The sequence below is a fragment of the Amphibalanus amphitrite genome, unplaced genomic scaffold, assembly GCF_019059575.1.
Source record: "Amphibalanus amphitrite isolate SeventyFive unplaced genomic scaffold, NRLGWU_Aamphi_draft 000131F_arrow, whole genome shotgun sequence".
NCBI lineage: Eukaryota > Metazoa > Arthropoda > Thecostraca > Balanomorpha > Balanidae > Amphibalanus > Amphibalanus amphitrite.
The window spans coordinates 871,596-1,013,709 of NW_024881626.1; the positions used below are offsets into that span (position 1 = coordinate 871,596).

General features: G+C 51.3%; 6 protein-coding genes across 10 annotated transcripts; 3 read left to right on the forward strand and 3 right to left on the reverse strand.

The window, feature by feature from the left end:
* Window positions 1–10,067: 10,067 nt before the first annotated feature.
* Window positions 10,068–29,503, reverse strand: LOC122381991 (uncharacterized protein K02A2.6-like). Its single transcript, XM_043366816.1, has 2 exons — window positions 29,447–29,503; window positions 10,068–13,283 (listed from the first exon to the last, which is right to left on the reverse strand). Exons 1-2 carry the CDS (start codon window positions 29,501–29,503, stop codon window positions 10,068–10,070), a joined length of 3,273 nt encoding a protein of 1,090 aa, XP_043222751.1.
* Window positions 29,504–38,023: 8,520 nt separating this feature from the next.
* On the forward strand, window positions 38,024–113,220 carry LOC122381972 (tetratricopeptide repeat protein 28-like). Of its 4 annotated transcripts, XM_043366779.1 has the most exons (15): window positions 55,386–55,549; window positions 56,685–56,942; window positions 91,015–91,162; window positions 93,925–94,151; window positions 95,578–95,782; window positions 97,682–98,824; window positions 99,221–99,453; window positions 105,222–105,352; window positions 105,992–106,486; window positions 106,757–107,321; window positions 107,550–109,076; window positions 109,358–109,997; window positions 110,374–110,481; window positions 111,145–112,569; window positions 112,601–113,220. In XM_043366779.1, exons 1-15 carry the CDS (start codon window positions 55,502–55,504, stop codon window positions 112,756–112,758), a joined length of 7,311 nt encoding a protein of 2,436 aa, XP_043222714.1. In that variant the 5' UTR covers window positions 55,386–55,501; the 3' UTR covers window positions 112,759–113,220. The 4 variants fall into 4 exon arrangements, with proteins under 4 accessions (XP_043222712.1, XP_043222714.1, XP_043222711.1 ...); XM_043366777.1 differs by lacking the exon at window positions 55,386–55,549 and adding an exon at window positions 38,024–38,174 and having other exon boundaries at window positions 111,145–113,220; XM_043366776.1 differs by having other exon boundaries at window positions 55,387–55,549; window positions 111,145–113,220.
* Window positions 78,466–85,188, reverse strand: LOC122381973. 2 transcript variants are annotated; one of them, XR_006256617.1, is made up of 2 exons: window positions 84,871–85,188; window positions 78,466–80,315 (listed from the first exon to the last, which is right to left on the reverse strand). XR_006256617.1 is itself a non-coding variant. In XM_043366780.1 (2 exons), the coding sequence occupies exons 1-2, from the start codon at window positions 85,163–85,165 to the stop codon at window positions 78,728–78,730; spliced, it is 1,125 nt and encodes a 374-aa protein (XP_043222715.1). In that variant the 5' UTR covers window positions 85,166–85,183; the 3' UTR covers window positions 78,466–78,727. The 2 variants fall into 2 exon arrangements, 1 of the variants encoding a protein (XP_043222715.1); XM_043366780.1 differs by having other exon boundaries at window positions 78,466–79,557; window positions 84,871–85,183.
* An 8,911-nt stretch (window positions 113,221–122,131) lies between the features above and the next one.
* LOC122381992 (extensin-like) lies at window positions 122,132–123,863 on the forward strand. Its single transcript, XM_043366817.1, has 2 exons — window positions 122,132–122,951; window positions 123,784–123,863. The coding sequence occupies exons 1-2, from the start codon at window positions 122,132–122,134 to the stop codon at window positions 123,861–123,863; spliced, it is 900 nt and encodes a 299-aa protein (XP_043222752.1).
* A 5,546-nt stretch (window positions 123,864–129,409) lies between these two features.
* On the forward strand, window positions 129,410–137,578 carry LOC122381977 (neural/ectodermal development factor IMP-L2-like). The gene is made up of 10 exons (XM_043366785.1): window positions 129,410–129,578; window positions 131,749–131,815; window positions 132,095–132,155; window positions 132,834–132,973; window positions 133,160–133,294; window positions 135,164–135,233; window positions 135,520–135,619; window positions 135,866–135,974; window positions 136,257–136,379; window positions 136,639–137,578. The coding sequence occupies exons 2-10, from the start codon at window positions 131,750–131,752 to the stop codon at window positions 136,648–136,650; spliced, it is 816 nt and encodes a 271-aa protein (XP_043222720.1). The 5' UTR covers window positions 129,410–129,578; window position 131,749; the 3' UTR covers window positions 136,651–137,578.
* A 2,981-nt stretch (window positions 137,579–140,559) lies between these two features.
* Window positions 140,560–141,864, reverse strand: LOC122381974 (cytochrome c oxidase assembly factor 7 homolog). The gene is made up of 2 exons (XM_043366781.1): window positions 141,730–141,864; window positions 140,560–141,388 (listed from the first exon to the last, which is right to left on the reverse strand). The coding sequence occupies exon 2, from the start codon at window positions 141,219–141,221 to the stop codon at window positions 140,793–140,795; it is 429 nt and encodes a 142-aa protein (XP_043222716.1). The 5' UTR covers window positions 141,222–141,388; window positions 141,730–141,864; the 3' UTR covers window positions 140,560–140,792.
* Window positions 141,865–142,114: the final 250 nt, after the last annotated feature.

Genomic DNA, 142,114 nt, shown 5'->3' on the forward strand with positions numbered 1-142,114 from the left:
AGTTAAGAAGGTCAATGGAAACCGTGCCACCGCTGTCCCTGCCGAGGCGTGCTATATCAAAAGAATGAATAATAATGGGCAGGGCGTAGTAGTCGTCATGGAGAGTCGTACACGTTTCATTTACAATAGAGTAGAACGTGACGTCATTCACCCGACTGCGTGGCACCGATTTATAGGGGTGGCGCCAAGAGCCTGAGTGGCAGCTGCAGCCAGAGTGGCCCGCTTACATCAACACAAATGTTAGAATTATTTTAGGAATGTTTTGCCGTTTATTTTGGTGGCTGATTAACCCGCGCACCCTTCGCACCGACGGGGGGGGGGCGGATGACCACCCCCCCCCCCCCGAGATCTCGAGATCCCCCCGAGATAGCGACAAGCGGTAAACGGCATCGGATACGCACGGACAAGGTCTACAATTTTTACTAAGGTCATTTTCAGGTCAGGTCAAAGATGACGTCACAGGGGTCGAAAAAGTCAAAATGGCGGCGCTAGATATGGAGAGTTTTCTCGAATAACTTTCGAATTAGTCAAGATAGGAACAAACTAAGGGCATAACCGTGATCCTCTCGTCAATCCGCATCGAATGATATATATATATATATATATATATATATATATATATATATATATATATATATATATATATATATATATATATATATATATATATATATATATATATATATATATGTTGACCTCGAAAGGTCAAGGTCAAAGGTTGACCTCAGGTCACGTGACCTCGAGGTCATCATGTATATCATTCGATGCGTCTTGACGAGCTGAACACAATGAGACCATCCACGCGTCTGTATCTTGTTCCTGTACGGAGTTATTGGCCAAAAACCTTTGGTGACCTTTGATGACGTCACATGACCTCACAGCTGCCCAACAGCAAAACATACCTCAAGGTAGTGAAGGTTGATCGTATATGAAGTCATGTATGGTATATGGAGCCATTCTGACCCGTTTTAGTGGTAAAAACAGGGAGTTGATTTTTCCCCCATTGACTTATAATGGGGAGGTCGCGAAATTGACCTGACCTTAGGTCACCGATATCAAAATTCCGAGATAAACAAATTGTAGCTACTAATGACCTAATAACATCCTGCGACTTTCAAAGGCCTCCGACATCTACTGTAGCTCTGGTACGGTGACAAAGTTGCAAAAAAGTGACTTGAGGTTGGGTCATTCAAAGTGACCTGGTGACCTGACCTTAAAAGTTAGGAGGTTCAAACTTGCACACCATGTGTAAAATTGATGAGAGAATAGTCGAACCAAATTTCGCGGCGCGTAGCGCCGCGGTTTTCCCGCTATCCGCGAAAAACCTCAGGGGGGCGGATATCCGCCCCCCGTCGGTGCGCGGGTTAAACTTTAATTACGTGCGCTCATGCTCTCTTTCATCATTTCTTTTGAATCAACTAGGTTGGCGTCAGTCGTCGTCACAAACACAAAAGTAAGTTCACTAACCACATAAAGTCCTTGTCCAGATCGCATGGGAAGCTGTATTCAGCACCGAAGTCTGTTGGACCTGGGTTTCCCTACATTGAAAAGACATCTGAGCCGATCAATTCTCTAACCTCAATAAAGTGAGGTCGACGGTTTATACCTTCCGAAATCCGACTCACTGACTAGGCGCAACTTCAGCGTATTCACATTTCCAGCAAATCAACTTACACCAAACGCTGTGCCGGCGCCAGACCAGTACCGTTGTAGCCCATGACTGTCTAGAAGCACCACCTGTGCAACGCAACAGATCACTATGTTATCGGTCTTCTCTAGACCCGGTATCGCGGCATCACACGTGGTCATGCAGCGCGTTTAGTCACCGTTGCAGGTCCGCGGCATTCTATCCTGCAGCGCAAACGACTCAGCCAAATGACCCAGACACGCTCAGGCGGACCGACGCACAGTTACTGCGCCGGGCCCCTGCCAGTGCGTGTGGGCCGCTCTGCGCAGTATCTCTGAGCGTTTCTACTCAGAGTGGTGTGTAATTTACGGCGTCATCAGGTGATTGGAAGAGGATGTAGTGTGTCGCGATTAGGAGAGATGACGAGGAAGGAGGAGTCGTTTAGAGATGTGGAGCTTGCATACTTCACAGAGAGAGAAAAAGAGGAGGGAGAGAGAGAGAGAGAGAGAGAGAGAGAGAGAGAGAGAGAGAGAGAGAGAGAGGGAGGGAGGGAGGGAGGGAGGGAGGGAGGGAGGAAGGGAGGAAGGGAGACGATAGCTAGCACCCAGGGCTGTCATATCAATTGTACGACACGCAAGGTGTCTTACATAATATAAGAAAATACTGCGTACTTTCTTATCCATGCGTTTGGGTACATGACTCAATATACGCTAGGACATACGAAACACCTCAATTAAATTTAGACTCTCTGAAACTACCCAAACTGTTACGTAGTTCCATATTTCATTATTCATGATGTAGTTAGTTTCAGATTCATGATTTGCAGCGCGCCCGCACCCTCCTAAAACTACCTGTCGATAAAAACAAGCTTCTTTATCTGAGCTATGTCACATTTCGTCCGTCTACGTCTCGAGTTTTGTTCATAGACACTTTTGACAGCCGTGTCCCCCAGCAACAATTAATCAAATATTGACTGTGGGGGCCCGCCAGCGCTTTGCCATCGCATGTTGTCCGGGGTTGCAGTGGAAATGAGAGCCTGTTGCTTTATACGACAGTCGACAATGGGGTCGTGCGAGCGACCATTCAGTCACCGTGAGTGGTGATTCCATTCATGATGCTCAAAGCAGCGACACAGTGATGTGATGAATGATGTACAATGTGCATTGAACGTAGCGCTTTATTTCAATTCATGATTTTGATTCATGTTACTTGAAGTGCATTTCTGACAAATATTATTGAAAAGTATCGGAGAACTCAGGTCTGGTTTACAATATGTAGAAGAAAAACACATTTCTTACGAAAAGTGTTTTAACTATTTAACACAAACAGCGGCGTATTTAGAAAATCGCGAAGGGGGGGGCCAAGGGTTTGGAGGGCGCCACCTCACCCAAGGAGGGCGCCATACGGTCGCGAGATAAAAAATCGCTCAGTGGGGGTTGGGGGGTTGGGAGGCGTTTTTTACCATGCCACCAGTTTTTTTTTTTTTGCGTAACCTCGTATAGGTCGTGCTGCATTGATTTTGCATCGTGTGTATTCATTATACTCCAGGTCACAAAAGGTCAAGTGTTCTTGAAATGCTGCGCCGAAGGCGCGCGAAATTTTTGAAAACAACCTTTTCCTCCGCTTTTTAGGCACGCCTTTTATACGATCACTGTTCAAAGCTCCTCTCGCTCTTTTACCAAATTTGCAGGTGTAAAAAATACCTAAGGTTTGGTCGGGCTGCTGCCACACAAACTGTACAGAAAGCTTGGCTCATGGGTGTCGATGTATAAAAGTTTATTGGCGGTGGCATATCTACGCACCAGATCACCGTATCGGATTGATACCGGAACGCGAGATGCGTAAACATCATCCAAATTACCTCAGACCAGCCTTCATAGCCTTCTCACAGATGCATACAGTGTACCCACATAACCAGTTTCAATCACCGAAACTTCAGATGCCTGCTGTTGCGCCCGAACCTGTTGACAATACTTAATCGTAATCCATATAGATGCCATGATGCACGTAAAGTAGGATCAATCCGTTAAGACCAAAGACGTGTTTTATGCATCGTAGAGCGTAGATAGTTTTGGTAGGTATAGATACTTCATTCATTGTGCTGAATGCACGTTCATTTGTGGCAGTTTTCACAGGCAAGACATCAACTATGTGCAATAGAACGACTAAGTTGAAAAACATGCCAAAGGAGTAAGTAAATGATAGGAGGGCAGCGATCAACGGGTGTTGCCAATAGGTAGAAGGGCTGCGATCCACAGGAGGGCACTAATAGGTAGAAGAGCCCCGATCAACATCCCGAGTTTCGACAGTAGGGCACCGATAGGTAGGAAGTTGGCGAGCAGCAGGAGGGCGCCAATGGATAGAAGGGCAGCGATCAACAGGAGGGCACCAATAGGTAGGAGGGCGCCGATCAACAATCAACAGGAGGGCGCCACCAGGTAAGAGGGTGGCGAGGAACAGGAGAGCACCAATAGGAGGGTGGCGATCAACAAGAGGTCGCCAATAGGTGGGAGGGCGGTCATCAACTGGAAGTCGCCAATGAGCGGAAGGGTGACGATTAAAATGGGGGTGGCAATGGTAAGGAGGGCGCCTTTGCTCAAGAGGATGACACGAACAGGAGGGCGTCTGTGCGGAGGGCGCTGGTCAACAGGAAGGTGCCAGTGGATAGGAGGGCGGTGATCAACAGGAGGGTGCCAGTGGTTAGGAGGGCGGCGATCTACACGAGGGCGCCAATAGGAGAAGGGCCCCGATTAACATTCAACAGGAAGGACTAGGGAACCAATAGGTAGGAGGGCGGCACTGAACAAGAGGGTGCCAAAAGGGAGAAAGGCGGCCTTCAAAATTTCACATGAGGGCTCAATAGGTAGCAGAGCGCCAATAATTATGAGGACGCCGATCAGCAGAAGGGCGGCAATGTGTAGCAGGGTGGCGACCTACAGGAGGGCGCCTTCGGGTGAGAGGGCGCTTATTTACAGGACAGCGGCTTACATAGGCGACCACCGTTACGCTTAGAGAGCTACAGCCTACAAATGTGGTTGGAGGGCGCCCGAGGGAGCCCTCCAACCGTATTTGGAGGGCGTATTTGGAATGGGCGTCCTCCGAGGGCGCCCTCCATCCGTATTTTCCCTGTAAACACATTCGCGATTGGAGGGCGCCCTCCAGTCGCGATTGTTTTTCGATTCGATTATATCACAATTGCATTTGCGATTGGAGGGCGCCTTCGGCGCCCTCCAATCGCAAAGGGCGCCTTCGGCGCCCAAGGGGGGGGGGGGCCATGGCCCAGTGGCCCCCCCCCTGCCTACGCCCCTGAACACAAATCTTTCCTTATGACGTTTACGCACATACCTAACCCAACCTAACCTAACCTAACCTGCCACCTCCCCCCCCCCCCAGGTAGTCTTTCTGCTCTGCACTCAACATTTTTAGAGCTAGAAGCCTGATTTATCGTATAGCTGCTCCTCTGTCCTTTCTTGATGTCCACTAAAAAGTTCAAGTTTCTGTGGTGTTTGGTTTCGGAGATATGGCCATGTTTTTGAGGTCATGTCATGACCCAAATGACCAATTCCTAACGTCTTGCGTTGGCTATGGGCCTTGTAAGCTTTTGACACCTTGATTTCGGCCTTTTTTGCCAGTCTTACCTCTCACCTATCATGGAACATGTTGCTCGACGATGTACAGATGACAAGGTCAGGGTCAAGGTCAACCTAGGTCATCTAAAATAATTACGTTTTAGGCAAGCCGAATTTACTTTTCGAGAAGTTTTTTGACTGCATTTTGATTTTTGGTAAAAGCTTCTCAGATCATGATTTCATGTAATATGAACACATAAACAATCGGTGCACACATCAGTATACATACAGACACACACAGACATATGTAGTGTTATGGAATCCGAACTGATATCTGTTGTATACAATGGCCAGGTGGAACGTAAACTGTATTTCACACAAAATGGCGGAGTCACGTGAGGTCGTGTGAAAAGCGCTAAACTACTGCCATAGCGAACACTACACCCGCCGGCCCTTTAACCCTCGCCCATGTAGGGGGGGGGTTGGTGCAACCCCCCCCCTGAGGTTTTTCGGAAATAGTGCAAAAACGGCGGCGCGCAGCGCCGCCAAATTTTGGGTACCTTATGGGGCAAACCTTGCGCATCTTTTGATGAAAAAAATTTGACCGGGTCATGTCAGGTCACGGAGTTATGACGTCACAAAGGGAACAGCCTCCGGCCGGATTTTCACAAACTGAGTGCCAACGCCCGAGGTTTCCTGCCGGTGGTACGGAGATCGGTTGATGGATCGTGATGAAACTTCCCATGCATGTTGGGGCAAGTATTGGCTATCATATGGTATAAGAAACTTGACCGGGTCAGGTCAGGTCACGGAGCTATGACGTCACAAGAGGAACAGCGTCCGGTACTATTTTTGAAAAGCGCCCGAACCACTATTTTGCTAATTCTTGTCACCTCAATGGGAATATGCAGCATTATTAGCTTCTATAGGGAGCAAATGGACCTCCCAAATCCAAAAATACAATCAGATTTCAAAAATTTAAATTTTGATTTTTCGAATTTCTGCCGCCGACTGTGACCTTGCCGACTTCCGGCGCTCCCAACCAGGGTTGTATACCAATCAAGTCGATTGAATTGATTGATTTGATTCAACGCGTATTTTGAGTTGATTGGATTGAGTCGATTGACTTTTCGAGATGACTGGTTGACTGACTCGTTTGACTTTAGCGACTGGTTGACTGATTTGATTCCCGAAAATTAGAGTGACTCGTATGATTGAGTCGATTGAATGGAAAGTTGAAATAAGTTTTAGTTGACGAAAAATAAGGACACCAATTGATGACATCAAAGATCACAAAACTACACTGAAAACTGCTTGTCATCACAACTGCAATATGGGGTAGATGGCCAAATAAAGAACAGGGCCTAAACATGAACAGCCAACTTGACTTTGACTTTCAACTGCAATAACTGCTCCAATCCTGTGATAGAACCTGGCGATGCACCTACCTACCTTTCTGCACTCAGCAGGAAACTTTTTTTTAATCCAGATGATAAAGTGCAAGGCCCTATATACTAATAAAGTGTGATTAATTGCTAATTCACATCTCCACATCAGTAGGCGGAACTATGGTCATGAGTACCCAAATATAGGAACGTTCCCATTTTTGGGAACGGAGTTCCCAAATATGGGAACGGGCGTTCCCATTTATGAGAACGTAAGGCAATTTTTCGGCCGTTCGCCCACTAAAACTCAAAAGTGCATCACGTCTCAAAAAAGTGCACGCTGATTTAAGTATCTACTAAATCTCCATAAAGTTATCTTTAATCTGACCGTGGAACAAGGAAATTGGCCGTGGAATGATATTTTTAATGATTTTTTAAAAATGACAGAATGGTGGAAATATGGGTTATACGACATTTAACATGCAATTTTAAGGAAAATGAAGCATTTTTTACATTTTGAGGTCAAGTATAATAATTTTCGCCTGGTTATGAAGTTTCATTCTAGCGACACCAGATGCTGACATATGCAAGCGAACACGCGGACAGTCCCGAGGTAATATTGTTGACTTTTGGTGTCGGGGCGATCGACCGCGTGGAACGTCAGTGATTTTACCGAACTACTGTTGTAAACTCAGTTTCAGTGGTTTAAAATCATTCAACTGTATTTTATCAGCCCTGAAAGACATATTTTATTTGGATGCTAGCTGTTTAGCGTTGTTTTATAAGCAGCGTCATGAGCGTGGTTTTTGTCTTCGGCGTTTCTAAGCATGATCGTTTGGTGGGAATTTCTCTGATATAGGTCGCTCTGTGTGGCTTATTTATAATTTTTATGCTGATTTCGATCATTCCTCGTGCCCATCCTACCAGGCCTTTTGCCACTTACACTCATTAAGAAAGGAAAAAACTAGATTTTCATTGGGACTAGGTGTTTTGAGGGTGTAACATATTCAGCGTTCCCATTTTTGGATACTTCTTGTGCTCGTCAACTCTCGGTGATTAGCAGACAGGTGCTTGACATGTCTCCACCCTCGGCGCGGACGGTGGATATAGGTATGGAAGACCTTGTTGAACATCGCTGAGCGTTGTGGATTACGTAATCCTGCAGAGGGGGGCGTGCCCGCTGCGAGATCGACGGGAATAAAAGCGCAGAAGACCGGGCGAAACATGCGACGGTCTTGCCGGAAAGGTCATCTGATGATTGTTGCGTTAACAATAATTTGCGGCGTTGGACGTGATGCTTGTTAATGAAAAGAGCCCCTGAAAGGCGTCGGTGAAATCGTTCCCAATTTTGGGTACGCCGTTCCCATAATAAGGAACGCTTGCAGCGCCAGTGTACGAGAGCGTTCCCAAATTTGGGCTCGCGGCCCGGGTGATGGACTGCTTTAGAAATAGGGGAACGATTTGAAACTACGATGGGCCTTACAATATCAAACTCTTTCCCAACAATATTGAGACAACTATCAGGCGGTTCACGATCGTTTTATATTTTTTGGACGTCATTTAACGGTTCTTTTTCTTGTTTTAAATAATGCCTACATGGCGTTCCCATATTTGGGTTTATCGTTCCCAAACATGGGAACGAAAATGCGTTCCCGTAAATGGGTACGCTTGACCATAGTTCCGCCTACTGACATCTCCTCAGAAACAACCCACTGAACTCTATAAATATCTGAAACCCCTACAAAAATAACTGAAACAAAAGCGCCGTTTTCGTCTCGCTAATTACGTTTACATTAATAGCTAATTTGCTGCATTGTTTAGTTTGCAGCAGAACGTTTGTTGATCCTTTTCTCCTGAGAGCCTAGGCATAACATATTTAATATATTTCATTTTCCTTAAAATATTTTACCGAATATTATTAAGTGGTTTTATTTCAAATGAAATAATAATTAAAACGAAATTGGTGTTGTACAACCGATTTATTTTATGATGATCTACCATACTACATGATAATCAATGACGTCATCTTACCAAAAAATCAAAAGACGTAGAATAAGGATTTATAAAAGCTTAGCATACTTCTTGGCAAAACGTTTTCTTTGTTTTTTTTCGCAGTCGCACCAACTGCAACGGCATTTAATTTTCCTTGTTCTTCTTCCTTTGTCCTTAACTTATCCTGTGGTTCCAAAGTCCCTGTCCTTTCAATTTCCTTTTAAATATATTTTTAATGCTCATCCCTATCCCCCAGTCCTAACAGTTTCAAATTGTATTGCAATAAAATGCTTTGAATTCTTCACATATAACCTATCTACCTTCGTTGGTACTGTTGGTAGCCAGTGACACATCTAGGCAGGTAAGTAGGTACCTACCTGCTTTCCTGCTGTCTTCATAAAGCATACCTAATGAAGTTGTCAAATTTATAGCACATTTTCAACACTTTCATATCAATATGGTGTCAGTGTGGCATGTAACCTAGCTAGGTTCATTATGTTCAGGGTTCAATTCAGAAGAGCTCCGCATAACTCACATAAGAGACAGACGGGGGCTTTACATGGGGTAGATGGCCTGATGACTTAGCTGGAATATGGCCAAAATTAAATTGACAACTTTTAAGTGAAAGGTGGTGATTTGGGTTAAGGGGCGTTTGTTGAAGTCAACTACTGGGTTATTTTGCACCCATTAAATGAAACTTCTGCTCCAATTCTACCCATTGAACCTCAATATCATGATCCACCTGTCCATCACTAGGTATCCTTCCTTATTATTTATACATAGAAACATTATTCCTTATTATTATACATAGAAACTTTGAATGGCATGGCAATTTATAATTTTAAATGACAATATTTTTGTTTCTTCTGTAGGTAGGTAGGTAGATAGGTACACCAGACTGCTATGGACACTTTTCCAAGTTGGTGGGGCAAAAAACCTAATGTATATCTTGGTTTGAGTCGTTTGATTGAGTTGATTGATTCCTTTCATTGTCGCGTTTGAGTCGATTGAATCAATTCCCGAAAACTGCTCTGACTTGATTGATTTGATTGGTTTCCCAAATTTGTCGTGATTGAATTGATTGCTATTGATTGAGTCGTATACAACCCTGCTCCCAACGCGCCATTTTTAGAGCTAGGGAAACAAAATACATACCAAACGATAGAGAATTGATCAAGGAACACGATAGTGAAGGTTTCAAGTCGATATCTCCCACCGTTTTGCCGCAATCGCCGCCGAAAGTTGAAAAAAAGTATTTTCCCGAAAATTTGACCTTTGACCGGTCAAAAGTAGGTCAAATGTTGACCTAGGACCAAAAAATATACCACCAATCGCGAGATCTCGGCGAGAGCAATCCGTTGGTCTTTTCCGCTAAGCTCTACGACGCTCCGTTTTCAAACGCCAAGGGGGGGTCGCACCAACCCCCCCCCCCTGCATGGGCGAAGGTGGCAGATCGCCGTTTACGGGCGAGGGTTAAGTTACACTTCTCGCCGATCACGTAAATCGGCGCGGCAAGAATCGGCGGCGTCCTCGGGAGGAGGCCGGCAACTCACGGCGCGGGGTGCCGCCGACGGGCGCCCTCTGAGGCGGGCGCGGCCCACCGGGGGACCGGTCGCGAGCAGCGCCGGTGGCGGCCGGCAGCGCGACGTCAGCGACATCTGACGGGCGGGCGCTCTCTGTCGGCGCCGTAGGTGGCGCGGTGGACGCTGTCGGCTGCGGCGATGGCGGCTGGGGCTCGCCGGAGCTCGGAGGAGCCGGGTCGGCCGGCGGCGGCGGCGGCGGCGGTTCCGGCCCGTCGGTGCTCGGAGGTGCTGAGCCGGTCGGCGCCGCGTCTGGGATGCGGGCGAGGTGTGCAGCGTTCCTCTTTGTCCCGTCGGACAGGATGAAGGTCGCCGGGCCGAGCTGTCTGGCGATTCGGCGCGGGCTGGAGAACCGACTCTGGTTCTTGGGCACGTGCCCCTGTCGCCGCACGCGCACCGTGTCGCCAGGCTGGAGATCTGACGGCCGGGTGGCCTGTCGCGAGTCGTACCCGCGGCTGTTGCGCTGCTGCTGGGTAGCGACTCGCTGCTGTAGCGAGCTGTCGCGCGGCGGAGTCTCTGTGGTGACCGGCAGGTGCAGACGCATGCGCCGGCCGTGCAGGAGCGCCGAGGGTGACTGGCCGGTGGTGCAGTGCGGGGTCGCTCGGTACAGAGCGAGGCGCTGTCGCACGTGTCCGCTGAAGCTGGCGGCCGTCCGCGACTGCAGCTGTGTGGCCTCCTTGAGCCACACCTTCACCTCTCGGTTGAGCCGCTCCACTGCTCCGTTTCCGCGCGGCCAGTAGACGGCAGACGTGTGGTGTCTGATACCGCGCTGGGCCAGATACTGTCGGAACCTGTCGCTGGTGAACTGGGGTCCGTTGTCTGTCACCAGCTCGTCACACAGTCCCTCTCTGGACCAGGCCTGGCTCAGGAACTGGATGACGTCATCAGTCTCGATGGATGACGTCAGAGCGACCTCTGGCCACTTACTATGGTAATCCGTCATAGTAATGGCGTACTTTGCAGACGGTGGGGCGCCGGGGATCGGGCCCACGATGTCCAGTCCGAGCTTAGACCAGGGCCGGTCTGGAAGCTCGACCGGTTGCAGCGGCGCGGGGCGCGCCTGCTGCGTCAGCACGGCGTCCTTTGCGTGGCAGGACGGGCAGTCGGCGACCAGTGCAGCGGCGTCCTTCGACATTCCAGGCCACCAGGCGAGGTCGCGGAGGAGCTGCTTTGTTCGCACGACACCATCGTGCGCTCGGTGCGCCAGTTGGAGGTACTTTGAGCGGAGCGCGGCCGGGACGACGGCGCGGTCCGGGCCGCGCAGCACGACTCCGTCCTGGCGGACTTGCAGCTCGTTCCGCACGGCGAAGTAGTCGCGCGTCTCCGGCGTGCACTGGCGCGCGGCGTCGGGCCAGCCGGTGCGGATGACAGACCGCAGCTGCTCCATGACTGGATCGGCGGCCGACGCGGCACATACGTCGTCATCAGTGATGACGTCACTGACGTCATCGGTGAGCAGGGCGCCGGTGTCCGGCAGCGGCAGCCGCGACAGGGCGTCAGCCACTGGGATGCTGCGCCCGGGCCGGTACTCCACTGTGTACGAGTACGGCAGCAGGCGGGACTGCCACCTGGCGATGCGCGCGCCGGCGCGGTTGGACGTGTTCGGCGTGAGCAGAGTGGTGAGCGCAGAGTGGTCCGTCCGCAGGCTGAATGAACGGCCCCACAGGTACGTCCGCCAATGCTCGACAGCATTGACCGCGCTGAGGGCTTCCTTCTCGGAGACGGAGTACCGTGACTCGGCGTCGGTGAAGGAGCGGGACCAGTACGCCACCGGCCGCTCCTCGCCGTCCGGCTGGATCTGAGTGAGCATGGCACCGGCGCCGCGGTCGCTGGCGTCGGTCGTCACGATCGTCCGGAGGCGGGCGCTGAAGGGCTTCATCACCGGCCTGGCTGAGATGAGCCGTTTCACTTCGTTGAAGGCGTCGTTGGCCTCCTTGGTCCACTGGAACGTGGCGTCCTTCTTCAGCATGATGGCGAGGGGTCTCACCACGGCTGAGTACTGAGGCACGAACCTGCTGAACCAGCCGGTTGAGCCCAGGAGACTGCGCAGCTCCTTTACGTTGGTGGGAGGCGGGGCCTCGGCCACGGCCTTGGTGGTAGACAGGAGAGGTACCACTCCGTGTCTGGAGAGCTGATGACCGCAGAACTCCACCTCTGGCTGGCTGAAGGAGGACTTTTCTGTGTTGATGGTGACATTTGCCTGCTTGAGGCGGTCCAGCACGGTGCGGAGGCGCCTGTCGTGCTCGGACTGATCGCGGCCGGTGACCAGGATGTCATCCAGATAGTGTCCACAGCCGTCGATACCCTGCAGTAGATGACTGAGCAGCTTCTGGAACGCGCTGCCGCTAGACACCAGGCCGAACGGGACCCTGGTGTAGCGCATCAGGCCGTCTGGCGTGAGGAAGGCGGTGATGTCACGCGAGTCCTCGTGCAGACGCAGCTGGTGGTAGGCCGACTTCAAGTCGATCCTGCTGTAGAGGGTGCCACAGAGCTGGGACTCCAGCTCATCGATCGTGGGCAGTGGGTGAACCTCCGGGACGATTTGGCTGTTCGGCCCACGCAGGTCTACACAGACCCTGATCCTGCCGTCCTTCTTCCTTGAGACGGTCAGCGGGCTGATCCACTGAGAGGAGTCGATCCTTTCGATGATGCCTGCTTCCAGCAGACTGTTCAGCTCTGCCGAGACCTCCTCTCGCACGGAGAGGGGCAGCCGGCGCAGCTTGTAGGCAGTTGGTACAGCGTCCGGCTTCAGCTTGATTCGGTGGACGTAGCCCTCGATGGCAGGTAGCTCTGACGGGGCTGAGCCTGCCACCGTGTAGACGCTGTGCGAGGCTGGGTGGAGGGTGACTCCCAGGGCCTGCAGCAGGTCCATACCCATGATGGCCTCCGTCTTGTTGGTGTCCACCAGGTAGAAGTTTGTTGGCACAGCCTGATTATTGTAGGTCACTGTGGCAGGCAGCGTTCCCAGGACTGGGAGTGGCTGCTGGCCGAATCCGTAGAGCCGTGAGCTGGAGGGGCTGAACGCCACGCCTCTGAACAGCTCCTTGGCACGGTTCACACTCAGGAGTGAGCAGGTGGCACCCGTGTCCACCTGGAGAGGTACCTCCTGTGTGACGTCACCTGCAGTCACCTGGACGGTACAGGTGAGGCGTGACCCAGTGGTGGCAGCACAGGAGAGCACGTTCAGCTCCTTCACTGCCTTGTGGTGCTGTCGTTGAGCTGGCCTTGCTGGGGTTGCTCCACTGCCGCCTCTGCACCAGCTGGCGAAGGTTGTATACAATGGCCAGGTGGAACGTAAACTGTATTTCACACAAAATGGCGGAGTCACGTGAGGTCGTGTGAAAAGCGCTAAACTACTGCCATAGCGAACACTACAACATACAAACACATATCACTGGCCTTGGCCTAACTTGACCTGAAATGACCTCAGCAGCAAAAACCTGGTCGGGAAGTGTGACAAAGAGGTTCTAGCTGGCTTGGCACAAGAAAACGGCATCTTCATCGGTATATGATAAGCAGCGCACTTGATATCCAACGGTGACCGAAAACAGCAACATTTTTTTAATTTGACCTGACCTGGAAGGTCAATGACTGACCTGAGGAGGTAAAACTGGGTATCATTGGATTTGTCTCTTCCCAAAGAATATTTTTGGTCTTCACCGAAGCTCTATCTCCAACAGGAACGAAATGGCGCGGGGGGTGGCACCCCCCCCCCCATGTGCGTTCTAGGATGGGAAAATGGCATGTGCGGGCGAGGGCTAGAGCCTCGCGGAAAACAACGAGCGTGTGCGACGTTACTAGACGCAGCGATTGGTACCTACCCGATTTGACGGTCTCAGTCAACTGGTAACGTCTGAGGTCAAGTCAAGTGCCCCAAAGCACGGATTCAGAACCGTCGTGGTTGACTTGCTCAGGCGCTTCGAATGATATACTTTTTGTTCGGGTGTGGTGAACTTAAGGCGTTGACCCCGAGTCAAGGTCAGATGAGAGCTAATCAGGTCACAAAATTGGCCGAAGGAGGTCATTGGTATAACATTCGATTCGATAGGTCTTCCCGAGTCCGGTGGTGGCTATTCATTCCAGCAAAATAGAACGATTGATGCATAATATTATATTTTCTTAAGGACGTGGCCTTGGTCAAAGATCAAATTTATTCCAGAATTGTAAGGTCCTATATTTAAGGTCATATGTATTATAGATAATTCGACCCGTCCTGACGAGAGGAATAGGATGTGGCAAAATTGCAGTACGAGTAGCTACAAGCTTTGTAGCAAACGTTAGTGGAAGAATAATAGCTCTATTTACAAAATCGTCTATATAACTTTGGGTATCTGGCGTTCTTTGTATTCAAAAGGTCAAAGGTCAAATTGAAGGGGTCGTCAGCTGGCGGCTGGCGGCTGCCGGTCCGTCTGATGCCGCCGGCCAGTGTCCTTGGTCAGCGCAGCGGTAGAGTGGGCCGCGCGCTCGAGTCGGTCGCTCATTGGCCGGTGATCCGCGCCGGACGTCCTGGGGCGATGGGTCACGTGACCTGACCCGGCGAGGGGCTCTGTTCGCCTTCGCTGGGATTCTGAGCGCAGTAGCATATAGGGCCTTGGCAGTAGCAGCGCTGGGCGGCCGTGGCACACCACGAGTGACGATGTGGCGGTGCTGTGTTGTGCTGGATATTGTGTTGTGATACAATATAAGTGTGTTTTGAGCCCGCTAGCGAAGCCAAATGCTGCAGACACCACAGAGAAGTCTACCAAATTATTAATATACATAAACTCCTCGGGCTTATAAGCAAATTAATTTTGCCGGCGAGGGCAGGGGCGTCGCCGACGGGGGGGTCGGGGGGGTCGCGACCCCCCCACTCGTCAGAACCGGGGGGGTCGACCCCCCCACTTTTGGCGATGCTGAGTATGCTTTTTTTAGCTATCATGTCAGGGAAGTTGGCTTCAGCAACATCAACAAATACAACGTCAGATTCAGAATCGCTTCAAGAGCTCCCTAGTCCCTATTGCTTATAGGTCAATAATTAAGCTGTGGGCTAGAACATCAGCATGCCAATATGATTTTAGTCCCTTTTTATCCCTCAAATGAGCGAGCGCGTCAAAACTGACCCAAGCGTTCGTCTGATTGTCAAAATAATGGTTGCAGTCGATTCGTCGGACGACGTATCAGTAACTACGAGGTACCTACCTGGCTAGCCTCAGCCCTGCTACCCTCGGACCCTGCCTCGGACCTGCCTGCATAGGGGAAATGCAGGGGTCAGATGGTGGATCCCTCTGGGGCTTTCCTTATAAGACGCGCAAAAAGGAGTATATTGCAACGAAACTTCCAGTGACCTCGAGTTAATGAATTTTACACCTATTCTAAAAAAAAAATTGGCCCTGATTCGAATATGGATGACCTTGGTTAACTTTTTTGAGTTTTATTTGCTTCCACTTACAAGTGTGGTTTTTGGGGCTGATTTCGAGTTTAGCGCCCGTTTGAACCGTTTCAAGTAGTTTAGATAAATGATGGTTATGTAACATGTTACGAAGCTATCGTTGGTGGTTGTCAGTCACCCACTCTAGATGGCCGGCAGGAAGCCTGCTGGTCAACCTGACCTGACCCGACCCGATCTACCCAAAATGCATGGAGTCATCATCTTTGTTCAAGACTAACATCGAACTCGTACTCGGGACCCCGATAACAGCTACGGCTCACTAAGTTCTAGCAGGCGGCCAGATTTTTCCTACTTTTGGGCGTTGACCTAAGATGACCCGGCCAAGACCTTGAAATTGGGCATCATCGGCTTTCTCTCATCACGGGCAGCATTTTCGCTCTTCCGCGAAACTCTACCTCGATCAGGGGCCGAAAGCATGCCTTATGCGTTACGTTGGTAAACGTTTTACCTTAGCGACCCGCAAAATACGAATAAGAGCTACAGCAACACAGAAAGCGTATTCGATTGCTTTTTAAAGCTCTTTCGCCAACTTCGCCTCAGATATGACTTCGGGTCTATGGCTTCAGGCTTGTGTACCATAGAGTCCAAACAGCTAAACGGACGGATTTTGCCGAAACATTTGTTCTGTAACAACCTATGATTCAGTGAATGTGTATGATATTCACTATTCATGTTATCACCATCGTTTTTGTTTCGTCGAAACACGTCGCATGGCCTACAATTTGAACTTAAAAACTTGAATAGAAAACTTGACATCAGGTAAAGGTCATGACCTGACCGGAAAAGAACCTGCTGCCTATGGATCGATATGTGTTACTGAGCTGAACACACTCCAGGTGCTGTCATCGCTCTACAACGTCTCCATCAAAAGTTGTTGTCGAAAATGTGTTAGAGACCTTTGATGACCTAATGACTGACCATTTCAGTCACCACTGGTCATTAGCTGCACCTTATCTCTAAAATGAACAAAGTGTCATGGCTACAAAAGTATCTAGCGTTTTTAGCATATTCTTTCAAAGCAGAGGGCATCGTGCTTTTTCCCATATCTTATCATGATTGGTGAGGTCACACACCTATTTGACCTGACTTCGCTTCTCAGATGTAAAATCCCAGATTCATGAACTGTTGGCACTTATAATCCCATTCATTACACCAAATTTCAGACTTATAGGAGTCAGGAGATAATCTATAGGAATGACAAGATTGCAGTTTTAAGAGGCATTAAAACTGAACTTGACATGACATTGTTACCTGACCTCGGGTGACCTTTGCTTGATTTTTATGCACGATGCAAAACTGATGTACAATACGATATACCGCTGCTTTCGCGGCGCTGCGCGCCGAGGTTTTTCACCCCTACCCATCAAGACGAAGATCGGAAACCCGACCCCCCCACTCAAAAATCCCTGGCGACGCCCCTGGGCGAGGGTTAAGTTAGAGGGGACATAATAGCAGCGTCGGACCCCTCGCTCTGATGTTTTGCGGACGGCGGCAAGGGCACGGATTAACCGAATTAAATAAAGTTGTCCCCTCCCCCTCCCCTCCTGCCGCCGTCCCCTCCCTTGCGGACGGCGGCAAAGGCACGGATTAACCGAATTAAATAAAGTTGTCCCCCCTCATAGCATAGAAAGGGATCTATAACGGGCCATCCAGAGCAATAAAATGCATGCATGGTGCATGCTGTATGTGCTGTTCAACCCCATGCAGCCCAAAACCTTCGGAGGTGATAAAAAACGTGTGTTACCACTGCAAAGTATTCAACCTCGCGGCCACATGACATGAATGCTGCATGAGGAATGAAAATACCCTGTCGCTTCCGGTCAAGCTTGGCGTGGAGAAAAGCATAACAATGAGAAAATGAATGAGAATGAAGTATCATTGATCTTATCAGGCAATACTTCAGATCGTTCTAACGTGCTTGTGAGAATTTCAAATGAAATTACAAAAACAAATAGAAATATTGTGCGTGTGGTTTCGATAACATTAAAAAGACAAATTGTTCAACGATTATGTGCTTGTGACTCGGCGCATCTATTCACGTGGCACACAATGTGCTAAGTGCATTGTCGATGCAGCGTGTTCTCGATCATCGCCAGCCGAACGCTCTGCCGTCGACGCGCTGCGATTGGCCCGCTAATCCCCGGCTCTCATCTGATTGGTCGCTGCGGGAGAGAGTTCGGCTGACGATGCACCGGAAGCTGCGTCGTGTTACCTGTGTGTCGGCCGGCGGCGGCGGCGGCTGTCCGGCCGACCCGACCGCCCGACTTCCGACTCGACGGACGCTCTGTTTGGTCCTCGGTTGCCATGGCGACGCGTGCCGGTCACCGCCTCAGGGCGCTCGGGTCGCCGCCGCAGCCGACTCTCGGTGACGATTGGCTGCTCCGCCCGTACTCAATAGCCGAGATCGACCGCCGGTAAATGCGGCGCAATTATGACGAAAGCGCCGGGGCAGTCCGTGATCGCCAGAGTGGTGTGCTTATTTATTTAGCGCCGGTCGCCCGTGGAACAGGTGGGCACCATATCATGACGGTAGGCTATCACGATTACAATAGTCAAAGTTACACACGCAAGAATGAGGCTAGAGGTTAATGCTTACGGAATCCGTCGAGTTAGGAATCAAGATTCTTTGTCTGACAGGCCGTAAAGGCATCGGTTTCCTTTAATCGGCCATTCCCAGATTGCTAAAAGCTGGTGATATTTTGACGTAGGTAGGCTAGGTAGCAACCCATCTGCAGTTTCTCGATCCACATAAGGCAAAAACCTTTATGTACTGTGTGAGGGGGGGGGGTAGTCGAACTTAAGTCTGTTCTGATAGTCTGGGAGTCTGTTCATTGATAGTTGGACTGGAACAGATACTAAGATTTGTTGGTGTTGATTTACCTTTGTAGGATTTCACCAGTGATTTTCGAATTGATGGAATTTCAGGAAGATTCTAATAGAACTTTCTCAAACCGTTTCTCCTGTTGTGCTAACGGCTGAATACGCAGCTCAGACATTTGCTTAAAATTCCATACATGCATTCGCTGCCGTTTACAGAGCATTGCGATTTCGGCAGGATTCAAATGCGCCATATAGCCTCGTGACTGGTACGCCCTGTCCGTATACATGTCATCAACATCATCAACATTATTATCATCATCATCATCTCGACAGGAAAGTACAATTTTTTTTTTACAAAATATGTAATTATTAGGGATGCATATCTGCTTTTTAGTCGTATATGTGTGCGCTCCTTTATGAACAGAATATTACGTGATTGTCTTGTCCCACTCTCCACAACGTCGGCAATTCATCCCGTGATGTCACAAAACAGAGTACCGAAGCAAAAAGCAATGACGCCACACACGTCTTATTTCATTCCGTTTAGATACCTGAGGACCGAAAAGGGCTGCTGAATAGTAATGTGCTTCCAAAGAACGCTGACAAAACCGTGCCAGTAAAACCACGCATATCCGAGTAGGTACGTCCGAGTAGGTAGTAGATACGTAGGTATGTAAATATCGGTGCTCGGAACCCTGGTCGGTAACTCATCGGCCTTCACTCAACAGTACAGAGAACGATTTGCTATAACGCCTTTGCAACATGTTTTTGTCCATCCATTGAGCCTAGCCTAGCTTCAATTTGTATTGTAATGACAGCATGCCTCCTAGACCAAAGACCAAGCTTTGATCGGAACTCATTGCGTATTTCAACTTCCGCTATAAACGCCAAACTATGAGACCTTAGCTTAAGCTTACTTTTAAACAGTTACTGTTGCGTCTAAAACTAAAGCGCTTAAAGCGATTATAGAGGCTTAAAATAGGACCATGATACCCTCTTACTTATGCCAGTTAAGACTTAAGTAAAGTGAAACAATGTTGACTTCTCAACATTGTTCCCTTCACATTATCCATAATACACTAAATGCGTAAAGTCAGAGAGCATTGCTAGTACGGTAAGGGCATACTCGTTGGTGTACAAATTATGACTCATCCACAGATTTCTCACTGGATGACTCACTTAAACGTTATTCACACGTTCATTACGTCTGTGTGCTGAGAATGGATCACACGACATGACTCAGCCTATGTCCTGTGACCTGTCCTTCCTGTCCCCACTCAGGGCAGCTGTCGTGTAAAGCGCCCTCAAACTGCGCCTTTGTCCGAAATCCGGGGGTTGGCACTATGAACACCATCAAGCCGCCATTTTCAATGACTTTTGTCATTACACAAGCCGTTCTTCCGTTCTATTGTGGTAGGAACTTATTTTGCAACTGATGTATCAAAAGTTTTACATAACCATTGTAGCTTTAGGACGGGCAAAATCAAAGGACAGGCAAAATTCATAATGAAATTTAAGTAAAGAAAACTTCCAAAATATTTTGGAAAGGTCAGCTCCTTTCCTTGCTGTACATTTTGAGTTAATTTCCTCTGAGTCATTTCACCTTGTTTATTTGGCGGTCATTTCAGCAGTGAGCTGGTGATGAATCACTGGTACTACACCTGCTGGCCGTCTGCCCGGACCCTCTGACCGCACCTGTCCGGTGACTGGCTGACTGTGTCCCCCTCCTGCCCCGGGGGCACGCTGCACTGTACCGCTGGTCACCGGAAGGGGCCAGTCCGACCCCACGCGGCCGCCGCTCGGACAGACACCTGCACACCTCCGCCGGAGCCCCGCCCAGTCGCCCCGAGTCCCATTACCGGCGTGGGAGTGGATGGACGCGCGGCGCAGACGGCGGACTTTGGTCGAGGATCTGCTGTGGCCGGCGGCGACTCGGGAGAGCTGGGATGGCTTCCGGAGCGAATACAAAGCCCGTGGAAGGTGGAGGCGGGAGCGGTGAGACGGCCACGCCCGCTGGTGGCCGCAGGCACGGCGGAGCAGGTGTCAGACCACCTGATCAGAGATGGCTGCCAAATGGCAGAACTAGACACCTCACCAGTGAGATGCCAACCGTCATAAATCACTGTCGTGCAGGATTTCCTATTACAGGGTGGAAAGTAATTACGCGAACATACTTTTTCGTCTTATAGCAATGGAAAAAGCGGCGGTGACATAAAAATTTCATCTTTTCATATATTTCTATTTATGTGCGATACACTGACAAAGGCGTTCAGGCATAATTGACATGAGCATGTCAAGCACTGTTGGCCAAAGCTTAGTCCACGCCTCCTGGAGCTGTCTGGTGAGGCAATCGATGTTAGTGGCTACTAGCAGCTCTTAGACGCTCTCCTGAAGAGTCGCCTGGATATTTTTGATCAAATTGAGGTCTGGGCTATTCCCAGATTGACCATTATATGCCCAGAAGAAGAACGGGTTCTCAAAGCACCAGTCTTGCGTCTTTTTGGCCGTGAGAGGAAGGACTTTATCAATCATGAAGAAGAGTTTCTTTGCGTCGGGCACAAAAGTGCGCTCAATCATTTTGCCCCTTTTGGTGCATTGATGGATTAGATAAAGAGACTCGTCTGGAAGGATGTTCCACTAGTTGTATACTTTATTTTTTGTGGCCTTGTTGGTCACTACAGGGTGTCTCAAAAGTTCGCTTACAGGTACCAGCCATGCTTTTTTGTCAATAATTCTGAATCAACATGAAATTAACAGTCGAAATTTTGCATGGGCATTGGTAACAACCTTCCTCAAGCAGCTTCATTGTTTTCAAGCGCATTCGACCCTTCATGAGCTCACAAAAAGGGTTCACCTCTGACCATGGATCAGGCATGAAAATGGAGGTCGCATACTCGGGTCGGCTGAGAAACTCTCTGCTTCACGAGTAATGGGAATGGTTAGGTCGGAAATGACACATGGCAAAGTGTCGGCGAGGATGAGTACAACATGATGGTCATCTAATAAAAACGGTGGCTAAAATTTTTGAAGGACAAAACCATGCGAGACTAACAGCGCTTTGAACGACCCTTGTACCGCAGCAGACTCGTGCTCGGGAAAGCAGCTGAAAATGCAGTCCTAACTATTGAAAACTGACTAGAAGCTCACAGACAGAGGTTACCCAGTTTCAAAAATTGCAGGTCATCATAAAATAAAGACAAAATATCATTAAAAATTGTTTATGATATCTATAACGCTAAATTTTGAGGGAAAATAATGCGAAAATCGTCAATGCCGAGGACAAGTGACCCTCCAAAAGTGTCAATTAATGTAAAGTTTTATCTAATGAAGTTTCAAGAGGCAGCTCTGGAGCAAATAGCTTTCTTTTACACACAAAATCTGGACAAAACCGCACGATGGACAGGTTTTGGCCGTTTACAAAGCAGAACCTCTCCTGAGGAAAACACTCCGGAACCCAGCGAAGGTCTTGGCATTGGGAATGACGAGCGTTCGGGATTCGCAAATTTTGCAAAATGTGTCTAAGAAACAGATGGCCGACACATTCTGCTACGATATGCTGCGAAAAATTTGCCCCTGGCACTTCCCATTTGTTCAGGAATGGGGTTGTTTTGAAAAGGAAAATGGTGCTTGGGAGGTCGGCGCCAGTCATTCATGAAGGAGTTAGCGCCAGAGAAGACCTACAAAATACTCACGGATGGTGTTGATGCAAGCTATCGGCTTTCAGGGAGAAGCGGATGTTGCCGGGGAGCTCGTCAAACCTAAATCCGACGCAGAAACTACGGGGGATTCCCCTACAAGAGCTTGAAAGCTGGTAACCTTTTATCAGCCTCCGGCAGCTGACGGAGTGACGAAAATCGGTATGGGCAAATATTTTTGGAGATACAGCAAAGGGTTTGGTTTCCAACCTTCCGAATCAGTTGTCAAAGCATGCATATTTGTCTAGTGTACACACGAACACCAAAACCTAAGATTTTTGGCCGGTTCTTATATGCTTTATTGACATGGGAAATGTGTAAACGAACTTTTGAGACACCCTGTACATGCAATTCTGACACCATCCGGGCGCTCATAACACGCTGATGTGTGTTTCTTTGCCGGATGTTTGAAGGTTGGGACGGGCGGGACGTCGGACGCATCAGCAGCCCCCAACGCGTTGTTCTGCAGGTTTGACGGATGAAATAGCTTCGAAGATGTCTCACCCAACCACAAAGCCAGCTGCCTGTCCTCCTCTGTTCAGGTTTGGCGGTCTTAAGAAAACTTAAATTGACAATCCTGCTGTTAATTCATGAATTTTGGCCATCTCGATTGTTTGTACGGCTTGATTTTCTAATTTTCACGGATTTATGTATGAATCGTGATATCTTAGATGGGGTACCCGGCCAAAGTAAACCATTTCGCCTGTTTTCGGGTCGACTGTTGTCGTTTGGTCGCGGAAATGGTGACCACCCATTCGGCGCCTGAATTCGCCGAGGTTTTACTGCCGCCAACGGCTTTGCTTTTTAAGTCCTCTTAAGTTTTATTATGCTTCAACCAAACGTGTAATTGAGTAATGCTGGTGCCGAGACCGTTCCGAGTCCCTTCCGCACCAATCCAGCCAAAATAATCACAAACGCTTTCCCTGGCAACTTCAAATTGATCTCTTTGCCCATTTTGGTCTTGAGCAGCGTATGGCGTCAGCACCACTCGAAGCCGAGAGGTGTTGTAGACCTTCCAAGTCATTTTTCAAAGTAAGGTCACTTTTGTTAGATGAGGCGACAACAAACACGACCAGTCATGTTCCAGAACAGCCCGCGCTCATGCAAAATCTCCACTGACAGGCGAAATTGTAAGAAAATACATGTTCGCGTAATTACTTTCCACCCTGTACAGGGTGATCATTTTGGAATGATATAAAAACAATTGTTAATGGCAGCCATGTTTTAAGCTGGATAGTTAAATAAAACACACTCATCGGGGGAACTGCACGGGGGAACGTTTTGTCTGGAACACACCGTCGACCGTCAATGTCTATAGCCGGCTTAGAGGAGGTGCTCAAAATATACACCTCTCGCGGACGGCCGGCCAGCTAGGCTTCGCCCGACACCGTTGTATCTCGTCATTTTCCGCTGGTTATCGTCGTGAAATGCTCCGGGTTAAGTCCTCTATACTACCAACTTTAGATGAATAACTGGGTTGCATCGTTACGCTAAGGTATCCGAAAAGGGTGTGATATAAAACGGATATTATATTTATCGAGCCTTGGAACAAACTTGGGCAATGTTGATAAAAAGTGTCCCAATGTCCTTCATGTATAGCAGCTCGTAAAATCAAAATACATGTATAGTGTCCTTTTTTGCAGGAGGTGACTGTCTTTTTATACCATTTCAAAATGATCACCCTGAAGCACCATCAGCGCAGCCTCTTTCCTATTCCTGCCCAGCAAGTCCTATTATATAATTCATTTCCTTTATTTATAAAGCTTGTTGACATCTCGACCTGTTGTCTGTTGAGACTCCCTCACGTTGTGAATGATATGCAAAAACACTTATAAACCAATCACTATGAAGTATCCAAACATATTTATTGCATGCGTTCTGAAATTATTAATGGTTTATCACAATAAAACAAATTATCGTGATAACAGACGTTAATTCAAAGTACGTTTTTTCGGCTACCAGCCGTTTATTGTTTTTGCCTCGACTTCTTGACCTTTTTTACATCGAGTTCGTTGCCAAGACCTTGATGCGAAGGACGAAAATTCGAAATGAAAACAATAAACGACTGGGAGCCGAAACAAAACGTACTTGAATCAAGATCATGTTTTCCAAAAAGGCACACTATTCAACCTTACTGAAAAAGACAAACGCGGTAGTGCAACAATCATTGCTCTATAGATCAATTTTGATGAAATTTACCAAAAAAAAAACTGGATCCCAATTTAAGGATCTTTGACCTGACCTCAGAGGTTACCGGTAGACCTGAGGTCGCTCAGTGTCTCTATTTCCAAGAAGCAGCCATAGCAGGAAATTATTGAGTTGCTTATCTTCCGAAAAAAAACAAATCACATACTTGGCAATTTTTTTGCCTTAAGTTAAATTAAAGTCTTTGGCAGGTAGGTAACACTCGCGAGCATCGTATAACAGGCTAACATTGAACACTGAATCGGAAGATGACCCTACATCATGGTTAACCGTATAGTTCAAAGTAGAGGTAGCAAAAGATGAAAATTTTGGGAACCAGACTCGAACCAGACCCGGCTGGACATTTCTGGAACCAGTCGGACCGGCCTTAGTTGGAATCGAAACCAGTTGGACCCGGTTCCCCAAAAGTCAATTAATACAAACTACTTGTAGGTATCATTAGTTGCATCATGTAAAGCAGCCTATTTCCCACTGGGAATACTCATGAGCTACTGTGTGCCAAGAAACATTCACTTCATTCACTTCATATTTTGCAATAATGTGTAGTGTGCAAGATGTACAGTTTATGGGAGGACCCGGTTGGACCCGTCAGAAAATTTCCAGGAACCGGTCTGGACCCATATGGGTCCAGACTGGTTCTTTGGACCGGAACTTCGGGTCCACCTTTTGCCACCTCTAGTTCAAAGACAAAAGCCTTTGATAACCTCTTTTAGTTAAGTTATGCAAGAGCGATGGAACACCTCCGATGTGTTCAGCTCAGCTGCTCAACACTGAACAGTGTGGCAGCGTCTCGGGCCAGTGGCGCCACCTTCCCCGTCACGTGAAGCACCCGTGGTTGAGCACATGGAATGTCCAGACTTGGTCCAGACCAGAGTGAGAATACTGACCTCTGGTGTCGGTTTGGTGAAGCTCTCGCTCTCGTCGTTCTCGCTGGGTGCCAGCTCATCGGTAATGGGGTGTTGGATGTCCGTTTATTCGAGCCTTGTATAAATACCAAAATGTATTAGATATACCTGAAGTTTGATAGTGACCATATAGCTAAACGTCGACGACTAAGTGACCTCACTTCCATCGAAGCATGTGATTCGGGTCAGTCAGCATGGAGTTGAGACCATTTTATGAGAATAAAGGTAGACGAGATTAAATAAAAGGATTTACAGTTTACACTCACCCAAACCTTTCTCAGGACACACCCACCCGCATCTTCCTCACTTTCCTCTTTATGCCGGCCTGGACTGGCGATAATGGTCACCAGACAGCCGATGGTGATGGCAATCCCACACCAGGACTACATACACCCTCTCCGGGGTAACCGTTGGAGCGGCAGGGTGGGCCGTTTGAACAGGACACGAACGTCCCACCGGGATGGTAGTGTCCGCGTCAGTGGTCAACACAATCCAATGTCTGCGCCCTATCCTATCATCCTATGACAATGCAGTGGCATTTTTAGGCCGAAAGATCTTACTCCAAATAAGAGCAATAAGCCTGTCCCTGTAGCTCAGTTGGTAGAGCGCTGGACTCCCGGTAGTGAGAGCCTTGGGTTCGAGTCGCTCCGGTGCTCGATAGTTGAGACTCCTGACGGGGATGGTCTGCGATTGGTGGGAGCAGCCGCAGCCAGTTGAAGTCATTTGAGTGGGACAGGCCGTGTCCGGCTTTGAAGGGGGTGTTCAACTTTGGCATCTAAATTATACCCGGAATTGCGTGACCGGACGGTAGGGGTCGGGGTCTACGCAACAAGCTCTGATTAGCGTAGGCTCTGTCAATCCGTCCATTCAAACATTCGAGCTAAATTTATTTTACAAAATTAGCGTTAGCCAGGCACGTACCCAGGATTTCGCCCAGGAGGGGGCCACCTGCTTCCGAAGGGGCCCTTAGGTCACCCGGGGGCCCCCAGGCCGCCAAGGCGACCAGGAGCCCCAGGCAACCAGGGGCCCTCATGCGACCAGGCCCCCGCTACCAGGGGCCCCCTTGGCGACTAGGGGCCCCAGACGATCAGGGGCCCCATGTGACCAGAGGCCCCCATGCGACCAGGCCCCCCGGCTACCAGGGCCCCCTAGGCGACTAGGGACCCCAGGCAATCAGGGCCCCCCATGCTACCAGGCCCCGGCTACCAAGGGCCCCCTAGGCGACCAGGGGCCCAGGAAACCGGGGGCCCATCGGGTCATCAGGGGCCCCTCGGATAACCAGGGGCACATTATACATATATGAAACTTTGATATCATTTTTTCTTCCTAGTAAAAGACGTTTTATCCAGTGTTTGAAAAAAATATACCGGGGCCTGAGGGGCCCCCTGAGCGCCTTCGGCGCTCAGGAGGGGGCCATGGCCCCCGTGGCCCCCCCCCCATTGGGTACGTCACTGGCGTTAGCAATTAGAATAAAAGAGCATGACCCAAACTAAAAAGGTCCTACATCTAACTTCGGTATCACTAATATGTCTATATTGCGAGATAGAAACACCAGTCCCCTCAAATTGACAGGTTATGGGAAGATTTTTGCGATCGGATTTTCGAAAGGTTTTGGTCCCATAAATCATTTAGTTGGGCTCCAACTTTGACCACAGCTCATCAGAAAGTGTGCAATGTCTCATCTCACACTATGCCTTTCTCTGCAGGTTGCAACAAAGCAGCGGAAGATCGAGATTTACGATGGAGTTGGCCTGTCTGTTTCTGAAAGCTGAGATTCACTCCATTGCCTGCAGGTAGCGCTGTGAGCAGTGATCAGCCCGTGGTCTGTTGTGATCTCTACAGAGCTGAATGTTGTTTGCCATTTTATCATTTTGTTCGTTACCAGGCATTGCTCTGGAATAATTATTCACATTTGTGGTTGCAACTGTTTGAGTTCACGGGCGCTGTGTGTTTTCTTTTTCTTTTATTTATTTTTCATCTCTCTTTTATCTAAGCTAGCCAGGCTCAGTCCCATGAGTAAGACCATTACTGGGTCATGGAATTAAAGGAGAGGCGTTGACTGACACGACTACCAAAGTGGTAAGTGCCACTGCGGCTAAGAATCCCCAAGCTTCATCGAAAGAATTGTGCCCGGTAGAGCAGACCACCGAGATGCTAACACGGTGGCACCTGCCTGGTGCACTGTTGTCTCTATTGATGAAAGCGTTTTGACAAAATAAAACTCAAATATCGTGGCCCAGTTCATCCAGAAACCTTTCATTGTGAGCTGAGCCTCGTTGGTTGTTGGCAATACTCCATGATTATAAACTTTAGGCGATTGGAATAGCGGCAGTGTTCAGTGGTCATCGGCCCGGACATGTGGATGGGTGTCCTCTGTGTAAGTTTGTTTGTTTGTTTGTTTGTTTGTTTTCACTTTTTGTGACGGGACCTCCTGGCTGATGGTGCGGTCGGGGTGTCTTGTCCAACAGTCTTAGAACCTATCGAAGTTTAAGCTGTGAACCGCAGTAAGTTTTTCAGCACATAGGTATCTATAGGCTCTATAAACATCACTTTGAAGGAAGGAGGCAGTTGGGCCATAGGACCGTTAGTGGAGTCGTGACCAAGATTTCTAGGCTGGCCGTGCTATATGTAGATATCATTTACTCATGTTGTCATATCTGGTCCTGCAGGTGCAGTGGCTGATAATTATGAACTACATGCAGCATGATCTAAGCTGATTAGCTAGTCCGCCGTCTATCGCGTGTCGGCTAGACCCGACCCGGTTAGACCCGGCTAACAGACCAGTGCTGAACGCTTTTTCTGTGCGCAGGCAATATGATGACACTTCAATTCCCTCAAATGTAAAAAAGTGAGCTGCTGAGCTGTGAAAGGCATGGAACATGGGCTGGAACCTAGAAGAATACCTAAAGTATCACGAATTATTTCCATGAGTGAAGTAGCCTTTTCATTTCTATTTAACGCGTTTGGTAGACTCACATTGTTTAGAGGGCGCATCAGAGGGTTCAATGCTCTCACATCAGATATTTTTTTATATTTTTATTTCAACATTACATAGCTGTGTGTCCGTAGCGGAATTGTGCACACGTTGCACCACACCACACACTACACACATGTACACACGTACACATCATACATAGTATACCCTTAATTAAAAAACATAACATCAACATGACTAAAAACATTATTAAAATTATGCAGCCCACCTGGCCCGGCCGGGCGGTGATTAACCCCCGGCATTCACCGCCCGACCCCGGGGAGATCTGGGGGATACCCCCCCCCCCGGCCGGGGAGATCTGGGGGATACCTCCCCGGCGCTCCAGGCGGGCCGCCCCCCTCCCCCCCCCGCATCGCCGCGCATTTCTGCGAGGCGGTGTCCCAGTCCAACGGCCCGGCCCGACAGTCACCGCGCCGGCTGGCCGGTCTCACATCAGATATTAGTGAGTGCATGCCGCATTCCACCAGGCCGTGATCCGGTGGCGACTCGTTCATTGTTGATGCCCTGTTTGACGTTGACAAATGCGGCGGTTAGGCGCCGGCGCGCCCTGAGACGCTCCTGCCCCGTCGCTGTCTCATCCCTGATCGGCCTGTCCTGCGGCCGCTGGCATCGAATTCGAGCAGCAAGGTCACATCATCTGTGCCGACCGGGCTATCAAATAAGCTCGGCCACTGCACCAGAGGTGTGGAAACAGGTGCGGCCAAAATATGAAATATGGAGCAATGGAAATCGAGCCATGCCGCTGTATGTATCAAGCTCGTGTGCCGTATGTGTACGGTATAAATAAATGTTTCGGGCAATGACATGATGCGAGTGAAATTATTGTGAACCCAAAACTGCCAACGGATCACCAAGAACGAATGAGCTTTTTGATGTTTTCCTATGGGATACGTTCAAGTGTCTGGCTCAAGACACTGTCAGCTACTTGAACTTGCACTGTCTTTACATGCGTAAAAGTGCTTTGCAAGAAACTTAATAATGCAATTTCTCGGCTGACTCCTACTCAGAAAACTCAGGTCATATCGAATCAAGTTACTTTACGGTACGAGAGTCGTAGAACAAGAATACTGAACATTCAAAACTGTTGTCGAATCGGTTTCCGTGTACAGTGTGGGGCAGAAAGATTTACCTCTTGATTTTCTTAAATATTTCGGCCCTGAACAAAGATATCAAATTGATTTCTGGCCCATATATGCAGCAGCATGTACACTTCTCAGCAACGGCATTATGGCTTAATATGGTCACCTTGTCCTTCACCACTGCCTCGAAACGTTCTTCTGCGGAGGGGCACGAGCGCCGCATGGTGTCCCCGCCAAGATTCGACGGTGCCGTCTCAAGGGCCAGCTTCAGGGCGGCGATTCTGCTGTGTGCTGCTGCGCACACCCTCCTCTCCAAGATGGTCCAGATTGCGAAGTCCATCGGGTTCAGGTCTGGACTTGATGATGGCCGAATGTCTGTGTCCCAGAACCCAGGCATGTGGGTCTTCCACCACGGTTGAGCGATGTTGGCCGTTTGCGGCGGCGCACCGTCCTGGACGAAGACGTATCCGTCTCGGAACGACTGAGTGACCCAAGGCAAAACATGTTCCTCCAGCAGATGGACTTAAACCTGTACATTAACTTTCACAGCCTCCTTGATGAAGACCAAGGATCCTTTTGAGCCGTCGGATGCGACGGCAGCCCAAACCAAGACACCAGCAGGCTTCTGGCGACGAAAAATGGTGCGAATAGCAGGATCAATGCTGGATGAACCATCTGCCAAAAATTTGACGTTTTGGGAGTGTCTCTGGGGCTCAAGCATGAACATGTTGTCATTGGACCAGAAGAATGCCTTGTTACCGGCGCTCCTGATTTCCTCCAATGTTTTTTTGGGTCCTGTGTAGCCGCTTTTCCCTGGATGCCGCCGAAATTAGGTGCCGATGTTCCATCCTGTATGAAATAAAGCCCAGGCCGTCGTTTATGATTCTCTTGGCGGTTCTGGGCGAAACACCGAGCTCCCTTGGCAGTTTGCGCATGCTTCGCCTAGAACTTGAAACACCTTCTTGTGCACGATATTAACCAGCTCTTTGAAGCAGATATCCCTTATTCTGCCTGGCATGGACTTCGTCGACACCAACCCTGCCTTTTTAAGTCATTTATTTACACTGCAAACAGTTTTTACGGCAACACCGAGCTGTTTGGCAACGCTTCAGGAGCTATGGCCAACCTACTTTAGCGACGCAATTTGGGCTCTCTTAGTCAGCTTCGCCATAGCTCACCAACAAATATTACGAAATGCAAAAACGATCTTAATGTTGATAAATGAGACAGTTGGGAAGCTGCATGCAAAATTTTATCAAAATCCGTTCAAAACTTTTTGAGTTATGGACTGAAAACAAACAGGTAAATCTTTCTGCCCCACCCTGTAATGAAATTAGCATTGCATGATTAGATATGGGCAATAACATGATTTATGTGTAGACTCGTATCAACTTCACAATCTGTCTTCAGCATATTTTAGCCTGAACAGTGGTTGCGTTGGAGAGGGCGGAAGTAGTGGCGATTTTAGGACGGCAAGAATGGACCGTCATTGGAATGACTTTTTTCAAAACGTGCACAGTTTTCAGCTGGCATGTAACAGTTAGGTACTACAAAATATTCCCTATACCTATCATTTCGATTAAGAATAGTTAGTTGGAATTGAGGCAATGTTTTCCGAATTTTGCCATTTCTGCAGAAGTGCTGATAAGTGATATAGGGCCGTTTCTGCGTGTTTCTCACGAAATACAAAGAAGCATAAATGCACAGTTGGCACGGTTCCAATTTTTGGACCATGGTTTTCAAAGAGCTAAGAGCTGCTGCATTTGTTTGTTTACATTAATTGTAGTGGTGCTATACTTTTAATGACTCCAATGGTCGACTTAGAAAAGCTGGAACGTTTGTTACAAAGTTTGAATAACAATTTTTTATTTCTGAAAAAAAAAAACATTATTTATCCAACAATAGTAAACGCTGTGAAATAAAGGAATCGGAACGAAGCAGTGTAATAGATATCCATTATCCAGTCCAATAAACAGCTCCTAAAACAGCGGCAAACCACTTTTAGTCCCCGCACTTCGCTGTCCAGAAGAAAAAAAATGCATGTGTTCATACTTAAAAACGGCAAGATGAATCCACAAAATATCACGCTGCCCTTCAATCAATGTCAACAAACCTCTATTTTCTATATAAAACGCTCTTCCACTAGTTTTAGCCTCCATGAAAGGGTGAGTCTGTCATACCACAGCTTTCCTACCAATGAGGATTAGTGCTACCATTTAATTAAAGTCGCATTGCGATTGACCGGAACGCGTTGGCGACACAAAACTAAAACCTGGTATACATACAGGTCTCGCGAGATTAAGCGGTAGGTTTTGCACTTTTACCTTTCCGGTTATATCTCAGAAACTAATTGATCTACGATGAAGCCATTTTACACGATCATGGCCGGCTTGTTACCCAACAAGTCGATCGCATCTTCAACACTTAAAAGCTTAACCCTCGCCGGCACAGGCCATTTGGCCTCCTTCGACGGCACAAGGGGGGGGGGGGGTTGGTACGACCCCCCCTCGCGTTTGGCCCCTGATCGAGCTAGAGCTTCGCGGAAAAAACGAGCGTGTTGCCCGTCACGAGAGGAAGCCGATGATACCCAATTTTAAGGTCCTAGGTCATCGGGTGACCTCCCAGGTCAGGTCAATGACCCGAAAACCGGGAAAATCGGGACCTGTTAGAAAGTCGTAAAGTGTGGCTGCTATGTGGTTTTCCGGGGTGCTGATCACGAATATCGTGTTAGTTTTGATCAGAGATGATGTTTTTAAGCATTTAGACCAGGTCGGGTCAGGTCAGGTCAGGTCAACCGGTATGGGTTGTGACGGGTATTCGTAATACGTGTCAACCGCCTCTGACAGCTTCGTAACATGTTACGAAGGCACCAAAACTACTCCGTAAATGTTCAAATGGTTGCTAAATTCGAATTCAGCTCCAAAAACTAGCCTAGAAACATGTAAAATTCGAAAAAGTGAGCCGAGGTCACCCGAGGTCACCAAAGGTCAATGACCTGACCTGACCTTCAGGTGACCTTGACACCCACCCTAATGTATGGGAGCAACATCAAATCACATGTTTGAACGTTTGAAACCACGAAAAGCTTGCAAACGCGCGGCTAATGCGAACCGACATATGCCGAATCGCGATTTCGGCCAAACATGGTCACGGAAAAGAGGCCACAGGTCAAAGGTCATTGGGGTCAGGGTCATGAAATTTTCAGGGTAGGTGTAAAATTGATAATGCGAGGGTACTGAAAGTTTCGTCGCGATCGGCCTTTTTTACGCGAGTTATTCGCGAAAAACCTTAGGGGGGGTTGCATCAACCCCCCCCCCCCCCTGTGCCGGCGAGGGTTAAGACGACGAAGATATAGCCTGAAGTACACTAAATTTTCTAGGTGCAAAACCTACCGCTAAACCCGCGAGACCTGGATGACATAGCATGTTATATGATCTTAGAGATTTAAATTGAATCTTTTAACACCAGTCGCATTTTCAGGTCAGGTTAATTCAATTGTCGATATACCGTCGGTCAATACTTTCGAGTCTGAACTTAACTTTAATTATGGAAAAATGTTTAGTTACCATATCAGTTTTGCATGAATTTAGAGTGTAGGTATGCTGGTATACAACCTAGTTAGGCTTGACGTTTGAAGTCTTTGAAGCCTAGAGATATGCATATAAAAAAGTACCTAGCTATTACATGAGGCCAAATTTGCACAAGTAAGCATTAGCTACACAGGAGGCAGAATGCTTGAGTTTTGTTACTATTGCCCGGGCAATGTTTCAATCGTGTTGCCGTCGCCACAACGTTGTTTACATCTTGTCCTTTCTGCACTGTCACGTCCGCGCACCTGCACACACGCCGCTCATATTTTCTCCGACTACCTGCGTAATTTTTTGGTGACAGATTGTAAAGATTGCACCAAGTTTATCCGCCAGAGCTTTATGTACGGACCCTAGTCTGGGTATGTATGTGTAGTGTAAGCAATGTACATACATTGTTCACAGCACATATGTTTCCATGTTCACAAACATCGAACAGCTACCACCGTGTTTACAACGATGAGAAATTTATCACATTGAACTATTGGAATGCAGAAAGCTACAACTCACTGATTTCTCACATAATATTTCCAGGACCACATTATGCAGAGTTGTTCAAGATCACTGAAGTTGGATGAGCTCGGTAGACGAATCGCGGTAGGCGGCGGTAGGAAGAGCAAATATAATAAAGAAAGTAGTTCCCTCAATTTGTCAAGTTCAGGTCAACTGTTAAGTCGGCCATATTCACAATCACGGGTTAAGGGTAGGGACACGAGTAACAGGTAACGGGTCATTTTTGTATCCGGATTCCCCTGATGGTCGCCCGGCGCCACGCAGAGAGCACCTGGCCTGCGTGGTGCCGTCTGCGTGGCGCCGGGCGACCATCAGGGGTAAACTCCGATTGTGAATACGGCCACAAAAATAACCCGTTACCCGTTACTCCTACCCCTACCCTTAACCCGTGATTGTGAATACGGCCACAGGCGTCACCGAAGGTCAAATCCTCTCTACTCTTTTCAGAACTTTTTTACTATCAGTGCTATGGTGTTAATAGCCGTTTTCACGACGGCCATCTGGTACACATTTGGTGCAAATTAGGTGCAGATTTGGTGCAGATTTCGTCAAATCAGGTTCATTGTGTTTCTTCAAAGCTATCCGTTTGGGGTATACAGATGATTATATACCTCATTTTTCACATTATCAAATGTTATTTTCGATTAAAACACTAAAATAAATTCATGGCACGAATATATTTACTGTAATAGAAATTTGGTGCAGATTTGGTCAAATTAGGTGCATTCGCCAGGTAGCCCGTCGTGAAAACGATTAATGTGTGTAATGTTTTTTCTTCATTATCTTTTTGGAAAAGCGGCGCACAGTTCATGAACTAAGAGCATAAAGCTTACCTTTAAAGCTAAATAGTGGAACTTTGTAGAAATCGTTTTTATTACATGCATTTTGTTTGTTTGATTCCATAAAAGTTATTTTACTAGCATCGGTTTTCTCTCGCGCAAACGCGCCCGTTGAAGCTTAACCTATTAACAGATCAATTAGGAGAAATTCACCGAAGTTTAACGCGCCGTTTTTAGGTACCTGTCAGATAAAGTCAATCTGAAAAGCAATTGATCGGTACTATCTAACAACTTTCTAACATTCCCTTCCAAGCGGAGCGCAGGTTGAAGAAACCTTTGGTACAGTTGATGGTCTATAACGTTTTAGATATCTTGACCAATCAATTAGGCATAAGACCGTGTCAATTGTTTCAATTTCAAATTTTTGCCCTACCTATGTAACTATTATAAAACAAACAAAACACAAGCAAGTCTCCACACAATCACATCTTGCATAGGTTTTTTAAGGAATGTTTCGGACTATAGGCATAGAAAGCAGTGCTGGGTATATGTGAATCTTGCGTATTGTCAAAATAATTTTTCCGATAGATAACTTTCTGGAATCGCAAAGTTAACTTCCTGAATAATCGCTCTGCGAGTATGCCTATCTATTTCATTGGTGGCATTCATTCATGCTTTCATTTGAGCTTAACCCTCGCCCGCACATGCCATTTTCCCATCCTAGAACGCACATGGGGGGGGGGGGGTTGCCACCCCCCCCCCCGCGCCATTTCGTTCCTGTTGGAGAGGAGCTTCGCGGTAAAGACCAAAAAGATTCTTTGCGAAGAGACAAATCCAATGATACCCAGTTTTACCTTCTCAGGTCAGTCATTGACCTTCCAGGTCAGGTCAAACTAAAAAATGTTGCTGTTTTCGGTCACCGCTGGATATCAAGTGCGCTGCTTATCATAAACCGATGACGATGCCGTTTTCTGGTGCCAAGCCAGCTAGAAGCTCTTTGTCACACTACCCGACCCGATTTTTGCTGCTGAGGTCATTTCAGGTCAAGTTAGGTCAAGGTCAATGATATGTGTTTGTATGTCTGTGTGTGTCTGTGTGTATACTGATGTGTGCACCGAGTGTTTATGTGTCCATATTACATGAAATCATGATCTGAGAAGCTTTTACCAAAAAATGCAGTCAAAAAACTTAACGAAAAGTAAATTCAGCTTGCCTAAAACGTAATTATTTTAGATGACCTAGGTTGACCTTGACCCTGACCTTGACCTCTGTACATCGTCGAACAACATGTTCCATGATAGTTGGGAGGTAAGACTGGCAAAAAAGGCCGAAATCAAGGTGTCAAAAGCTCATAAGGCCCATAGCCAACGCAAGATGTTGAGAATTGGTCATTTGGGTCATGACATGACCTGAAAAACAAGGTCATATCTCCGAAACCAAAAACAACAGAAACTTAAAATTTTTAGCGGACATTAAGAAAGGATAGAGGAGCAGCTATACGAAAAATCAGGCCTCTAGCTCTAAAAATGTTGAGTGCAGAGCAGAAACCCCCCCCCCCATGTGCGGGCGAGGGTTAACGTATTCACTGAAGAGGAGCGTACTGGTTTCACTAAAGCCTGTGACATTTTGTCATGGTATTGCTGGTTCCGACTGCCCTCAATATTTAATTCATCGCTTTAATTAGAGTGAGCTGCATTCTTTTCTTTTTTTGATGTGCCTTTGCTGCTCGGCTGAGTTAGTGACGCGTCTAACGCAAGATTGACGTCATTTATCTTTGCATGTCATTCATATCCCTGTTGGTATTAACCCGCGCCACACTGGGGGGGGGGGGGCTATTCATAGCCCCCTTCCGTTTTTCTGCAATAACTTTTAAACCGCTTGACATATCGCCGCCAAACTTTTAGTACCTTCGGCTGCATCAATTTGACACCTTGTGTCAAAATTTGAACTTCGCATCTATCATAGGTCGGCCGGAAATGACGTCAGAGTGACGTCATATTCGGCCGATTTCGACGCAAAACATTGAACCACGGGAATCGCTCCCAAGAGCTCAGTTTTTTAGCTAGATCCAATTTCATGAGAATACTCAGAATGGACTGTGCTATCAAACTGCTATCTCGAATTTTCAAAATGTTGAAAATTTCTAAAATTATCTATATTTAAATTCAAAATTTGTATTTTTATCTTTTTTCATTTTTTTTTTTTTTACTTTTCGAAAAAAACGGAATATATATGATAGAACACAAGCTTATGACTTACTCTAGCAAGTTTTAGCCAGATATCTTCAAAAATGGCCATGTTATACGCATTATGGCAGAAATTTCACAGTTTAAATTTTTTCAAATCAATTTTTCTGTACGAATTTGACATTGTAAACCAATATGAATAGCACCCTCGTGTTTCTGAGCTCAAACTGCATCTGATAGATATCTTTTGCTGACAAATTTCAACTTTGAAATTTGACCTTTTTTGACCTGAAAGTGACCTGACCTCAGCTATATTCAGATGAAAATGGCCTCAAATGACACAAGCGACACCGAATTTGAAATCTATGGCCTAAATGGACCATAAAACATGTGTCACGTGACCGACTTATGACATAAGATTTCCGTGACCTATGATGACCTGACCCTGACCTGAAAATCAAAGTATAAGTTTCGTACCCTCAGGGTATCTAAATCATCTGTTCACGAGTGTGAAAACCAGAAATCAGCCTGATCTGACTTATAATTCCCCTTCATTCCCCATTTTGTGGACCAGGAGTCCGTAAATACAGCATCTCTCTCTCTCTCTCTCTCTCTCTCTCTCTCTCTCTCTCTCTCTCTCTCTCTCTCTCTCTCTCTCTCTCTCTCTCTCTCTCTCTCTCTCTCTCTCTCTCTCTCTCTCTCTCTCTCTCTCTCTCTCTCTCTCTCTCTCTCTCTCTCTCTCTCTCTCTCTCTCTCTCTCTCTCTCTCTCTCTCTCTCTCTCTCCCTCTCTCTCTCTCTCTCTCTCTCTCTCTCTCTCTCTCTCTCTCTCTCTCTCTCTCTCTCTCTCTCTCTCTCTCTCTTATAAGACGGCAGCCAGAGCCCAAAAAGTGAACAAGCCTAATATCGATAAATTTTTGTTTTGACCTGACCTGTGACGTCATTGGTGACCTCGAGGTCAATGAAATTAGGTTTCGCTCAACAATTTTTCCGGGGCTATCAGATGCCGTTTAAATTTTGACGATCGGCCCATTAGATTTGGAGTTAGGGGGGGGGCTATGAATAGCCCCCCCCCCCCCAGTGCAGTGGGGCGTGTTATACATAGACCCCAGGGGCGCGGGTTAATGACGCTGACAGCATTTTTTACATCCTTAAAAAGAAATTGTAGACTCATGAACATCAAATTAAGTGTCTTTGAACGTAACAACATACTCTGCGTATATACTGGATGCAGTAGGACTGATGCCAGTTCATATGCGTCGTGATAAACGGTAATATGCACCGACATCATTCTAACTATCGTTGCAAAATGTCGAACTGTAAATAGTCCCGTTGAATCTGGAACGGATCTACCTTAAATTGAGCTCGACATGGTCATTTTTCCGAGATCAAAGGTGCAGTCAGTCTGCAAAATCCAAGTGGCGTGCAGGCGTCATTACACTCGCGATGGCTCTACCCTCTGTCTATCCCCTCCCCTCTCTCCCTCTCCCTGTCGACGAACGGGCGAGCGGCCGGCGCCCCATTCCCGCTCCGCTCGACCCCGCCGCATTCCTCAGTCTCACCTGGCTGTTCGCGGCTCCGTGCCGCCCCATTGGAGACGCCACCGTGCGCAGAGGGCAGCACCGGCGCGAGACGGGCTGCGCCGCAAGTGACCGAGTCCAAGATGGCGCGGCGCCTGTCTGAGAAGGCGGCCGCTGTGACCTGTGTGTGATTGGCGACGTGTGTTGCGGTATTTGTTGTCACTCGGACCTGTAACAGTGACCAATCGTGTGATGTGACCGAACAGGGCGAGCGTGGGCGCACCAGCATGTCTCAAAAGGACTACTCGGAGGTAAGGGGGTCACGACTCGACCAGACAGGTGAAGGCACCTGTGCGCACCTCTGGTCCGACAGATCACCGCTCCAGCTGCGGGTCTGTGTTCGCTGACAAACACTTCTACAGCCGTATACCCAGGACGATGGCGAGACTGTGCTCCGAGAGGATATCATCCCGAGGTCACGGACGGCTGGAAGCCAGTCATTCACTCAGCTGGGGCCGCTGAGGGTCGATTTAGAGGTGCAGACAGTCGCCCGGTCAGGGACCCCGGGCGGTCAGTGCGGCGTCTCCCTCGCCTCTCGGAGGCCACGGAGAGCGCGAGGCCGGTCTGCCGGCATTCCTGTCAGCCGGTCAGCTCGGGGCTTCGAGGCACGTATGGGGTGTACAAACACGACACGTGCGCTGTCATGTGCTGTCATCTGGCACGTGACCGTCGTGCACCATGTGACAGCAGTCTGAGTCTGCTGACGTCGAGCTCGCGTAGATGTGACGGTGTACCGCCAACATCAGGGCACGAAACTTACTCTATAAGTTGACAATTAATTCCAAGTATCATTCAATTCAGCACTAGCTGGTATGCATATAGTCACGGGAGTCGACCTCAAGCACAGTCGAGTAATTACGGAGCGAGCGAAGCGAGCGGAGTCTTTCCTTAGATTAACGGAAATTTCTGAGTATGAGCGGCCGGCCGGCCGGCCGTGGGGACGCTCTTCAAAAGCTAATATCTTAGGAACGGGACATCCGATTGACAAGCGGTCTTCTGTACTGAATGTCACTTGGACGTAAAAGTTCTGTGGTGTGATGGCCACCATGCGTTCTTGCCAACCACCGCACGTGGCGCGTGGTAAAGTTGGACATTTTTTTAAGAACCCCCAAAATTGCAACCTCAATAACGGCACAACGGTTGGGCCGATTGAATTGAAACTCGGTACACAGTTAGGTCTCCATCTGATGATTCATCTGCATGTGTTAAGGTTGGGGTGCTGCTGCACGTGCGCACGTGCAGAGGTCGTTTCCAGATCTCGAGAACGGCTGGACCGATGGCGCTCAAATTTGGTACACGGTTAGGGACCAGTTAGTAGGGTGCCGTGCACAAGTCAGTTGGGACCCATTTTGCACGTGCGCACGTGCAGGGTGCCGCTTCCAGATCTCGAGAACGGCTGGGCCGATTGTGCTCAAATTTGGCACATCGCTAGAGACCGGTTAGTAGGGTGCCGTGCACAAGTCAGTTGGAGGTACCCCCTCGAAATTTCGCACGTGCAAGGCCCACCCTCTCGCTCGCTCCGTTAGTCGCCCCATAAGGCGTTATACTGGTAATAATCGACGCCGGACTCAGCCGGTAGTTTAAGGGCCTTGCTCAGACGCTAAACGTTGGCGGTGTGACACTTCAACCTCACAAGTCACATACAGAATCTCTCAAAAGACAGAGTGACATGATTATATGGTCTATCATTTCAGACTGCGCCTGCAGGGCATAAATATTGTGCTGCACTGAATCCGCACATCTTCGGTGGGGGCCTGGACTGGAGACCACTACTGTTAACGCCAGACCCCTTGAGACCCTAATTTTTCGCGATTACTTTTAAATGCGTGAAGGAATTTCAACCAAGCTCAGGACATGGCCGTTTCAAGACAGGCCGAAACTTTTACAATTTAGATATTTTATCGCCATTTCAATATTTCAGGCACTTGTCATTGACTCGTAATGTTAAATTTCGAGCAAGATTTTCATCCGGTGTGTAGAGGCTATCACCAGTCAGTCTGTGATACGTTATGACGTCACAGCTAAGCCCCGCCTCTGTGGTCTTGGCCTGCGGCGGTTTCGGGCCGGCGCGCGGTCACTCTCGCTGTGGCGGGGAGCGGGGACGGGCGACGGTCGAGCGGTGCCGAAAGCCGGCGGAGTTGTGCGTAGCGTCTTGGCTGACAGTCCCCAGAGAGCGACATGATGACTAAGGAGTCATAAATGCTCAATGCGCATTGCTTCTACAATGCTGATATGTTCGCTGATATATATATTTTTTTATAAGCTGCAAATGACGGGCAGATGGCATATACCTAACTGACATAAGGTTAGTAAATATTCACCTGTATTTAAAGGTAGTGTGCCAGCTTTCCTGGACCGTATGGAGTTAATGGCCCAGATAAGGAGAACCAGATTTTTAGAACTTATCCATACCTTCAAAACTCTTGGAAACGTCTTAAAGGGAGATAATGAGCTTTCTTTTTTCTTTAATAAAAATTACTCGACATCTATACTATTTCTACTGTAGTTTCTATAAAATATGAAAATTTCCTAGCACATTTTCGTATGTGAAAAAGGTTTTTATTTTTGCAAAAAAGAAGCAGTACTTGCAGTACTTGTAACACCCACCGAAATGCGTTGTCCTTCTTGTCCTTCTCTATAAAAAAGTCGCAGTATATGGCGCTTTTGTTTCAAACAGCGACGCTTGGGTTTTTGTTTATGTTATCGCCTTGTCGTTGCTTGGTTGTAAGGATTCTAATTTGAATTAGAGTTAATTCGGTTTAGAATTAATTAGATTCGTACATAGTGCCTACTCTTCTTTGTTTCCAAGTATTATTTTGCGCCACAAATGAACGGCATGCGCCAGAAACGCAGCCAAATCTTGCGATTGCGACTACGAAATTCATTATTTTGGCCTCAGAGCCTGAAGCGAAAAATACAAGCATATTTATTTCAAAAAGACTTCAGGTTTGTCGAACGGTGTTATGAGAATTTTGATAACAGTACTGCATAAGTTTTTCAGTGATGCCGCAAAAGTGTTGTATCTATCTTCTTTTATTGTGCAGTCGGCGGGACCGATTCAAAATTGAGTCGTTGCTACTAAAATAGCAGCATATGGCCTCAGATGATGAACAGGAAAAATAGTTGCGTAAATTTAGACATAAACCACCCCCAAACCATGAATATCTTTTGAAGGCACTATAGACGACCATTAACTAACTATGATGTGATGAAGATCAAATGTAAGGAATACGCTCATTTTACAAAATTACATGCAAGTACCAAAAAGTGATGTAAGTACTTATTCAACGGTCATTTTCAGCGCTCCCCGCTAACGTGACTTCAAGTTGAGATATTTGCGGCAAGGTACCGCATTGAGCAAAATGGTTTTAATTTACATTATAACTTGTTGTGTTTTGTCAGAAAATGATCCTAACTCAGATTTTGTGGAAAAAGGTCATTATCTCCCTTTAAATTCTTCAAATTTTGAGTACCCCAGTGCGAAATTCGCCCCGACGGGTTGTCGGTCGTACCCCAACCACATTTCACACCACTATGAACAATAAATGCACGCACTGAAATCGCTATTACCGATATGCTCATCCAATCAAGTTTCGATAAACCCGTTCATCATCATCTCCTGCGGTTTCGAACACGCCTGTTAGGTGGTGCGGTAGACCGCGCCCAAAGTACCGCGCCCTGGCTTTGGGCGCGGCTTCTGCTCATACTTTGCGGTGCGGTGGTGGTGCGTCGGGCCGCGCGCTCTGACTTCGGCCAAGAAAAATGCGTCAGCTGATCATTGTCATTTCTGCCATTTGCGTGTGGTGAAATGGGGTGATAACTTAAGAGACGGCTGTTTCATATCAATTATTTTACATAAAATCATATTTCAAACCATAAATAATGTTCGACAGCCAAATAAAAGAAACAATAACAATACAGGCTTACAGTTTAAGGCTCGATATTGTGTTGTCTACGATTAGACAGCTGATAACTCATTCCCGTACGTCGTAACTCTATAATGACCTTTGCTTATTGTCACATGTGCGCCGCTTTTGCGATTGTTGCCGACGCCTGTTTGCACGCCAGCCCACTACAGTTGTTATACATATCGAAAAACCGATAAACTTTTAGGCGAAAAAGGCACTATTCCAGGCCCATTTTTGATTATTTTTGCGATATTAGGTAAAAACAGAAGCTTCTTATCCTAGGAAAAATAAAAAGGGAAATCTTTCAAAGGTGGCACACTACCTTTAAAGCCTATGGCGTTGCAGATAATGCGATAATGGGATGTCGGATGTCACCAAGTAGCTGCCGATTTGTACATCGCTATGTAACCATCGAACAACGCAATAATAAGTTAATTGCCTGAGCTTCACATCATACGGCTCGCTCGTATTTCAAACAGATACCCTACATCGAAAATCGTATTTGTTAGGAATCGTTAACGTTTGTTCGAAGCACGACTGAGTAGTAGGTTGAGGAGTGATGGTCCTCTTGGTCCTATATACAAGAGTCAACAAGAGCCTAACATTTACTTGACCGTCTGCTGCAATTGACTCATAGCACGTGAAGCGTCAGCGAAATTCATAGTCCTTCACAGATGGCAGGGGTGTCGTTTGTACAGAGGTCGCTGATGGGCACGGGTCAATGCCGCAGTCGTGGGCGGAGCCTAATGTCATATGACGTAGAAAGCCTCTATCCAGGATGGAAAAACAGTTAACATTACGAGTCAATGACAAGTGCCTGAAATATTGAAATGGCGATAAAATATCTAAATTGTAAAAGTTTCGGCCTGTCTTGAAACGGCCATGTCCTGAGCTTGGTTGAAATTCCTTCACGCATTTAAAAGTAATCGCGAAAAATTAGGGTCTCAAGGAGTCTGGCGTTAACAGTAGGTTGGAATAGACACGAATGGTGTTTGGTCCTTTCTAGCTTTATGCGCTCGACCAGGTGAAGCGGGTTCTTATATGTAGAGCTATGGCTATTTCAAACTTATATGGTGGTGGTTATCTATTTTAAGTTATTGGGTGTAGGTAGGTACTCGTAAAAATCGATACCGTTCGGGAGTCAGGACTGAAAACCACTGAGCATAAATTAAAAGTCATTTTCTGAACGCTTCAATTTTCGTTTCAATGCTACAACTGAACGTTTGTACTAGTTAGTTAACTAATAAAAACATGTAATCCGGAAAAAGGCACGTGTAAAGTGGCAGAGTGAAGCCAGACGTGTTCCCATGGCAGATTCATCTCCAGTGTGGACCAATGCAGAAAAATTCACACGCGAGAGTGGAGTAGACAGACACTTGACTTAAGCACAAATGCTGAAGTTTAGCACAAATGCTGCAGATAGGTTGGCGATGATGTAACATGTTTTGTTATGTCGGTGACAGCGCCATCTGGTGTGGAGCGACTTCAGCTGATGTTAGCGGCATGACGCTGCCAATACACCGCTGCAGGAGACTGCAACGCAGCACCGGCACATATCTGGTGCTAGTGGCAATGCGTACCTGCAGTCTCCGAGCCTTGAACTGACCTGTACGTTAACCCGCGCACCGACGGGGGGGGGCGGATATCCGCCCCCCCCCCCTGAGGTTTTTCGCGGATAGCGGGAAAACCGCGGCGCGTAGCGCCGCGAAATTTGGTATGACTATTCTCTCATCAATTTTACACATGGTGTGCAAGTTTGAACCTCCTAACTTTTAAGGTCAGGTCACCAGGTCACTTTGAATGACCCAACCTCAAGTCACTTTTTTGCAACTTTGTCACCGTGCCAGAGCTACAGTAGATGTCGGAGGCCTTTGAAAGTCGCAGGATGTTATTAGGTCATTAGTAGCTACAATTTGTATATCTCGGAATTTTGATGTCGGTGACCTAAGGTCAGGTCAATTTCGCGACCTCCCCATTATAAGTCAATGGGGGAAAAATCAACTCCCTGTTTTTACCACTAAAACGGGTCGAAATGGCCCCATATACCATACATGACTTCACATACGATCAACCTTCACTACCTTGAGGTCTGTTTTGCTGTTGGGCAGCTGTAAGGTCATGTGACGTCATCAAAGGTCACCAAAGGTTTTTTGCCAATAACTCCTTACAGGAACAAGATACAGCCGCGCGGATGGTCTCATTGTGTTCAGCTCGTCAAGACGCATTGAATGATATACATGATGACCTCGAGGTCACGTGACCTGAGGTCAACCTTTGACCTTGACCTTTCGAGGTCAACATATATATCATTCGATGCGGATTGACGAGAGGATCACGATGATGCCCTTAGTTTGTTCCTATCTTGACTACTTCGAAAGTTATTCGAGAAAAACCCTCTCCATATCTAGCGCCGCCATTTTGACTTTTTCGACCCCTGTGACGTCATCTTTGACCTGACCTGAAAATGACCTTAGTAAAAATTGTAGACCTTGTCCGTGCGTATCCGATGCCGTTTACCGCTTGTCGCTATCTTGCTTCGTTCTCGAGATCTCAGGGGGGGCGGTCATCCGCCCCCCCCCCCGTCGGTACTAAGTTGGCGCAGACCCCCGTCGGTGCGCGGGTTAATTAAAGGGACTATCCCACCTTCTAAAATGTTGTTAAAACCAGTTAAATTGTGCCCGACTTTATAGATTGGATGATCAGGAACACGGTTCTGGCATTTATTTTTCATTAAACATCTTAGGCTTCCCATATTCCAAACACAAACTTTCAAATATGTGACGTCACAGCCCAAAATTTCCTCCTTCCCCAGGCCACATTACTGTCATAAAGCTGATTCTTTTTACTCTGTAGGCACCACAACAAAGTTCAGACCAAGTTTTAAGCGATTTTTCAACGAACAAACCCATTTAAATCAGAATAACTAAACGAGGTGACGTCACACTAACGGTCGCTCCATGTTGAAGATAGGGCCTTGCACAAGGCCCATTTTCAAATGAAGGGAACGAATTTCTTCAACACCAAGAGGCCGCGGGGGTTGCAACCTAGATAGATAGTGGTTTCTGAACCTCGCCGCAAACTTGGCTATCTCAACTCAAACCCCATGTTAAAGGTGGGATAGTCCCTTTAAATCCTGTCCTACTTTTCAACGGCTTGTTTTGATTTTCCAAAAGACTGATAATTATGTCCGCATATGAGAAAGCTTTACATGGGTTCATTACCTTCGTCAAGGGCACATGATAGGTGTTATTACCTTGCGCATAAAGTTCCGGGCCAAATTGTTGTTTTTCAAGGAAGGCTACATGTTTTGTAAAAATCGCACAGTTCTAAGCATTTAGGTATAAAGATGTCGTGTGGGTGGGTGGCATCGACTTGTTGAAATTTCACGATTTTGTTTACAGCAAGCATAGCGCTCGACTGTGCATGAAAGCTTGCTCTTTCATTTAGGTTCGAGTAGCTACGAAGGGTTTTAAGGCGGTCGCAGTGCTAGTTCTTGAGTTATCGTGAAAAGTCAGTGGGGAGGGGGGCGTCAAGCTACCCCTCCCCTCGTCAATAGCAGGATGATAAATGTGGTTGACCTCAGCTACGCAGCAGCTTGGGCCATGCCAAAGGCTAGATGAACGTACATGGTCACTATGAATTAAGCCTGTCTGCACATTCCACTGTGATATGCCAATGGAGAGTTTCATCAGTGCTGGTATGTCTGATTAATGTGCGCATGCTGCCGACTTTTGACTAGACCAACAGCTGGTGGCTCTGAAATTCGCTCTTCATATTTAGCATATGCCGAAGTATGCCTTTAGCATTAGCGCGAGCGTGCGGTAAAAGCTTTTTTGATTAAACCGCATAATGTTGAAGGCAATTGGACAAAGGTTTTGGCCCATGGGCAAAACATTTTATCAGCGAACTTTTGAAGCATTTCCTGAGACGGAGGAAGGCGCTGGAAAAGAGCTTAACTGATAGAAATCTAACGTGAACTTACGTGTTGCATTTGGTCGCTTTGAACTATTGAACAGATTGTAAATGTTGGTTTTCAATAACATTATATTTTAAATCCTAATGTACAGACATATCAGTTAATCACCTACATTTATGGCGTCAATTTCATGCCTTTTACAACTGCAATGAATTGACAAAAAACGCATTTCACATTGATCAGTAAAAACTTTATTCATACTGACATGGGTAAAAAACCAAGCGCTCACTTCACAGGATGGTATACCTTCCACTCTTCTTTAACATTGAAAACGAACGTTACTCTAGCTTCTCATATGACATATGAAATAGATGTTCTTGGTTTGATATGAATCCATTATCCAACTCAGAGCCAGACACAAGGATGGAACACATTGATCTTGAGTCGGCTTGGTTTATTATCTTAAGGTCAGGGAATATGTACATTTTTTAGTTCTTGATATTCGTTCTTGGTTTTTTCACTTCTTTCAAGCATGTAGGTACAATTGTTAAAGAAGCTTAAATATGGAAATTAAACATCATATGCTAAAATAAATATCACACTTGGGCCGGAATGTTTCATTCGGCCCCCAGTCAATGGCATTGGTAGCTTCACGCTCTGGTGACGTAAGCAGAGCGTGAAGGTTTTTTTATTTTCCCTTCACTAGTGCTTTACCTATGGGAGATACCGATTTCGAAGGCAAAACTAAAAGTCGATTTATTAACTGATTAGTCGAGATACGTATAAACCGAGTGTACCATACGACAGCCTGATCTTTCTTCTATCGATACCCGCATCCACTTTGGCGATGGTACATACATAAAACGCTGAAATTTGGCGATAGGCGGGAAGGTGCAATCCTAAACGGTATCATTCAATTACATCTTGATGGTTGCTTTTTCGAATGCTCGGAACATACCGATTACCGAGTAGTGATGAACCTGACCTTTGATTCAAGCCGGATCTTGCAATACCAGCAGCCTTTTCAGGTCAGGTCAGGTCACTGACCTTTGACGTCATAAGTGAACCTCTGCACGGTCCTCAGATACCGCAAGTTCGCAACGCCCTCAGTGTCAGAGCAGATTTCACAAGGAGATGAAACTTGCAGGACCTAGTATCCTCCAGAAGTCTCACAACGTGTATATCTCGCTTTTTTATTCAAGGTCACATGAGGTCAGGCCGGTCATATGAAGTCACCATTATAAGCCAATGGGGGAAACTTATAAACAGCTATTTTGGAGCCCAGAACGATCTCAGACTAGCTGTAACACACGCAACCGTGATTATTTCATGCACTCTTTACAAGGTTCGATGCTTCATTTTTGCACCAAGAGCTTGCATGACGTCATTGATGACGTCACTAGTGTCATAAGTTTTTCGACAATAACTTCTGATCAAATTGAGCTAGCGAGTCGGGAAAGCCACCAATAGACTCGGGAAGACCTGCCAAATCGAATGATATGTGACATGACCTCCTTCGACCAAGTTCGTGCCCTTAGGATCTCTGACCTCACCGTGACCCGAGGTCAACACCCAAAGTTGGCCTCACCCAAATGAAAAAGAATACCATTCGACGCGCCTGAGCAGGGCGAATACGATGCTGTCAAAATCGCGGCCCTGCAATCATTTTTTGTGAAGTTATTCGCCAAAACCGAACCCGTACCTTGGGCCACTTAACCTGACCTCAGAGGTCACCGGTTGACCTGAGACCTTAAAATCGGGTACAAAACGCTGCATCTCGTAACGACACACACGCTCGTCTTTTCTGCGACGTTCTAGCTCCATTAGGGGCGAAACGGCGAGATGGGGTCGTACCTCCCGTCCCCCCCCCCCCCCCACACACACACCCCGGCCCCCGGCCGGCGCGTATGTAGAAAACCAATAAGTCCGGCGAGGGTTAAGCGGGTTCCACTGTGCACAAACAGCTAAGGATTGTGCATTTAGTATGGTCATGAGAGAATCCTATTTGATTTGGGGTCATAATACAATGCATGATCACCTCTTGTTCATAAGTTTAATTGATTTTCTTCTTCCCAAAAACAAACAATAAATGCTCTTCTCCATGTTCCCCTTCACTCAACAACTTTTGATCACTTTTCCCTAAAGGCCTAAGGTAATGCATTGGTAAAAACACAAATGGATGGCTCATCTCAATAGTCAATACTTCTGTCTCCTAATGCTCCTAATGCCTTTGATCATGGTGGCAATGCAATGTGATGGTGACAGCATTCCATTTATCACCACTGAAACACAACTTAGCTCAAAAACACTCATATACATAAATTTATTTATCTCCATTTGTGCAAAATTACTTAACTTATCACATTCTTTGACTATTGCTTCAGAAAGACATATCAGACCATAAGATTGTGTGAAACAAGAAAAGATTATCAGGCAATAGAGTTGATATATGTGTAGATGAAGTCCAGATTGTAGACTTGAGTTTGGTAGGTTGTAGGAGTTAGGTTGTAGGTTTTAGGCTGGTGGGTTCGTAGGTAGTATATTGATAGGTTGAAAGCTTTGAGTTAGAACTTAAAAGGTAAGGTTAGGTCAGGTTAGATGTTCAAAATCTTCACTGGACTTCATCTTCACATTTACCACAGAGTTGACACTTGACAAGCTGTGCCAGCCAATCTAGCAACTACGTATTCCGCACTAGCACGCACATAGGCTGGAAATGTGCACAATCACACGAAAAAAGGCTGCAAGTTTGGGAACTCTGCACTTATATGGAAACTACACTAATGTTCAATGATGTCTCATTTGCCTTCTGAAAATTTCTTAGATAGCATTGCATCAACACTCAACAGTGACCATGCAATAATTCACAGATGCTCTTTGTGCGAATATATTGTCATATTTTGTTTGCTATATCATTAATTTTTGTCCAATACGGAGGAAATGTCGTTAAAAATTTCTCAAAGTGATACCTATCTCAACAGCAGTCACAGAAACAAAGATGCGAACATTCACCTCAATAATCCTAGAAAAAAATAGCTGAGGGACCTTGCTGTTAGAAATTTTCTCCAATAACTCATCCATTCTAATGTCAGTCACCATATATAATATCACACAGGGCCGGTATCGCTTTTTTATTCAAGGTCACATGAGGTCAGGCCGGTCATATGAAGTCACCATTATAAGCCAATGGGGGAAACTTATAAACAGCTATTTTGGAGCCCAGAACGATCTCAGACTAGCTGTAACACACGCAACCGTGATTATTTCATGCACTCTTTACAAGGTTCGATGCTTCATTTTTGCACCAAGAGCTTGCATGACGTCATTGATGACGTCACTAGTGTCATACGTTTTTCGACAATAACTTCTGATCAAATTGAGCTAGCGAGTCGGGAAAGCCACCAATAGACTCGGGAAGACCTGCCAAATCGAATGATATGTGACATGACCTCCTTCGACCAAGTTCGTGCCCTTAGGATCTCTGACCTCACCGTGACCCGAGGTCAACACCCAAAGTTGGCCTCACCCAAATGAAAAAGAATACCATTCGACGCGCCTGAGCAGGGCGAATACGATGCTGTCAAAATCGCGGCCCTGCAATCATTTTTTGTGAAGTTATTCGCCAAAACCGAACCCGTACCTTGGGCCACTTAACCTGACCTCAGAGGTCACCGGTTGACCTGAGACCTTAAAATCGGGTACAAAACGCTGCATCTCGTAACGACACACACGCTCGTCTTTTCTGCGACGTTCTAGCTCCATTAGGGGCGAAACGGCGAGATGGGGTCGTACCTCCCGCCCCCCCCCCCCCCACACACACACCCCGGCCCCCGGCCGGCGCGTATGTAGAAAACCAATAAGTCCGGCGAGGGTTAAGCGGGTTCCACTGTGCACAAACAGCTAAGGATTGTGCATTTAGTATGGTCATGAGAGAATCCTATTTGATTTGGGGTCATAATACAATGCATGATCACCTCTTGTTCATAAGTTTAATTGATTTTCTTCTTCCCAAAAACAAACAATAAATGCTCTTCTCCATGTTCCCCTTCACTCAACAACTTTTGATCACTTTTCCCTAAAGGCCTAAGGTAATGCATTGGTAAAAACACAAATAGCTGACAGCTCATATCACAGCACAGCCATTCGGCATGGCATTTACCACATCATGGCACGCATTGTGCACTGATCCACACAAAATTCACACCACAATTAATCTGCACTGCATTGTGCATTGGCTAAGTGCCTCTGCCTGCACATACATCTTGCTGAACTGCCATTCTTAGCAACATAATGTTACAGCCGCAGGCATTGTAAGCATCAGAAGAGAGCCTGATGTTCTGGAGATTAACGGAGCAGTTTGAACATGCTTGCAAATCTGATGTTATTCATAGGTCTAAGCCTGACTTCGAGGAAATTTGAAGAATAATTTGAAACCAGTTGCAATACTGTTTTTTTTTATTCCAGCCGTTTCAGTTTCACTTTTCAGCGAGATTGTGCAGGGCCATAACAAGGCCTTCTTCACTTCAAATAATAATTGCCATTGCAAATCAGAGGCAGAACTGAATACCACAATTATTGAAGAAAATTCTAAAAGTGCAAATCACTGCGACGAAAAAGTACTGACGGCAGGAGACGCGATTTCAATAACAATAATAGAAATAGCATATCACCCACAGCTACCTTTACTGTAATTTGTTTACCTCGGCCGCCGAAAACACGTGTTTTTTTCCGACCGACTGCATTCGCCGACTCGCGGCCCCAGATGACGTAATCAACAAATAATTGGCCAATAGAGATAATAAAAAATGATCGTTGGAACAATATAAGAAAAAACAGGTAACACAATATAATTTTGTTATTTAATAATGTCAAAAATTCGTCTTAACGACCTTAGATGAGGACTTTTTACTTTATGACGTCATGTGTGCCAACAGTTTTCAAGAGGAAGTATAACAGTGGAATAAACCTACCTCTATTTGTAACTTGTTCGCCATTTCTGTCGACATTTGACTGCTACCATATCCCAAACTCTGACTGTACCCGGGCCCTGTTCATGAACCCCGGCGGTCGCTGCGGCCGCTGCGGCCGCTGCGGCCAGCCGGGTTGTTACGTCACAAAAAGGGGCGGGGCTCATGTAGTATGACGAATGTATGACATCATCTTGCTGCGGCCGCTGCGATCTCTGCGGCCGCAATCCAGCGACCGCCGAGCCTCAAGAAAACTAATTGCACTGAACTTGGCGCACTGAAGTCAAATAGGCGCAGGCCGTGTTGTCATGGAAACGATTTTGTAAACAAATTATCTACCGGTGTGCTTCAGTTGTAAACAATTGTCGGAAACTATTTCGGCAGCAGACGCTGTTCATGGAACGCTGCTGCGGCCGAGTGAGTGATGACGTTTCAAAAATGGGCGGAGCTTAGAGCCTGCGGCCGGCCGCAGCGGCCGCAGACTTCATGAACAGGGCCCCGGTGTTCTATATACTCTGGTTTCATTCATGACCACGGGCTTTGTTGAATTTTCCGCCCTCGACCTTCGGTCTCGTGCGGAAAACTCAACAAATCCCTCGGTCCTGAATGAAACATTTTACCGGCCCTGTGTGATATTATATATGGTGACTGACATTAGAATGGATGAGTTATTGGAGAAAATTTCTAACAGCAAGGTCCCTCAGCTATTTTTTTCTAGGATTATTGAGGTGAATGTTCGCATCTTTGTTTCTGTGACTGCTGTTGAGATAGGTATCACTTTGAGAAATTTTTAACGACATTTCCTCCGTATTGGACAAAAATTAATGATATAGCAAACAAAATATGACAATATATTCGCACAAAGAGCATCTGTGAATTATTGCATGGTCACTTGCATTGTGGGCAGGCAAAACATGGAGTCAGGCCATTTCTTTCATGAACAGTGATCATTGATTGTTGTAGCTCAGAACGATGCGTATCAATAGTGTTCACTGGCACTGTTCACCACAAACTTGGATGCTTGAAAGTCGACCTATTCAGAAATGCACTAGCTATAACCTTTAATTTCGAGGTTTTGCGATTCAACATACAAAAAGGGTCTTTGTCCAGTGCAGAGCCTTTGGTTTGGTGCACCCATCGGTAATGCTAATGGCGTTGCCACTCGAAGGCTGATGCCAAGTCAGCAGTCGCATCGCATGCCTGACTGTTATCTCGTGTTGGCATAGTGCTTTATGTATATAGAAGAGAGGGAGGAATTTGCACCCCGACATGGGACGAGGGCGTGCTTGCTGCTAGTTGATTCAGCCAGCGCGGCCTTTCTCTCCTTTAAAGCCGAGGCTTGCTGATGACAGGAATGGCAACCTTTTTTGGGCTGATATAATTCATATCATTCTCTACTTAACCACATAAAAAGAGAGAATTCGGTTTTCAAAGATTTTTGAGTGAAACTCTATGTTTTAACCCAGCGCGTCATTCTCATGAGAGATGTTAATGTTGGTGCTAAGGGGCCACTTCTCAGGCTATCGACATCATTGCGCCTGATCAAAAACTGCCCGTTCTAGAAACAGTCTAGCGCATGTGCTGGTCCCAGCCCAGCGATTGTGGGCTTTTGAAGGATTTGCACTTCCTGGCTCCGTGAAGAAATCCCCGATATATCTACCAAGCCTACTGCGGTGCCATATATGCGAGTATATCAGTCGGGTCAGGTTCAAAATTACCAGAACCATGTGCGGTATAGTGGTGGCGGCAGATTCCCACCAGATTGTTACGAGCGAGCGAGCGCAGCGAGCGAAGTGAGTCTTTTCAATATAACGGAAAAATCTCAGTATGAGCGGCCCGGCCCGGCCCGGCCTGTAACGCTTTTGAGATGCTTATATCTCAGCAACCGCTGGACCGATTGGCCTGCGGTCTTTTTTGTTGGGTAGCCCCATCCCTTCTACCCCGTAATTGACTACTTTTCATACATCTCAGTGACCGTCGTGGCACGTGCCACGTGAAAAGTCAGGGGTGTTCAAGCTGTTTTGCAAAAGTAGTGATTTTGAGAGGCTCATATCTCAGCAGCCGCTTGGGCGATTGACTTGCGGTAATTTTTGTAGGGTAGCAGCATCCCTTCTACCCAAAATAGGATACTCTCGATGTATGTGGGTCACCCCCAGTGCACGTGCAAAATACAACAATAAGAGGTGCCAAATTTGTTCCCATTTCAGTAACTCGGTAATTACTGGGGCGATTTCGCTGAAATTTGGCATACAGGTAGGCACCCACCAGGCATTGCATTCCCATGTGTTGCGGTTAGGGTGCTACTGCACGTGCGCACGTGCAGGGGGCGTTTCCAGATCTCGAGAACGGCTGGGCCGATTGCGCTCAAATTTGGTACACGGTTGGGGACCAGTTAGTAGGGTGCCGTGCAAAAGTCATTTTGGACCCCGTTTGCACGTGCGCACGTGCAGAATGCCGCTTCCAGATCTCAGGAACGGCTGGGCCGATTGCGTTCAAATTTGGTACACCGCTAGCGACCGGTTAGAAGGGTGCTTTGCGCAAGCCCGCTGGAAGTACCCTCTCGCCCTTTCGCACGTGCAGGGCTCACTATCTCGCTCGCTCGTTCTTCGCCCAAAAGGCGTTTTACTGGTTTTACATGTAATTAAACGGTGACTTCTGATGCTAGGGCAGAAAATTAGCCTCCAGCCGAAAGCGATTCAACTATTTGTCACCGGAAAATAAGCGCATCCTCTGCTGGTAAACATGATGGAAACGATTTCTTTACAGTTTGCTTCTTTGGAAATTACCGCTTTGGTATGACGACCCCCATTAGTCATACGATCGAACCATTAATATGGCATTGTCACAACTTCCGTCGTTTAGAGGTAGCCGCCGGGTGCTCAATACCTGACAGTCAAATGACATCAGGGACAGCCCTGATGTCATTTGACTTTATAGAGTACAGAGATATAATTATATATGCATAGCATTTCAGTGAAACATCGAACTTGCCTCAGCACCGTTCAAAAATGCACACAAAGGTGTCATTTATGAATACAGGGACCTTAGGTCTGGTATAAACAATGGCAAGCTTACAAGGTTCTCGGCTTTCACTGCCATTGTGACAGCAGCCATCCGTTCCGTGCGCTGGGTCTTGTCTGTGCAGACTGAAGGCTGAGCGATGACGTGGGCGTCAGTTGCCACCCTGGGAACGGTTGCATGAGAATGAGTGGAGCTCATTTCGGACTGGTGCCGTGTCTGGAGCGGCGTGCACGATCAGATAGGACCGGCCGGGCCGTGACGCTATCTCCGACACGGTGGGGTATGAGCGCCGCGCTCGGCCGACCCAGTGGTGAACCCGGTGCGATACAGGGCCATCGCTGAGGCACTCAGAAAAGGTCCCTTTCAGCTGGAGAAGGGGTGCTGTGGTCCAGAGGAGGGATGCTTTAAGCAAAGTACGGTACAGGGCCATCGCTGGGGCATCCAGGGAGAGGGTCCCATGAACTAGGGAAGGGGTACTGTGATCCAGTGGAGGGGTGCTTAAAGCAAAGTACGGTACAGGGCAGTGGCTTGGGGTCCAGGGAGAGGTCCTATGAACTAGGGGATGGATGCCGAGAGCTTTGTGCGGTAAATAGAGGCCCAGAGGTGGGGGTCCAGTATGAGGAGCACTGTGAACCAGGGTGGTGATGGTGGTGAACTCCTCTGGTGCTGTGATCTCAGGGAATGGTCCTCTTTTTAAGGGAATCCAGTTTGTCTAAACCCAGCGTGATGCAGAAGTAAAAACTCTGAACGGAACCACGGGAGGGAGAATTGTGAACCAGGAAGAGATCGTGAGTCTGTGATCAAGGAAAGGGAATGCCGTGCTCCAGAGAGTATGTGACCGTGATCTGGGGAAGGGGCGGGCTGAGGCTGTCCCAGTGTGGTGCGGCTGCCGAACGCCCGGCGCGGCCGGCCGCCTCCCGCCGGTGTCGTCAGTTGAGAGCGGGCGCCGCCGGCCAGCTCTGCGCGCCGGCCGGTAGTGCTGAGCTCCCAGCTTCTGACCCAATTAGCACCGGGTGTAATTCCGTAGCCAGTTTCTCCCGGCATTCCAGCGCGCCTCTCTCACTCTCTGATAGCTGCCAGCTAGCTGTAGGCTGGGGCAGCTGATTTGTGAACGGGAGCGTTCGAATAGTTTGGAGCTCGAGAAAAAGTTTGCGGTTCCGGCGTTTAGCAAAGGTCAAAGGCCTTTAGCTACGGAGTGCAGAGGATTGCTGGCTCTATATGAACTTTTCTCCCATGCAAATATAATTCAGTGACATTATTGGAAGAAGGATTTTTCATAGCTGGAAAGTAACCTCTAGGCCCGACGATAAATGGTATGACAACCCCCATTAGTCATACGATCGAACCATTAATATGGCATTGTCACAACTTCCGTCGTTTAGAGGTAGCCGCCGGGTGCTCAATACCTGTCTGCTGTAGATAAGGTTACCTGCGACTGGTCCTCCATCGTCACACTTCCGTCGTCTGATCGCTTCTCCTTCGGTAAGCATGACCGAAGCCTCAGCGAACAGTACACGAGCCGTCAGTCCATGGCGGCCGTTCCGTGCTTGGCGGACGGTCCGCCAGGTGTCGGCGTTTCGTAATTGGAGACGGTGCCGGCCGGCGGCGGTGTCGGCCGGCCGGCCGGAGCGCCGTTCTGCAGTGCATGGCAGTGCAGGGCAGTGCAGGGCGGCCCGGCCCGTCTGTGTGGAGTGCACCGGTGCAGCGGCGGTGATCAGGCTGGCTGCAGCCGGGATGTGGCCTCTGTGAACGGACGAGACACAGCCATGGAGAAAATACGTCGTGCCGTCAAGTTTTCCGCCATCGACCAGGAGGTGGGTGCCGGTCGGCTCGGTTCCCGGACCGTCGACCGGCGGGCGGTGCGACGTCACGCCGACACCGGTCACGTAGCCGAGCAGGCCAGACGCGGTGGCGATAATAAGTTCCGTGAACGGGGTTATGGGTAATGATACTGCCGACGCCGGCCCAAGGTGACTCGGTGGTCGGCGGACGGACGGTCGGTACATCAGCTGCAGCCCGGTCACGGCAGAGACCGGGCGCTGATACACACGAACGCGACGTCACCCTGCCATAAGGGGCCGTGCAGGGGAAACTCGGCCCCTCAGCTCTGCGCTCTTGTCGCTAACAAATATCTCCCCTCCTTCTCACAGTTTGGGCTGTGACCGATGCTCTCATCTTCTTACACACGTCGCCAACGGGGTGTATGCGCATAGCTGAGAAAAGCGCACGATAGGCAGCCTTGTCTGATGCAGGGTGCCCCTCAATGAGCCTCTGCCTTCCCATGCAGCAGCATTGACAATGCAATTCTCGGAGTAAATAGGTTGAAGCCCACTCTGGCGTCGCTGGTATCCTCAGCAGTGATTCATTGAGCGCTAGTCAATAGCGGCCAGTGCCTTCGCCCTTCCAGCTTCGTAAGGACGTGATCCGTGACCCATGACCCATGTGCATGACCTCCGATCCCTGACCAGTGAGCTGAATCGTGATCCAGTACCTCTCACAGCAGTGTTAGTTTGCCGGCATGCTGTAAATGTCGCTGTCACGCAGCCCGTGTTTCTGTCTTTCTGTCTGTCTGCCGTTGTCACCCGTTCCAGCTTCAGTTTGATAGTGACACTTCCGAGGGCCTGACATCTGAGTCTGCGACTGGTCGGTGCATTCATTTTTTCGACCCCTCGATGCCTTCCAGCCCGTATAAGCCAAGCCGGAAGCCGAAACTGTTGAACATGCCCTCTGTGTGCCATCTGACGTCCCCTGTCTCACTGTCAGAGCCACTGAACCTGCCGCCCGGAGCTGTTGAGCTCTGTGTCGTCTGACGCTCCCTCTCAGAGCCACTGAACGTGCCACCCGGACCTGTTGAACGCTCCGTCTGACTCTCTGTCCCTCTCAGAGCCACTGAACCTGCCGCCGGGACCTGTTGTACGCTCCGTCTGACTGCCCCCGCGTCTCCGTCAGGTGGAGCTCGGCAGCGACGTGGAGCTGTCGTCCACCAGCCGCGCCCTGTTCCTGGAGAAGGTGCGCCTGGCCAACACGGCCTGTCAGGCGGGCGAGTTCGAGTCGGCCGTGCGCCTCTACTCGGAGGCCATCTCGCTGGACCCGGCCAACCACGTGCTCTTCTCCAACCGGTCGGCGGCGCGCGTGAAGCTCGGACAGCTGCAGGCGGCGCACCAGGACGGCCTGAAGGCGGCAGAGCTCAGCCCGCATTGGTCCAAGGTGAGGAGCACCCATCAGCACAGGTCCTCGAAGTGGATTGGGGCTTAATCTGAGCTCTTTAGGCTCGGTGTTGGTTGTTTCTTGTCCACTGGGGTAGTGTTACTGAGGGCTGGGGCCTTTACCAGCCGAGCGGCTCTCGGCACTGTCATTCCCTGTTGGCCGCTGTCCGGTGGCTATCACTGCTCCGGTGGAGGGCCTGCCGCGGTCCCCGGACCTCCGAGTGGTCCGCCGCGGTCCCCGGACCTCCGAGTGGTCCGCCGCGGTCCCCGGACCTCCGAGTGGTCCGTCGCGGTCCCCGGACCTCCGATGGTCCGCCGCAGGCCCCGCAGCTGAAGCAGCCGGCCGGACACGCCATGGGCCGAACCCCAGCTGCCGCCGCTCGCGCCTCGGCCCAAGGCTGCCGGGCCTAACCTTCGGCGACCGCTGCCAGCCGCCATTAGGGTCCGCTTTATTGGTATCTTTAGTCGGAGGGCAGACGCTAGTTCGTCACGCGCGCCGCGTCAAGATCTGGCCGAGATTGGAGAGAGTGGCGCACATCGTGACGACATATTGGAATCCATTATTAATGGGCCGAAGGAAGTGCGCGGTCGCGGCGAACAATTATGCGTGGAGCGGCGGAGAGGTCAAGTCGCCACTCATCCACCCTCTGACCGATCGATAACGGAGACAGGAGCCGACGAAACAACCGTCTCCGATCCGCACGTGAAACTTGCGAAACGGACACCCGTCACGGCTCTGCCGAAAGAGGAGGATTGATGAGTGGTTGGTGGGCATTTTTTACGATTTGATCCAAATGCGGTTTTAAATTGACTGTTGGAAGTTATCTAATGCTTGAAGTCTGCCAGGGTGCAATTATGTATCAGCATTAGGTATGCTGCTGCTTAGGCATTTTGGGGATTTTCGAGCCGTGCATGTTGACTGCCTGATGAATACGATTTAAACCTCATGCTACCGGACGTGCCCCGTCTTCACTGAGCCGCGCTGCCCGGTGCGCCAATATCACCGATGTGAGCCGTGTCACGAACCTCTTGAGCGTGACATCTGACGGGCCTAACTGGTGCGATCTTCAGCGGGCGATCCAACTGTAGGCCGCCATCAGCGCCAGTCAGCCCGTCCGGGCGACACGGCACGGCATCTCCGTCTCCCCGAACAGCACAGTGTCTTCAAACTGGCAGGGCCTTTCCACATGCTGTCATAGTCTCACGACAGTCTGTCAAAGTGACGTGGTTCCAGCACAGCATGTCCAGCTGCCATTACCCGGCACCGTGCGCCCAACTGACATGGTCTCACAGTGGAACGTCCAACTGACATGGTTTCACCAGGGAGCGGCCATTCGTGCACAGTAATTTTACAGCCGTTATCGGCCATTTTGGCTCAACAGCCGGGCGGAGAGTGGTGGCATGGCCAGAACATGGCTGTTTGCATCATAGCCGGCCCCCTGCCTCTCTCTCTCTCTCTCTCTCTCTCTTTCTCTCTCTCTCTCTCTCTCTCTCTCTCTCTCTCTCTCTCTCTCTCTCTCTCTCTCTCTCTCTCTCTCTCTCTCTCTCTCTCTCTCTCTTCCTCTGTCTGTCTGTCTGTCCCTCTTTCTTTCTTTCTTTCTTTCTTTCTTTCTTTCTTTCTTTCTTTCTTTCTTTCTTTCTTTCTTTCTTTCTCTCTCCTTCTTTTTCTCTTTCTTTCTTTCTTTCTTTCTTTCTTTCTTTCTTTCTCTCTCCTTCTTTCTCTCTTTCTTTCTTTCTTTCTTTCTTTCTTTCTTTCTTTCTTTCTTTCTTTCTTTCTTTCTTTCTTTCTTTCTTTCTTTCTTTCTTTCTTTCTCTCTTTCTCTCTTTCTCTCTCTTTCTTTCTCTCTTTCTCTCTTTCTCTCTCTCTCTCTTTCTCTCTCTCTCTCTCTCTCTCTCTCTTTCTCTCTCTCTCCATGTCCCCTCTCTCTTTATTTATCTTTCACTCTGCCTTCTTTCATTTCTTTATTCACTCGCTCACTCACTCAGTCACTCACACACAACCTCTTTGTTTCCTCCTTATTCTCGCTACCCTCGTCCCCTGTTTCTCCGTGAGAGGAGCCAGTGATCCTGTGCGGCTGTTGCGGCGCTGCAGCGGCGAACGCGGCGCACCTGTCGGCGCCGGCGGCTAACCCGGCGCGTCACGCACACGCCGCCGCAGTGGAGTGGCGCCGTTTCACCGGGCGGTGATTAGACTGACTTTCTAGAGCGGCGGCGGCTCCGAGGGCCGCCGGCGGTGACCGGGCAGCGGGCAGGTCGGTACGGCACCGCACCGAGAGGCACGGAGAGAAGGGTGGTGGTCCACCGCGCCCGACACAGCGCCTGTCTCGGCCCGGTCAGCGGCCCACGGCCGACAGAGCAGGAGGGACCAGCGCAGGAGTGAGTGGACGACCAGCTGCCTTAGGGACAAGAAAGGGCTTTTGAGTTTTCGGAGGGGCTGTCGAGGTGCATTGTTTACACCGTCACTCCAGAGCAGCAGAAGTGACATGTGAATTGGCTTATGTTTATTTCAAACGTGATCTGAATTTCGAATGTCAGTTGTGTGCTTTATCGGAATGTCTTCTCCGATCCATGGCAATGAGTTTCTGTGTGCTTGCTACTCGGCTATGCTGCAAGGCATCAAAAACAATTGCATTGTGAATTTGAGCGACGAGATTTGGATTTATTTATGGAAGACTGAAGCCGCTGATTTATTGGGCCGGCGCAGCTCAGGTGCGAGCCCGGCCTCCTCGCCGGTCAGTCAGTTCATTGACGCTCCCTGGCCCCTGCTGTCGCTCCCCACCGGAGCAGTGATGGACGGTTCTGGAAGGGCTGCCGGGCAGGGTCGGCGGCCCCTCTTCACGGAAGGCCGTGGTGAGCGGCGCGGCGGCCCGGGTCTGCCTCTGCCGGCGGCCCGCTCCCCCGTCTGCACCGGCGGCCGCTGCCAGAGGCGGGCCACTTCCGGAGCGCTCTGCATCGGCATGTGCTGACGGACGGCCGCCGACGATTAGACGGCGGCGCGCCGCTTCTCGGTACGTCGCTCGTAACTAGCGGCCGCGCCGGCGCCGCGAACGCCGCCCCAGTGCCGCGCGCCGCACGGTAGCCCAGAGACGCGCTACTGTTCAGCCGAAAATCGGCCCCGGTAATGGCCGCGCAGGGCGAATGGGTGAATGGAAGTCGGCCGTTACGCGGTGGGTAAGACAGTCTGAAAAGACTCTGGTGCTTTAGCGACGCGGTGGCGAGTCACAGAGATGACAAGAAAGGATTATTTGCAGCCAGTGCCGATCGATTTGTCTCGTTCTTTTGTGGTCTTCCACCACCAGAAGAGTTGAATGGTATGCAATATGGCCTTCGTGCAACTCTTTTCACGGCATTTTCCGCCCTGTTATGAGCACAGGTCAACGTACGGTATTGGATGTCCCCATAAGTTGGCTCGAATAGATTATAGAGAAAAGTGCAGTGGCTCTGACAAATGCTCTAACGGGGATGGGGTTGTTTAATTTTTTAACGTCTATCCAATGCTGCTTCTCACTTCTCGTTATTGCTTAGATGGATATTTGTTTGCTTAGTGTTAGTTGTTGTCAATCAAAATATGAAGCATCAGTTGATACTACAGTCCTTTACGATCATTTTAATCTATTTAGCCCTCTACTTTCATTTGCTTACCACTTTTTAGGCGAGGAATTATCATGGTCGCTTTTTTACTTCATGCGACACATTTATCTTTCCTTGGTTTGATAGAGCAAATGGATATATGTAATATCATAGATAATGTGGGCGTGGCGATGCCTAAGCTATCTTTCCACAGACTTCCGTTCTTTTGTTCCACAATACAAAACACAACGAAGTGGAAAGGGTTGGAATTACGACATGTTGGTGTTCTGTCTCGCTGCCGGATTATAAGCATCCTTTATTAATAAAAAACATTTCTAGTGAAATAAGAAGCTTTTTACTTCACATTGTCCTTCGCCTGACGGAGTGCTGACGGTCGTGTATCAGACCCTGTAAGTGAGACCGGACGACTTGCTGAACCTGCTCCCATTGTACTCCCACCGCTCCCACAACCTTATCAGATTGTGGCTAACGGCGCGAGGCAACTCCCTGCCATGTGGATTTCTCACTGCGGGCTAATTCTGACGCTGACAGCCCGAGGAATGCCAATTGTCCCTACAGACACAGAGTCCTGTGTCGAGAACGCCATTTCCGGCCATTGCACATGTGACATTTCCTGTCTGGGGCTAGAGCGCCGTGGCGCAATCTCCCATCAGTTGGCGCTGTTCTCTGGCGAGATGATGGCGCTAGGTTTTCACACCATTTCAGTGAAATGTGACATAAGATCTCACTGGCATTGTTACCTCTGACATTTTCCCACCTGAGAATGTGACTCGACCTTCACGCCGTTGATTGTGACGCTGGAGCTGATCTCGCGGCACGACAGTCGCCCGTGGTGTGTGTGTCGGTTCGGTGACACCTCCAACACTCACAGTCCCTCTCAGCTGTAAAGGAATGTGTGCCGAGACGAGAACCACAGATAGGACGTGACCGGCGCCGGTAACAGCCCCGGGCTTTGCTCTCCAGCTGAGAACGGTAGACGGCGAGGACAGCGGCGTCCTACCAGAGTGAACTCGTGAATAGATAATCGCTCAGAACGCGGCGGGTTGTATGATCTGTGACTGAGAGCGAGACGCTGGCCGGCGCGCGGGGGTGGCTGGCAGTGAACCATGGAGACGGACTGGCGAACGGATGCCGTTTTTTTAGGTGAGTCATAAGGCGGAATGGGCTTAAGGCGCACGGAGATGGCTGAGAGTGGGAATGAGTTTTGTGAGCGGCTGTGAGTGTGAGTGTCACGGGCCGGAGCCACAGACCGGAGTGAGTCACAGGCCGGCGAGTGGTGGTGACAGCTGCTACCCAGGGCCGCTCCCTCCATTTGGTCCACGGCCGTGGAGACATTCAGTAGGGTGCTGTCAGCTCAGCGGTGTCTGGGTGTGTCTGCGGTCGCAGTGTCTCCGTGCGTCTACCAGGAACCTTTGGGATCTTTTGTAGTCCCATCGTTTTCATCACCGCGAGGTGGGAAACTTTGCACTGCATGAGATAAGCAGCGGCTATCTTAGGCAGCGAGTGAGTGTGTGGTTCCATGAATACACCGCGCAGATATTTCGATCGGACCTCTTCGTATGTGGTTTCCGTTGCACCTGTGTCAAGCGGATCCGGCCGGGGTTGTGCGTGCTGCGGCCGCACCAGGTGGGGTGGTAACGCGTCCGGCCAGCCCGGTGGTCCTGTCGGTCGCAGCCTCCGTCGGCCCCACCTGCCAACAATTAGCAAGGCCGCGCGCGGTCGAGACGCCCCTCGGACCCGTCCCGCCTGCCAACCACCCGACACCGCCGCCGAGCTGCTTTTTGTCGCCGAGACAATTGGCTTTTTGTCGAGGTGTGTGCCCTTGTGGCGCTTTTTGACAATGACGCCCGGACGCCCGGTCGGCAGCGATCGGAACAAAAACGGTGTCCGGCTGTAACGTAATGATCATCTTAGCCACCTGAACGTGCTCAGTCAGAGAGGCGGCGGGATGAGCCGGGACGCGCCGCGGCACCATTGTGCAACGGGCCGCGGCTCAGACTGGCCTGAGCGTGGGCTTCACGTCTGGGCACCTTTTCAACCCATCAACGTTTGAGCCAGCTCCAAGTGAGCCTTTTCGATATTTTATGGTCGCTGACCGACAGGGAGCGGCCAGCGCCCGAGTTGCTGTGCCGCCCGGGGCGGTGCCGGCGGCTCGGAGCCGGACGGCCGAGCCTCGTTGCGTCACGCTGCCGAACGGAGGGAGGCCCGCGGCGGCGCACGCCCCGGCTAATTGTCTCGGAGACGGCTGCTCTCCACGAGCTGCAGCCGGCCGAGACACGTCGCGCCGAGAGCTGCAGCTGGTCGGAGCCGTCCGTGAGCTGCAGATGACCGAGGGACCAGCTCCCTATCCATCCGTCCGTCCGTTTGACCGTCTGTCCGTTTGTCCGTCTGTCCATCTGTCCGTTCGTCCGTCTGTCCGTCTGTCCGTCTGTCCGTCTGTCCGTCTGTCCGTCCGCCTGTCCGCACGTCCATCTGTTCGTCCGTTCATCCGTCCGTCGGCCGATAATTTGGGTCCAATGACACGGCGGCTCGCCGGCCGATTGATACCGTCCTGTGCTGGGCGCTGACGGATGGAGGACGCCGCCCCGCCGCCGGAGGGGCCCGAGGGGCCGGCAGTGCCGCCCTCCACCCTCCCTGCGCGCCCGCCGGCTCCCTCTGCGTATGTATATACCTGCGCCGGTGCTCCGCAGCCAGGGCCGTCAATACTCGTCGCCACCTCTTGCACCCATTCATTATATTCTATTATCCCGGAGACCTTGGGAGGGTAATTGTTCCATGCATAATGCGAACCGAGGGGCTGGTTGCAGCAGGACTCCGGACGGTGCAGCCGCCGCCGGCGCCGCGGCAGCCGCTTGTCCCGCGGGTGGTGAGGACGGATGGACAGGCGGATAGACGAACAGACAGGTAGACGGACAGACGGATAGACGGAAAGGCGGGCAGCCGGACAGACGGACACAGGAAGAGACGGACCAATTGGCGGACGGACCCAAGAATAGATGGTCGGGTGGACGGACGGACGGACGGACGGACGGACGGACGGACGGACGGACGGACGGACGGATGGGTGACACGATACGCCATGAATATTGAGCCGGCTGACGGGCCACCTGTCAGATGGTCCTCCTATCTGAGCGACCACCGAGCCCGCGGGCCGCGTGGCTGGGGGTGACTCCCACTGCCCCGGTCACTCTCGCTCGGCAGAGTGCTGGAGTCGGCCGGACTCTATCCTCCGGCCGGCCGGCCGAATCAACGGCAATGACTTGCGTGGACGGTGATTGGCCGCATACCGGCGTGCCAGCGCCACTTGAAAGCAACACCTTTTTAGCCGGCGCCCGGCACGCCGGAATGTCTGCAGCGGCAGCGGCGGCACGCAGCCGCCGCTCCCAGCTCTCTCCCTATCTCTCCCTCCCTCTATCTGTCTCTGTCTCTGTCTCGCTCGCTCTTTCTCTTGTTCGCTCTTTCTCTCATTCTCTCTCTCTCTCTCTCTCTCTCTCTCTCTCTCTCTCTCTCTCTCTCTCTCTCTCTCTCTCTCTCTCTCTCTCTCTCTCTCCCTCTCTCTCTCTCTCTCTCTCTCTCTCTCTCTCTCTCTCTTCGTCAGATTTATCTATGTAGTAGTTTTATATCTTTTTCCCTATCTTCCTGTGCTTAAATTCGTCTCTTCCTTTTCACACTAAAATCAGCTCTCGTCTTTTTTCTCTACTTCTTGTCATAACTTCAATCTTTTCCTTCCCAGTACCATCCAAGCAGTTCGCCTCAGTCTTCCCGCCCCCTCTTCCCACCCTTGATGTCGCTGTTCCCCGATCGACTGAAGCCGGAACAGAGGTTCTGCGATCTCCGACCAGACGCGGCCGGGCCAAACCGATCGTTGGCCGCATCCTCACCACCGGCGCCGCCACTAATGACCGCTCTACCAGACGGCTTTGTTCCACCGTGCGCCGGTTTTGTCCCGCCGTGCGCCACGTATCGCTACAGAACGTGACGCGTCGCCGCAGCGCCATTTTTAGTTTTTACAAGTCGGCGGCGATCGCGCATGACACACACGCAATGGGCCGATGAGCCACAGTGTGGTTTTGAGGGAGCATAGACAACTGCGTTAGAATAGCAGCCTGGTGGCATTTTAGCCATGTCGGACGATATATGATCGAATTTTTGGTATAGCGGAGCATTGACCAGTGTCATTTTGCTTAGGTTCTCGATGACGAAAAAAAAACTATATCCGTATCATTGACGAATGCTTTTCATTCTAAATGCAGAGTGTGAAAAAACATCTTTTGATGAGCATCTGTGCCACGTGACTAATTTTGAAGAGAGGACAAGCGGACGTAGGTACCCATTGACATCTGAGACAACCTTTTTTAGGGTTGTTGAGATGTGCAGTATATCATCGTCGTTATATAATTTGGAGCACGGACCTTGCGGCGGCATTCCAGCTCGGTCTCTAACATGGGTCGGCCGGCCCGGTGAATCACAGCCGCCCTCGAGGCTGGCCCGGTCGGTGATCTGGTGAGCACGGCTGACGTAGGTTCCCGGGAAACACTGGCAGACGGCGGGAGGGAAGGAGAGCTCCAAGTTAACTGGGGATGCCTCTTTAAGGAGTGTATGTTGCGATGATAGTGCTCTAAAAAAATAGTGCTCTCGGTCCGAAGTGAGAAATGCTCGTAGATTGGGTTATTCGAAATGATACTGCATGAGAAGCGCATGAATTTCTCACGTTATCATCATAGTCGTGCAGAAAAGAGCACCGTCTATGATGGAATTTTCGATCCCAGTGGTCGGTGTCATTCGTATCCCCGCGATAGAGCCGTGTCATCACCGTGTCAGCAGTGTCAGTGCCGTGTCAATGCAGTGTCAGCACCGTGTCAGTGCTGTGTCAATGTGCTGTCGGTGGCGCTGCCCGCCGCCGGGTGCCGCGGTCGAGGCCAGTGACGCGGCCGACCCCGGAACGCGGCGGCCCCGCCCGGGTCGTGACCCGGCTCTGAGGCCCGCTCTCTGCTCCTCATCTCGGCGGCACTCGGCTCCATCCCTCTGTCCCTGCTCTCCGCTCTGTCCGACACCGTGCGGTGCGGGGGAGGTCGCGGCCTGCGACCGCAGCCTGTCCGGGCCCGGCCCGTGCAGGGCACCACGTGCACAGCGGACAGTGCCGGTCTGTCACCCCCCCCCCCCCTCCCTGGACCAGCTGACGGGGTCTCTCCCACCGGCCGGACGGGTCGCCGCCGCGCCCCTGCAGGCCGCGGAGCGCGTGTAGCGATTTGTCTGTGCCGTCAGCGGGACGGAGGGGCGCTGGTGCCCCGCTGGGATCGGCCAGATGCACCGCCAGCCCGGCTCACCGCGGACGGGAGGGGGCCACAGAGGCCACAGAGGGCCACAGGTGCACCTGTCACCTGGCACCGCACTGGGGGCGCAGCGGTCACCGCCGGCACACGCAGGCTCGGGTGACACTGCGCCGGCAGCGCGCGGACCTGTCAACGCGTAGATGGGGTGATGTGTTGGGCAGATATGGCCTCTCGGCCGAAATTGATCGCGGCGCTGGGAGGATCGACATCGACGAATTGTCACGCCACGAGGAGCGCGGTTTTTGTGCGGTGTGGGCAAGGACGCAATCCTCCGAGTGAAAAGGCGGGCTGAAGTCGAAAGTGCCTCACTGTTTAGCCCTCACTTAAGCTGTAATGGTGTTAGTCTGTCAGGCTGAGGACAATTTTCAATTCAGCATTTGAAGATTTGCTTTGATCAAGCCTATTAGTATATTCATGATAGGATCATTGGGCTAATGGGAAAGACAAAAATACCATGTATACAGATTTGGCTAAGCGGCACGAGTCGAGTTTTTCTTACCCTCCGTTTTTTTGGTGGATCACGTTCCTGTTGATGGCTCACCGAATAAATCCCAATGCAAATACAAACACTATCGGTTCCATAAATAAGCCGGCTGTCGGTTGTTTGCTGTCGCCAGGCCTGTTCCCGAGTGCCGGCAGCCGTCGGCACTGCCGTCTGTGCCGCCCTGTTGTGCGCTGGTTAGCATCGGCATGGCGAGGCCGTGATTCGTTTGCATGCAGCGTCGCGGCGACTGCCCGGAGACGGGCCGCATTGTTGTTCGTTATTCAGGCGTGATGCATCGAGCCGAGCCGGCTGTGGGCCGCCACCAGTGGAATGGATCTTGTTCTGCAGTTTTGACGGCGTTCATGTGTGATCAACAAGTCAAACAACGGAAAGCTGCTTTCTGTGAACATGACCGTCAGCTGGCAATGGAACGCGCCTTTGTTTGACCACTGACGCTGGCAGCTGGGGCGTGTCCCGTGCCGTGGGGCGCGGTCGGCCACCCGTGGCAGGGCTCGCCGCTGGAGACTGACACCGCTGACACATCACTGCGATCACATCCAGTCGGTGCCTTGCTGCAATCGCAGTTTTTCCAAGGACGTGATTGGAAGTGTTTTCGTTGTCACTTTCGCAAAGGTCTCATCCCTAATTGACAACTGTATCCGCCTTCAGTTGGAGTAATGGTGTTGCATCTCACATCTACTGTTGCTGTCTTGCTGGCCTGGTGGACAGGGAAAGGACAAGGGGCTGCATCGCACTAATAGTTAGGATTTATACACTTATAAAGCGTCGGTATTGCCGACAGTAGCGTGTCGAGTGTGTAACCGGGCCGACTCGGAGCACCCAGGAACAGCCGCCGCGCTGCGTTGACGGCTTTGTTGTCGAATCCCATTCGCTCCAGGCCTCTCGGTCTTCATACCCGTCTCTGTTAGGCGTATGCGGTGGGTGTTGGTGAAAGCGCGTTGGAGATGTTACGAGCGAATGGTGCTCTAATTGCGGCTTTTATTTGTCCGGCGAGGCGGTTAAAGGGACAGTATCATCGAAAAAAAAATCAATGTATGGAGCTGATTTTTTTTTACTAGCATTTCTTATTTTCCTGAATCAGAAAAACATAGTTTGAGGACCGAACTCGGTGAAAAATATTGCAACCACATTTCATTTTCATGATTCATTTTCATGAGCGAACCACCACTAGGGGAGAGCGGGGCCAGTTGAAACACGGGGTCAGATGAAACATGGCTTTATTTTCAACAGTATGCAACATATGGCGTTGCCGACACCACTGCGCATCCGCGCTCGACCACTTCCTTTGTCAACGGCGTTTGAGCGGCAAACGGACGGTAATTTTGATTTGACACTTGTTTTTGTGTTTTTGAGGGGCGTTTGGGAGAAATCGTTTTTATGAATATTTTGTGATATCTCATATACCTTTGTTTGCTGAAAGAAGAACTCCTGGCTCCGGAATAGCACCTTATTTGGCCCTTCATTCAGCATGATGCCGTCCCTCCAGCTCGTTTGACATGTGCTTTACGGCGCGTGCGAGATGGCGGGAGCGGATGGGGTCAATTGAAACGCTTCTCTGAGGGTCAGTTGAAACAGGGCCACAGGCCGTTTCAATGGACCCCGGTGACCTTTGCAGTGGTTATTGTTCAGGGGCTGTAAACATTAAAGGAAATAGTCCACCTTTGAAATGAGCTTTTAAACTGAAATAGTAGTTTAATAGAGCTCAATTTTTGACCGCTTTTTCTCCAGCCTTTTGCTTGAAAGCACACTATAGCCTGAGATATTTCTCATTTTCCTCATCCGCCCATTTTACCATAGTCTGTGTACTTTATGTCACCTATTATGAGGAACTTTGCACTTTTAGCTTTCCAACGACCTATTAAATGTAACATTTGGAAAAGTTAACCGGACAAAATATCTCCTTAAGAAAGTGGCCTTAAAGAGGAAAACATCCCATTGTTAAGGATAGGTGCAATTGACCCCATGGGCTGGTTCAATTGACCCTCGCATCGGGGTCATTTGAAACGGGCGTAGAGCTGTTTTATAAGCATGCGTTTGGCAGCAAAATATGTTTGAAACATAATTTTACATATCTTAAAATAAAGCCAAAAGAGCATATTTTTTTCATGGCATTGGGCATTTTTCGATATGACAACTAGATCTCGCTGTGCATGTCAATATATAAAAAGTGGTTCAACTGGCCCCGCTCTCCCCTATACAAGCATGGCCGCCATTTTGGAAGCATGCAAAATTACTACAGAACTGGCGCAGATAATACATTATTGACGCTACGCTTACGCGGTCGTTCTTCTGATTGAGTTGTCCTTAGGGAGAGGTAGCCTTAGGTATTGCCTATAAAAATATAACGTGACAATTGGAGGGAGTGACAATTGGACGTGACAATTGACAATGGGAGAAAATATCACGTGACAATCACGTGATAAACGTCATACATTGGAGGGAGATTGTGATTCAAGCTGGAGGAATTCCTTTGTTGAGCCGCTAGAATCCGAAGGAAACAGCGGAAATTGCCTACGACTATTTAATGAATTTAACGGTGATGAATAAGTGCGAAAAACGTTTTGGCTTTATAAAATGTGATGAAATGACCAGGGTAAAAGTTTTATTACTGGCGGTCAATTCAAAACGGCGCAAACATTTAAACAGTGAAGATAGTGAAGCACGATTCAAAGTGTGGTACACCTTTCGTACTTTGAGCGGCGATAGCGGGATAACGGTGTGGAGCTTCGAGGATCGGTCTTCAGTTTCCGGACCAGAAAGGTGGGGCCTATGCAATGTCAAATTTCATCAAAATGGTGATACTGTCCCTTTAACGGCGCGGTATTTCCATACATACTGATGGCTCACACGCCCACCGATGATGGAGCGCGTTCATTGGGGCCGCGTTTGGATCTGCGATTCTGTCAATGATCTGCTCATTCGGCGCTGATAGTCCGCTGTGAAACTGGTGTAGGCTGACCCAGATCACCGGGCGCGGATCGGACTGCGGCGCGTCTCCCCGCTCGAACAGCCTACGCACTCGGCGGGTCGGCTCCGCACCTCCCGGGGTTGATGCTGTTCGTCAGTGACTGGCTCGGCCGGCGCGCGGTCCGCCGGTCCTAGAGACGGCCGGCGCGCGGTCCGCCAGTCCTAGAGACGGCCGGCGCGCGGTCCGCCGCGCTGGTCCTAGAGACGGCCGGCGCGCGGCCCGCTGACACAGTTCACTGCAGCGCTCCGCGGGACGCCTCCCGGGAGGTGTTCGGAGCGCCGCCCAGGTGGCAGCAGTGTCGCCGCCGAGCTGGCGCGGCTGCAGCGGACTGGCGTGCACTGCAGCACATTCCGACCGGGCGGGCTCCGGCGGCGGCGGCCGTTCGACAGGTGCCCCGCGCCGGCCGTGGACCCCCGACCGCCGCCGGCGGCCGGCGCGGCGCCGCCCCTGCAGATGATGCCTCCCGCCGGCCCGCTCGCGTCAGGCGCGCCCCAGGCGGGCCACATACTTTCCCCGAAATGCATCGGCAGTGTGTTTAAGGAATAGGCGTTGCGCTGAGTTATCTGCGGGCGCACGCTGCTCCCTGCACGGGCCTCGCATCGCTCCACGCGATGGTGCTTCCGTGATTCACGCCACACACGATAGTATCAGGAACGGCCTGCTCTCTCGCGCGCCTCCTCGTGTGCCGTCTGCGCTGCTGCAGGGCGGCGCTTCCTCCATAATAGACATTCCTTCGAATAACTACTCTTGTAGTTCATCGTGATGCATGTGCCAACTTCGTTGAATATAACTGCATTGTATTATAATGTAGAAAGTTCCCAGTGAACCATCGGTCATCGTGCGTTTCGTACTATTTCAGTGTTTCCAGAAACGCATCTCATCCCTTTTGCATAGATTCCGCGATATCAGTTGTGTCTTAGTTTCACCCTGGTATTCCGTTCTCTCGCCGTGCTCAAATACGCTAAGGAATCATACCGATATGTTCAACTATGTTCCTGCAATTCAGTACTACGCTCACCGTATCTAATCAAACTCTTACATGGTTTCATTATACTGTGTCGCGTAAGTGACCCAGTTTGGTCCTACACTTCTCCAGACTTCCTACTGAGCACGTTCCATTGCTTTTGGCACCCCGCTGCGTCCCATCAGATTCCTATTTTCGTTCCCCATGTCCCTTCGCGTCCCAGCGCGCTCCTCCCCTAAAGGACCATAATGACAGGCACGGCAGAGTTCATTACAAATACGACCGAATAATTGAAACTGTATGCAAATGGCAGTCGTCTGGGCGGCGGCGAGCGCGCCTATTTGCGTGCCGAGCGGTGACGTCGGCCGGGCTCTCGGAAAGACGCGGGGCGGTCGTGGAGGTCAGTCCCGCAGCGAGCAGTGCACTGGAACTGTCAACATGTCAATATGCTGGCGTGGCAGACAGGCGTGTCAGACTGTCACCCGGGGAGCCGTCAACGCGGTAATCGGTCCACCTGATGGTTTGACAAATTGTTCACCTGTGCACACTACCTACCACTTGGCAACCAAACACTGTGTTCGTGATCAGTTGTCACAAGCTGTGTTCGCTCGCTTTTCATCTATTTTCTAATCGGCGGCTGTATTAATCCAGACTGGGTGTTGGATCATCGAACCCCTCGGTGTGAGAGCCCTCGGCGGGACTCCGGGCCAAGACCTGATGATAAGTAGCGTCGGATAACAATCTACCGACCAGCTGCGAGCGTCGCAATGACTTTCTAGTTGACTGCCATCAACACTTCATAACGTGAGAGTTCATCAGTGTGTAAACTGCAGTCCATGAACCACCACAAATAACATGAACCCCGTCGCAGCTCCACCCGCCGCCTGCCCCGCCGGCAGTGTCAGCGACGGACGGTACTGGTAGTGTGAGCCCGTGTCCCCGTGGCCCGGCGCCGCGCCGCCCGCTGGGCCGTGCTGTCGGCGGCGGCGGACGACGTCGGCGCCCGCTGCGCCCCACGTGGCCGGCCGAGCGGCGCTGCGTGTCGGCCAGCGGCCGCCGCCGCCGGCACTCCGACTGGAATGTGCGGCACGGGGCGGCCCGCCGACCGGCCGGCCGGCCAGCCCGAGCGGCGGCTCCCGGCCTTCGCCGAGCGCGCGCGGCCGGCCGCCCGAGCGGCCGAGCGGCGCGGCGCGCTGCCAGTAGTGCGCCGGGCAGCGTCAGTGCCGGCCGGCCCCAAATGGCTCGGTGAACACTCGGAGGCAGGCGGCCGTGTGCGTGTGTGAGTGTGAGGGTGTGTGAGCCATGTCGCGCAGTGTGAACAGTGACTATGGTGTGCTGCCCGCGAGGGGCATCCTGCGTAAGAAGCAGGCTGGTGAACAGAAACAGGGCAGCGTCTGTGGACAGAGCGATACAGCGCTGCTGGAACGGCCCGGCAAAAAGGCGCCCAGCGCAGAGGCACAGGCCCAGGTATGTAGGAGATATGAGTCGCGACTTGAAAGATCACGGGAGAAACTGGGAATATGCTTTATCGACCGCCAGGAGAGCTATTTGGTTTTCCTGATGTTTAATGCCAGATCTGTTGCCACGGGATTTTGGTTGTCATTAGCTTTGGCACAGATAGGTCTGTTAAAAGTTCGGATCCAGCAGCATTGTTTATTTCAATAGAAGTGAAAAATGTTAAAATGATTCTGTTTTACCACTCTAAGAGCAACATTATGGTTGATCGAAGGTGCTAGGCACGATTTGGTGACCTTTCTGGATGAAGAAATAGTATGCAGTGCTCTAGCGAGGAACATCTTGATATATGTAGTTAGGATTTTAAATGACCTTTTCCTCGATAATAAATTGGAAATTCAATAAAAAGTAGGTAAATATTATATTGTTTGGCAAATTTTCGAACAACAGTTCATTCTCAAGCCACATGAAACAATTGACAACGTGTTGTCAATTGTTTCATATGGCTTGAGAATGAACTGTTGTTCGAAAATTTGCCAAACAATATAATATTTACTTTTATTGAATTTCCAATTAATTATCGAGGAAAAGGTCATTTAAAATCCTAACTACCTTTCTGGATGGGTATTTTCATCGTTCAGCTGCTATTTCATTTTATTACGCCGAGAAAGGATGGGCCCATTCTTACCTTGGTCTATGTTTTTACATATCCCTGGTTAGTTGAGACGTTTTAGCTGTATTTGCATTCGTAAGCCTTCGAAGACCTTCACATTGCTTAACACATTCACATTCTGTGGGCCTGTAAAATAAAAAAGTAATAAAGCTCTCGCCTACTATGTCATTATTAGGAATCAAGGACCAAGTTGTATCGTTGAAGGCATCTTTATGAGGGTAAGTTTCCTGTTATGATAGTGGACAAACATGATATCAACTTACCGCTTCAGGTTTCCACACATTTTAAAATTAGCCTTTCCCATTTTGGCTGAAGTGCAGTTCCCTGTTTGACAGCTATCCGCAGCGGATATATTCGACGCTAATTCTGCCACCGTTTCGGTTCAGCAGTCTTAGAGCGACAGAGGATCCGGAGATAAATCTCCCCGGTCACTTTCAGGACCATAGGATCATCCGTGTCGCGCGGGCGCTCTGGGCCGTCCCTGGGCCGGGCTGATCCGCTGTTTGGCCGGCCGGCCGACAGGGCACCTGTTCACCACCGGCCGGCTAATGTCTTGTTTTGATGTCAGCGCGAACGGTGCGAGGGAGCGCGGGGTCGGGATGGCGGCCGGCAGCCGTCAACAGCCGCCCTCCCTCCCTCCCTCCCTCCCTCTCTCCCTTCCTCCCCTCTCTCCCTCCCTCCTTCGCTCCGACAGGGGCCGGCGCAGCAGGAGTTGACCCTGTTCTGAGAGCTATCAAGGGCCCTGATGGTTCAGCAGGACTGCATAAGCTGCCCAGGTAGCATCGTGGGGAGACATACCATCTTAGGCATACCGGTGTACCAAATTACACCGGAGAGCGTAATGATAAATCACAGAAATGTGGTTAACCTATGACAAATATCCCATGAATACTACTTTGATAGCCGTCCATGACTAATGCGCATGGCTTTGGAGTTAATGTTCGTTGAGGTAAAAACAGTCGCCATCATCAATTCACAATAGGATGCATGTTACCTTTTTTACTTGGTGAGCGGTGACTCCACGCTTGTTAATCCCCATCGTACAGCCTCGTTAGCTTTAAAAGCAAATGCCAGCCTCTTCCTGGCATCTCCTTCAACTGGGAGCATTTGATTTCTTATTTTACTAGGATATGGATATAACAACGTTTAATGATATGTGGCTTTCACGAATTTGAATTCAAAGGACTGTTTCAAAAACAGAGACCAGATCCATCCATTTGAAAGTTGGGATATCTTTTGACCAATGAAAGCCAAATATCGTGTCCCGAGAAAAGCTGGTCCTTTTCCACAGGACCAGACTCTCGCGACGGGGCGAGGTTCTCCGCCGGCCGGGCGAGGGTCTACGCCGGCCGGGCGAGGGTCTCCGCGGACCGGGCGAGGGTCTCCACCGACCGGGCGAGGCCGTCTCCGCGGACCGGGCGAGGGTCTCCGCCGATCGGGCCCCGGCCGACGCCGGTCCGTTGCGTGCGGCGCGCGGGTCGGGCCGGCCGGTCCGTTCAGACGGTGCATGACAGATCTTAATTAGTCAGCTGTAGATGGCCGGATGGGCGGCGCTCTCGGTCGACTGGCAGATGGTATCGGTGACCGGCGCCCGGACGGGGGTCACCGGCCGACCCGCGCCCGCTCGGCCGACCCGGCCGCGCCGACAGGTACCGAGAAAAGACTGCGCGCAGCTCAGGCTCCGTTCCTATGTGAGACCACGATCACCTGTGGACGGAAGTGCCGAGTTTTCTAGACGATGTCGTGACGTCTAGTGGCCTGGATATGGTGGCAATAGTTGTTGGGTTTAGTCAGGGATTAGTATACGGGAAGTATTGGGTGGATAAGGACTGGTGAGTGGTGATTGTAGAGGCTTAGACCGGACCGATATATCCGGCTCGGCGGCCGAAGGTCAGGCGCGGTCAGATCGGGACTCTGGCAGGCAGTCCTCTCTGCTGTTCTCGAGGCGCGGTTTATTGCTGTTAACGTTTACGACCAATTATAACTACCTCGAAATCCCGCTGTCCTCCGCCAGTTTCCAGACCACAACACAAAGCGACAAAGCGACAACGCGACACATTCCTGGAGTCTCCTCTCACGCCAAGACAGCGCTTCTTGGAAGGAAAACCGTCCCCCCTCGCTCGTTAGGGGTGCTGTCAGAGTCGGCCCTGTGTCTCGGGTCTGCGCCTGTGTTCCGGTCTGCCATTGTGCCGAAGGACTGCGCCGCTGAGCGCCTCTGGTCGGTCTGATCTCGTCCGCTGGGCGCCAGTTGATCAGACTATCGGCCTGTCGGGGTTATCTCCTGGACCGATGGACGCTGAGGTGCTGCACGCGGCTGGTGCGGGTTATCGCGCGCCTTTCAGTGCGGTATCGCGCTGCTAGGCTGGCGGCGGCGCCTCAGACAGGTCGACTCTCATTATCACATCGTGGATGGAGTGTCGTAGTGCTATCTGCGATTGTTACCCCCCCCCCCCCTCCCGAGAACTCGCGCGACCGATCCGATTTCCGACACAATCAGCCAAACCTTTACGACCGGACAGTCATTCCCTTTTATGGCGTTATCTGCCATTGTCCGAGACACGTAAAAACGACGGGAAAAAGTGGCACCAGTCGGCATGGCAGTTGTATAATGGGGCCGAAATGATGGCCAAGGCAGCGCGGCCCACCCCTGTAATGGCCCGCCGCCGGGCTCCGGCGCCGCGCCGACGGCACAAAAACGACGCGACGCGACGCGCGTCGATTGGTGATCGGCCATTGTTGGCCGGGGAGACGCTCCGGCGGTGTGACCCGACACCGACACCTCGGGCCGGCCGACGCACCGGCTGAGAGGCGGGCGCGGCCGAGGGCCGATATACTGGCGCCGTCGGGACCGCTGCCACCGCCGCCATTTCTCCGCTGCATTGGCGACCATTCACCATCGACGCGCCAGTCGCGCGGCCGACGCCGGCAAAAACGCCCTCTGTCGGCGCCCGCTGACACTGGGCCGTGAATCAGCGGCCGCCCGAGCCCGAGTGGGAATGATAGGGCGTGAAATTCCCCGGCCCGATGTATCGGACGCTGTAAAGCGGCCTGCCGTGGCGTGAGCGCGGCCACAAAGCCGCGCCCCGGCGCGCCGGCCCGGTCGGCAGCGGCGGCAGGCTTCAATACGACGGCGGCGGATTCCTGGCCGGTTGGTGGCGGCCCACTCCACCACCAATAAATGGCCGCGCCGCCGCGCCGCTGAGTGGTGCACTACGGATGGTATGCCGAGACCCGCCGCTTCCTCATCGTTACCGGCCGCATCGGACGCTACGGAGCCTCGGGGAGGCTCATCGAGCGCCAATGGAGCCTCGGGGAGCTTCTAGGACGCCGTGGAGACTCGGAGAATTGCCTCCGACGCCAATTACTGGAGTCCCGCGGAGCTGTTTCGGCAGGAGAGGTCCGTACGGGATAGAGGCGCACCGCTGGGACTGTATGAAAAGGTGAGGATTTGGGAGGCCGTGGCGTAGGATGGCCTGGGACTTACTGACCACGGACATTCGATGCGGTGGCCGCAGTGGCCGCGAACCTTCGTTGCGGCAGCCACAGAGGCTGCAGACGGCTAGTGCAGGGGCCGCAGGAGCCGCAGACGGTTGGCGCTGGTGCAGAGCCCACAGTGGCCGCGGAGGGCTGGCCGCGGACGTCACACAGGCCACTGGAATGTCGGCGGTGCCTCTGAGCGGCTGAAATTACCGCCGACACGGCCGCGCGGCTAATTATGGCGCGCCACTCCGCCGGCGGATGCCCTAATTGCACGCGCGGAGATGTAATTGCCAGTTGACCCCTGTCAGCCCGGGGTCGGTGGCGTTATTTAGCGCGCGGTCACGTCGAACCGCCCGCGGCAAAACCGTGGCAGCGTCGATGTCTTTACGACAAAGGAACTGCTGTGCTACTTATTCAAATTAATGGCCGTGTTTTTGCTTCAACCATCGCTTGAGATGGTCATGACTGAGTTGTTGGAAGAAGTTCATCGTTGACTTTTTGTAGTTCAATAAAACGGTTTGCTGGAACAGTTCAACTATGATTGATTGGTCTTTCGTGCTCTAGATGAAGAGGCAAATTCAAGAGCATAAACATCCAAAGACATGACTTTGGAGGCATTCATTTCTACGCATAGATCAATAGAATGTTGAGTTTTCTCTCTGAGAGACAGCTGACCCTCATGAAGGAGTCACATCAAAGTAAAAATGCCGAGGCGGCACAACCCGGACGCTGGAGGCTGCATTGTGACAGCACTAACACCACCATGGCTCGGGCGCGGCCGAGACTGCATCAGTGGCTACAACAGTATCCCGAGGCGGACTGAGCGCGCGGCGAGTACGAGGAGACTGCTATGCTGACCAAAAAACTGCCACTGAGAAACTGCAGCGGAAGGTATTACGCTAACACCAAATACTGCACCGGCGCGTCCGTAGCATTTTCACCTCCGTCCCTTCCCATTCAACCACCACCGCACCATGACGTCGCTGGCCAGCCTGGTGCTAACCGCCTGCTTCCATCGCCTGTAAAGCGCGTCCACTTGTCGCCAGCCGGCCAGTGACGTCAGCCACACAGATGACCTCAGCGTGCTGAGGTGACAAATGGCGGTGCTACCAAATCTCCGCGGACACCATCGTTCGTCCCACGGACGACCAGCTTTCCGTCTTTGGCCCTGTCAGGTTTTGGCCGCTCCCCATTCTTTGCGCGAACCCCTCGGTAATAGCACTTGTCCGCGCCTTTGTCCGAGAAGTTGGGGCTGGGTTTGTTCTCGGTCTGCCCTTCAGCAGCTGCCGCGACTGTTTTCCCATTACAGCCTTCAAGGCTGTTACTGACCTACTGCTGTATATATTACCTGGTTCTATCCATGCACTTCATAGAAGATCCCGCCATTTCTTTGTTTCCGTTCATAACGTGAGAACACTGACTGTGGTGCGGTTTAGAAGATGCCGATTGTTTCTCTCACAGTTAACCGGTTTTTGTCTATCATTTTAGGAAGATCTCTATGCCGTTCTCCCCACCACTGCGACTACCCCCGTTCACTACCTGCCATCCGTGCCGGTCGATGTCACCGAGTTCGTGCGGTCACCGCTGCTTTGCGGGCCGCGGCGGGCGCGGGAATGTGCCGCTGACGCCGTTGTCCGTCCCCCATCAGCATACAATGCCGGCCGAGTGCACTCTGGCCGGCGTCGGCCGTCGTCCCGCGCGCCGACGTCGGTGGCCGGACGGAGACAAATGACTGCAGCGCCGGTCGCCGCCGTCGACGTGCCATTGTGCGAGCCGGGCTGTCGGCTGCCCGGTGACCGGCCGGCGCCCGGACACGGCTGCGCGCAGCGGACGGCGCCAAGTGGGCCGCCTCTGCCGACTGCAGATGCACGACACGTGTGTATGTGTGTGTCAGTGTACCGCCGAGCGGGTATCGGCCTGCCTCACTGCCACCCGCTGGTGAGCGCGCGACAAGAACACGACTGCGAGGTGCTCACATGGCTGTTCAATATTCATCAGGCTGTTGGCACGGCTGAGGACGCCGTGTCGCTCGGGCGGAGGCTGCAGCGCGCCTCCCCTGCCCACATGCCGCGGTGCTGAGGCGGTCACCACACCGCGGACACTGCCGGCCGACAAATCACCCCGCGTGGGGTCCGCCGACAGTACACTCCGAGCGGCGTCACGCGGTCGCCGGCGCTGTGTCGCACGGTGTGACCCGCGCCTCACCCGGCCCGCCACACCGCGACCTTTCACCGGGCCACGGCGACAATTGGCGCCGCTCGTGACGGCTCGGTTTCCCAACGCTGACCCGACCGGGGTCACGGCGGGCGGGCCGGCTGTGAACGGCCGCCAGCTGCGCGGCGCCGGGCCGCACGCGCTCCGCGGGCGACGCTTCCCGGCCACACGCATCGTCTGCTGATGCATAGTCATGAGCGGCCGGTCGGCGCGACGCCCGGCCCCGAGCGGCCCGGGGCTGGACAGGGGGTGGAGCCGGCCCGGTCCCAGTGTGGGCCGGCCATTTCGGCCGCCCTCGTCGGAGCCGGGGTCCGCGGATGGTGTTGGCGTCACAGTCGGTAGAGGAGAAGTGAGAGAGTGTATTTCCGAAGAACATGGTTTTATGGTGGGTGTCGGGACGCAAGCACGTGACCGGACGGGCAGCCGGCCAGCGAGCCGGCGGTCCCGTGTCGCTATGCGCCCCAGACACCCAGACAGATACAAAAAAGGGGGGTCCGACATTTGGGGCCTCCATCGGGAGTGGGAGGCATGATTTCCTTCTCCACATATCTTTCCTCCCCCAACAAGCCGACAAAAGGAGGCGACCAATAAGCAATCACGATCCTAACTGCATATAGATCCACGTATGACACCGCGCATGGAACGCCAGGTACGACTGCTGCTGCTGCAGGTACGGCTGCTGCTGCTACTGGTGCAACTGCTGTTGTCGCTGCTGCTGCTGATGGTGCTGCTGCTGCTGCTGCTGCTGCTGTCCGAGTTTTTGGTCTCGTTCTTGTCGTCGTCGTCGTCATCGTCGCCGCGTTGTTGATTCGTTGTCGATTCGTGGAACCAGGCACCTCTGCGGGTTGGATGCTGACGTCCGACTTGATCGTGAGGGGCAGCGGTCGTGGGTGCCGTGACGATGAGGCCTCGATCGTCGTTGAGCAACGGCTGCCGCCGCACAGCATCGATACCAGAGGGCTTCAGCATACCGGAAGAAGATGAACCGGTTGCGGGGTGCTGGTCTCCTTGATGTTGATCGACAACGTTGGTGACGACGATGGTGTGCACATCCATGTGGATGGCGGATGGCACTGGTGACGACGTTGACGAGACGATTTGACAGAGCAGAGAAGCACGAAGCGCAGACGGGTAGCAGCGACGGCAGGCGGCCATGTGGGTCAGCCAGGCGTTGGCTTTGGACCTAGGCCACCTGCTGGTTGCAGTTGCAGCCGTTGCAGTCGGTGATGGCGTCCGCAGTTGCAGTGCGTGATTCGTGGACCAGATGCAGAGCGACTGAGACAGCCTGACGGGTCGGCGATGAGCATCCGATCCCATCATGACTATCATCAGCCAGCTTTTGCAGACCGTGATGCGTATCGGCGTTTCTCCGTAGTCGATGCTCGGGGAGTCAGATAGTGGCCACTCCCAGATGGGTAACAGAAACGCAAGGTCTGTAATAGAAAAAGAACCGAATTAAAATGTGCCGAAACAATGCCCCAATATATACATCATACAAAACAGTCATTCATATTTACAGCTGTACATTACAACATTTGTACAAAAGGCACGTAGCACTGGGCGACACAAGTGTCGTAATGCTTCCCCAGGCGTGCGTTGACGGAACCCATGGACTTTCAAAGGCCAAAACATTCGGGTCCGTAGGACATTCGAATTTGTTTCCGTGTCCAAGTATTCAAACATGCATCCACATACACACTTTATTATAATGTTGTGCTATCGCTGTGCCGGTCAGTGATACATTTTCCCTGGTGTGTGATAACAACTGTGTGATAAAAGGGCAGCATGAACTTTGTGAAGGCTGAACATTCATTGGAAGACATCATGGTATAAATGACACGGAAGACATGTTTTTGACACAGCGGATAGCAAAACATTGAATGATTGTTAAAAACGGGCAGTACCGCCGGTCAGTCGATCGAGAGATCGTTTACGTCGCAAAGTGAGTAGTAAGGAGAAAAAAAAATGGGGCTAATGAGCCAATGACTAGCAAAAGACCGGTTTTAATAGTACTGCCAAGTGACTTACTTTAACGAATAAATTGAAGAGGCCAATGTTTTTAGTGGGTTAAAGTGTTATTGGAATATCTAACTATTGTGTTAGAACTTACTTCGTTGTTTAATACAAAAAATATACGGTTGAAAAAAAAATGAAGTCCTTTTAAAGAGTGGCGTCTTCTGAACGAGTGCATCTGTGTATTACGTCATACCCGTGAAATCGTTTGGGAAGACATGCAAACAGCAATACTTCTAATGTAGTTATATCGCTGGTAAATAGTTGAATTGGCAACTTTCTGTGGACAATTTTTTATTGCCACTTATTACTTTCGCTGGTGTAAATTGTTCAGAATGGCCAAAAGTTATTGGTCAATGTTATAGAAGTCGTTTTTTTTTTTTACCAGATGACCAAAATTAAAGCTAATCAGTAGTTAGTTCGATAAAGTATACTGTTAATTAATCGGGAATATCGAGAAGCATGCATGTCCTTTGGGTATTATTTAACGCTGCACTCGTTCCGCCACAAAAAGCACGAACCTGAAAAAGAAACAGGGCTAATGTGTCAGTATCAAGCCATTTTTGACATTGCAACATATGTAAAGAAATGAAAAATGGCAACAGCAAGCGACAACATAGGTTTTGGCAATCATACAAATGAGAATCATTCACCTCTCATACTAGCATATATATCGTGGATGCTTTACTTACAATGAATTGAGCTCAATGAAATTGCAATTGCTCTCTTCCGTTTACATTGAGTAAACCATTTTGCTCAGCCTTTGGCTGGCGGTGTGCGCGAGGGACGTAATAATCAACCTTCGTTCGCATCACGTGAAATGGGATCTCTGTCACCATTTTTGGCCGTACGTCGGCTATTTACATGCGCGGGAGGGACCTCGTCAACCTCATTGTAACGCAGCATGTCTTCTGCAGGCAAATAATATATTTGAGCGCTAAATGGGCGCTATGTGAGCGCTATGTTCCTTCTTGACGGTCTGGGGGGCGTATGTTTTTGCGAGACCAGAGGTTATACCGCAGGTGATCAGCCTGACTAACCTCTCGGCCTGCTCGACAATTTCGCCAATCTTCCTCCAGCCGTGTAAGATCACTCTGGTCGATCCCATTCTCTTCAGAAGGAGTCACCAACGTCCCTGGCTTTGCCGGCAGTGTAACAGGTGAACGTGCACCGTTGTTGCTGCTCTGTGAGGCATTACCCACGGAACGAATGGCAGATTCGTTGCTGAGAGACTGTGAGTCGACGCAGGTGTCGATTTGATCGTCTTCTTGACGATTGATGTTAGGGTGCTCTTGTGTACTTGTGCACTGCCTTGGTGCACATTTCCAAAATCTGTGAGCACCTTGGTTCACATAAAAACGACAGAAGTCTACATACCTTTTGACATCGGAGTATATGTTCCTCCAGTAAAATTGAACTCGAATTTTGGAAAGAATGTTTCTAAATAACTTTTGTCCTGACGAAAAAGTGTCATGGACTTTCTCAAGCATCAGTTTTTTCATTGAATTTGGAACTACAAGTTGATTCATAAACTGACGAATCTTGGAATTTTGTTTGGCTACATGGTAAAGTAGGCCATCTGTACCTAAGAAAAAATTGGAAAGAGATTCATTCAGCTTCAGATCAGGGCCTTTAGCTTTCGGTTTCACGAGGCGATCAATGATTGGCATCAAATCTGGGTCTTTTCTCTGTTCAGCTTTGATTTTCTCTTTTGTCCATCCTGCGGTTTCTGCACAGACATGGCCAAGAAAGTCTGCTTTGTTTTGTGTATCTAATTCGGCACTAGACGAATGATCAGTTGTAACATTCAAAATACCTGGTAGATAAGTGACATCAAAATCATACTCTGATAGTTTCACTAACCATTTCTTTAAACGACCGCTAAGATGAGGACTTGAAAATACATTTTAATGGTGAATGATCTGTCATGACATGAGTGACATGACCTAAAAGATAAGATCGCAAATGATCAAAAGACCATGAAATTGCGAGGCATTTCTTTTCTGAAGTAGAATAATTTCTTTCAGCTTTGCTAAGCTGTCGACTAATAAAAGCGATTGGGTGAAATTCATCACCATATTTTTGTTCAAGTACGCCACTAATGGCGAAATCACTTGTATGTGTAAATAGGTAGAAGTCTTTTTCGAAATTTGGAAATTTTAATAAAGTGCATTTTCGTAGTGACCTTTTTATCGATGAGAATGCTCTTTCGCACTCTTTTGACCAAATAAAATCAACATTTTTCTTTGTCAAATGAATTAACGGAGCAGTAAGCTCAGCCAGTTTTGGAATGTGTCTGCGATAATAGTTCGCAAACCGAAGGAAAATACGAACATCTTTCGCTGTTTCTGGTACAGGAAAATCTTGTACCGCTTGTAATTTGGATGCATCTGGACGAATTCCATGTTTGTCAAGTATGAAACCCAGATACTTTACCTGAGATTTCATAAATTCACACTTTTCGGGGTTGATCACAAGATGAATTTCTTCTAAACGAGAACATATATTGTCGAGTTTTTCTAAATGCTCGTCGTATGTTTTGCTAGCGATAAGAATATTGTCAATATATAGAAATGGATCTATGCCTTGAAGACTACTGAGTGCAATTTGCAAACCTCTGTTGAGAACGGAGGAACTTGAACGAAGGCCCATTGGTTTATCGTTCATATGATATTTGTCGTCATCATTTGTAAAATCAGTAGAATGACTTGAAGCTTCATTCAAAGAAATTTTGTAGAATGAACTAAGCAAATCCAAGGTAGAGAAAACTTCACAGTCAGAAAGTTGATCTTTGACCTGTGATGTAAATGAACGAGAAAACTTGTCATCCTTGATTTTGGAGTTGAGAAGTCGCAAATCTGAAACGAGGCGATATTGACCATTTGATTTCTTGATAAGAATGATTGGAGAGTTATATGGTGAAACTAATTGTTTGATAACTCTGGCTGTTACCATGCGTTTTATATCTTCCTTAGTTATCTCCCGATTAGCAAATGGGGGACTTGTTCGTTGATCAGCCGGAGTGTGGTCTGTGAATCCATTGTGATTTTTGTAGACATCTGTCTGTTGTATGTCAGAAATATCGTTTCCAAAGACATGTCGATGTTTGTCTAAGAGTTCACGGAGTTTAAAACGAAAGTGTATTGGGATGTGTTTCAAATCAATGTCACTGACAGACCTGTGCCCTGACGTCCTCGGGATAGAGGTCGTCGGGTTGTTTATCTCTGTTCTGCGTCCGGTGTCTGACGCAGCCAAGTCCGGCCCAGCGACCGTTTTTTGTTCTGGCGAGACGCTGGCGGAATTGGGAACAGACGGCGCTGTTTGACAGTTGGCACTGACTGACCCATGGTACTGAGCAAGGTCAGCGTTCTGTCTGGTGGGATGGGGTCGGTCTGTGACCTGACTGATGGGGTACTTTTTGGTCGGATGGGCTTGTGCGATTCTCTGATTTCTTCTCAAAATGATTGGGTTACTTGAAGCATTAATCACGCGTACAAGCGTGCCTGAATTTTCCAAGAAATTGATAGAACGGGCCACCTGAATGTCTCGAATACTTTGATCACAATGCGTTTGAATTAGGTATGGAAAATCATTTGGTTGTAGAAAATGTGGTAATTTTACGCGTACAAATTTTTCGCTGTAACCAGAAATTTCTACTGTTTGTTTCACGAATAATGGATATGACTTTTCGTCATCAATAGTCAATGCATGTTTTTCTGCAGTTGTGAACATGTCTACCGTTTTATCAGGATAAACGATTTGATCTACAGATTTTTCATTGTCCTTTGTTGATAAAAGAAAACGTACTCTTTTACGTCTTTTGGGACTCAGACGTTTTGAGCGTCTTTCGACTACATTGGAAGAAAGAATTGGTTTTAGAAAGTGCACCGTACGACTCGATGGATTGTAAATCAATTTGTGAGCAATGATAAAATCGATTCCGAGAATGATATCGCATTTGAATGGCAAACTTTTTGCTGAAATGAAAAATTTGTGTTGAACCGTTTGACCAAGAATGCTAATGTTCAGATTGATTTCACCTACAACGTCAATAGGATTTCCAGTAACATCAAGAATAGAGACACTGGGAGGTTCGTAAGCTACTTTTAAACCAGATTTTTGCAGACATTTTTCTGAAACTAAAGAGACACTACTTCCACTATCATAAAGAGCTGAACAAGTTTGACCCGAAATTTTGACGTCACGTAAAACCGGGGGATGTGCTGAACGGTCCCTGTCATCTGAAGCGACGCTCACGCACTCATCCCCTAGTGCAGTGAGCGGAACCCGTTTGGGCTCAGAGAACGACAGTTTCGACGCGGTGAAAAGTTTCGGTGAGAGCTAGAAAATTCATGGTGATAAGAATTTGAAAAATAATGACTAGTTTCTTGACAGCAATGATGCGAAGAGTGAAGTGATTTCGAGCGAACAGGTGGATAACGGTATTTTTGCTGACGAGATTGACGATCACGTCCTCGGCTCTGAGATTGTGATGGATTTTGATTTTGTTGAGCAACAAGCTCTTCCGCTACAGCTAATTCTAAATGAGCAATTCGCCTTAAAATATCGTTCATCTGGGTATTGTACTCAACACTAAAATTCCTGGTAGCATCTTCCATGGTTAGCCTACTAAATAATGGAAAAATAACATAGATAAATGAGTGAAACTAAATATAAATCTCAAATTTCAAACATTACAAATAGCAAATGAAATTGATTTAAAGAGAACTCACCTGAAGCCAAAAGTCCTCCACCGACAACCAACCACCACCGCTGGCACCAATTGTGGGCCGGCCATTTCGGCCGCCCTCGTCGGAGCCGGGGTCCGCGGATGGTGTTGGCGTCACAGTCGGTAGAGGAGAAGTGAGAGAGTGTATTTCCGAAGAACATGGTTTTATGGTGGGTGTCGGGACGCAAGCACGTGACCGGACGGGCAGCCGGCCAGCGAGCCGGCGGTCCCGTGTCGCTATGCGCCCCAGACACCCAGACAGATACAAAAAAGGGGGGTCCGACATTTGGGGCCTCCATCGGGAGTGGGAGGCATGATTTCCTTCTCCACACCAGTCCGGACGGGTAGGGATGGACGCAGGTCGGGAGGGCAGACCGGCGCGGCGGCCGGGGCGGCGCGGGCGACTCCGAAGCCGCCCTGGATGGGTCTGTTTGGACGTATTGATGTCTTCGGAGGCCGGGCCGGACCGAGTTTGGAAGCCGGGCGGTGGCGGAGGGCGGTGTGAGGCGGTGAAGGGCGGTACCAGAGTGGCTCAGACGGCTATCTGATAGCTGAGGTGGCTTTCTCCACACCATCTGTTTGCGCTTCCCGAGTGAAAGAGAAGACAGCAGCACGCCTGAGTGGAGGCGTCACCGTATCCCCAGCAGCGGGCGAGTAACAGCCCTCCACCCTCGGCAGACGAAAGCAGTCACACGCGGGCACTCACGCAGCTCAACATGTTGGCTGGTCTATCGAACACTGTTTGTAAATTCTTCGCTACAGATTGGGCTGAAACGAGTCCAATGATTATCTGTTGTAAGCTCGTACAATGCTAATTGTTCTACGGGTTTTCAGAACGGACATGTAGGCGGCTTTATCCGGGTTTGCCTCCTTTGATCTTCTGTGTTCGTCGGCTCATTCCGATCCATTTGACCCAGCCGAACCCATTATTTCCCATTATTTCCGTCCCACGCCGCTGAAGCCATTTCCATCTTTACTGGCTCCCACGGCACCCAGCCGGTTGAATCTTCTCCACTCGACCACCCTCTTTCGTGTACCGCGGCCTCGTCCGCTGTGCTAACTGCTGTCCTGTCCAGTGTCCTGTGTCCACTGCTCCGTACATACAGCTGCGCCCGCCGTCCTGTCTAACGCACCGTACTGTCCTGTCCAGTGTCCGCCATACTGTCCTGTCCTGTGTCCGCCGTACTGTCCTGTCCTGTGTCCGCCATACTGTCCTGTCCAGTGTCCGCCATACTGTCCTGTCCTGTGTCCGCCATACTGTCCTGTCCTGTGTCCGCCATACTGTCCTGTCCTCCGTACTGCTTTATCCCCCGCACCTGCTGTCCACCGCACCGTCCTCTCCGCTGCGCCGTCCTGCCGTGACAGACCGGTCATTAGTGCCCCGCCGATTAATCAGCCGCCGCGGTCGGCCGCGGACGGACGGCCCCCACTCTGACGCTCGGCACACCGCCGCCGCCGCCGGCTGTTTTTCAAACGGGCGACACGGCGGCCGCCGGACGGCGCTGCCAGGCTCAGAGTGAACTGATAATGAGCGGTGTCGCGTCCGAGGACAAACAGAGACGGACTGGGGAGCGCGGCGTCGGCCCGACCCCTGACCGCCGCCGGCCGGCCGGCCGACCTCTGGGCACCGCAGCGACCACCCGGACGGACCGACGGACGGACGGACGGACGGACGGCTCCCACGATCGGCCGGCGCGACCGCAGCACGACAGCCGCCCTCGTCCGGTGTCACCGGTACCGGCAGAGGAAACGGTGACAGACGGATGGACGGACGGACGGACAAAGAACTAAAGGCGGTCACATCCAAACTGTGCCGCAGCAGCCGAGCGTGTTGGGCTGTGATGACACCGCTCAATGTGGCACATATTGCACGTTACGATTATGTTGGGCGCAACTAAACACACTAATAAAACAGGGTCCGATGGCATGACACACGCAAAAGTGCGGCTGGTATGGTAATTTTGCAGGCGGCGCATTCTAAGCAGCTGAATTGGTTTTTGAACAACTCAGCCAAAAGTTTTTAGGCGAAGACATTTCTGCCTGTCTGAATTGTCGAGGTACTCTTGCTATTTATTATTCTACTTGTTATTTTATCGTTAGCAGTTCACAGAGCTGCGGTAAAATTTTGAAATGTCATGGTAAGGTCAAATGCAAATTTTGAGCATCCGTTCTGCTCTGTCATTCGACTAATAACTTTTGTTTTCGGTTTCAAATGAAACCCGCAATTTACTGATGCCTCGTTTCCTGTGGGAAACGAAACCTACACTTCTGACTGGGCATCGCAGTCTTTGATCCCGGGTAATTCTATGTAATTAAAGCGCAGATTTGTCTGTAATTGTAGCGGCAAATGACAGTGTTTGACAAAGTTCCTTTGGTCATCCGTCCGAGCTCCTCTCATTTACCGGCGGGATTCCTGGTCCAATGGCCGGGATCCGGTATGAGAAGAGCGTGGGGCCGGCCAGGAGGCGCCTGTCCGCCGACCTTTGGCCGACAGCGTGATTCGGCCGTCGATACGGCCCGGCCGTCCGGGCGCCGCTCAGCTGCGGACGCCGGCCCGACAGGCTCTCATGCTCGAGCGGCATTCTTTGGCGGCGCCGAGCAGGGCCCATTGATCCCCTTTTCCAGTTGGACGGAGAGGCCGGTGCGCCTGGCCGAGCGGCTGGATCGTCACACGGCTGTCTGGCCGCGGTGGCCGGCCGGCCGGAGCTGCTGGTCTCCGGCCCCGGCTCCGGGTCCCGGGCGTCTGCGCGCGGCCGGCGCACGCAGCCCCGTCGGTGACGTCAGCCGCGCCGGCTGGTGTTTTGTTGCGGCGCCCGTTTCCCCGACGTGCGGCGCGCTGGCAGCTTAATCACCGGCTAGAAGCTGAATAACTGCCAGAGCCGGCGGCCTGCCCGCGCTCACAGCGCTTGTTAGAGAACCCACGGGCGAAAGCGGAGAATAACAAGACAGATGCGTTTGTTAGCCGCCTCTTTTTCTCTGTCTCTGGCCGTGTCTCCCGACATCATGAGGACTGACTTCTCTCCCCAGGCGTCGGCTCCCGCTCATTCGGATGCCGACTCTCTCCTACATTTTTCACGCTGAGCTGGGCGTGATCGTCCCACATGTCATCCCTGCATAGCGCCGGGGCTTAGTACTGCTGGAGCATTGGCTACATTTGTACACAATATGATAGACACTCATGTCAGCAAAATAACCAACGAAAAAGAATCACCGCTACTGGTTTTGATTCTACTCGTTTGGCGCTGGCAAATGGTATAGCTGTGGGCGGTTCAGTGTTCTGGACTTCCCTTGGGGCTGGTGGCGGCCGTGGGTAGCGTAGCCCCTTAGCGCTGCCGGCCCCTATGGCCGCTCCTCCTCGGCTCGAAGGTCTCCGCGCCCCGCTCCGGCGCTCCGACGGGAACGGTGTCACTGACCGAGGCCGGCGGCCGTGATGACGACTGTGACCGGCCGAGACACTCACTCTGTGGTTAGCGGTCGGCGGCGCCGGCGCCGGCCCGGCTAATGATGCGCCGCGCCCGGCTGGGCGGCACAGCGCCGCCGAACGCTCTTTGTCGGCCGAGCGGCGCGGCTCAGGGGAGGGCCGTGGGCGGCGCGCGGCGGCCGGCGTCGGCGCGTGCACCGGCCGCCGGCACTGCCCGCCGCCCGCTGATTATAGGCCTCTCCCTCTCTCTCTGGGAGGGAGGCGGCGGCGGACGCCGGACGGGGAGGCTGCAGCGCCCGCGCCCGCCGGCCGCCCTCCGCCCGCCGCCCGATGGAGCCCGGCTCTCTCCGTCGACCAGTCCCGGCAGCGTCCGCTCCCAGCCTCCGACAGCGCGGCTACCGCATCGCTGCCGCCGCCTCTGGCCGGCATCCCAGGAATGTGTCGGCCAGATGGAACCGGACCCTCTTGAGCCAGAGTGGGGCGGACAGCTGTGATCGTCAGTTTCAAATCTGACACCTCGTCACTGTCCGACCCGACGGGAGGCCGTCCCTGCCGCTGGCCTGCTCTCTGGAGGGACTGTGCCAGGTCCCGTCCCTGGCGACCGGAGACGGTTCAGTGAGCGAGTCGTGCTGCTGGCCGGACTGTAGCAGCCGATTGGAGGTCCAAACAGGTTCGGCAGCGGCTCGGCCGGCCCGGATCGGCCGTGGGTCGTCGGCGGCGGTGGTGCGGTGCTGGTCGGCACGGCCATCTCTCGCGGGACGCTCTGGGAGGCGGGCGGCACGCTCCCGACAGCGGCCGGCGGTGTCAGCTCCGTTCTGGGCCACCGGCGCGGCCGCTGCCCGGCCGGGAATGCGGGACAGGGAAGTCTCGTCGGTGAAGCCGCCGGACAAGGTCGTCAGCGCCAGGAATGTCGCTGGTTTCAGTCGGAGCCCGCGGGCCGCTCGTGCTCTCGTGCTGTAACCGGCGCGCCAGAGTGAGCCCGATGGAATGTGAGCTGCTTATGATCAGACCAATGCATATATTCGAGAGGAGGCGGGGAGCGGTGCGGATGCATCTTTTTGCTGACGGGACGCGTCTAGCCAACTGACAGCCGACGGTGTTACGGCGGCCGCGTGCATGGCCGATGTGGCTCCAGGGCCGCTTTCCAGTAGAAAGCGAGGCTCGTCTCAGTCAGGCCGTCGGCCAGACTGGCAGCGGAGACGGAGGCGCAGCGCTGACACCTGCCGGCCGGACAGAGCGGGGAGCAGGGCAGAGTGGCGGAGCACAGCACGACTCACCGTGCACCCACCGGCCGGCCGCGGTGGGCCCAGCTCTAATGGCGCATTCCTGGCCTACAGCGCTCCTCTCCATACAGAAGCAATCGACCCTGAAATTATTAAACATCCAGACAGGCAAATGGCCGCCCGCTCGGCCAGGCCGGCAATTTAAACCTGAGCTTGGCGCCCCTGCCCCGGCCGGGCTGCTCTGCTCTCGACAATGAGCCTGCAGAGCGGTGAGGGAGGACGAGCGCAGGCTGCACGGGCCGCCCGGACTGCGACTGGCCGCCGGCGCTCCGATGAGCCCTGCACCGCCAGCTTCCTGCCCAACACGAGTAGGGAAAGTTACACCCCAACGGTCATTCAGCATTCTCCAATCAACTCATAGTTTTACGGAATCATTATTGACTACCGGTGCACGCACGCAAGGCAGTTACCTGTACGAATTGCCGAATTACGGTGAGGGGCGGCGCCGGTCGGTGGCACCGATGCGCCGCGGTCCGTGCCGCCGTTTGTGTGTCAGTCTGCCGGCGGCACCATTGGGTTATCTGCCGCGATGGGACCGGCTTTCTCGGCGGCGCCGGGCGGCGGCCGGCGATCCATCAAAGGTGCAGCTTCCGTGACCGGACGCCGGACAGCGACTGCGGGACGGACGCGATTGTCACGCCAACGGCCGCCGGAAAACGGACAGTCCTCGGCCGGAGCCGGGTCCGAACGGGGCCGGGCAGGGTGGACCGGCCGTGCGGGGCCGACGAGCGAGCCCAGCAGGGGCTCCTGGGCTGCCGTCATCGTCCTGGGCGGGGTGAACTCAGCCAACGGGATGTTCGAGCACCATCTAAAAATTAGTGGCTCGTGGCGACACTGCTGTCGTGGCGTGCGGTGGCGGTTTTTGCTTTGAAGTCCGCTCTGGACACGGACGCTGTTTGCATATCAGTGAGCGGGCAACAAAAAGTGTTCAGCATTCGTAGCGGCTTACGCTCCTTTCTACTGGGCGCTCGTTTGTCATACTAGGCTGTCGCCTGTCGCCGGATGGCTTTCCACCTGTCCCAAAAAGGTTGTCATCGGTCATTTATCATACTTTTTCGAATATGCTGATCACATGGTGGTGGCTCGCAAAGGGGTGCTGCTACCGACTTGCGCAATCATTACCATGGAGGCATTCATCATCGCGGTGTCATTGAGGCTCTTACGCTCTCTGGCATGGAAAAGAACGTACCATGCGTTTACCATGCTCAGACTGAACAATGGTTGGAGAAGATGACGGGGTGCACGCAGCCAAGTTGTCTCCGATCGCCGTTGGACAATTTCACCGTTAGAGAAAATTGTGCAAACCGAACCAAGGTGTCCCGCCAGCTAGTCCCGACAAGGCCCGCATGTATCTATACCCTTCTGTACCCTTTGAAGATGTTCTGCATTGCCCTGAGTCGATAGCTGACATGTCCCACTGACCCGAACCTCCCCTGTTTTTCAGGCGTACTACCGACAAGGCGTGGCGCTCCAGTGCATGGGTCGCCATGGCGAGGCGCTGGCGGCCTTCAGCCAGGGCCTGGCGCAGGACCCCAAGTCGATGCAGCTGCTCTCCGGCCTGGTGGAGGCCGCCATGAAATCGCCACTTAGAGGTGAGTCCGACAGCGGGTGAGGACAGATCGCGAAACCTGAATAGAGGCTCGAATGTGTCTGTGAGTCGCGAGCCTTAATCTTTAAAGTCTTGCATTTGTAACAGAACCACAGTCCATGCTACCTAAACGTTATTTCGGACTCCTTGGCTGCCTCGCCCGTGGCCAGCCGAAAGTCTTTTCGGTACAGTAAAGGACAAGTGAGGGGTCGCTCGGTGGACACTCACTGTGGGTCGCTCACCTCACTGTACCTTACAACAGTGTAAGGCACGGCAGAGGGGATAGTATCGTCGCTAAGCTCACTTCAAACCAATCTCCGGTCGGCATCGCCAAGGCGGAGCCGCTGGCCGTCCGGAGCCCTGTTTGTCGATGGGCGCCGGCACCGCCACAGGCCCCGTAGCTGTTTTCGGGCGGCTCCATCACAGGGACGTCGGTGTCGGCCGGCTCAATCACAGGGCGCCGCCGGCCGGCCGACTCAAGCCAGACGCCGCCGTGAGCCGACCTGCTCCGTGGCAGACGCCGCTGCGAGCCGTTCGCCAGTCGGTCCGGCCCCGCTCGGCTCAGCGCGGCCAGCCGGCCGGTCGGGCAGCGTCGGCTGGTGCTCGTGACACGGTAGCGTGCCGTGCGCGGTCCTTTGGCAGGCCGCCGAGGACGGACCGGGCCGAGCCGCCGCCCAAAGCTGCATGGACAGGCCGCCATGCCGCTCACGACCGCCTGGTAGCGGTTAGGCTGTCACATCAAGGAAGTTGTTGATCGCGAAAGGTATTTGGGAAATTTAATCCCTGGAAGTCCCAAAACATGTAAATTTTAAATCGCGTGTTTTTGTTGAAGTAAGCTGAGTGGACTCGCTTCAGCCGGAGCTGCTAAAATTACCCTCGGAATCGGGAAGTGTCCTGTTCGGCCGGCCCACTGAGCCGTCCTTTGAGGAGCGGCCCGTCGCTGATCGCCTGCCCGGAGCCGTTCAGTGGCGTTCCGTGACTGTCGGACCGTGGGCGCCGCGTGCTCCGCCGACATGGCCGGTCCCGGGTGCTGTCACTGGCGCCGTGGGCAGGACACGTCGGCTCGGCGGCCGTCCTCGCCGCCGCTGCGGCACCCCCGAGCGCCGTCGCGGCACTGACGGCCCATCCGCGGCGGCCATTTACATATGAACGCGCCTGCCTGCAGCGGCGCGACCGGCGGCCGACGGCCATTATCGCCGTGCTGACACAACACCCATCAAAAGAGCATTACCCGTTTTTCTCGAGCGGGTAATTGCATTGTATGCGATGACAATGCTCGGGCGCCGGCGGCCGGGAGACTGGGAAGGCCGCGCGGGAGATGACGGGCGTGGCGATGTCCGGGAGTGCGTGTGAAGGGGACGCCACGGGAGTCCACCTGGGCTGGGACGCTCGCGGACGCATGCTCAAATGTTTGTATTCAACTATAGTTTTGCGATATAACATATCACTAGCTACGATCACGATAAATAGATGATCGGTTGCTGCGTTGAGGACAGAGGGGATGTATACTCGACTGAAGTTCCTGTAACGTCATTGTTGTGCAAGTGTGCCCGGTTTGAACGAGGGGTGGGTTCGAGGACGGGATATGACGCCATAGTGGTTCGCATCAGATCAGATAATCGTTGAAGGCCCGTCTCCATGGTGCACAATTCTGCAGGGGTACGACGAAGCAGGTGATCTGGTGACCTTCACACACCACTTACACTGCAATGGATTCATACACCCAGACACAAGGAGGAACGACGTCAAAGCGTTTTTTTTCTCGTATTTGCTCTGTTACTGGCAATATCGAAGAAGAATGAAGTGGGACCCGACCGTCATTACATTGCCATCAGTCAGTAAAACTAGTAGAAATGCAGACTGTTCTCACTTTGTCACTCCTACCTCATACGTGAGTGATCACGATGTCCGCCAAAATACGATTATGCCAAGCGTTCTGTCTTTTTTATTTTACAAAGAACGAATATCCTCGGCGGCCGTCGTGCCAGCCTTGTCGTCCTACCCCTGAGTCGGCACTCCGGGTGACTCTCCCTTTCTCCAGACATGCCGACGCTGCCACTTACTGCGGACCACCTTGTTCTCGTTGGCTGCGCTTGTCAACCGTCATTTTACAGGCCAAAAGGCCGCCCATTACGTGAAAGTGCCCGTAGCCGCCTTATCTCCTTGTGAGAAACCGACAAGCTTGGCCTCTGATGGGATTTTAATGACCCATTTTCGAAATTTACACCTCGTCCTTGCTAGTGGGCCTGCTTCCAGGTCGATTGGCGCACATGGCTTGAATCGATCACGGTAAATCACACATCAGTTGTGTAAATCATGGCGCGGCTGGGACGCCCGATGGAGGGCGATCACTTAAAATTACATCGGTCACAGCACAGTGCCGTATAGGGAAATTCATCGAGGCAGCTGCGGACGCCGGCTGGCCTTGCCTCTAAAAGCTGTTCATCCAGAAGTATCTGACACATGTGACGGGCTAATTAATGCCTTGACCCTGTCGAACGGAAGATAAAGTGATTGACCTGACATTCCTTTCAAGCTCTAACTTTCGTAAAAGCTATGTATCAGGAACGTTAAACCTGCCAATATCGCACCATTGCGTTTCACCTACAGTCATGCATCAATCGTGTTTCTTGATCATTTCTTTCGGAAAACATTCATTTGTATTTCTACATATATGGCCTCGCTTTAACTGCTTTTCTCATGGCTGCAGTTGTGAGCGTACGACTACCAGCCGAGCCTGACCCTGTCCTCCTCTGTGACCAACAGCGACCCTGGAGCCGACCTACCGGCAGCTGCAGGCAATGCGGCTCGACATGTCGCCGTTCGTCATCATCTCCGTCATCGGCCAGGAGCTGCTGGCCGCCGGCAAGTACAGCGCCGCCGTGGTGGTGCTCGAGTCGGCGCTCAAGATCGGCACCTGCAGTCTGAAGCTGCGGGGGAGCGTCTTCTCGGCTCTGTCGTCCGCCTACTGGGCGATGAACTCGCTGGACAAGGTAGGTCGTAGGTGCCGGCGCACACACACCCGTCCAAATGTCACCGCTCGTCAGCGCCCGGCCTGATTCGGTGCCTGCTGATCAGCTTCAGGAATCAGGGGCCATCGCACTATCGGGACAGGATCGTCAGGGAAGGACGGAAGGCTAACACTAGGCTAGTCGATTTTGTCGGCTTAAAAGTGCCACCCGGTGGTATTTTCCACTCCACCCAGTTTCCGATTCATGCATATTCCTAAAGCACTGAGCAATGAGCATGCAGCGACCCGCTGCCGCTGCCAGGTGCCGCGCGATCAGCTGATTCCGAAACTGCCTTGCCGCAAAGGTCATTTCGGACAATTAAGACGTGAAACGCTGTGCCAATCGGTGAAAGTGCTGAGCGATGTTTGCGGTTTGGATGGCTTTTGTCTGACTAGAAATCGTAACCACTAAATGGTGTTTAATGGAAGCCAATGATGCATCCAATCGAACATAATAATACAGAAACAATCAGCCGTGTCTTTTACCCAAAAATTACTCTTTTGCTGACTGCACACTATATGGAAGCGTCTCTTTGTGCATCGGGACTTCTCATTAGTTATCCAAATGCTACTTCTTTATTAGCAAACCCTGACCTTCAATATTAGCATATATATCTAACCCCAAAGTGCAGGTCCCGATAGCATGATAACGTTACAGCAAAACTCTTTTACCGCCGCTTTTTGCTGAAGCGGTCATCTGACGCCGATCGAAGCGCACTGAGGTCTTTGGCGCACTCACAGCTTCAGGTGGCGTGAGGTCCATCAATGCTGCTCAGAGTGGCTGCGATAGGCGCCGGATAGTAGTGTCGGGCTAATAGCTTTGTTTTATCAGTTTTTTATTTTTGTTACCCAATCGTGTTCAATCATTTCCCTTCATATACCCAGAATCGTTGTTTATGAATGTCAGATACAGGTTCGAGTATCTATTGAACGAATGCATCATATGCTAAACGACCGATAAATGTACCTATCATTTTGAGAGCTTCAAAATATGTCGCTTCTATACATACGTATAAATAGGCATAAGCGTATCATAAATTATGAAGATGTAGATTGTAGGTATTGTTATAGCCTAAGGATTTTGAATGCAGCAATGTATGGTAGGTTTTATTCGAGGAGGTAGTCGTGTGCACACTTCTGTGAACTCACTTTTTGAAATTTCATTCTTGTTCTATTGAATTTCATACACCGCCAGTAAAACTCCGACAAACAAGACCAAATAGAGTCAGTTACTAATTTCCCTTCACTTTCACTTGGAATTGCTATAACTCGTGATCGTCCCAGTCCTGTTAAGGGAGTACTAAATAGTGCCCTATTTGCCTCAACTGCTTGTATTAGGGAGGGGTCACGCATCTAAAGCGACCAGTACCAACCAAGCTAACCCCGGCTCTGCCCGATCTGTGCCGCAGGCTATCAGCTACATGCAGCAGGACCTGAGCGTGGCCAAGTCGCTGGGCGACATTGCCGGAGAGTGTCGGGCGCACGGCAACCTCGGCTCGGCCTACTTCAGCAAAGGCAACTTCAAGGAGGCCCTAACGTCGCACCGCTACCAGCTGGTGCTGGCCATGAAGTGCAAGGACACGCAGGCGGCGGCGGCGGCGCTCACCAGTCTCGGTACGTACCGCCGCTACCGGCGCCCGCGCCATTAGAGACCCGCTGGCCGAGGCCAGAGTCCGCAGTTGGAAGCCCGGGGTTCAGAGTCTGAATCCCGGCTTACGGCGCATTTGTGCATTCTTCTTTGTGGTGTTTTTCGTCGCGACCGCTCGTCTCCGCCTCCTGTCACGGGAGGTGGTGTCCCGTCCGCGGTGTCCCGTTTCGCCGGCCCGCCTACCGTCTCTTGTTTGCATCCCACTCCCGTGCCTCTCTCCGGCGCTCAGCTCCTCTCCTTCTCCTCTGCAGAGGCCGAGTGCGCGGGACACGCCCTCCCGCCGAGCGGGCGGGCCGCGCCGTCCCGCCGGAAATTAGCCGGTGGCGCGGAAACGGTCCAGTTTTTGGTGGCGGCCGCCGGCGCCGGGCCGTCGCCGCCCGTGTGCGCCGCTGTGCGGCCCCGATGGCTGATAGGCAGCCCCTAATGCCCTGCCGGCATAAATTAGCGGCGAGGATAGGCAAAAACGGGCCGCTTTGCCGCGCTGAGTTTGGAGCGGTGGCGGCGACTGCCGGCAAGACTGACCTGGCCGTGGTCAGTTCGACCAGCAACCCCAGGCTGCTCCTCACGGCCAATCTGACCCTCCAACGGCTCTCCAGGTCCTTCCGATCGATCCACGGTAACATCCTAGGTCCTACCCACTCCAAGCAACTGTGAGAACGCATGCCTAAAAGATATGCTCTTAAGAAGCAACAGTTCGTAATTATGAATGTTTGCGAGTTGTTCAAGTGGTCCGACACTAAGCACTCATCAAACGATACAAATTCTCTGAGCCGGGATATGAACATAGTGGCTCACTCGTGGCTCGCAGCCAACTCGCGGCTGGGCTTCCTCGGCTTTTCTCCGCGGTGCCGGCCGACCAGATGGCGTCGGCCGGCCAGCGGCGTTTTTGTTTTAGTTTTTGGTCTCGTCTGGGCTGCTGGGTTTCTTCCGTGGTCCGTTAGACCGGATTAATTGAGGGCTGCTTCTGGTGCGCCGAGCCGCGCCGGAGTCGAGATGCGCCGGGTCATTACCTCCGGTAAAGCTCTCCATTATCTTTTCAATCGAGTGATTCCTAATTTGAAATTAGCTTCTTTTGTCGGATAAAGTTCCCCGCGGTGACAGGAATGTGGCTGTTTGCCGATTTATGCAGCAGCGCGCCGCTGTGAATCCGGCTGGCTGGTGGCCGGGCCGTCCAAATACGGAACGGTCGATGGAGCGCCATTGTCCGCTCCAATCGCGACATATATCGAACGGTGGCGGAAACACGGCAATGTAATTCAAATGCCATGTCGTCTGGACTGCCAATGAACAATGGGAATTCGTACCGGAAAATATTATTGAAAGGATTCGCCCATTTCCTGTGAAACCAGTCTTGAAGCCCATTTTGCTTTAATCTATGCATATTCATTGTTTTCGGTTACACACGAATGAATTTAGTTCGTGTTCAAAAGGGAAACCAGGTCAATTCTAAGTATTGTCGTTGTGCTGAATTTTCAACTTCCACTTATCATAATCGTCCTTCATTATGCCAGTAAACATGACATAATTGTCCATGGTAATTTCTGGCTGTTGGACGAGTCCTATTTTGAGCCATTGATTATTCAGCTTGCGTGCGAAGCTGTGGCGCACACGGTCAGGGAGGCTGGTCGGGGCTGATGTCGGTGCCGATAGGAGCGGCGCCGGCTCCGTGTCCGCCCCCGGCCTGGCCCGGCCCGGTCCTCCGCGCCGCGCCTCCGCCGGCGGCCGCCGCTCGCCTGACCTCACCGCTATCGCCGCGGGTGTCCCACCGGACAGCCGCACACCGACTCGAGTGTTGCGTGATCGACTCCGCACCTCCGTCTCTGACCCCGCAGCCCGGTGACCGGCCGCTCCCTCCCCGTCCGCAGGCCACGTGTACACCGCCATCAGCGACTACCCGAACGCGCTGGCCTCGCACAAACAGTGCGTCCAGCTGGTGCGACAGCTGGGTGACCAGCTGCAGGAGGCACGTGAGATTGGCAACGTGGGCGCCGTCTACCTGGCCATGGGCGACTTCGACAACGCCGTGGACTGTCACATGGAGCACCTGCGCATCTCCAAACAGCTGGGCAACAAGGTGGAGGAGGCGCGCGCATTCAGCAACCTGGGCAGCTCGCACCACTACCGGCGCAGCTTCGACCAGGCCATCACCTTCCACCAGCAGGTGTTGCGTATCGCCCAGCAGCTGCGCGACCGCACCATCGAGGCGCGCGCCTACGCCGGCCTCGGGCACGCGGCGCGCTGCCTGGCCGACTACTCGCAGGCCAAGAAGTGGCACGAGAAGCAGCTGGACATGGCGCTCAGCACCAAGGACCGCACGGCCGAGGGCCGCGCCTGCTCCAACCTGGGCATCGTGTACCAGCTGCTGGGCGACCATGACGCCGCGCTGAAGCTGCACCAGGCACACCTGAACATCGCGCGCCTGCTGCAGGACCGGGCCGGTATGGGCCGCGCCTACGGCAACATCGGTAACGCCTACAGCTCCATGGGCTACTACGAGCAGGCCATCAAGTACCACAAGCAGGAGCTGACCATCAGCAAGGAGGTGAACGACCGCAGCAGTGAGGCGTCCACCCACGGCAATCTGGCGGTGGCCTACCAGGCGCTGGGCATGCACGAGATGGCACTGCTCCACTACCTGAGCCACCTGAACATCGCCAGGGAGCTCAAGGACACGGCCGGGGAGGCGTGCGCGCTCTGCAACCTGGGCAACTGCCACAGCTCGCGCGGCGAGTTCGCGCTGGCCGTGCCCTATTACGAGCAGTACCTGATGCTCTCCCAGGAGCTGCAGGACGTCGAGGGCGAGGCGAAGGCGTGCCACTTCCTCGGCTACGCCCACTACTGCCTGGCCAACTACAGCGAGGCGGTGCGCTACTACGACCAGGACCTGGCACTCGCCAAGGACCTGCAGGACAAGATGAGCATGGGACGCGCCTACTGCAACCTGGGCCTGGCGCACGCCGCGCTCGGAAACTACGAGAAGGCCCTCGAGTGCCAAAAGTTCTTCCACGGTAAGTGACCTGAGATAATTTTCAGGAGCTTCGACGTTTGAACGACGAACTAAGCAACAATCGTGCATGTTCTAGCTGCTATTGCTCCTGGCTTCAAAAGCCCCTGGCATGTTTGCATTCGCTGAACCGCATACTTTATAAGCCATTTACATTTGTAGATGATTTATTGAGGAGAGGTACATGGAAACTGCTTGGTGAGTTTATTCGAACTAGAAATAAAGATATTATAAGCGTTGCGCTTGTGCCGGTATGGTTTATGTCTTTTCTCGGTTCACAGTAATCTCGTTAGCATTCTGCACCGTCTGCAGCATCCTGACCGAGCCGACGGTCACCCTGCAGCTCGCTGTCGGTCTATCATTCCCGCAGTACGTGACGGTAACTGTCCTCCTTCGCCAGCGATCGCGCACATGATGAAGCACACGCAGGGCACGTTCCGCGCTCTGGGCAACATGGGCGACGCGCTGATGAAGATGGCCCAGTTTGACGAGGCGGTGCCCTACTACCACAAGCAGCTGGCGGCGGCCAAGCAGAGCCGCGACCGGCCCCTGGAGGCGTGCGCGTACGGCGCGCTCGGCATGGCGCACCGCGTGCTCCGCCAGTTCGACAAGGCGCTCGGCTTCCACACTCAGGTGGGTGACGCGCGCGTCGTGTGCCGTGTGCGGGGTGGGGGCGGGGGAGGGGGCAGCGCGTCTGGCAGCGCGGCGGGGAGGAAACTGGTGCCGGACGCCGGACGGGTTTGTGGCGCCTCGGCCCGGCTACCGCCGATCTGTCGATGCTCGGCTAATCCCTCGTAGTATCACCTGTCAGCCAATTATGTCACCTGGGTATAGGCTGATTGCATCTCTGTAAATGCCGTGCATTGTTCTTGCAGAGGGCCTTGACTGGCGATTGCGTAACGCCGGAGGCCCGGCTCGCCGCCAAATGTGATCAGTGTTCACGCACTGCGCGCAGCAATCGGCCCATCCGGTCGGCTGCACAGCTCGCTCGGGGGATAATCTGCTACCAGATAATGACCGCTGGTGATGGTCGTCATTTTTGCTGCCTCCGCTCAACGGTGATTATCGAAATTGCGGGCGGGCGTGACCTTGAATGCTTCATTTGCTTCGCCTGTGCGTTGCCGCATCATTTTTGTTGCCGAGGTTAGGTTATGCTGCCGTTGGGGCTGCTGCTCCCAGCGGCGGCTGCAGCTCGTAGCTCTCGCCTGGGAGGGCTCACGCGCCGCCAACATCTGTGAACCTACGCCTCCGTCGGTCGTTTTCACCCCGCTGAACGAGCGTCTGAACTTGGGCGCTATTTGAGCGCCGCTAATCGGCCTGTTGATCTTGCGTGCGTGTGTTTTCCGACGGTGTTTGTCGACGCTTACGAGCGCCGAACGGTCGGCTAATTAGTATTCGGGGCGCCGCGGGGCGGGCTGCAGCTCCACGGCGGCTGCGGCCGGCCCGGGCCGAGCTGCGGTGGCTCACCGCGGCGTGGTGGGACGGCTTATGAGCGCCCGAGCTGCGTGCCAGGCGGGCCCGCCGCGGTGGAGGGCAGAGGGACGCTGTGCTCTCACGTGTCACCGGATCCAGGGCCCAGTGCCAGTCTACGGCCGGCGTGCAGACTCCTGCAGCCGGGGACGGAGCCGCCGGAACTGCCGACGCACGCTGATGAATGGTTGCCGGCCGGTGGGCACTGAATGGCAGCGTACGCGCCCCGAGCGCCGTCTCCCCTCCGCGGCCGCCGGACGCGCCGAGACGGGCCGCCCTCCGCCAGCGCCGGCTAATGGCATTAACAGCACCGGCCGGTCGGCATAATGGCAGATAATGAAACGTATCAGGCCCGTTACAGCGCGGCCGGCAGCCGCCGCCGGCGCCCGACGCCAGCTTCATTAAAGGGACCCTCCCACCTTCAAAAAAGTTAATGAATTGGCACGAAAGTGATGTCGCTCGGTTCAGAAAGAGCGAAAACGAATATGTACCAAATTTCATCGAAAAATATTCACCGGTTTTCAAGATATTAGACTTTTACTTTTGTTTACTTTTTGGGATATCCGCTGTTCCTAGCGACTTTATTTGAAAGTGCGGCATTTGTTGCGCGCAAAGCAGCATATACCACCGCGTGCTACCAAACGTTTTAGTAAAAGATTTAAAAATCGTTAGATCTCCGCTGACGTCACAAATTCTAAGGGGGCATACCAATGCACTAGCCCCTTAGAATCCGAAAACTGCAAGTTTGAAATTCCATATCTCCGAATTAAGGCATTTGTCGATGTTGTGAGTGCCCAAACCGGTATTTGCAGGCCATGGCCACCAATTTGGCTATCTCAACTCAAAACTAATGTTAAGGTGGGAGGGTCCCTTTAAACAAAGTTGTGCAATCCGCCACCGGGAGGCTGCTCCGCCGCGGCTGACCATGCACAGCAGGGCCGGCATTGGAGCTCAGATGCTTGCGAAACGCGCCAGTTAACCGTAGCAGGCGCCTGAAGCTGGTCATGGCGTGCCTAAGCGTTCCAGAGTATGATCAAGTAATTTGTCAAGGCTATTTCCAACGCCCGACCAAAAATAGCCGCTACTGTTTGTTGGAAGATTCCCTACGCCCCACTGACCCTGTAGCGTCTTACAGCGAGCTGCAGTTTTGTTCGTAAATTGCGAAGGCATGTAGCACGTCGTTGCAGTGAAGCTTTAGAATGTTGGTTTAAGGTGTCGCCACGTTTAGACACACATCCGTTCCGTGTAACGTTTTAGATCGGAATGCAGTCGTACCTCCGTCCCCGTGGACTTGGTCATTGTTAGCGGATTAGATTCCGTGCCAGATTTCGTGATAATCTGATAATATCAGGTAGCCAGATCTGAGCTTTACGAGGCTGAGCATGGACTCGGGCTGTTGTGAAGACCATAAGAAGGCTCTGTTCGGAAGGGGTGTCTGAGAAGGCTAGGGGGCTCGAAAGCCCTATTATCTACCTCCTCAGAGCGGTCTCTTCGACCCGAGAGTACCTGGAGAGAGCGGGACTGAGCGCGGCCGCCGCCGGCAGAGCGGCAGAGAGGTGAGAAATCGCCGGCCCACGGATCCAGCGCTGCTGAGCTGCCGCGCAATTACAGAGCGGACCGGGAGGCGGCCGACCGACCGACCGACCGCTCTGCTGCAGCGCGGCCGGGGCGGCGGCGCTGGCGAGTTACCCCGTAATGACAGGCCAGAGCGGTAACTAGAACAACGGGCAGCCTGCACTGGCCGACTCCTGAACTGGATACTCGTGTCGAACCTCGACCCGGCTGGGATTTCAGCGAATTGGCCACGGCGACTGCAACGCCACACAACAGAGGGCCTCGCGTCGGAGACTGCAGTGTGCGATAGAAAGATATCCCTGTAGCGGAATGTCGTGGGCCGGCCGGTGACTGCGACGCTGGCACAAAACTAACACGACACCGCGATAACTACAGATACAGCGGTATCGCCCGAAACACCAACATGAGCCCAAGTGATGCAGTGACGCATCGCACGTCAACCGCCGGACATTCTTTATTGAAGCGAACGGTGGAGAGCTGCAAAAAAATGCATCACAAGGCGGCTGCTTCATCAGGATTACGAAACCATGACGAAGCAGGAGCCGGCGGAATGCGAACAGTCGCTGCAGCGGCCCACCTGAAACCAAAGTGGCCCGGTGGGTAATGTATGCAGCCGATGGGCGCCCAGCACGATTCGCTGCAGTATTTTTCCACGCCATTGGAGCCCGACATGGGCTGGTTTTGCCGGTTGGCCGGCGATGCTGCGGCGGCACTGTGACACTCTGTCAGTCAGTCTGTCGAGCCGGCGCCCGATCTGTCTGTCTGTCTGTCTGTCTGTCTGTCAGTCTGTCGGGCGGTCGGGGCTTGGTCTGTGTGACAGTCTGTCAGTCACTAGTCAGTCTGTCGAAGCGGTGCCCGATACGTTTCCCGCTCTACCAGTCGGTCGAACTGGCGCCAGCACCGTGCCTGTCTGTCCGTCTGTCCCTCTGTCAGTCCGTCCGCCCGTCAGTCAGTCCGTCTGTCCTGTCCACCTGCCCGTCCTTCCGTTTGTCTGTCCTTCTGCTCGTCCGCTCGTCCACCCGTCCGTCCGTTCACCCGTCCGCGCCTGCTAACAAAGCCGTCAGCAGGACGGACCATGGACCTCTGGTGCTCCGCTGACCGACCGCGTTCGGTCACGCACCGGACACCGGTCCACTGCCACCGAGCTGCCGCCCCGTAAACGCCGCGAACAAATGCCGCAAATAGACCGAGCCGAAACGATGGCAGAGTGCTTCCGCGAAAACGACGCAGCACTGAAGAGGTTTGAAATGATGGCTGAAGCTGGTGCCTGTGAAATTTAAACTGGCGTGGGGTTGAAACATGCAGCGCGACACCGTTCGAATGGGGCTCTGCAGGGGTGTTGTGAGGCGGTTCTGTCTATGCCGTGACGCTCGCGCCGCTCGGGCTGGGGCGGTGAGGCGGCGGCGGCCATGCCAGTTGGATGACGTCATCGCCCGATACGGCCGGACGGACGGACGGACGGACGGCCGGACGGACGGACGGACGGACGGACGGACGGACGGACGGACGGACGGACGGACGGACGGACGGACGGACGGGCCCGGGTGAACCCCAGCATCTGGACGGCGTCCAATCGGCGATAATCTGACATCTCGATACTGCAGCCGCTGCTATGTGACGACACAAGAACAAGGTATTGGTGGAATGTTCTGCTAGTGTAAAAATACCGTCTCCGACTAAGCGAAGGTTTCGCCGGTGGCCCGGCTGTAGCCGCTGATTTGGAATTTCTGTTCATCTGCGGCGGTAGACCGCAGCCTGGCCGCTGACGGCATGTCGCGGTGTCGCTACTCTCTGCACTGTGGAAGGCTCGACACCGCTTCGACCGGCCAGACAGCTGCAGAAACAGGCTGGAGGCATTGTGGATACTGTGCCCTTTGTGTTCCCGATGCTGTAGCAATTTGCAAACATATTTTAAGAAAAATCGGAGGCATTCAGTCACACGGAGTCGTGCAAGAGAGAGTCACGTATGACCACCTGGTTATCATTTGAAGGTCCTTTTTAAAATAAACATGATGAGTTATTAGGTACCTATGTAGAGCCAAGGTTAGGTTCATAGAGAAGCTCTTGTCGTTCCCTTTGTCGCTGCTCCTCTGTAATGCCTAGCTTAGGATATGCCGATGACCAGGTGGGGCTGCACACTGCTCAGCCGTCTCCGGCCAGGGACTAGCGATGTGATTCCGCAAGCAGTTGAAAGCTCGATTGGAGTCCAGTCAGACGGGTGTTGGTATTTTAAACACTTTTTACGGCACCATTGGGCATGAAAGGGTGACTAATGGAAAAGATGTCTTTCGGTACCAAGAAGCTCGGGAAAGCCTCGACTTTATATATGCACTGAACATAGTAAAAGGTGCGAGGGGATTTTCACATCAGGACATGAAGCGAAACGTCTAAAAAAAGCGATATATTTATAGTTTAATCCCCGCTTTTTGTTCCTCGAATTGTAATTGGTGTTGTGGAGCGAGCCATATTTCATCGTTTCTTCTGTTGATTTTCCGGGAAAGTGTGTCGGGTAAATGGGTGCGAAGATGATATAGTTGTGCGTTGACGGTACGGTTCTCAGAAGCGCCAAGCAGCCCACGTTGTGCGTCAGATCGGGCGATATCCCTAGCCTTGAGCTCGAGTACATGTGAGCAATGAGCTCGGTAGGAAATGGCGTCCCGTTCAAGGATGTCACACACGCAAACTGCAGGATCGATGCATTGGAAAAATATTGTTAGCCTCATTTCCAGAAGTTAACGTTTTCGCGGCTTGTCCTGATTGCTCAGATTAGTAATAACCCAGCCAGTTTGGGCTTTCCTAGTTTTGTATGCATGCGGTTAACAAAACCAGAACTCTCAAGGGTTATGTGGTGTAAAGCCCCTTACCCCCCCCCCCCCCCCCCCCCCCCGCCCTGCGACAGTGCTCCGACGGCTCCATGACCGTCTAAAAGGCGACTGCCAGTGTCATCTCACCCTGCCCAACAGTGCCGTGACCAGGCTGCCTGGGCCTCGTCCGCAGGAGCTAGTAATTCGCCAGGAGACGCCCAACCTGACATGAAGCCAGCCCTGTGACAGTACCCTTACTGTTCCATCCTTCTGTCACAGTAGCTGACTATTCGCCAGGAGATGGCCGTAACCCTCCTCCCCTGCTCAGCCCTGTGACAGTACCCTTACTGCTCCCCTTCTTCTGTCGCAGGAGCTGACGATTCGCCAGGAGATGGCCGTAACCCTCCTCCCCTGCTCAGCCCTGTGACAGTACCCTTACTGCTCCCCTTCTTCTGTCGCAGGAGCTGACGATTCGCCAGGAGATGGCCGTAACCCTCCTCCCCTGCTCAGCCCTGTGACAGTACCCTGACTGCTCCCATCCTTCTGTCGCAGGAGCTAACGATTCGCCAGGAGATGGCCGACCTGCGCGGCGAGTGCAAGGCGCACGGACACCTGGGCGCCGTGCACATGTCACTGGCCAACTACACAAACGCCATCAAGTGCTACGAGGAGCAGCTGGACAGGTACGTGACTGCCGGCGGCCCGGCCGGCAGACATCTGCGACTGTCAGTGGGGTACATTAGATCAATGGAGCTGCCAATGCATGTTGTCTTCAATGGCCCCGTGTCGCTCCCGACAACAGGGAACTTTTTTTTCGGTTCACCCGACAACCACAAACAAGTGGGCATTACGACGGGATACAATCTATGCTGAGTGACCCACTCTACCATCTAACAAGCGAGTCTCCATGTTTTTAGCTTGCGAGCTACCTTGCATCGCATTCCAAAAGTTAGCTTTGAGTAAACTTTCGATTTTCCTCGCTGCGAGGTCTGTGAGTTCTGCGAGGTCTGCGAGTTTTCTTTGGAGTCTAATTTTGGCTCGTTGTGCTGGTATTGCGACCATATGTAATTTTCTGAAGGTTTACCGGCTTCACTGCATTCGTGGAGTTACCATAAGGGAACGGTCTAATCACTCATGAATTAGTATTACGCCCGCAACTCAAAACTCGTAAAATCGCAACCCGCATGCGAGGTCCAGTGTGGGGCGGCCTTAAGGGCATTGAGCAATGTCATTTTGTAGTGAACACTACATGTAGGAGGTGGGTATGCCTAATTGTTAAAAAGACACCCAGACTGATTGCATAATATGATGTCCTCTGACAGGGCGAAGGATCTCCGGGACGCCATTATGGAGGCCCAGGCGTTCGGCAACCTGGGTATCGCGCGACTCAACATGTCCCACTTCGAGGACGCCATCGGCTACTTTGAGCAGCAGCTGGCCACCCTGGAGCAGATCCCCACGGGCGCCGCCCTCATGGACAAGGCGCGCTCCTTCGGAAACCTGGGCGACTGCTACGACGCCATCGGCGACTACGAGGAGGCCATCAAGTGCCACGAGCAGTTCCTCAGCATCGCGCTGAAGCTGAAGTCGACCAAGGACCAGGAGCGGGCGTACCGTGGTCTGGGCGGCAGTCACAAGAGCCTCGGCAACCTCCAGCAGGCGCTGGTCTGCTACGAGAAGCGACTAGTCGTCTCGCACGAGGTGCACAACCCGCAGGCCAAGGCAAGCGCCTACGGGGAGCTCGGGGACATCCACGGCAAACTGGGTAACTTCGAGCAGGCCATCTCGTGTCTCGATCATCAGCTCAACATCGCCAGGTGAGCAGACGGGTCGGGAGGGTTAACTGCGGTATTTGTGTACGGGACATGCACATATTCATTGTATGTTGGAGTGAACTATGATTATTTGCATTGAACATGGGTACTGGCATGTCTGCTTATACACACTTATGAAACGTCGCTTGTTTGGAAGTTCATGGATTGTTTGGAAATGCAGAAAACCATATTCATTTTAGCAGTAAAAGTGCCCGCCCCTCTGCGCTCCCCAACTCTGTGCTGACCTTTTCTACCCCGCTCGCCGCTTCTCAGAGAGCTGGAGGACGCCGTGATGGAGGCCGAGGCCGCCAGCGGTCTGGGCTGCGTCCACCAGCAGATGGGCGACTTCCAGGCGGCGCTCGAGTTCCACCAGCTGGACGCGGCCATCTCGGGACGCTCGGGACACGCGGCCGGCCAGGCGCGGGCGCACGGTAACCTGGGCGCCGCGCACGAATCGCTCGGCAGTTTCGAGCAGGCCGTCACCCACCTGGAGCAGCAGCTGAGCGTAGCCGCCCAGATCAACGACAAGGCGGCCAAGACGGCGGCCTACGCCAGCCTGGGCCGCATTCACCACGCTCTGGGTAACACCACGCAGGCGATCGCCTACCTGCAGCAGGGTCTGCAGATCGCCGAGCAGCTGAGCCGGCGTGAGGAGGAGGCCCGCCTGCGACACCGGCTCGGCCTGGCGCTCTGGGGCCACGGCGACCTGTCTGGCGCGCAGACCCAGCTGGAGCGGGCCGCCTTCCTGCTGGAGGGTGTGCGCCGCGAGGCCCGCGGCACCAGCCAGCACCGACTGGGGCTGTACGATCTCCAGACGGCCGCCTTCCAGGCACTCCAGGTGGGTAAACAATCTGCGATCTCGTAAACATTTCCTAACTGTACGAATGTAGGATCAGGAATAAGTGATGTTTAGAGGGCATCGCTGAAATGCTTTTGATACGACCTTGAACAGCTTTTTAGCAACTCGAAAATGCTACTTAAGGGTAATGGTAGCCCGCAGGTAAAATGTCAGCCATGCTATGACACATTTGTCGCTGTTTGACGATGCCCTTGATTGCCTTCGCAGCGAGTACTGGTCTCCCTGGGCTGCCACGACGAGGCGCTGGTGGTTGCCGAGCGGAGTCGGACGCGGGCCTTCGCCGACCTGCTGCTGGAGCGCTCCAACAGCGGCTTCAGCAGCAGCCGCTTCACGCGCGTCGACGACAACACGCCCACCTCTGTGGAGCAGATCGTGGAGGCGGTCGGCCGCCAAAAGGCCACCGTTCTCTACTACAGCCTGGCGGCCGGCTTCCTCTACAGCTGGCTCATCGTGCCCGGCCGCGGCATCGTCAAGTTCCACCAGATCAACGTCAGTGAGACTGAGGCGCAGCGCGACGACGGCGGCACCTCTGCGGACAGCTCGGGCACCTCTGGCACGCTGCTCGAGTCCTACATCCGATCGGTGCGCGAGGCGCTGGGCGTCGAACTGCAGACGGCCGGCATGGCGAGATCGGAAGACACCGACGCGGGAGACATGTGGCAGCAGCACCTGGAGGAGCTCGGCGACCGGCTCAACCAGGAGGGCGACAAGACCGGCTTCCTGCGCATGGTCAACCGCAACCACGTGTGCAACTCGTCCAACTACAGCCTGAGCAGCATGTTCAGCGCCTTCTCGTGCAGCCTGGGCAGCGTCACGGGCTCGATGGCCAGCGGCTCCCAGAGTCGCGCTGGATCGGTCCGCTCGCGTCGCGCCGCCTGGCAGGGCCCGCAATGTCTGCGCTCTCTGTACGAGCTGCTGATCGCGCCCATGGAAGAGCACCTGCCGTCCAGCGCTTACCCGCGCGACCTGATGCTGGTGCTGGAGGGCGACCTGTACCTGGTGCCGTTCCCGGTACTCAAGGGTCCCGACAGCAGTGAGTTCCTCTGCGAGCGCTACAACCTTATCCTGGTGCCTTCCATCAGCACGCTGCGTACCAACGGGCGCTCGTCGCGCGCCGCCAAGACGAGCGGCGAGCATACCTCGGCGCTGGTGGTGGGCAACCCGCGCCTGCCGTCGGCGCTCAGCGAGCAGTGGGGATGGACCGACATCCCGTACGCCGAACAGGAGGCCAACATCGTGGCCGAGATGCTGCAGACGGAGCCGGTGACGGGCGCGGCCGCCTCCAAGGAGGCGCTCCTCCAGCAGCTGGCCCAGATGGAGTGCATCCACTTCGCCACGCACGTGTCGTGGAAGCTGTCGGCGGTGGTGCTATCGCCCGGCGAGTTCGTGGACGCGCGCCACTCGAAGCGGCCGCCGTCGCTGCACGGCTCTCAGGCGGACTCGCTGCAGGAGGACGACCAGTCGGAGGCGGCCTCCACCAGCGACCTGCCGCCGCTCTCCGAGTTCCTGCTCACCGCCGCCGACATCCTCAGCCTGAAGCTGACCGCCAAACTGGTGGTGGTGAGCTCGTGCCACACGCGCGACCACCACGGCCGCGCCAGCTCGGACGGCGTGGTCGGTCTGACGCGCGCGCTGCTCGCCGCCGGGGCTCAGTGCGTGCTCGTCTCGCTGTGGCCGGTCACAGACACTGCCGTCAAGATCCTCTACCGCACCTTCTACTCATCGCTGCTCCAGGTCAGTTACACTTTGTGTGCATTGATTACGGTGCAGACGTGGCTCGTAACCCAAGTCTTTTCGTAGAGCCATGCTTATTGCCTTATTGAGTGGCATATTGAGCAACGCTTACGTTTTTGTTGTTAAGCGTTCATTGTAGTACGAAACATTGTGAATGTTGTGGTAGCGTTCTGAAACAATGAAATTGGGACATGTGCCACAGTATGCTAATTGTCCTTTGTTTTACTCGGTTGCGTGTCAGTTCGCCATTGAGACGTCTCTGACCTTTTCACCTTTTTCAGGGGGCCCGAGTCAGTCGCGCGCTTAACGACGCCATGCAGACTGTGCAGAACACGAAGCACTTCGCGCACCCGGCCAACTGGGCGGGCTACCTGCTGGTGGGCACCGACGTCAAGCTCACCAACAAGGTGGCGCTGATGGGGCAGGCGCTGTGCGAGCTGCTGCAGCAGCCGGACAAGTGCCGCGACGCGCTGCGCGTCACACTCCACCTTATGGAGAAGTCGCTGCAGCGCATCCACCGCGGCCACAAGAACGCCATGTACACCACCCAGAAGTCGATCGAGAGCAAGGTGAACGGTCTGAGCGGCTGGAAGGAGCTGCTCATCTCGGTGGGCTTCCGGTTCGAGCCGGCCGCCAACGGGATCCCGAGCTCTGTGTTTTTCCCGCAGTCGGACCCGGGCCAGCGGCTGACCCAGTGCTCAGCCAGTCTGCAGGCGCTGCTCGGCCTGTCGCCCGCCTCTCTGTCGGCGCTGTGTAAGCTGCTGGCGCACCGCGACCAGGCCGAGGAGGTGATCGGCGTGATCCGCGGCCTGCTCGGCCAGCCGGCCGCCGCCGCAGACACCGACTCGGACACCATCGAGACCACCGTCAGCGTACGGCTGTGGAGGGTCAGCGGCTGCCACGAGCTGCTCGCCTCGCTCGGTGAGTAGGCGACACAGGCCCACAGCGGCATTCGTCTCTCAGTCTCGAGTATATGGAGTGTGCACTGTCAGCACACTGTCGCAAAAGAATCAAAGCCATTGAATGTCTGGCATGTGGTTCAATTGACAACAGTATGTCTGATTTCTGTCGTACATTGTGCTGCATTGTTATTCAATTATCGAGGAATACTGGGCGCCCAGCCAGGCACCTGTTTCGGTGTACTGTATTTTCCCTGTACCTGACGACTTATTGCATGCGTCGCTGCCACCGACGCTCAGCAAAGATTCGTGATTAAGTAGGCCATGCTATAGAAACAAAGTCGGAATTACCGCCATAAACGCATGGTCTTGTTACTAACAGCAATGTACTTCTACAGGGTTTGATTTAATGGAAGTCGGAAGAGACGAAGTTCACCTCAGGACCGGCAAGAATGCCAACAAGCGCCATATCCAGTTCGCCCTACAGGCCCTGCTAGCTTTATTTGGTAAGCGTCTGAATAATGCATGGCAATAGCACGTGCATGACTCAGGAATCACGTGACTGCATCGATAAGGAAACATCTTTGCAGTAGTGCAAAACAATGTTGGTAACATGTCGTGTCCACATTTCAGTGGTAAAAGTCAATTTATCATCGTGGTTGAAATGACACTTGTAACTTATGTTGGACTTTACGAAGATACGCCTATTTTGCTATTTTTCCGCTAGTATAAAGAATCAGCTTGTTGTTTTGCTCTGTTTTCCCAATTTTGGTGGCTAGCGATTCGATGTATCAAATCAGATCCATGGAATCGTGGTTCTTTGTCTTTGTGTAGGCCAGTTGGCAATGCTCCTGAATTGCTTTGTGTAACATTATACCTGACCAGGGCACTGCAAGCATTCGTATTTTGAGCTGTTCTCGCAAAGCAGCGAACAAGGGTTGTTCGTGTCCATTGTCATTCAACTGAGGCGTGGAATATGTGATTAGCATGCCATTCGCTGACTGGTGGCATATGGGTGCCTCAAGGTCGGAGCTCATGCCGGTATCGAAATTGCACTGGCGATACTCGGCACAACTTGACCGTGGTTTACCAGATATAGTTCATCATAATGTCACCAGTGTAAAACAGTCGGCCTGATTTAGCACTTGACTCTGTTTATTTCTCTACAGACACGCAAGAGGCACCGAAGAGTCTGGAGATTGAGTTCTCGTCGTCTGCCGACACAAGTGACGAGGAGAGCGACGACGAGCTGCCGCCGCCGCCGGCCGCCGACCCGTCCCCATTCGGCCCGGCGCCGCAGCGACCGCTCGTGCTCGGCTCGGGCGCGTTCAGCAGCTACGTGCGCCGCCGCGGCGAGCCAGACGGCGCGCGCAGCAGCACCCTCGACCACCCGCCGCACCCCAAGGGGCGCGAGAGTGACGCCGCGTTCACCCCCAGCCCGGTGGACGCCGTGCAGAAGGGGCTGCGGAGCGTGCGGAGCCAGCACCCCAGCCCGGCCGAGACGGGCTCGCCGCAGCCGAGCCCGCGGCTCAGTCTGACGCTGAGCCACCAGAACAAGATCCGCTCGCTGTACAGCGGCGAGCGGCGGCCGGACAGTTCCAGCAGCGCCAGCAGTATGGCCGACTGGGAGAACGGACAGGCCACCACCCGGCGGCAGACGGTCGCCGCGCCGGCGCCGGCCGCGCCGCCGCCGCCGCCCCTCCTCAACCGCGCTGTGGCCGACGTCAGCGCCGGCCTGAACCGCGGCGCCCGGCTGCTCCAGAAGACGGGCTCGCACGCCAGCTCCGGGTTCGAGTCGCAGAGCTCCGACTCGGACCTGGGCCCACGGCGCGCGCCCGGCACCGTGCGGCCCGTGCGCAGCGTCTACAAGACAGCCGGCGCGTCCACCACGCTCAAGCTGAACCACGCGGCCGTTGGTGGGCAGCTGGACAAGCTGAGCGTGCGTACTGAGCTGCGGAGGCCGGCGCCCTCCAGCGCTGCCCCCGCGGCCGCCGGCGCCGCTGCTGCTGCGCCGACGGCGACGCAGCGCGCTAGGCGGGACCGCTCCAACGAGCGGCAGCTGGCCGGCGGGCGGCAGCAGCGGCCGGCCGCCGGTCCCGTCGACGACCTGATGCGCGGCGCCGACGAGCTGGGCGGCGCAGGAAAGGGCCTCGGCCACAAGAGCATTCAGGACCACATCATCGCCACCCAGATGAGCCGTCTGCGAGAACTACCCATCACGGACGTCTACCACGAGCGCAGCATCGGCCTGGGCCTGGCGCCGCCGCTCTCCAAGCTGCTCATGTCGGCGCACGAGCGCGGAGTGGACGTGGACGCCGCCGGCGGCGCCTCGGACGAGTTCGGCGGCTTCGACAAGCTGTCCGTGTCGGGCGACAGTGTGGCCGCCGGCCCCACCAAGCCCGACTTCAAGCCAAAGGCGCCGCCCGTGCCGCCAAAGCGCGTCGGTCCCAAGCCGTGGTCGGGGCCGCACCCGCACCAGGGCTCGCTGCTCGAGCAGCTGGCGGCCGGCAGCTGCAAGTCGTCACCGTCTGGCAGCAGCGACCTCTCGCGGCGGGACGACGGCGACGGCCGCTCCATGACCGACTCCAACTACTCGAGCTACTCGCCGTCGCAGCCGCGTGGCGGCGAGCTCTCCTTCTACGCGGCCGCCGAGGTGCACCGCGACGCGGCCGCGCTCAGCCGCGTGGCCAGCAAGGAGCACCTGCTGGCGGCCGGCGCCGGCGGCGACGCGTTCGGCGTGTTTAACCCGTGCTTTGAGCCCGAGTCGCAGGGGATCTCTGTGAGCACGCGCCACCAAACGGACCAGATAGCCGAGTACATGGACCAGGTGCTGGGTGGCAAGGACGAGGCCGACCGGGCCAGGACACTGCGGCGGCCCGCCAAACTGGCCTGGGCCAAACAGAAGGCGGCTGGCCAGAAAGGTCTCACCCAGACGGGCCACCCGCCGGCCGAGTGCTAGCTGCCGTCGTGACATGTGCCTTGTGTGACGCTCGTTCGATGTTATATTCATGTGAGCTCAAGTGCCTATGCGATGTTTCTCGCGTGCGATATTTTATTTTGTTGTGATGAGTGTACGAAATATCGAGTTGCCAAATGCGTGGCTGGTCACCACCGTACTCACTTCATGCCCGCTGTTTGTGTCGTGATATGTACGGCGGTTGTGCTGCCATCTATATGTTGAGATTGCTAACTTGCTGTATGATGTACAAATTCATGCCTGCCCAATAAACCCTCGTGGGGTTTCACTTCCCTTTTTGTTTGGAGGAATGGTTCCTCGTGCAGAATATGGATGTGATGTCTTTTAATATTTCAACTGATATTTATTACCTGAAGTGGTATTGAACTCGTATTGGTGCCCGCTTGTCATTTTTAGGTCAGGTTAAAGGTCAGGGCGGTGTTTCACGGACGCTGCCAGCACGCTGCCAGCGCATCTCGCGAGCTGACGTCACACACGGAACGCCGCAAAAAATAAACCGCCCGCATCGCACGCACGCTAAACACCAACCGAAAACGCCTAAAAAATCGCCCGCCCGCTGCCAAACGCAAACACCGCAAAAAGCGCCAGGCCGCCGGAAACCGAAAAAAAAAAACTTAACACCGAAAAACACGCAAAAAAACGCCCGCATCGCCCGTCCGCCCGCCGTCAAACAAAAACCGCAAAAAAAAAACACAAAACACCCGCCCGCAGCAAAACGCAAACACCGCAAAACGCGCAAATCACACGCCCGAAACGCTAACGCAATTAAGACCAAAGTGGCGCGAGACGTTACATGCATACCTCACAGTGATTTATTAATGCATGAAAATGATGAGATTCTTTAGTTTTAGCCACTTCAGGCAGTTAATGGCGCACCACAGCCTATTTTTGTCTCGCTTTATATGTGTCGCTGCCTGGTTTCGTGCACTACCGTTGCAAGTTTCGACGTAAACGTTTTGAGTAAATTACATTTTGACCTTAAAGGAAATAGTTCACTTTTAACATGGGGTTTTGAGCTGGAATAGCAGTTTCGTAGCTTGAGCTGAGACTAGCACAAATCAGGAGCTTTTACGGCTCAACGATCACCCTAGACGAAGATATTCCATTTCTCGTTCCGAAAAGAGTGCCTTGTAGAGGAATGCGTGCCTTGCACAGGAATGCAGCCACGTCATCGTCAGCCAATCAGCGTGCTGCTTACAGCTGTAGTGAGTTGAATATATTCGGAGACGGACGATATGTAGGCCGCGTGCACGGCATGTGAAAAATGAATGGAAATAACGAGAGATGATGAGAGATGAAAGGGGTTGTTGAAAAATACAGTGAACATGATGTGAAACTTGGTTATATTTGAGCCTGATATTAAGTATTAAGAGTGAACCTATTAAACAGCCAATGCAGTATGCGTGGGTTTGAGTTACGCAATATGATTGGTCAATGCGTAATAAGCTTCCGCGTCAAACATTATTTTACATAGAATATAGTTCGACCTATATTAAAATATAGAAAATAATTGTTTTTACAACAAGGTTGTATTTTATTTCATGATTATTTTGAGCATAAAAAATCATAAATCAATAGCAAAATACTGATTTCAGGAAAGTGGACTGTTTCCTTTAACCCGCACGTGCTGTGTGTTTTTACGCCCCTCCCCAGGTTTTCGCGAATTGCGCGCCACCGTTTTTGGTACACCTGTTCATTTAAGGTCAGGTCAATTTTGCGACCTCTCCATTATAATCCGCGCCCCGCTGGGGTACCTGGATTTCCACGCCCTGCTGAGGGCCGAGGGGTGGGGAGTGTTTGAACACCCCCTTCTAACTCGGCCCCTGGGCCACGTAGCGACTTACGCGGAAGGCGGCGTTCGAAAGAGACCCAAAATAATAGCGAAAACGCTTTGGTCACGTTTTTGTTCAGGTCAAAGGTCAGGTCACCAGAGGTCATTGAAGGCAAAATTTCGTCGATTTTCAGGTCGAATGTGGACAATTTCCAAGAAGCCAATGCATAACTCGGGAACCCATAGAGCTACAGCGCCGCGGAAACGCGCATTCGATAGCCCTATTAACCCGCGCCCCGTAGGGCTACCGGCGGACCCTACCACCCGTAGGGGGGGGGGGCCGTTTCGGCCCCCCCCTAAGATCTCGGAAAGTTACCGGCCGATTTTCAAAATTCAAACGGCGTTCGATAGCCCCACCCGGGAACTACCTTGTGACCAAATTTCATTGACCTAGGTCAAACCGATGACGTCACAGGTCAGGTCAAAGGTCAGATTTTCACCGTTCACAGGCAATTCAAGAAATGTGCTGTGAAAGCGAGTAAATTGGTAATTTATTGAAAACCATCGATGGTACATTGTTCGTCAAACACATACTTTGCTATCTGAGGTCACTGATACCAGGTCAGGTCACAGCGAGGTCAGGTCACCGGGGGTCACAATATGAATGTGTCGTGTGATACATGTTTTATGGTCCATTTTACATGACAAATGCGATTATGTGGGTTAGGCAGCCTTTGGGGCCAGCCTAGGTCACGTTTTGGTGAAGGTCAGGTCAAGGTCAGGTCAAATTAGGTCAAATTTCAAAGTTGATATTTTTGCATAAAATGGGTATCGATTCGATGCAGCTCGTCACGGGGAGTCTAATGGTGGTCTTCGTTTTGCTCTACGAGTTCTAGAATTGCCAAAAAATGAGTTTGAAAATTTGACTTCATCATTTTTGAACAGTTTTTTCGCTATAACTTGGCCAAAAAACGAGGTATCGATCTGAAATTTGGTATGTGGATAGAAGACGGTAGGCACTATCACATATATTCCGGTTTTTTTGAAACTCAAAAAACTTTTTGGATTTTTTTGGCGAATATATCCAAAAAAATGCTTTTTTGATTTTTGGGGGTCAAAACTCAAAAATTTCAAAAATTCGAGATAGCAGTTTTGTAGCCCTGTCAATTCTACACCTTTTATGTTTTGATCATTTTTCTGTATCTTCAAAGCTGTAGTCCTGACAGGTCTTCTCGCGAAGGTCTTTTTTCGGTCGAAAATGACAGAACATGACGTCACTCTGACGTCATTTGTGGCCAACCTATCATAGCCTCTGGAAAATTTTTTGGTCACAATGTGTAAAATTGATGCCCGGAAGGGTCCTGAAAGTTTGGTGGCGATATCTCCAGCCGTTTAGGAGATATCGACCGAAAAGGACAGGGGGGGCCGTTTCGGCCCCCCCTACGGGGCGCGGGTTAACGGTCTTTCTGAGTTATGCCCTTAGCTTTGACCTAGCGTCAACGGTTTGTCCTCCAGGGGGAAAAACTGCCAAAATAACCGATTTTTCGGAAAAAGTTTGACTGCAATAACTTTTGACTCAAGCCTTGCACGTGCTTGTTTTTACCGGCATCATGTTCCTCTCGTCAGGGCACATCGAATGAATGAACTATAATTGAATGAACTATAATTTGACCTTTAAAGGTCAACTTCAAAATTTGACCTCAGGTCAAGGTCATGACCTGACCCAAAAGGGTCGTGTGGCATATCAGCCGATCCGAATCGTCGAGCCGAACACATCCAAGGCATTTTCATCGCTCTAGCGTGCCTCTATTAAAAGTTATTTGCGAAAAACTGATACCATTCGTGACCTGAGATGACCTCAGGGGCATAAACAGGAGTCACGGGTACATACCATTTTCATGTTCAGTGTGTCCAAGTTACTTATAATTCAGTGTTTGAGAGTGCTTATAATGGCTTCCGTCCAAAAGAGGCATCTTTTAATTTTCTCCCATTGACTTATACCTACCTAATGCGGAGGTCGCAAAATTGACCTGACTTTAGGTCACCGATATAAAAATTCTGAGATATATTCATTTTGTACATACTACTGTTCTTATAAATCGCTGAAAGGTTCAAAGCAATCAGTCACTCGGTGTAGCTATGGCAGACATTGAAACTTTTAATGAGGTGAGATCACTTGAAGTGGCCCAGGAGCCGAGTTAGAGGGGAGGCGTGAAAACACCCCCCCCCCCCCCCCCCCCAGCACGGCAAGGATAACACAGGCCACCAGCACGACGCGGGTCAAAAAGTTCAAAATTTGACCTCAGGTCAAGGTCACTCATGATCTAATCGAAAAAGGTCGTGTTTCACATGGCCTCCAGTAGCATGTTGATGACGCTACTAGGTACAGCCCACCGCTAAAGTAATGTAGGGTTTTACCACAGATAACAGTAGTACTACTGTTATCTGTGGTTTTACCAATCTCAACGGTTGGCTTTGACTGGCGATTGTTTAATGCGGAGTGATAGAAAAGAAGATGTCAATAGCTAAAGTTGCAGCTGCAAGAGTGACGATACATATAAGCTACATTCAAAGTTTCATTGTAGTCTGGCTAATCGTTCCTAAGCTTCAGAAGCAGAACATACCCATGACTGAAACCACACATTACTTCTGCTGTGGACTGTACATGTAGGATCATAAGAGTTGTTCGTCAATAACTCCTAATCAAATTGAGCTAGTGAGACGAAAAGAACACCAATGAGCTCGAAAGATCTGCCAAATCGAATGATATGCGACATGACCTTCTTCGACCAAGTTCATGACCTGGAAGGCTCTGACCTTACCTACCGTGACTCGAGGTCAACACCTCAAGTTGACCTCACCCAAACAAAAAGCATACAATTCGACGTGCCTGAGCAAGGCAAACACGATGCTGTCAAAATCGCGGATCTGCGGCCATTTTTTGCGAAGTTATTTGCCAAAAACCGAGCCCGTACCTTGGGCCACTTGAACTTGCAGGTCACCAGCTGACCTAAGACCCTAAAGTCGGGTACCAATCGCTGCGTCTCGTAACGGCGCCCACGCTCGTTTTTTTTTTCTGCGACGCTCTAGCTCCATCAGGGGCGAAACGGCGAGGGGGTCGTACACTCCCCTTCCCCCTCGGCCGTCGCGTTTGTAGAAAACCAATAGGTCGAGAGTTAACCCTCGCCCGTATAGGGGGGGGGGTCGAACGGACCCCCCCCCATGGTTTTTCGCGAATAACTCGCGTAAAAAGCGGCCGATCGCGACGAAACTTTCAGTACCCTCGCGTTCATCAATTTCACACCTACCCTGAAAATTTCATGACCCTGACCCAAATGACCTTTGACCTGTGACCTACTTTTCGAGACCATGTTTGGCTGGAATCGCGATTCGGCGTATGTCGGCTCGCATTAGCCGCGCGTTTGCAGTCTTTTCGTGGTTTCAAGCGTTCAAACATGTGATATGATGTTGCCCCCATGCATTAGAGTGGGTGTCAAGGTCACCTGAAAGTCAGGTCAGGTCATTGACCTTTGATGACCTCGGTTCACTTTTTCGAGTTTTACATGTTTCTAGGCCAGTTTTTTTAGCTGAATTCGAATTTAGCAACCATATGAACATTTACGAAGTAGTTTTGGTGCCTTCGTAACATGTTACGAAGCTGTCAGAGGCGGTTGCCACCTACTACGAATACCCTTACTGGTTGACCTGACCTGACCTGACCCGACCTGGCCTAAATACATGAATACATCATCTCTGATCAAAACTAACATGATATTCGTGATCAGCACCCCGAAAAAAAACCTATAGCAGCCACACTTTACGACGTTCTAACAGGTCCCGATTTTCCCGCCTTTGGGGTCATTGACCTGACCTGCAAGGTCAACCAATGACCTAGGACCTTAAAATTGGGTATCATCGGCTTCCCCTCGTCACGGGCACGGGGCAACACGCTCGTTTTTTCCGCGAAGCTTTAGCTCGATCAGGGGCGAAACGGCAAGGGGGGGTCCAACGGACCCCCCCCCCCTTATACGTTCGCGGCTGGAAAAACACCAATACGGGCGAGGGTTAACCCTCGCCGGCCGAGGGGGGCGGGTGCCGCCGCCCCCCCCCCCCATAGGTTTTTTTCGCGATAGCTCCGAACACGCTGGCGATAGAGAGCTGAAACTTGACATATCTGACCTTTGATTCAAGCCGGATCTTTTGACACCAACCGTATTTTCGGGTCAGGTCAGGTCACTGACCTATGACGTCATAAGTGAACCTCTGCATGGTCTTCAGATGTCGCAACTTCGCAACGCCCTCACTGCCAGAGGAGCTTTCACAGGAAATGAAACTTGCAGGATCTAGTATCCATTACGAGTCTCACGACTTGTACATCTCGGATTTTTCCTTAAGGTCATATGAGGTCAGGTCATTTTCGTGACCTCACCATTATAAGTCAATGGGGAAAAATGAAAACTGCTATTCTGGCGCCGGGAACGATCTCCAACTATCTCAAGCACACAGAATCGTGATTTGATGCACTCCTTGCAAGGTTAGATGCGTCACTTTTGCAATGCTGACCTTGCGTGACGTCATTTATGACGTCATCAAGGTCATATTAGTTTTTCGTCAATAACTCCCGATCAAATTGAGTTAGCGAGTCGGGAAAGCCACCAATGGGCTCAGGAAGACCTGCCGAATCGAATGATATGCGACATGACCTCCTTCGACCAACCGTGGCGAACACGATGCTGCCAAAATCGCGGCTATGCGACCGTTTTTGCGAAGTTATTCACCAAAAACGGAACCGTACCTTGGGGCACTTGACCTGACCTCAGAGGTCACCGGTTGACTTAGGACCTTAAAATCGGTTATCAATATCCGCGTCTCGTAACGGCGGACACGCTCGTTTTTTCCGCGACGCGCTAGCTCCACCAGGGGCGAAACGGCGAGGGGGTCGTACCCACCCACCCCCCCTAGGCCGGCGCGGATGTAGAAAACCAATAAGTCCGGCGAGGGTTAAAAGACAAGTGTTTGCCTTCAGTATAAGTTCCCATCTCTTCAACCTCGTTTTGGAGGCATTATAAGCGTCGATGTGACGCAGCGGCCGCCCAGGCCTTAACCCGCGGTGGGGTCTGCTTATAACGCGACCTGTTGGGGGCATATTCCCCCCTCGTATCTCCGAAACTACTGGACGAATCCGCAAATATTAAACGGCGTCCAAAAGCTCTGTTAAATTTGTTGAAGGATTTCCAATTTCATTGACCTCGGGGTCACCGATGACGTCACAGGTCAGGTCAAATATAAAATGTTTTGCCGTTCACGGGTCTTCTAGGGAATGCGCTATAACATCGAGTAAGACGCATTTTATCGAAAATCAGCAGTAGGGCATCAGTACATATATTGCTATTAGAGGTCACTGATAATACCAGGTCAGGTCACAGGTCAGGTCACCAATTGTCAGCACATGAACCCAATTTTACTAGGGCTGTGTGATGCATGTTTAATGGCCATTTTTTCATTTCCAACTTAAAGGGACCCTCCCACCTTCAAAAAAGTTTATGAATCGGCATGAAAGTGATGTCGCTCGGTTCAGAAAGAGCGAAAACGAATATCTACCAAATTTCACCGAAAAATATTCACCGGTTTTCAAGATATTAGACTTCTACTTTTGTTTACTTTTTTGGGATCTCCGCTGTTTCTAGCGACTTTGTTTTAGAAGTGCGGCGTTTGCGGCAGATGTTGCGCGCAAATAGCATATACCACCGCGTGCTACAAAACGTTTTAGTCAAACATTTAAAAATCGTTAGATATTTGCGCTGACGTCACACATTCAGAGGGGTATCCCTAAGCATTAGCCCCTCTGAATCAAAATGCTGCAATTTTGAAATTCAATATTTCCGATTTAAGGCATTTCTCGATGTTGTGAGTGCCGAAACCGGTAATTGTGAGCCAGGGACCCCATTTTGGCTATCTCAACTCAAATCTAATGTTAAGGTGGGAGGGTCCCTTTAATGGTGTTGGTTATAAGACCATCAGGAACGGTTTAGGTCACTTCCTGTTAAAGGTCAGGTCAATGTCAGGTCAAAAATAGAATTCGGTAGAGGCTATCACATATATTCCGTTTTTTTTTTCGAAATTCGAAAAACTTTTGGATTTTTTGGCTACTGTATTCAAAAACTTTTTTTTCATTTTTAGGAGTCAAAATTCGAAAATTTCAAAATTTGGAGATAAAATTTTGATAGCCCTGGTAATTTTACACCTTTTTTGTCTTAAGGGTTTTTCTGTATCTTCAAAGTTATAGGCCTGACAGCTTATCCCGCGAAATCTTTTTTTGGGTCGAAAACGGCAGAACATGATATCACTCTGACGTCATTTGCGACCAACCTATCATAGCCTTTGGAATGATTTTCGGGCACAATGTGTACTATTAATGTCCGGGAGGGTAATGAGACTTTGGTTACGATCGGTGCCGCGGTTCTGGAGATACATCGAAAAGTCTGGAGGGGGGAATAGCTCCCCCCCACACACACACACACCAGGGCGCGGGTTAAATGGCTGCTTACGGGGCGACGGATACGGGGCGGCAAAGGAGGCGTCATCCCATAAGAAACTTTTGGAGGAGGGCAAACGTTTATTTTTGCCCCTTCATAATATGTGTCCAAAACATGGGAAAATTTCCATAACCTGATATTGTACCTATGTGCTCATACAGTTTGTTCAACGGTGCCTTGTGAACATTTTTAAATGCTAGCCCAGAGAACAATAGAACTGTTATCTATGGCTAGCTATTTCCGCTACACAGCAGTTTTTTGTATTTTCAGCTTTGATTTTGAGACATTTTAAGCGTGCAAGAGACGCGACTCCCACCTTCAGAAGTCGTTTGCCCCCATTTTGTAAATGCCAAATCGGAAGCGAGCGGAGATGGAAAGGATTCGTATGCGGGTAGTTAAGACTGATGAGTGTTCGTATAAGCCACTCCGCTGACTTTTTTCAGGCGCAACTGGCAACAGTTTCCACTGTATAGGATGGTGAGCACCGCGGTCGTACACCGTGACCAACGCACGGTAGGCGGGTTTGGGGCTGAGCCGAGCTAAGGCATAAGGTATCTGAGTTTCATTCGCGATCCCTTATGCGCATATACCGGGACCTGACACTTGTAGCCGGAAGCGGACTGATTGACAGCCCTATCCTTGTCTTCCTCCACACTGACATTGAGCAGCGCGTGCAGCGGCCTACCAGGAAACTTACGGACGAGCAGTGGTTGTCGCCCCGTGCCGGCGCCGCCGGCCGCCGCCGTCACCATGACAGGCCTTGGGGGCCGCCAGTGCCGGTCACATGATTCGATCGGCTATGCAGGCCGGCCGGTGCAGCTGCCAGTCGGCGCCGAGGGGTGTCGGGGCGCGCAGCGGCGCCGCCGGCCGTCATGGCGCTCATCATCACTGTGCTGGCGTTCTGCCTGACCGTGGCCGGTGTGGTGCTGGTGTGCTTCTACGCGCCGTGTCTGCGCGACCACCTGGTGAGCGCCAAACGAGAGGCCAGGACTCGACGGCGGTGGGACGGAGCGGCCACCGAGCTGGCCACCGTGACGGCAGAAGCCGAGCAGCAGCGGGGCGTCGATAACCCCATGGTTCCGCCGGACTATACTGAAGAGGAGGACCTGGCAGGCGGAACTTGCAGCCGAGATGGGGCCGCACCGGTAGTAGTTCCGACGCACCAGAGCCGCTGCGGCCGTCCGGCTCGCCCTCACTACTTAGCGACAGCGGGCCGGCTGAGGCTGGACGCCGCACCACCGACGGGCTACGGCGTGCCACAGTGGCGGCGGCCGCCCGCCCCGGGTCTCAGCGCATGGCAGCCGCTGGACCCGGCCCTGTGGCTGCTTCATCAGACCGGCTGGAGCCCGTCCGCTGCCGGCCCGGCAGCTCAGTGTGACCCGCCGCCCGAGTACTCCGAGGCCGGGCCGTCACTGGCGCCGACAGATACCGTCCCTCCGGCGACAGAGGCGTCCCTGAGCCGTCCGCCGAGATCGGAGCTCGGAGCTCCGCCGCCCGAGGAGGCCTGCGAGCCGCAGCCGCAGCCGCCGCCGGCCGGCGCAGCTGCTGACGGCGCCGGATTACCGCAGAGTGAGCCGGCGCTGCCGCAGCCGTTGACGCCGCGCCAGTTCCAGTGCCAGTGGGAGCGGCTGGGGGCGGTTATGGTGCCCGACGAACCGCCGCCGCCCTACTCGCCGGCTGACCCCCGCGGCAGTGAGGGGGGCTGGCAGGACACCGTCACTCTGTGCCCAGCTGGAGCAGCGGGGACGATCGCAGTGAAAAGCCAAGTAATGCGGGATAAGCTCCATTGGTCTGACCCTGCGCTGGACTGAAGCGAAAAGCAAAACAACGTGCCGTGCAATGTTTATGGGTGCATATTAAATTGTTTATGTATACTTGTTCACTGACCAGCGCTGTGCCAGTACAATTCGAAGGAGCGCGTGGACACGCTCCTGTTTTATATAGTTCATGAGAAACAATAAATCATGTTGTTACTTTTATACATAGAATACGGGATAATGTGCGTAGATTTGTAGATATTGATGGATATGGTTAGGTGTTATGTCTTGTGCAGCAACGGTAAATGGACGCACGAAGCTAGGTGCATTGAAATCTCTGCAATAACAACATATTCGACTTGTGTTATTAATTCCTCTCACGTTGAATGTGTGTTATTGTTTTTAGCATTAATGACAAATGGTATGTTTTTACCTTTTTATCTCTATAAAGTGTTACTTTTCGATCTCTTCGAATTTTTAACAATAAAACTGTTTTCATTTTTGCACTTCCAGGGAGCCTTGACAGTAAAGCGCCGCTTAAAGAATCGGATAGTTCCCTGAGCTTCATTTGTATGATAAGCGAGGGTCAGGTTAAAACGTCCATCAAACTAACTGAGCTGCGAATATACGCTTGGATAGAATCAACAATCGCATGCGATCGAAGACATCCACACGGTGCACACCTGATATATCTGCCAGAACTTCGGCCCATCATATATGAACATTGGTTCATCGACAGGCGGCGTATCTTGCCCCGCACCGGGCAGTCTCGCTGGACATGCTGTCTGTCGAGGCCATCGTGCCCATTCGAGACACGACGATATGCAAATGGACGGCCCGCATGTGACCGGCGCTGTGCTGACTTAATGTCCGGACTGAGCTAGACGGACGCCTTTACCTGATAGGCATGGTGTGCGACTTGCATTGGCGGCCGGGGGGACATGGGGGACATGGTCTAACTTTGGGACCCCTAATTAAGCATAATTTATGGAAATTCATGTTATGGCAGTATATAGAAATAACCCGAGCTCCCAAACATCAATGTAGACACTTGGCGCCTTCACCTCCCTCATGCTGCTCCAGTTAGGTCCTCAGTGACTCTTGATCATCGCATGTAGGCAAATGCAGAGGTCCAAAAGGCAGCGGTCAACAAAATGCCGAAAATGGCTCCAGCTAGATCGCCGTGGACGTGGTAAACTTTTGCTCTCGACTCACAAAACCGGCTCACCGTAGGCAAAAAATCGAGAGTCGAATGCTTCAAAAGTTTTAGGGCAGGCATAACATAAGCCGGTTCTTACCTGCAATCAAGTGCAGCCATCACCTTCCACCACTTCCGATCCAAATGCGTTACGCCGTTTTATCTAACTTCATTGATCACTACGGGTTGTCCGGTATGGTATCTCTTGGACATGCATCTTAACGTCTTATTCATTAGCAGTAAACCCCTCTCATGTATTGCAACTAATATTCATAATTAGGTACGAAAACAAATCTCAACTTAGAAACCATCGCAGAGAGACCTTCCGCCCACCCTTGACTAACAGCCAAGCTAACAGCAGGAGCTGTTTTATCAGGTGATTCAATTCAGTCAGCTGTTGGAGGGCGTTGGTAAACTCGCAAAGTGATGTAAGCGTAGCATATTGTTGATTATTGTCATTTCTAATCAAATTCAAACGATAAAACGAAGCATCGAGTAAGGCGAGCTTGGAAGCTTGCTTCAATACCTAAATGCTCCAGGCGGAATGCTGAGGGTTATTTTATGTTATTTGACGGCGGGGAAAGTTTCCTTTCATACAGCTTTGAAGGAGAAATGAGAAATTTTGGCTATTGGCTTTTCTCTGAAACATGGCCATTATCGGCTCCACACCATGGTGTGGAGCCGCAAAAGTTTGCGCAAAAGCCGCAACTTTTGCAAAAGTTTGAGCTCTTGAACTTTTTGTTTACATCCGCAAAAAAGGTAACACAGCTACCTTCAATTTTACGTTCAATAAAATTTTACTTTTTAAGCCCCATGCTTTTCATGGTTTTTACTTTTAGCTTTAGTGTTTATTTTAGCTTTATATATGTGCCTATCTATTTACTGTATGACACTTGGACTGAAAAGCCGTGAGTGCATGGAGCTTCCAAACGAAATAAATGATGATGATGATGATGATAAACAACTAGCAGGCACGACTGTGTTTTTAGTTGTTCTCTTTACCGTCTTTTCACGTCACTGAATAGAACATGCATAAGCCAAACAAGAATGGGTATAGCCTTCTATTGTGTTCCTCTACAATGCGGCGCGTCAATTGACACACGGCCGACCATTTGGCTATAGTTAGATCGGAAACGGTTCGGACCGATTCGGCGCCGACCCTTCGTGACCTCTGTGTGGTCTGTCCCTGGTCTGTTCAGTGTTTGTGAGTTGTGACGTAATCCGCTAACTTCGCCGCCCATTTTTTAATCGTATCGCTCCGAGCGGGAATTTCGCTGTGCAGTCGGTCGAGCTACCTGCTGCAGCCGGGCGGCCAGCGCGGCGTGTTATTCAGTTTGTCGAACTTCCCTGGTGTTACGGAGGCGGGCCAATAAGGTTCGAACGCGCACCAGTGTGCGTCAGCAGGTAACGAGCTCGTCTGTCGGTCAAAGACCTGACAGTCGACTGACCTGCACAGACCGCTGACTGAAGCTCTGGATGATAACGTGAAACGCGAGGGCCCACCACATTTGTAGCTTATATTTGTCTCTCGAGTGTATCTTCAAAGCATGGTAAAAGATATTGCAATTTTCTGTTCCGGATATTTTGAATAGGTATAGCCGTCATCGAAAAATAGTAATACGTTGAGTGAAGCTTCAGCTGGTTTTTGGCAGTAGCGGCGGAACACCTTCAAGTACGGGGGGGGGGGGGCACTGCCGACTCGGTTCCAATTCTTTCCATGCAACGTCCAATAGGGCTAATGTTAAAATGGCAGAAACAAGGGGGCACGGTGCCCCGGTGCCACCCCGCTCCGCCGACTATGGATTTTGGGTCAGTGCTCTCCTGTTGTTGCTTTCCTCTGTGACTCTGCGGCGGTGTCTGGATGGGTTAGTGTCGCGCTGCTTTATAGTACCCGTCAACACCCAGTGAACTCGTTTCTCCCCGGCGACGCATTTGGTGAATGTCGCATGTCAATTAACAGCCACCAACCGCTCCTTGTCAGCTTTCCTTCACATTGCATAACTTCAAGAAGTTGTAAAAACCTAAGTGCTTCCGTGCGGAATGAGTTTCTAATTACAGCGGTAATTGCTTTGGTATTATATGTCCAACCGGAGCTTACACAAGGTTGAGGGTACAGCGAAGTGTAAAAAGCTGATGACGGTTACAGTATTGCTGGGTGAACCGTGTAAACCTCATTTTGAAGACCTTGGTGCCACCTTTGACCGTTATTCAGTCTCCATAATTGTATCATCATTGCATGCATTATCCACCACGGATCAATGTTGATTGGACGCCCTTCAATTCGTTCTGCTAGTCAAGTTTAACTTGTGACATTATAGCTGAGTTGTAAAGAGGCAAACTAATTGAACTGCTCTGGATTTAGGTAAGGTCATCCATAGGTCATTCCGTGCGGCTTGTGTAAAGCACTATGATGAAAAATTCGCTACCTGTAAATGGAAATATCCCCGCAAAGCCACATGAACCGTACAAAAAAAAAGAAAAATAGACGAGCAATTAGTATATCCCAAAACTGAGCAATATCTGCTCTTATGCCTTCACGGGTCCTTTAAGACTAATTTATGTGGCTAATTTATGACTTAGATGAAAATACGAATGTTTGTTACTCTTTTCAAGGAAGCGATGACAGGGCTCAGCAAACTAAAACATGAAGACTGCTGACCTCATACGAAGGAAAATAAGATAATTGCAGTTGTCTCACCTCGCGGACAAATAATCCGACGGAAGACGGTGGTTAGGTATATGTATTGGTATTTGGTAGCAATGCTATGCATTAGTTAGTCTACAGAAATTGATAAAATCGGAATCAGAGAAATGTGGGAAAAACTAAAAAGCAGCATCAGTGGATGGCAAAATGTGATTCACAATGACTGTGGTGTCACATGATATAAAATGCGTATTGTGTACCCCAAAATACTCACAGTGCCATATGACATCTCGGATATATGATGCTATTGATCTATCCAATCATACACAATACACATACGGTATAGAGAGCGATGTTTTAGAACACATACCGAATGAAAGGGGCTTGTTTCAATAAGTGGATTCGAAAAGTGGCTCTATTTTTCTAACACTATCCCGCAAATTCAATCGTATGCAATTGTGCCGTTTCTTAATCGTATTTATTCGTAATACTTACATTTCTTTTGGATAAAGGTGCTAACCATGCTCAAAAATGTCTTACAAGATCAAATAGCATCGAGCCGTAGGCAGATCCGGAAAGAAGGCCCCTCGGACGCTTTGGAGAGGGCACAGTGCATACCTCCAGAACGTTTCTCTAAATTCCAAAAACTTCTGTGATTCCCATTCATTGTGCACTGCTTTCAGTTAACCCGTGCCCCGCTGGGCTATTCAGCCATACGCGCCCTGCTGGGGGGAGCAGATTCTGCCCTTCCCCCCTCTAACTTCCGAACCGATGGTCGTAGAAAGACGGGGAAAACGGCAATCGAAAGCTCTTAACAAGGCGGATCTTAAGAGCCCAATGTTTTTGCTTAAGTAGGTAAACAGTATGCGGCCCTGGTGGCGCAGTCGGTTATGGCGTCGACCCGCGGTGCGGGCGGTGCCGGGTTCGGGTTCGATTCCCGGTTCCGCCCGTTCCGCTGGCGTCGTCCCCGGCTGTGTCACCAGGTGTGGGGTAGGCTCCCACTTCAGCCGTAGCCTGGGGGTGGGGGAACAAGTGTCAGGAGGAGGAGAAGCCCTCCTGTAAATGGGAAATAAGTGCCCGTTGGAGGGTGGCCTGAATAAAAAAAAAGTATCGGTCTTGCACCGTAGTTGCCGAAGAATGGACTGAGACTGATTGCCCAAAACGTGTTCTTAGACTACCAAGACAATATTCGTTGCATACAATAGCATTCAAAGGTCAAGGTCAAGGTCAGGTCAGGTCAGGTCAGGTCACCAAAAACAAAATATGGAAAAGGGCATGTGCGACACATGTTTTATGGGTCATTTTATTCATAAAATTCAATAGGCACACTCAATAAGTGATATCGACCACCTATGGATGAATTTCAGGTCGAGGTCAGGTCAAGGTCAGGTCAAGTGAGGTCAAATTTTGAAGTTGGTTGTTACGACCTAAAAAGGTGTCTATCTGAAGCAGTTTTTACGGCGTATCGAATGGTGCTATTTTTGTTTCCGTACGAGGTCTAGAATTTCCAAAAAAAAATTATTTTTCAAAAAATTTGTGTGTGGTGACGTAATACATTTTTTTTAATAACTCCCACATTTTTAGACCGATTCTTCTAAAAATTGGTATGTGGGTTCACATAAAATACTTCTCTGACATATATTCCGTTTTTTGCGATACACTAAAAAATTTTGAATATTATAATTATTTTCCCAAAAAAGTCAGTTTTTTAACAAAAAAGGGGACAAAATCCAAAATTTTCAAAAACCGAGATAGTCATTAGATAGACAAAGTAGAATCACTTATAATCTTTTTGTAACGTCTTGATTCCTTTAAAAATGAAGATGTTAGCGGCGTTTGAAATTTTGCCGTTTTTGAGGCGAAAATGGGTGACATGACGTCACTTTAACGTCATTTTCTCAAAAATTGTTCGACGGATTTCGCTCAAATTTTCAGGAAACGTGTTAAATTGATGTTTAATAAGGTACTAAAAGTTTGGCGTCGCTAGCATAACGCGTTTAGAAGTTATTGGCGAAAAACGGGAGGGGGCAGATTCTACGCCCCCCCCCCCCCCAGCGGGGCGCGGGTTAAAAGCTATTTTTCCAATAAAAGCTATTTACTTTTCATTCTATTAAAGAGAAACCATAAATTTTCATCGACATTGGGCGCTGCGAGGGGGCCCCTTGGATCCGTCAGTGCAATGGTCTGTAATGTTTTTTTTTTTTTTTTTTGACACGCACACACCTACGCTAACGCATAGCGGACATCTCGGCATGCTTTAAAATCATTAACATTTTCAAAATTTCAACTGCACCGTTTCCTTTTCTCATCATATCCTAATCCTCTCAGCCTAAGCGATGCATCTTTTCGTTCAGAAGCACGGCCAGGGTCGGGAAACGACGTTATTGTCACGCGAGTTGCCACTTCCTACCCAAAACGTAATTACGAGGCCCTCCCCGTGGCACGCCTGTCAGGGAATTGACCATCGGCAGGGCCAGATAACGAGGGGGCCATGTCCGGCTTCTCACAGCTGTCTCGCGCCGCCGGCTCGGCTGAGAGCGGTCAGCGGACCGGCTGGCTGGCGCCGTGGGGAGACCGCGGTGGCCGGGCGCCTGCGCTGGGGCGGCCGGGCGCTCCCCATATATCCGGGGCCGCCACCTCCGGCCGGAGACCAGCACAGAGCCCCGGGCAGACCACACCGCCATCGGACGTCCTCCGGCCGACACTACAGCACAGTTCAGGTCAGTTCTCGGTGTTATCAGTGCCCTCAGTTCTGATTTTCAGGCTCTGACCGTTAGGCAGCATTGGTCGCCACAGTACTCGCTATTCATTTTTTTGCGTAGACCTTCGGGCGCGCGCATTGCTGCAGTATATTAGTCGGCTAACTTTGGTGAGGCGTGTTCACCATGTGCAGTGTCCAATGTTCAGCACCGTATACACCATAGGCACGTTAACAGTTGACCGATGTTGATAGGCTAAAAATACGCACAAACTGTATTTAATAACCTCGCTAAGAAAGACACCTTGTTTTCTTCTCGATGATAGCACGAAGAAACAAAACATGCAAATAATTCACTTGTTTTAATGACATCACAAAATCACTGTCTCATTACGGAGCGAGCGAAGCGAGCGTAGTCTTTCCTTAGATTAACAGAAATTTCTGAGTATGAGCGGCCGGCCGGCCGGCCGGCCGGCCGTGCGGACGCTTTTGCGAGGCTTATATCTCAGCAACCACTTGACCGATTTACACGCGGTAATTTTTGTACGGTAGCTTCATTCCTTCTACCAAGTATTGGACTATTCCCGATGCATGTGGCTGACCCCTTATGCACGTGCCACGTGCAAAACGAAGAGGTGTCAGTTTTGTAATTGCTGCAATATCTTGGTAACTACTTGGCCGATTGCGCTGAAAGTTGGCATGTAGGTGGGCACCCACTAGGCACTGCATATCCATGTGCCAGGGTTGGGGTGCTGCTGCACGTGCGCACGTGCAGGGGTCGTTTCCAGATCTCGAGAACGGCTGGACCGATGGCGCTCAAATTTGGCACACGGTTAGGGACCAGTTAGTAGGGTGCCGTGCAAAAGTCAGTTGGGACCCTTTCTGCACGTGCGCACGTGCAGGGTGCCGCTTCCAGATCTCGAGAACGGCTGGGCCGATTGTGCTCAAATTTGGCACATTGCTAGAGACCGCTTAGTAGGGTGCCGTGCACAAGTCAGTTGGAGGTACCCCCTCGAAATTTCGCACGTGCAAGGCCCACCCTCTCGCTCGCTCCGTTAGTCGCCCCAAAAGGCGTTATACTGGTTTACTTATCTAGTGCTGCAAAATACTGTGAGGCCTTCCTGTTATCGGGCTATCGGGCTACGAAAATTTGAAGGATCTTAAGACCGTTTGGTAAGCATGGAATGACATCGACGCGATCAGACGGCAGCGCGCACCTAAACAGCTATAGAACGAAGAACAATCCCTTGCAACGATGACCTGGGGTCAAATCGTTCTTAGTCACCACAGGATTAAGGATACGTTTAGCGAGTTGGAACGTATAATTTACGTCTATATTTTCAATGGTCCTTGATTGACCTCTGGGGGTCTTAACTAGCAATGTATCGTTAAGGCGGGTCGTCCCTTTTAAAACTCACGGCTGGGCTGCACCTGAGAGCGCTGAGTTTCCCTGCAGGCAGCTAGTCAGCTCAGCATAATTTCAGTCCCCACTGGGCCTCCACCATCTGCTCACGGGAAGTACCCGTCCGTCGCCTCAGGTTCCTGGACTCCTCTCTATCTGTATTATGCAGTGTGCATCGACTTAGGCTATAGGCAGTCAGTAAGCTGTTCTCGCCCAGCCGTCACAAGCGGAGTGTAATGGTGATGCAGGAATCCGTCGAAATTCTTCACCCCATGCACCTACTGCGCATTGTATTTCTGGCCAATAATTATTTTATAGCCGTGGCATGAACCCCTTCATCTTAGCTTTCATGGAGCGCAGTGAGAGAAATACTTCGAATCAGGCCCAAAGCACCAACCCCTCGTGTCTATCTCGTGTTGAAAAAGAAAAGATGAACGGCGGCTTCATGGATTAGGGTTTGCACCACTGCATAGTACGATACATTTGCATGAAGACGAGTGACCACAGTCGAACGGTATTGGGTGTTTGTCCAGCGTCGCGCGGACCCCAGCTATCATATACGAGCGCGGGGCCCGTCTAACACGACTTCACTCATCCATGGACACGTATATGTAGGGTAGCCATTTGAGGCGCCGATGTCACCGCCTAAATGCGTAGAAGGTCCGTGATGGCAGGGGCGGCCGAGGTGTCAGTATTCGGCGGCCGAGCGTACACGGGTGTCGCTGTATCTCGGCGGGCCTGTCCGAATGTTTAACGGTGTCTGGATGACCGACGTGGCTCTGTCCCGCAGGATGACCAGCTCCGTGGGACGATGGGCGGTGCGGCTGCTGCTCTGTCTCACAGCGATCACATCACAGGTATTCGCCGCTATGTTGCACAGTCATGTTAAAGGAAATAACTGTGAAAAATTATTGCATAGTGCCAGGACAGCGGCCACCCATTGGCTTGACTCATTTGTTTTAACACCTGACGTCACGGAACTAACTAAAAAGTATCTTCCCGAGGCATTCTTTCTATTTTCCGTCCCGAGTTTCCGTACCAATAGCGAATCGTAAATGAGGGAACTTATTGCAATATTTATTCAAGCCGAGGCAAATGTGCCTTCACTAACTACATTACTGACCATTTCCATATAGATCCTAGCGAGGGCACCGCCAGGTCGGATGAGCAGACGAGCTCCTGCATCTACCGAACTGGGTAAGTTCGCAATACCGACATCTTCTGCTGCACGAAACAGCCTCACTAAAACGCAATCGGATTATTTAGTACCGCAACTGAAGCAATTCAGAGTTGAGTATCGCATTACACAACGTATCTGAGGCGATGATGCTGGCATTAGGCGATTAGCACCCATGACGAATTCGCCTTCTATCAACAGACACTAACGGGTCCACTGAATGCTCGATGCCCCTCCCCCAGCGGAGCCGTGTCTGTATGTCCCCGTGCTGCCCCCAGGCGAGTTCCTACAGCTGGGGGAGGCCACCGGCCCGCTGACCGTGTCTGTATGTCCCCGTGCTGCCCCCAGGCGAGTTCCTACAGCTGGGGGAGGCCACCGGCCCGCTGACCGTGTCTGTATGTCCCCGTGCTGCCCCCAGGCGAGCTCCTACAGCTGGGGGAGGCCACCGGCCCGCTGACCGTGTCTGTATGTCCCCGTGCTGCCCCCAGGCGAGTTCCTACAGCTGGGGGAGGCCACCGGCCCGCTGACCGTGTCTGTATGTCCCCGTGCTGCCCCCAGGCGAGTTCCTACAGCTGGGGGAGGCCACCGGCCCGCTGACCGTGTCTGTATGTCCCCGTGCTGCCCCCAGGCAAGTTCCTACAGCTGGGGGAGGCCACCGGCCCGCTGACCGTGTCTGTATGTCCCCGTGCTGCCCCCAGGCGAGTTCCTACAGCTGGGGGAGGCCACCGGCCCGCTGAAGACGACCCGCCAGTCGGGCTCAGTGATGATCGAGTGCGAGTTCATGGGCTCACCGCCGCCTGTGGTCCAGTGGCTCAGGGGGAAGGCCGTCCATGCCCAGGTGAGACGCGAGGCCGGTGCCGCACGCAGTCGGTACCAATTTGTCGTCACTCCGCACTCGTCACTATACAGAATACCTGACAAAAGGACATCCTTGAGAATGACAATCGTCCAGCTAGTGAATGAAATGAACTTTTTTCTTCTCTTTTTCGAAGAACCTTGAAATGTTCATGTAACATGTCTTCAGGACCGGCCGAGTGACAAGCTCGCCGAGCTGCGGAGCGAGCTGTCGGGTATGGAGCCTCTGCCGCTGGACTCGGCCACAAGTATCGGGACGACCCGCGCCCGGCTGTACCTCGACTGTGTCAGTCCTGCCGACCAGGTCAGTCGCTAACCCCGCGGTATCGGGGCGATCCGCGCCCGGCTGTACCCCGACTGTGTCAGCCCCGCCGACCAGGTCAGTCTGGCACCTCGACTGTGTCAGCCCCGCCCACCAGGTCAGTCTGGCACCTCGACTGTGTCAGCCCCTCCGATCAGGTCAGCCTTCGTGGCCGCCGCGCCGTGAGCACTGAGCAGTATCGGTATCAGATACCAATAATTACCCAATCTCCAGATCAGGGCACACCAGAAAATAACTAGCCGGGATTATGTGTGATTCGATTTATTCAGCATTCGAAAGTTAAATGAGGCCTTTGCAAAGGCGATATTGGTGCAGGCAAATTTGCGGTCAATATAATTGGGCTTCAGTATATCGAATGGCGCCAGACGGCCACTCCAATGGATTGCACGGCAACCTACAGGAATAATCAATCCATGTAATAGGGAAAGATCCAAGGAAACTTCTACACGTCTGTCTGTTACAAAGGCTTGCAATGCATCAGCCTCCTTGTCCACGGGCTCAGACAAATGGGCGTCCCCTGCTGGCTTAATAGAAACGGGCATTTCTATCGTGCCATCCAGAACAAAGCATCATCGCTGAAACCTAGCAATGTGTGGAGGGCTCACCAAATCGGTCCTATTTGGCATCTGGAAAAGGGAAAACGAATGGTGAAGCTTCAGGAATGCTTATCGGTACAAAATAAAGCCTTCGTTCATGTAAAGGCGTCTCACGAATCAAGATACAGCCATCGAAACACATTGCCCTTGTAACCGGTGCCCTGGTAAAGGTATTCGTGTCGAGTATTACACGACTGTTCCCAAATACGGTGTCAAAAATTGATATCGGTAAAGCCGGTTTGCCGTTGGGTCTGCACCCACGACGAAATGTCGGGCCGGGGGCTGTCGCTGGCACCGTTACCGCTCAGGGTCAAAGAAAGGTGGAAAGGTACTGGCAAAACAACCGGTCAGCTGCCGTCTTACGTATTCGCTTGTTGTTAAATAATGCCCGGTAATACCAAACCAAATAGGTATCTGGTGGATAATAATGGAGACTGAACTAGTGTTTCAATAAAAATAGTTTCCATTTCAAAAGATGTGTACCGTAAAGGGGCTATTTGAGACAGTGGGGCTATTTGAGACAGTATTTAAAATCGCTATAAAATGGAGAGCGTTTGATTTTTATGTGATATTTTTGCTCAGGAAGGTGTGGAATCGAGCGGTAAATCGCCTATGCAAAAATTAAGCATAAATTTCGAACGGTTTTTATTTTATAACAATTTTAAATACTGTCTCAAATAGCCCCACTGTCTCAAATAGCCCCACCTTACGGTACACAATCGGTCATCTGTTGAAAGTAAACCAACGATACCTACGTCTCAAGTCCAGTAGCAACAACTTAAGTCTGGAACGTTGCTTTCGGTTAGAACTTGCAAGCCGCATATTTTACACCTAACAATGAAACATAAAACAAGAGCGACCGACAACCCCTCCCCAACCCGAACCTATGGCAAACCCAGAAAGTTAGAAGCAATAGGTTATCCGTTATATCAGTAACATCTGCCTTTAATTCACTATTGGAAAAAATGACTGATTTTTTCAACAACCCTGTCTGTCGGCTAGGTCACAGAGAAACTTTTTTCTTTTAATTCCTTGGAAGCAGAACGGCCACGCTAATTCATGATTCCGCTTCACAGCTGGAATCTCCTCAGTTTCATCTCATGCACACTCTGCAAAATAAGGCACAGCTGACCGAGCCAGGGTGTGCTCCGTATCGCCGCTTTTGTTTTGTCCGTACTGGCGACTGAACCTGCAGTCTCGCAGCCCATCACCCGTTTAGGTACATAAGACATTTGACCCGTTCATCTGTCTTCAGGGCGAGTATACGTGCCAAGGAAGAACGCCCAGTGAGGTCACCAGCTCCACAACCCAGCTCTACGTTACAGGTAACCATAGAAATTAGCCAAAATAAGGACAAAACAGCATGACGTCTGTCTATGGAAGCAGTCAATACCTACAATTATTAATGCATTATTATGAAGCAATGACAAAATTGATTTCTCTATGTTTTCTCCATGCTACAAACACTTAAAAATCTTTACATCTGATTTGGCAAAAATGCATTTCGGTTGGCATCCTTATGTATATTTAACTTTTTTTCAAAATATTACGATTAAATTTCACATATCGGTGTCTAAGCCGATGACTCCCGGCCGACTCCTTTTATGGCAGAGCCGCTGAGCGAGGAGTCCATCCTGGCCTGCGAGGAGGCCAAGGGCTCGCCGTTCCAGGCTGTGCGCGTCGTCCAGTGGCGACCAAAGATTCTCGCCATGTGAGTGAAACGAATCAGCCGCAACAATTATCTACTTAACCTAGCCGGCCTAATGAGCAAACGGTCACGATGCATACCTAGCTATTACGTGCCTTGCAATGATATCCTAATGCATGCACATTTGTACCATGTCCAAGCCTTTGCTACTGCATGCCTTATTCGAATGCTGGATTACCTATCAAATCTATGGAAAGCATACATTTAGATAAATAGAAGAGTACTGAGTAGCGCTTAAAACATTTCCAGGATGGGCACCCAGGCTCGCCTGGTTTGCATCACCAGCGGCTTCCCAGCGCCATCTATTAGCTGGACACGGAACTACCAGCCGCTGGAGACCGGATCGGGCAGAATCACGGTAGGTAGATGATATTCACGAAATCACGGAAATTCTGATGGTAGAAGCACGTTTGGTCGACGTAGACAGGGAATCACGGAATGTTGACAAAAAATCGTTCGACGGTTACAGAGTCAAGGTCTGCCGATATTTTAATTTATCCGTTAATCAGCCCCTTATGATCAGTCAGTCAGGGGCTAAATATCTTATGCGGATTTGTTTTCTACCCAGTGTAGTGTGCCTGATGGGCGTCCTAGCCCGATGACTTCCATGCCAGGCGTAACCTCTCTCCCGGTGTTTCAGGTGACCCCCAGCGGGGACTTGATCATCGACGACCTTCAGTGGTCCGACATGGGCCAGTACCAGTGTATCGCCAGCAACGAGATCTCGTCCGACTCAGTGACGACCTTCCTCTACCCGTTCAAGGTCAGAGCTATGTCCCCTTCAAGGTCACAGCTATTAACCAATCGAGGTCAACGTTTAAGGTTAAAATCTAAAAAGGTCCGTTCAGGTTAAAATCTAATGACCCTCAACTGGTGTGTCACTGTGGGATCGTTCGAAATCAGAGCTCAGTTCAGTTCAGTTCAGGTTAACCCATTCGGTTCAGGGTCAGACCATCTTCCACTCATCTGCAGTCCATATGTGAGCCGAGTTTCGGTTGACCGGGACCGTCTGTTGTTTCCAGGCCGGTAAGTAGACGGCAGCTGCTGTGGCACACCGTTGGAGGCGTCTCATGGATTGACGAGAGCCGTGGACTGAACTGTCGTGTGAACTCCGAGACGGTCCGAGCCAGGCCAGCCAGTCCTCGAGCCGGACCCAGAGTTGGATCCACCAGTCGGACCCCCGGGGTCCCGGAGGCGGACCCACCAGTCCACGAGGCGGGTCCGCCGGTCCCCAAGCCGGACCCGTCCGTTCCCGAGTCGGGTTCGCCAATCCGAGAGTCTGGTCCGCATCAGCCACCAGATGAGACACCCGTTCCGACACAGTGATCACATACTGTGCTAGTCCACCCATTGTTATGATTTTAAAGGGACTATCCCACCTTTAACATGGGGTTTGAGTTGAGATAGCCAAGTTTGCGGCGAGGTTCAGAAACCACTATCTATCTAGGTTGCAACCCCCGCGCCCTCTTGGTGTTGAAGAAATTCGTTCCCTTCATTTGAAAATGGGCCTTGTACAAGGCCCTATCTTCAACATGGAGCGACCGTTAGTGTGACGTCACCTCGTTTAGTCATTCTGATTTAAATGGGTTTGTTCGTTGAAAAATCGCTTAAAACTTGGTCTGAACTTTGTTGTGGTGCCTACAGAGTAAAAAGAATCAGCTTTATGATAGTAATGTGGCCTGGGGAAGGAGGTAATTTTGGGCTGTGACGTCACATATTTGAAAGTTTGTGTTTGGAATATGGGAAGCCTAAGATGTTTAATGAAAAATAAATGCCAGAACCGTGTTCCTGGTCATCCAATCTATAAAGTCGGGCACAATTTAACTGGTTTTAACAACATTTTAGAAGGTGGGATAGTCCCTTTAAGGCCAGCGACTCAGAGTCGGCGGCAATCGCATACTGTGAAGATACGTTGTGTTCTATGAATTGAATTCAGTGATGAAATACACAATCAATGTGCAATGTGTTCCCTGTTCTATAATGGCAGACGCCGTATAAAATATTCGTACCTAGTGTAGGGCGGCAGTGCAAGTCGATACCATCACTGCTACATACGAGTATCACTGCTACATTTATAACATGTAGAACTCATTCCTAACCATTATTGTACTAAACTAGACTTATTGCACTGGACTTACCTGCATGGCTACAAGCAACCACCAGTAGCGGCGGAACACCTTCAATTTAGGGGGCACTGCCGACTTTTGGTCCCATTCTTTCCATGCAACTCCCATAGGGCTACTGTTAAAATGCCAAAATCAAAGGGGGGCACGGTGCCCCGGTGCCCTCCCCGTTCCGCCGCCAATGGAAACCACCATGTAGTGAACCGCCACACGGCGGCGGAATACGAATAGAGCTACAGCGCCGCGGAAAAATGCACTTTATAGCTCTTTTAACGTTTTTTCCAGCCTGCCCCCAAATTTGACCTACGGTAGGGTAAGGTGCCTAATTAGCGACCCTTTCCGATTTGCGACCTACCTCCCTACAGAAAAACTGGCAGGAGAAAACGGGGTAAAAGCATCGTCAAAAGGTCAGCCATACTTTGGTTATCAAATTAAATTATTTTCCGGTCGTCGATGTTTCTGGTGGGACGTTTCAGGTCAGTTTAAATGAAAATGACGAATTTCTTATCCAAAACGTGTGTGTTTGGGCCCTCTCTGATGAAAAGCGATGCACATTAGGATGATGCACCTTTTTTATTCTGATTCGACATTCCTTTTTTAATTGATTGCCGTTTTCCCATAGTGTCTAGTGAATCGCTCAACTGTGCACAGCATGGCGGTTAAAAATGTGTCGCAACTCATATTTCCTATTTGCGCCTGACATGGTCGCAAATAGCTCAAGAAGGGAAAGAAAGGGGAAAAGAGAGAAATGAAAATGAGGTGTTGCTGAAGCTTGCAATGTGTGGCAGGGGATGCCAAATGTCGTCACCGACTGCAGGTGTGCCGAATTCAGGGCGGACCTCGAATACCTATCATACAAGATAGCCCGCAAAACGTGGGTTTCCGCCTTCTTTTCGCCTTCGGTGCATCACGTAATTAGTTTTTACTCACGTAAATGTGTTGGATAAACGTTCCTGTTCGAGTGATTGAGTGCTTTGCGTATAGGTTATCTTTTTGAGATCATATTTCATCTTTTCCGGCGTCGCATTTTTTGCCATTTTTAATATGGGGAAACCCATAGACTTATTAGTGACCCTCCCCGGTCGCTAATCGGGAAGAGTTCCCTATTAGCGTTTTTTGCAATGGTTTGCCAAAAATGCTCACTACAAATAAGTTAGTGAATACCTATTGGGGCAGAAAATGACTATATTTTAATAGAAAAATGAACGATCTCTCCGAAAATCAAGCCAATAACACAGTGGCACCCACAGAGCGTGAGCAATGACGGTTCAAATTAAGGGGGTCGCTAATTAGGCACCTTACCCTACTCAGGGGCAAAAACAGTCAAAATAGACGTTTCTTGAACTAACAGTTTTGACTCAAAACTTGCGCGCGCTCACTTTTACCACCACAGTGCTCCTCTCGACGGGACGCTTAGAATAAATTGTACCTTGACCTTGGAAGGTCAGCTTAAAAATTTGATGTTAGGTCAAACGGTCATGACCCGTGATCTGACCGGAAAAGGTCGTGTTGCATATCAGTCGATCCGTACCGTCATGATCCGTATCGTCACATATCTAAAGCGTTTTCATCGCTGTAGCGTTTTACTATCAATCGATAGGTATGTACCTAGGCATTGGCGAAAAACTGTTGGACACCATTCGTGACCCGAGATGACCTCAGGGACATAGGTACGGAAGGGCCACAGGTGTCATTTTCTGGTTCGACGTGTCATGGTCACTTATATTTCGGTGTTAGAATGACGTTCGTCTAAAAGGGGTTCTCCCATTGACTTAGGTATCCCTAATCGACAGGGCGCAAAATTGACCTGACCATAGGTCACCGATATCACAATTCCGAGATAAACATTTTGAACATACTGTTGTTCTTATAATCGCTGAATGTTCAAGGGATCCTCACTCGGTGTAGCTGCATGGCAAGCATGACAACTTTTTTCTGAGGTGAGGTCACTTGACGTGACCTGCTGACCTGACCTTACTCTAAAATTTCCACGATATGTGCAAAAAAAGATGCATGGTAAGGTGTGCCAAAAATCGCACGGGGTGTTCCAACCCCTTCCCTTCCCCCAGCAGGGCGCGGGTTAAAATGCCAGTAGCGTAAGGCGCAACCGCTCGATGAAATTCCCGGAAGTTCTCACGCGCATTTATGTAGAGATGAAGCATCAAGACACCATGCAAAAATAGGTATTAGGTAGTTTGCGCAGTTTGTGTACCTACATAAACCAAACATTTTCACGGAAACAATCAATTGCCTGAACTGAGTAGCGAACTTCATCATGGGTGTTTCGGGTGCACGTCAGTCGTCACGCACTTTGACCTCGGTACTGCCTGGTTCGGGCAATTCACCGCGAAGACTGGCGATGCCTCATTGGGTGGGGGCCGTGGTTTCATTAGGGTCGCCACGGACGGAGCCGGGAACGGAGGGAACAATCAGCGATCGGTGGAGCCAGGGCTTCCCGAGCAGACTGGGTCAGCGCGACCCTGTTACCACGGCGGCACCATCATTGGGGCAGGACGGCGGTTCTCCGGCGGCGAATCCTAAAAAAATCGACAGCGTCTTTGCTTTTGCTAGCTCTCGTGTGATTTTGCCTCTTTATTGGATCAGTGGATAGCCGACGAGAAAGAAGAAACTAGTAGAATATTAAATGTGACGTTCACGCTATACTCAGAACTCGAATCAATTCGAGTTCATTGATGCGGTCCTTTATTTGCCCCCTACGCTAGCGAGCCTTCGTGCGATGTTCCACAACTTACTTCATGTTCTGTTCCTTGCCCTGGTTCCGTTAAAAACAGCGAAAACGAAAAATGGTGCAGTAAAAAACAAAGAACATAAGTTTTGTTTATTATTGTTGGATTTCCTCGACTACAGCCAGTGACTTATATCATCGGCAATAAAGCGTCTTAATGTTGCGTTCATTAAACAATAACAAGCAACAACGCTATTGACTGCTTAAAATGATCAGAATGTAACATTCTGATTAGGCCATGTACAACAAAAATTCGTTGCATTCACATTTATCACAAACAGAAACTACAAAGCCAACCACACCGGGATCATGATCCCTCGGCACCCTGCTGGAAGCCGACATTGAGCTGGCTCTTGACCTGCTCCTGCATGTCCAAAGCACGCTGTTTGAACTCGGCGCCCAGTTTTTCGTTCTTTTCCACGCCGTCGCCTTTCCGATACATCTGGCTGACATTCGAGCACGCGTACATGTTGCCCAGCTCGCAGGCTTTGAGGGCATGCCGGAACGCCGTCTTCATGTCCTTCTCGTGGTGGCCCTTGACGCCGCTGATGTAGAGGCCGGACAGGTAGTAGCAGCCCGTCGGGTTGTTGCCGGCACAGCTCTTCTCAATGAGCTCCAAGGCTCGTGGAACGTCCTTGGTCTGGCCGTTGGAGGTGGCGCCCGTCAGGTGCATCAGGCCCGCGTTCAGACACGACTGCATACCGCCGGCCTCGCAGCCGCGCGTGAAGTAGCGCATCGCACCTTCCACGTCCTGTTTGCAGCCTTTGCCCGTGAACGCATATGAGGCATACTTGTGGCAGCTTTCAGCCAACCCATAGTCGTCGCATGTGCTCTTGTAGACTATTGCTGCTCGCTCAAAGTCCTTCTTAATCCCCTCAAAGTAGTCGGCCAATAGGTGACAGCCTGGGAGGCATCAGCTGGGTTATCCACTTAAAATGACCAAATTGAACACAGATCACAAAATGCTTCCATGATGAGCAATAAGCATTGTTGATCTTTGTATTAACAAGAGCAATCATCAATCATGCATTTTGATTTGAATGCCAGCTCTAGGTCATCTGATATCTATGATGCTTTGTCTATCCATGCCCACAGCCCCACTCCCGCCCCAGTGGCAATTCTGCGTCAAGTAGGTACACTTATCCATCAAACACAACCCCAATCACGCAACATATAAAAACTGATAAGAATGAACTAAAAAAAAAAGAAATAAAATTAACAAAACAAAAGTGAAATGGACTTACTTCATTGTGCTAAAAGCAGACAGCAATAACACTAAGCTCTATGCATTTTTTAAACAAAATATAGTTACAGAGCAACACAGTACATTATACCAGGTGATTTAGCAGTAAGCAGAGGCACTAGTTATCTATATTATAAATCCTAGAAAATCCGCCCACGCCGTCGGGGTTACTCCCTAAAAGGCTTATTAAGGCGCCGTCGATTGACGCAGGAGGGTGAAATTTTCACGACTCGTGGGTCACGTCATTCAACAGGTCGTATTAGATTTTGGGCACGATTCGGCCGGGGGTGCGCCCGTGGCGCGTGCTCATGTGCGCCATAGGGTTAACATTAAAAACGGCAAAAACAGGCTATTGCTCGGGAACGGTAAGGGCTACGGGGCTGAAA

What these genes read in the sequence shown, in the direction of transcription:
- LOC122381991 (XM_043366816.1), bottom strand. Translation starts at nt 29,503, where the DNA reads ATGCGGCGCTCGTGCCCCTCCGCAGAAGAACGTTTCGAGGCAGTGGTG. An exon ending in AGGCAGTGGTGAAGGACAAG is followed by an intron (nt 13,284 to 29,446) that starts GTGACCATATTA and finishes TGTACCGTCCAG; the next exon opens with GTGACTGCAGGTGACGTCAC.
- LOC122381972 (XM_043366776.1), top strand. Translation starts at nt 55,502, where the DNA reads ATGGAGAAAATACGTCGTGCCGTCAAGTTTTCCGCCATCGACCAGGAG. An exon ending in TACGAGGAGCAGCTGGACAG is followed by an intron (nt 105,353 to 105,991) that starts GTACGTGACTGC and finishes GTCCTCTGACAG; the next exon opens with GGCGAAGGATCTCCGGGACG. An exon ending in CATCAGCTCAACATCGCCAG is followed by an intron (nt 106,487 to 106,756) that starts GTGAGCAGACGG and finishes GCCGCTTCTCAG; the next exon opens with AGAGCTGGAGGACGCCGTGA.
- LOC122381973 (XM_043366780.1), bottom strand. Translation starts at nt 85,165, where the DNA reads ATGGAGGCCCCAAATGTCGGACCCCCCTTTTTTGTATCTGTCTGGGTG. An exon ending in TGGAGGACTTTTGGCTTCAG is followed by an intron (nt 79,558 to 84,870) that starts GTGAGTTCTCTT and finishes TTTCTATTACAG; the next exon opens with ACCTTGCGTTTCTGTTACCC.
- LOC122381992 (XM_043366817.1), top strand. Translation starts at nt 122,132, where the DNA reads ATGGCGCTCATCATCACTGTGCTGGCGTTCTGCCTGACCGTGGCCGGT. An exon ending in GCCGGCTGACCCCCGCGGCA is followed by an intron (nt 122,952 to 123,783) that starts GTGAGGGGGGCT and finishes CGCACCGGGCAG; the next exon opens with TCTCGCTGGACATGCTGTCT.
- LOC122381977 (XM_043366785.1), top strand. Translation starts at nt 131,750, where the DNA reads ATGACCAGCTCCGTGGGACGATGGGCGGTGCGGCTGCTGCTCTGTCTC. An exon ending in TCCTGCATCTACCGAACTGG is followed by an intron (nt 132,156 to 132,833) that starts GTAAGTTCGCAA and finishes TGCTGCCCCCAG; the next exon opens with GCGAGTTCCTACAGCTGGGG. An exon ending in GTGTCAGTCCTGCCGACCAG is followed by an intron (nt 133,295 to 135,163) that starts GTCAGTCGCTAA and finishes ATCTGTCTTCAG; the next exon opens with GGCGAGTATACGTGCCAAGG.
- LOC122381974 (XM_043366781.1), bottom strand. Translation starts at nt 141,221, where the DNA reads ATGCGCTACTTCACGCGCGGCTGCGAGGCCGGCGGTATGCAGTCGTGT.